Source organism: Hylobates moloch, unplaced genomic scaffold (assembly GCF_009828535.3).
Source record: "Hylobates moloch isolate HMO894 unplaced genomic scaffold, HMol_V3 SCAFFOLD_10, whole genome shotgun sequence".
NCBI lineage: Eukaryota > Metazoa > Chordata > Mammalia > Primates > Hylobatidae > Hylobates > Hylobates moloch.
The window spans coordinates 47,944,536-48,088,714 of record NW_026652285.1 but is presented as its reverse complement, the minus strand read 5'-3'; the positions used below and the strand labels follow the sequence as shown (position 1 = coordinate 48,088,714).

The following is a 144,179-nucleotide window of genomic DNA, read 5'->3' as shown; positions in this document are numbered from 1 at the left end:
GTTTGATTTTTATTGCACATGGTTTTCCCAACATGTGGAACAGTAAATATCCATGCCAATGGACAGGACTCTACCTTAGCAAGTTGCTCCCTCTCCAGGGAGCGCATAGATACAGCAGAGCTCACGGTGAGTCAGAAAGTCTCCACTTTCTGAACATAGCTCTGTAACAATGGTTGTCAAACTTTTCTAACTGGAGCTCAGAGTAAGAAATAAAGATTACATCACAATCCAATATCTGTAGAATTCATTGTGTGTATGTTTGTGTATTTGTATGTAGGTGTGTATGTGTGTGTGTGATACATACATACATCAAGTATCACAAGACATTGACCTTATATATTATGCACTGTGATGTTTTTCCATCTTTAATTTTAAAAAATATATTGATCACAACCACAATTTGGAAAATGTTGCTCCATACCATCCCATACCAACACTCACCACCTGCAAATAGCAGCATTACTAGGAGCTGCAGTTAGGAGCTGCAGTCACAATGAATAAATCAATAATTTGCTGCAAGATCTAGGATTATTTGTGTATTTTGCTGAGTGTGTGTGTGTGTGTTTGGCATGTATCTAATACCATTGTATCTCATTGTTGAGACTTTGTTACAAATAGAGTTTCTGGTTTCTTTTTCCCCCCACGTGGTTCATTTTTGTTTTTGTCTGACCAGCCTCTAAATCACAGAAATAAGCAATTACTTCAATCTTGCGGAATCCAGGGGACCTATCTTTGGAAAGCACAGAAGGAAATCTGAATTGTATGATCTCTTGAGGCTGCTTTCAATGCTGGAATTTAAATTATGTGCTGAACAATCTTTTGTTTATTAATAACAAAAAAAATTACACACAACCATCTCAATCTTTTTTTTATATATACTTTAAGTTCTAGGGTACATATGCACCACGTGCAGGTTTGATACATAGTTATATGTGTGCCATGTTGTTTTGCTGCACCCATCAACTCATCATTTACATTAGGTATTTCTCCTAATGCTATCCCTCCCCCAGCCCCCCATCCCCGACAGACCCCGGTGTGTGATGTTCCCAGCCCTGTATCCAAGTGATCTCATTGTTCAATTCCCACCTATGACTGAGAACATTCAATGTTTGGTTTTCTATCTTTGTGATAGTTTGCTGAGAATGATGGTTTCCAGCTTCATCCATGTCCCCTAAACCACATTAATTCATCCTTTTTTATGGCTGCATGGTATTCCATTGTGTATATATGCCACATTTTCTTAATCCAGTCTATCATTGATGGACATTTGCGTTGGTTCTAAGTCTTTGCTATTATGAATAGTGCCACAGTAAGCATAAATGTGCATGTGTCTTTATAGTAGCATGATTTATAATCCTTTGGGTATATACCCAGTAATGGTATGGCTAGGTCAAATGGTATTTCTAGTTCTAGATCCTTGAGGAATTGCCACACTGTCTTCCACAATGGTTGAACTAGTTTATAGTCCCACCAACAGTGTAGAAGTGTTCCCATTTCTCCACATCCTCTCCAGCATCTATTGTTTCCTGACTTTTTAATGATCGCCATTCTAGCTGGTGTGAGATGGTATCTCATTGTGGTTTTGATTTGCATTTCTCTGATGACCAGTGATGAGCATTTTTTCATGTGTCTGTTGGCTGCATAGAAGTCTTCTTTTGAGAAGTGTCTGTTCATATCCTTTGCCCACTTTTTGATGGGGTTGTTTGTTTTTCTCTTGTAAATTTGTTTTAGTTCTTTGTAGATTCTGGATATTAGCCCTTTATCAGATGGGTAGATTGCAAAAATTTTCTCCCATTCTGTAGGTTGCCTGTTCACTCTGATAGTAGTTTCTTTTGCCATGCAGAAGCTCTTTAGTTTAATTAGATCCCATTTGTCTATTTTGGCTTTTGTTGCCATTGCTTTTGATGTTTTAGTCATGAAGTCCTTGCCCATGCCTATGTCCTGAATGGTATTGCCTAGGTTTTCTTCTAGGATTTTTATGGTTTTAGGTCTAACATTTAAGTCTTTAATCTATCTTGAATTAATTTTTGTATAAGGTATAAGGAAGAGGTCCAGTTTCAGCATTCTACACATGGCTAGCCAATTTTCCCAGCACCATTTATAAATGGGGAATCCTTTCCCCATTGCTTGTTTTTGTTAGGTTTGTCAAAAATCAGATGGTTGTAGATGTGTGGTGTTATTTCTGAGGCCTCTGTTTTGTTCCATTGGTCTATATATCTGTTTTGGTACCAGTACCATGCTGTTTTGGTTACTGTAGCTTTGTAGAATAGTTTGACGTCAGGTAGCGTGATGCCTCCAGCTTTTTTCCTTTTGCTTAGGATTGTCTTGGCAATGCAGGCTCTTTTTTGGTTTCATATGAACTTTAAAGTAGTTTTTTCCAATTCCATGAAGAAAGTCATTGATAGCTTAATGGAGATGGCATTGAATCTATAAATTATCTTGGGCAGTATGGCCATTTTCACTATATTGATTCTTCCTATCAATGAGCATGGAATGTTCTTCCATTTGTTTGTGTCCTCTTTTGTTTCATTAAGTAGTGGTTTGTAGTTCTCCTTGAAGAGGCCCTTCACATCCCTCGTAAGTTGGATTCCTAGGTATTTTATTCTCTTTGTAGCAAGTGTGAATGGGAGTTCACTCATGATTTGGCTCTCTGTCTGTTATTGGTGTATAGGAATGCTTGTGATTTTTGCACATTGATTTTGTATCCTGAGACATTGCTGAAGTTGCTTATCAGCTTAAGGAGATTTTGGGCTGAGACAATGGGGTTTTCTAAATATACAATCATGTCATCTGCAAACAGGGACAATTTGACTTCCTCATTTTCTAATTGAATATCCTTTATTTCTTTCTCTTGCCTGATTGCCCTGGCCAGAACTTTCAACACCATGTTGAATAGGAGTAGTGAGAGAGGGCATCCTTGTCTTGTGCCGGTATTCAAAGGGGATGCTTCCAGTTTTTGCCCATTCAGGATGATATTGGCTGTGAGTTTGTCATAAATAGCTCTTATTATGTTGAGATACGTTCCATCAATACCTAGTTTATTGAGAGTTTTTAGCATGGAGGTCTGTTGGATTTTGTCGAAAGCCTTTTCTGCATCTATTGAGATAATCATGTGGTTTTTGTCATTGGTTCTGTTTATGTGATGGATTACGTTCATTGATTTGCATATGTTGAACCAGCCTTGCATCCCAGGGATGAAGCCGACTTTGAGACAGTCTCACTCTGTTGCCAGGCTGGAGTGCAGTGGCGTGATCTTGGTCACTGCAATCTCCGCCTCCCGGGTTCAAGTGATTCTCCCGCCTCAGCCTCCTGAGTAGCTGGAACTACAGGCGCATGCTACCATGCCCAGTTAATCTTTGCATTTTTGGTAGAGACGGGGTTTCAGGATAGTCTCGATCTCCTGACCTAGTGATCCGCCAGCCTTGGCCTCCCAAAGTGCTGAAATTAGAGGCGTGAGCCACCACACCCAGCCAACTATCTCAATCTTTAAAATATATTGTTACATTAACCATTCTCTACAGACTCAGTCAACTCTCATTATTTCTTTATTTCTAACTAGCTTGCACTCACTTGGTGATGACTGGACAGTTCTTTGGATCCCACACACTACAAAAAATACAAACAAAAACAAAACCCAGGTTCAAATTACAGTTCATCCGCTCAGTAGCTGTGACTTCAATCAAGCTATTTAAAGTCTTGGTTTTGTCTTTTTAAGATGAGGGATATCAACAGTATTTAGAATGGGTGTAGGGTAGAATAAGGATAAAGTTCAAATATTTTAATGTGGCCTCCAAGGCTTTCTCTGATCTAGCTTCTGTGTACCTCTCTATCCTCATTTCCCATAAGAACTGGGTCATATAGTCACTTCTCCCTGCAAGGGAGGCTGGGAAGATGTCATGATAGTTTCAGATCAATTGTGACTCTGCCTTGAGATGTTGCCACTGATCAATATCAAGGATCTTTTAGTGAGGAAATAGGAAAGCCACTGAAGATGCCTACCACAGCCTTTTTCTGCATACCTTCCCTCGCCATGATTTTATCAAGTTTGGGTTGCTGTAATTTGTGTTATTAATACATTAGGAGAATTTTGTTTTATTAGGATAAAAATAGAGTATACATATGATTATTAAACTTCACTTCTAAGAATTTCTGAGATGCCCTCTTCTCCCCATCCCCGCTACAGAGGCACGGCCCTGCTAATTGAGAATCATCAGTTTTCTCCCCATTTCAGCATATGAAGATCAGAGAAAATATCTTTATCTTGCGAGAAAAAAAAAAAAGCATCAAAAAGGAAAACATTCCAGTAATTTTGGGAAGAAATAAGTATATTTTTGCTCACTAGTATCAGTGAGAAATAAATAGGAATTTGAAATAAGAATACCAGTGCTTCATTTCTGTATGCACTGATTCACATAACAGTTACTCTTCATTACAGGAGTTAATGGTGGTACTGTTATCTATTTAGAAAGATACAATACATATTTGACAAGGAGCACATCTGCTGAAGTCTTCACTTTCTGTGCATAACCCCAGTCCCTTTAAGATGAGTTTGCTGTAGGAAGGCTTCATTGTGTTTAGTATTAAATTAAACATGAGTTCGATTTCAAAGGTTTGAAAGACACACAGACCATTACACTAAAGGATGAGATTCAAGCCGAATGGTTTATCTTTTAAGTATATGCTTGTGATATATTACAGTCACAAAATGTTGAGGTATTAGTCCAACACTCTATATCTCAGTATTGAAATTGAAACTAAAGCTGTCCAACACCATGCAACTACCTGATGACAGGACAAGTCCACAATCCTGACATCATACAAGCATGCACACATACATTTTTCATTTTAGACAAAGTGCCGAGACCAGCTCAGTCGGGGATACCCTAACCCAGCGGCACTAGAGGAATTAAAGACACACACACAGAAATATAGAGGTGTGCAGTGGGAAATCAGGGGTCTCACAGCCTTCAGAGCTGAGAGCCCCGAACAGAGATTTACCCACGTATTTATTAACAGCAAGCCAGTCATTAGCATTGTTTCTATAGATATTAAATTAACTAAAAGTATCCCTTATGGGAAACGAAGGGATGGGCTGAATTAAAGGAATAGGTTGGGCTAGTTAACTGCAGCAGGAGCATGTCCTTAAGGCACAGATCGCTCATGCTATTGTTTGTGGCTTAAAAATGCCTTTAAGCGGTTTTCTGCCCTGGGCGGGCCAGGTGTTCCTTGCCCTCGTTCCAGTAAACCCACAACCTTCCAGCATGTGCTTTATGGCCATCATGAACATGTCACAGTGCTGCAGAGATCTTGTTTTTGGCCAGTTTATGGCCAGATTTCGGGGAACTTGTTCCCAACACAAAGAATGGCAGAAAAGTAGCCTGCTAGAATACATCATCTCTCTTTCCCCATTTTAAGAGAGCAAATCAAGGAGCCTGGAAAGGCAAGAGCTCTGTCAGGGCAAAATGAAGCTTTCTGTTCTGCACTTTTGGAGCCTAGTCAAGGATGCAAGCCATCTCTTGAGGTTATCCATGGGGTAAGGAACAGTGGTGAGGTCCTGGAGCTCCATGCCACCATCTGGCTGTGTTGACCTGTGGTTTGTGGCTCTAGCTGTTCTTTCAATATGCCGTCAATGGTGGGGAGTTCAGAAAAAGCAGGCTGGGTGCAGTGGCTCTTCCCTGTAATCCCAGCACTTTGGGAGGCCGAGGCAGGTGGATCACCTGAGGTCAGGAGTTCGAGACCAGCCTGTCCAATATGGTGAAACTCCATCTCTACTAAATATACAAAAATTAGCCAGGCCTGATGGCATGTACCTGTAGTCCCAGCTACTCAGGAGGCTGAGACAGGAGAATCTGAGAACCTGGGAGGCAGAGGTTGCAGTGAGCAGAGATTGTGCCACTGCACTCCAGCCTGAGCAACAGAGTGAGACACCATCTCAAAAAAAAAAACAAAAAACAAAAACAGCTATGGTAGAAGTGAGCTATGCTATGTGACTTCTTAGGCCAGATCATAAAAGGTGATATAGCTGAAAACATATGGACAAGGCAGAAAAGGCATTACTCTCCTTTACTCTCCTGTGCCCACACAGAAATAGATGAATATTGCAACAGCAGCTTTTGGGTCCTAATCAGGGTAGCATGACATGCAGATAAGAGAACATCAAAAGCAAAACTTCTTACCACAGTGAGCATATCTGATGCATTCATGCTCCTGAGTCCAGAAATGCAAAAGTAGAGACATAGGAATACGTTCCACTTCCAGATCCTAGAAAAGTTAGGTTGTCTTCTTCAAGATTAGAAATAAAGACTAGGCTGGGTGTTCAGGAAGCTGAGATGAGAGAATTGCTTGAACCCAGGAGGTCAAGGCTACAGTGAGCTGTGCTTGTGCCACTGCACTCCAGCCTGGGTGACAGAGCAAGACCTTGTCTCAAAAATGAAAAAAAAAAAAAGAAAAAGAAATAGAGACTAGGCTGGTTGTGGTGGCTCATGCCTGTAATTCCAGGGTTTGGGAGGTGGTGGTGGGAGGATCACTTGAGGCTAGGAGTTTGAGACTAGCCTGGCAATATAGTGAGACCCTGTCTCTACAAAAAAAATAAAAATTAGCCACATATGGTGCCTTGTGTCTGTAGTCCTAGCTACATAGGAGGCTGAGGCAGGAGGATCACTGGAGCCCAGGAATTTGAGGCTGCAGTGAGCTACGATTGTGCCATTGCACTCCAGCCTGGGTGACAGTGACCTTGTCTCTGGAAAAAAAAAAAAAAAAGAGAGAAACTAAAACTCATACAAAGAAGTCCTATTGACTCTTCCTGTCAAGCTTGCACAAGCAGATTCCTGGAACTTCCTGCATATGGCAGTGGTTTCCAAACCTTAGCATGTGTCAGAATAACTTGGAGAGCTTGTTAAAACGTAGATTGCTAGTCCCCAACGCCAGAGTTTCTGATTCAGTAGGTTTGGGATAGGGCCCTAAAATTTGCATTTCTAGCATGTTTCTAGCTAGATGTTGATATTCATTACCCAGGGACCACACTTTCAGAATTCCGGCTGTCTAGTGGACAAATAGCAGTTTCGAGGCTCTGAAGGGGCCACACTGAATTGTTATTTGGATACTAAAAGCCTGAAATTATCGGTATCATCAGCCCCTAAAATATTGCAGAATTGCTCTTATACCAGTTATTGATTTTACTGACATTTAGTTTCAAATTCTCCCTTTTTGCCTCATCTGTGAAAATGAATCTGGGCCTTTTAAATATTTTTTCTTTTGCCAAGTGGCATAGTGTTGAGCATTGTCAGTAGAAGGCGCTGGAGAGACACTGCAGGAGGAGGTTTTGCCTTTTGGTTCCTATGTGCTTGCTTGCCAGGTGACTGCAGCAAGCATGACTTGCCCAGCTTTCAGTTCCTGCAGTGCAGGGCAGAGAGCAGCACCCCAGGGCCAGCCGCTGCAGTGGAGCCCCTATAGAGAAACACCTCCCCATGAGCCGCTTTTCCATGGCGCCCAGAGGGCAGATTTCCCCAAAATTCCAGAGAATAGATTTCCAGCAAATTATGCCAACATGGCACCAGAGCTACTTTCTTTAGTGCCCTCTCCAACAAGGTCTGGCTCTCCTTCCTACCAAGGTTCTTCCTTCAGTGGCTGTTAAGTTTTTTTTTGGAGACAGAGTCTTCACTCTGTCACCCCAGCTGGAGTGCAATAGCGCAATCTTGGCTCACTGCAATCTCCGCCACCCAGGTTCAAGCGATTCTCCTGCCTCAGCCTCCCAAGTAGCTGGGATTACAGGCATGCGCCACCACACCCGGCTAATTTTTTTATTTTTAGTAGAGATGAGGTTTCACCATGTTGGCCGGGCTGGTTTTGAACTCCTGACCTCAGATAATCCACCTGCCTCAACCTCCCAAAGTGCTAAGATTACAGGTGTGAGCCACTGCACCCAGACAGCTGTTCTTTTATCTCTTCTTAGAGTCCCCTGTTTACTTCTTACTAGCCAATCCTTTGTATATATTTTATATAATATCTAATTATATTTATTAAATTGTTTATGTATATCTATATATTGTATTTTTATGTTTTATATTTTTCTACAGCTCTTTTTTTTTTTTTTTTTTTTGAGACGGAGTCTCGCTCTGTCGCGCAGGCTGGAGTGCAGTGGCGCACTCTCGGCTCACTGCAAGCTCCGCCTCCCAGGTTCACGCCATTCTCCTGCCTCAGCCTCTCCGAGTAGCTGGGACTACAGGCGCCCGCCACTACGCCCGGCTAATTTTTTTTTTGTATTTTTTAGTAGAGACGGGGTTTCACCGTGGTCTCGATCTCCTGACCTCGTGATCCGCCCGCCTTGGCCTCCCAAAGTGCTGGGATTACAAGCGTGAGCCACCGCGCCCGGCCTTCTACAGCTCTTTTTAAAGCATGAATGCTTTGTATTTTACCTATTTAAGAAGATTTAAATAAATCTATTTAAAATATATTTTACACATTTACATAAAATTTATTATCTATTTATTATTAAATTTATATAAACAATTATCTATTAGATTTTAAAAAATAATTATATTTATTTTATAGAAAGAATTTATATCATTATTTTCATTGTTGTTTGGTTTTTTGATGCAGAGTCTCCCTCTTGTCACTCAGGCTGGAGTATAGTGGCACAATCTCAGCTCACTGCAACCTCTGCCTCTCGGGCTCAAGTGATTCTCATGTCTCAGCCTCCAGGGTAGCTGGGATTACAGGTGTGGGCCACCACACATGGCTAATTTTTGTATTTTGAGTAGAGACAGGGTTTTGCCATGTTGACCAAGCTGGTCTCAAACTCCTGACCTCAAGTGATCCACCCACCTCGGCCTCCCAAAGTGCTGGGATTACAGCTGTGAGCCACCTTGCCCGGCCTATATAATTCTTTATATTAAACTTCCTGTTCACCTTATTATTGAGTGACTTTTCTCTCCTGATTGGACCCAGACTAAGACAACTACTGGGTGTACTATCCAACTGATTTATAGAAGATGGACTTGGGCAACTGTGTGGCTGTCCTTTCCTTTAAAAAAAAAAGAACTTTTGCCACCTCTTACTTCTCAGATTCAGTGCACATACCGTTTGCCCATAGAGTAAAAACATTTTGGCCAATCACAAGTGCCACAGACTGCAGTCCTGAAATTTTACCTTACCATGCTTGTTCTACATCAGACAGTCAACGGGTTTCCTAAGGATACGTTGGATACCCTCAATTTGAGGGTACAGTTTCTCAGGCAGAAAGAGGGGCTTGGTTGTTTTGAGTCCAGGATTTCAAGATAATTTTAAAATATGGCTTGCTTTTTAGACATGATCTACCATCTGTTAGTCTGAAGGTTATACTGAAGGACTTTCTTAAAACCTTAAAGTAACTATGATGGAAAAATCTAGCAAAAATAATTTCCGACAGTGCTACAGCCACTGTAGTGCTCTTCACAGACTCCAGTCTAATAATGTGCTTATTTTATTGAATGGAAATTTGGCCTTCTACCTAGTGGCCTGTAAATTTATAGTAATAACTAACATTTACTCAGCACCTATCATGGACTAGGTACTGTGTCAAGTGCTGTCAAGAACATTTTCTAAAACTTGGGGTCTGGCGTGGTGGCTCACGCCTGTAATCCCAGCACTTTGGGAGGCCAAGGCAGGCAGATCACTTGAGGTGAGGAGTTCAAGACCAGCATGGCCAACAGGAGAAAACCCATCTCTACTACAAATACAGAAAAGAAAATTAGCTGGGTGTGGTAGCGGGTGCCTATAATCTCAGGTACTCAGAAGGCTGAGGCAGCAGAATCTCTTGAACATGTGAGGCATAGGTTGCAGTGAGCTGAGACGGTGCCACTGTACTTCAGCCGGGGTGACACAGCAAGACTCCATCTCAAAAAAAAAAAAAAAGAAAATTTTCTAAAACTTGGAAATAAGCAAAAGAGGTCTTTTCAGGGTTATCTGAGCATTGTCTAACCAACTTGCCCAATGGTTATCAAATTCTTCATGAGTGTGTACCTTTCACTTGGTGTTTTCTCTTAATTAGCATATTTTAAATCTCATAAAGGTAGATATTAACTTGCAGAAGCTGACAGCCTGGGTTTCTCAATCTCAGCACTGTTGGCATTTGGGGCTGGATAGTTCTTTTGTGGGAGGCTGCCCTGTGCATCAAAGGATGTTTAGTATCATCCTTGTTCTCTACCCACTAGATGCTAGTAGCACCCGCCTCCCCTACCTCCAACAGAGTTGTGACCGTCAAAATACCTTCAAACATTGCCAAGTGTCCCCTGGAGGGCAAAATCATCCCCACTTGAGAACTGTTGATTGTGATACAAATTAAATTTGTCCAGTAGAGATGCAGATGACTTTTTTGGTAGAAAAGATCATTCTAAAAGTTACTGTTTTATTGCTCTATACATTAACGTTTTGTATCAAATTAATCTTATTCAAACACTCTTCTTTCAGCCACCACGAATACTTCGCTGCCTCCAATTCTCTTGAACAAGATTTACCATCTTGCCAGGTTAAGTGAATGAATCTTTGAGTCATGTTCTCTTTATATTGGTATGAGAGTCATATTTTCAACTTTTGGAAAGTATATTTTGACAACACTTTACATACATTATTTAATCATTATAACAACCATATAAACTTGAGGCTTTGAGTGGTAAAGTAACTACACAAAATCTCATGGCTTGCAAGTTTTAGAGCCAGATTTGGAACCCAAGTTTGCATGGCCCAAATAGTGAGTTCTTAAGTGTGCTCACTTAATTGTGTTATCACAGGAGGCTAATTGAGGAGTACCTGGAATCTGTAGCTACTCAATTCAAGACACTCCTTGAACTTATCTCCATGAGTGAGTTGCTGCTTTCTCCAGGCAAAAGAGAGACCCAGCAGGAACTCTGCAGAGCCTCGCTTATCCTGATACTCACGTTTTTGTCCCTCTTCCTATTTTACACATGGTGGATGGATATAGTAGAATAAAGCACAAAGGCATCAAAGATTGATGATATCAGTACTTAATGCTATTTCATTTAGGTCTATGCTGATCTTCATGTCTTCTCCATCTATGCTGCTTTTTTTTTTTTTTTTTTTGAGACAGTGTCGCTCTGTTGCCCAGGCTGGAGTGCAATGGCTCAATCTCAGCTCACTGCAACCTCTGCCCCCTGGGTTCAAGTGATTCTTGTGCCTCAGCCTCCCAAGTAGCTGGGACTACACGTTTATGCCACCACACCCGGCTAACTTTTGTATTTTTAGTAGAGATGGGGTTTCGCCATGTTGGCCAGGCTGGTCTCGAACTCCTGGCCTGGAGTGATCTACTCGCCTTGATGTCCCAAAGTTCTGGGATTAGAGGCGTGAGCCACCACACCCGGCCTGTGAATGCTTATTAGACTTTCTACTTAAACAGCCATTTACCTGAGTCTTGAAGTTCTGAGGAGGTAACTCAGGTTATACTTCAAGTAGCTGTATCTCAAGTTATACCACAAATAGCTATAACTTGTAGAGTGCTTATCACATACCAGCTACCATTCTAAGCTCCCTACATAGATCTCATTTAATGCTCATAAAATTCTATTAGGATCGTGCCACTGCACTCCAGCCTGGGCGACAGAGTGAGACTCCATCTCAAAAACAAAACAAAACAAAACAAAAAACAAACAAAAACAAAACAAACAGAAAAACCTCTATTAGGAGATATTTTTACTTTTCAGATGAGGAAAATGAGGCACAAAGATGTTAAGTAACTTGACCAAGGCCACACAAGTATTGGCAGAGCCAAATTCAAATTTGAGTTCAGAGTCCATGCTCTTAACCACTGGACTCTAATGGCGGAAGTGATTGTCTATCAGATTGGCAGGAGTAAAATGATAGTGTCAGAAGAATAAGATTTTCTCGTGAGTGAAAGCCAACTATGGGGTTGGTGATGTGGGTGGTAAGAAGAGTTTACCAAGACAGTTATAGATAAAGAAAGGTAGATTTATTAGAGAAAGTATGAAAATATGTTGCAAGGAAGTAATGGGCAAGTCAGCAAGAGAGGAGCTGACTGCAAGGAGACAAAGGCTTGCTGGGGATTTTATAGGACAGTACTTGTGCTGGAGAGAGTTACATGCAGTACTGATAATGCCAAGGCTGCAGTGAGCTAACTTGCATTTTTCTGTCAGCCAAGGGTCTGGGCACAGGAAGACTGTGAGTTATTTGTGCAGGAGGGTTATGTGTCCTGGATTGTGAAGAAAGGCAGACTTAGAGCTTATCTGCTTTTTCTTTTTGCTTTCCTCTGCTCCCACTAGCTTGACTCCTTTTCCCTAATTAGGGCTCCACAGACTTCACTGAGGATATGACTGGCTGAGTGTTTGCGGGTCCTAGATAGGTGGGGCATGTAAGATGAGAGCTCCACCAGACCTCTATTTTTATGTGGTCCTTACTGCCCTGCAGAGGTGCTGCAAGGCTCAGAAAAGAAGGTCCCTTGTTCTCGCCTATGATCACCCTGATAATACTGGATTTAGGACATGTTGTTCAGCTGGTCTACAGCTGCTAGAAATAGCAGATTCATTTGGTGGGAAAGTTGAAAGTTGACATCTGTATTGGATAATCTCAGGTATATTATTATTATTATTATTATTACTTTTTTTTTCTTTTTGAGTTGGAGTTTCACTCTGTTGCCCAGGCTGGAATGCAGTGGTGCAATCTCAGCTCACTGCAACCTCCACCTCCCAGGCTCAAGAGATTCTTGTGCCTCAGCCTCCAGAGTAGCTGGGACTACAGGTACCTGCCGCCACCCCCAGCTAATTTTGTATTTTTAGTAGGAATGGGGTTTCACCATGTTGGCCAGGCTGGTCTCAAACTCCTACCTCAAGTGATTCACCCACCTTGACCTCCCAAAATGCTGGCATTACAGGCGTGAACCACCATGCCCAGCTATTACTATTATTGCTTTTAGTAAGCCACAAACCATGTGAAGAAGTAATGTTTACTTCTTGCAGTTGGAAACTTTGACTCAAATCATGTTTAAGCATATTTATAAGGTAAAAGAGTGATTAAAAAGCTTGAGACATTAGTAATAGAGATAATATAAACTGCCTGAAAATGATTTATTTTACCCAAATACCTATAGGAACACAAAGTGCTTTCCACCATTCATGCCACCTATTCTACTATATCCATGAAAAGTAGGGCAACCCTAAGAAGTGTTACTACACTTGACAACAAAGGAAAATGGGGCACCAAGATGTTATTTGAGGCCACTCAAGTAGTCAGTGTTAGAGACAGACTTTTTTGGTTTATTTCAGTATAAATTGTGAACTACTTATCCTTTCCAATCCAATATACTTCCTTCTCTCTCTCTCTGTCTCTCTTTTTTTCTTTCCAATAGGCTTGCAATAAGGCAGTTACCAAAACAAAAGGAAAAAAATTTTTTAGGGCATAGTAAGTCTGGACCTGTGTGGAGGCCAAAGCAATTCCATCTTCGATGTCTAATCCACCATGTTGGCTTCTGATTAACCCCAGGTCCGAGAAGGCCTCTAAGATTTTCAGTTTATCTACTGTCCCTATGTAAGAGCAGGTACATACCATAGATCCTGCCCTTAGATCAAACAATCTTGGTGTTATCATACTTCGATTGTCCTATACATCCCTTCTGAACCACTCTTTCCCTAAGGAATATGAGCTCTGGGTCTGGGGGGTAATTGCACAGGAATCCACCATCTTGTTTTGCCTCTGCCCAAGACACAGACATGGCTTCTGTTCCTAAGTCCTTATTAAATATGTGTTTTTCTTTTTTTTTTTTTTTTTTGAGACAGAATTTTGCTCTTGTTTCCCAGGCTGGAGTGCAATGGCACGATCTCGGCTCACTGCAACCTCTGCCTCCGGGTGCAAGAGATTCTACTGCCTCAGCCTCCTGAGTAGCTGGGATTAGAGGCTCCTGCCATCACACCCAGCTAATTTTCTGTATTTTTAGTTGAAAGGAGGTTTCACCATGTTGGCCAGGCTGGTCTTGAACTCCTGACCTCAGGTGATCCACCTGCTTCAGCCTCCCAAAGTGTTGGGATTACAGGCGTGAGCCACCACACCCAGCCTAGATGTTTTTTTTCTAAGAAATGGAATTCATCAGCCTATTCCTTTGGCCTCCCAACTTCCTTGGACTTTGGCGGCAAACTTGCACAGACGTGCCCACCATGGAACAGTCTACATTTGCAGGGTCCTCTGTCTTTTGGGGAGTCCTTTGCTGCCAGAAGAAGAAGAGGAAGTCAGGGATGGAACATAAGGGAAGTGACAGCAATGGCTGGTCATGCTGAAAAATGAAGCAGCTGAGTTGAAAGCACATGGGACTGGGAAAGCTGGGTTCTCAGCCCGACTCTGATGCTTGGCCACGAGGATGTCATTTAACCTCCCCAAGCCTAAGGAAGCTGAGCCTCCCTCAAAATTAAAATTATTCATTTCTACTTCATGGTATTTTATTTAAAGAGTTCATGAATATAAAGCATCCAGCCAAGTGCCTGGCACCTGGTGGGTGTTCACTATTATTAGCTCCATCTTTCAATCCCAACTCTCCTCATTCCATCCTACAAACCTAAGATTTGTTCTTAAATTCAAATAACAAGTTATGAAATCACCTGAGAAACTCTAAAGGGTTCTGCAAATATTAAAGATGTTAAAGGTTAAAAGACAGAGCTAAGCCTATCACCATGGCTAAAGGCAGTCATCCATAACCTTGGAGTTTTAAAAAGTATTATTCTTTCCTCTTCAAGGCTTCCCTTGATATTCATTTTAATTATTTAATTATTTTCACTTTATTAAAAAACAAATGGGCACAGTGGAACATGTGGCATATTTTCTTTTAGTACCTAAAACTCCATATAAGGGTGGCCCTCAGCCTTTGCAACATTAGATCATCCAACCTATGCATACCACCCACCTTCTCCTATGCGAACACTCCTGAATCCCAGCTGTAAAATTGTATTGAGCTGCTCTGCCTTGCTCTCTTGGATTGCTCGCTCTGGGAAAAATCAGCCAACCCATTGTGAGAATACTCAAGCTATTCTGTGCAAAAACCCATATGGCAAAACAGCAGGACCACCTGCCAAGAGCCAGCACCAGCTTGCCAGCCATGTGACAGGCACCATCTCAGAAGTAGGTCCTCCAACTCCAGTCAAGCCTTCAGATGAGTGAAGCTCAGCTGACACCTTCATTTCAACTTTGTGAGAGGCCCAGAGGTAGAATCACCAGCTAAGTCACTCCCAAACTCCTGACCAAAGAAACAGTACAAGGTGACTGTGTTTTAAGCTGCTAAGCTTTGGGTAACTTGCCATGCAGCATTAGATAACTAATACATGACTCCCTTCAAATTGTTGGCTGAAGCTGATTTGAATTGCTCTCTGCCACTCCCAACCAAAGAAATTCTGAATAACACACCTACTGCATCAGAATTGCTTGGGATGGGTCCTGGGCATCCGTATGGTTTAAAAGCTCTGCAGATGATTCTGATATGCAGCCCCATGTTAAAAACCTGTTTTATTTGGGGATGTAGATATTTAACATGTAATGATAACCCACTGCTTTCAAATCCGCTACATTTCCTTCTTCCTTTCATGATACATTGTTAGCTTTAGGTCCAGTTTTTAGGTCAATGAGAGCTCAGGTAGGCTTCTCCAAAATTAGGGAAATTTAAGAGTTTTATTTCGCCTCCATTTCTAATAGAGAAATGAGCAAAAAAGATTAATTTTCATTACTTTACTCTTGAATATCCATCTTGGCTTCAGTGTTCCAGGGGAGGACCAGAGGTAATTTAAGTGGAAGACTCCTTGGCTGTGGAACAATTTACAACTGCTCCCATGACATTCTGTTGCCAGCCCCTGACTCAGATGTACTATTTTTTCATACAACATTCAACAAATATATATATATATATATACATTTTTTTTTTTTTTTTGAGATGGAGTCTCGCTCTGTCATCCAGGCTGGAGTACAGTGGCACAATCTTGGCTCACTGCAATCTCCACCTTCTGGGTTCACGCCATTCTCCTGCCTCAGCCTCCCGAGTAGCTGGGACTACAGGCGCTCAACAAATATTTTTAAAGTACATGTCAAGTTATCTTTTACCCAGAGAAAATGAGGGCAATGATGAGATGCTGGTACTTCTGCCTGGTCCTCACTCATAGATATAAACCAAAGATACTGAATTTCCAAACCCGGAACTTGAAAACGAGAATCAATAAATTGCTCAGCATCTCTTCCCCATCCCCTCTCTTTATCACAAACGTGGAGGCAGCCACACATTAGCAAATTATTTTAAAATCTTACTAAGGAATCTAAATTACAAAGATCTTGGCCACCAATTGACAATGGAGTCAACCATCTAACTAATATCACAGTAATTACCCTCACTTCCTCTCTCTCTTCACTCCACTCATGGAAACAGCCCCCAGATCCTATTATTTTTACTTCAGAAATCTCATATTCAGACTTTCATTTGTCTCTGCAACTACAGCCTTTGTTCAGAGCACCTTTGCTCATTCACTGTCTAGTTTATTACAACAGCCTCTTAACTGGTGGCTTTGACAGTAATCTTCCTCTCTCCAGTCTACCCTGCACATAGCTGCCTGAGTTGTCTTTTTGTTATAAATTGTGAATTGTATCATGCCACTCATTTGACTAAAAATATGCCATTTCTGTCATGTACCCTCTAATGTGTACACTGGGAAGGGTACGCTACTTTTATAGTATTATTGCTGAAAATGTGTACCCTTGATCTAATTATGAGAAAACAGCAGATAAACCCAAATTAAGAAACATTCTATGAGACAAATGACCAGTACTCTTCCAAAGTGTCAAGGTCATGAAAGAAAAAGACTGAAGAACTGTCACAGACCGGAGAAGACTAAGTAGGCACAACAATTAAAGGCAATGCCAGATCCTGGATTGGATTCTGGAACAGTAAATGAACCTTAGTGGGAAAACTGGTGAAGTGCAAATAAATTCTGTAGTAGTGCTATGGTACCAATGTTTTAGTTTTGATCATTGTATATCATCAAGCAAAATGTTGACAGAGGAAGCTGGGTGAAAATGATATGAAGAACCTCTGTACTGCTCTTAGAACTTTCCTAAAGTCCGAAATTATTTCACAAGGTGATGGAAAAGAGAGCAGGAAAAAAAAGCATATCCCATTGCATCAAATTCTAATCAACTATATAGGCTTAGAGGAAAGAGAGAGAGAGAGAGTGAGAAAGAGAGACAGATAGAGGGGCGGGGAGCATTGGAGAGAATATGAACGCATGCCTAGCAGGTACATGAGATGAGATGTGAATTTACAAGACAAACCATCAGCTCCCCCAAATGCACATATAGTATGAACATCCCACTGTGCTAAATGTGGTTTGACTCTTGAGAGAATGTGATGCCTAATTGCAAGTCAGTTACTTTATCTGGCGCTCAACTGAAGAAACAGTGGTCTGTTCCAGCACTACAGGAAAAAATGATTGTGCTAATTTATTGGATGTGGCAGAGAAGCCCTCCCAATTTCCATCTGCCCCTTCTTCTTTAGCAATAAAAATCCTGGTTTTCAGATTAGAACATTGTCACCCTGAGAAAAGAAATTTCAGTATTTCTCTGTGTATTTGGAAAAGAGTATAATGTAATAATAAAATGCAGAACTTTGGTGTCCATCATTTAGAACAGAATCAAATCTGGCTGTGTGATTTCAAGAAGCTAAGTCTTGAGACTTAGTCACCTTGTCTGTAAAACAGAGATAATGACAAACTTGCTTTATAAAGTTGCTTTGAAGATTAAATTTTTTAACCTACACTTTACATTTATCACAGTAATCTGGCACAGGACACATGGCCTTTACATATTAGTTATTATTATTTAAAGATGTAAACAAAAGTCTAAAATTTGTAGCAGTGGAAGGCTAAGGGTAAGACATTCAAGTACAGCTGTTGGCTTATAGTTCTTTGGATACTGCGCTAATGCGTGTTCCAGTAATCCAGTAATCAATAGTTTTGAAATTGTGAGCTGGCACTCAGCTTTCTTTTTTCATTGTAGACTTTACTTCTTTGCTCACTCTTACATTCTCTACATTCTATCCACCAAATCATCTAATCACTTTAGTTTCCTAAAATGAAGAATCTATCCTTCTGATCTAGTGCCCAGAGAAGGGAAACTAGGAAGGAAAGATGAATATATTTGTCTGAGTGCCAATGCCAGCCCTCTCCCAGTCTGAAGACGTCTTTACCTGATGGACTTTTCATCTTTCATTTTCTCTCTCTTTTCTTCCTTCTGCCTATATATAACTGATATCCCTATCAAATAGTTTAATTACTAAAATTAGGTAGATACATGTGTTGGGGGGGGGTGGGCAGGCTGTCACTCTGTCACCCAGGCTGGAGTACAGTGGTGTGATCTCGGCTCCCTGCAACCTCTACCTCACAGGTTCAAGCGATTCTCCTGCCTCAGCCTCCCTAGTAGCTGGAATTACAGACAAGCACCGCTATGCCTGGCTAATTTTTGTATTTTTAGTAGAGATGGGGTTTCACCAAGTTGGCCAAGCTGGTCTCGAACTCCTGACCTCAAGTGATCTACTCACCTCAGCCTCCCAAAGTGCTGGGATTACAGGTGTGAGCCACTGCACTCGACCTAGATAGATACGCTTTTTTTTTTTTTTTTTTTTTTTTTTTTGAGACAGAGTCTTGCTCTGTTGCCATGCTGGAGTGCAGTAGCATGATCTCAGCACACTGCAACCTCCACCTCCCGGGTTCAAGTGATTCTCTTGCCTCAGCCTACTGAGTAGCTGGGACTACAGGTGGGCACCACCACGCCCAGCTAATTTTTGTATTTTTAGTAGAGACAGGGTTTCACCCTGTTGGCCAGGTTGGTCTCAATCTCTTGACCTCGTGATCCGCCTGTCTCAGCCTCCTAAAGTGCTGGGATTACAGGCGTGAGCCACCGCACCTAGCCTCGATACACTTTTTTAACAGCCACAAGTTGTAAATAATTTCAGCCACAGGCTGGACGCAGTGGCTCATGCCTGTAATCCCAGCAGTTTGGGAGGCCAAGGCAGGTGGATGGCTTGAGCCCAGGAGTTCAGGACTAAAAACACTAAAAATTAGCCAGGTGTGGTGGTGTGTGCCTGTGGTACACTGGGAGGCTACTCGGGAGGCTGAGGTGGGAGGATCACCTGAATTTGGGAAGTCGAGGCTGGAGTGAGCCATGATTGCACCACTGCACTCCAGCCTGGGTGATGGGAGTAAGAGCCTGTCTAAAAAAAAAAAAAAAAATTCTGTAGTATTCAAGCACCATTTTAAAAGTTGCCTTAAAACAAACACACACACACACACACACACACACACACACACACACACACACACTGTAATCCCAGCACTTTGGGAGGCCAAGGTGGGTGGATCACCTGAGATCGAGAGTTCAAGACCAGCCTGACCAACATGGAGAAACCCCATCTCTACTAAAAATACAAAATTAGCCAGGCGTGGTGGCGCATGCCTGTAATCCCAGCTACTTGGGAGGCCGAAGCAGGAGAATCGCTTGAACCCGGGAGGCGGAGGTTGCGGTGAACCAAGATCGTGCCATTGCACTCAGCCTGGGCAACAAGAGTGAAACTCTGTCTCAAAAAAAAAAGTAGTGATGGATTACCTAAATTAGTGTATCAGCAGCAAGTCAATTTCTAGTTAGAAAAAAATTATAAAATATCATATATGCACCTGTAAGCAAAGCATCATGGTAGCATCATGTGAGAAATCATGCCTGTTGGACTTCCTTGACCATTTAGTAGTTGTTGTTGCTGTTGTTTTTAGAGGCAGAATCTCACTCTGTCACCCAGGCTGGAGTACAGGGATGCCAACAGAACTCACTGCAACCTCAAACTCCTGGGCTTAAGGGATGCTGCCACCTCAGTCTCCCAAGTAGCTGGGATTATAGATGCATGTCACAGTGCCTGGCTAATTTTTTAAACTTTTTGTAGAGATGAGATCTTGCTATGTTGTTCAGGCTGGTCTTGAACTCCTCAGTTCAAGCGATCCTCTCACCTCAGACCCCCAAAGGTTTGGGAATATAGCCATGAGGCACCACGCTGGGCCTGACAATTAGTATTTTTATTTGGAATCACATACAGTGATGGAGGTGGGAGGCCATAATCTTTCAGTCATTAGAACCCCTAGCAGTCTTCATTCAGTCTGCTAGATTTGATAGAAATCAGAGGACAAGAGAGCAGGCCTGTGGGGCAGGAGGCATCAGAAGAAGGGGAAACTTACTCTCCTTATAAATTTCTAATAGTAATGCCTTTGTAACTCTAGCGACAGCCTCCGGCATCTCTTTTGATTTTTTCCCCTTATTCATCCCCTATATTCAACTTTGTCTTTTCTTTGAAAATATTATCTGGATTTTTGCTTTAATCTCTTCCCTTTGCTATTATTGTCTAGCCTAAACCTTTATCATGCCATTTCAGGATTCTTTAAACAATTTTCTCATCTGGTCTTCTTGATGACAGTTAATCCCCTGGCTCTTGTCTAATGAATCATTCTATACTACTACTTTCATCATATGACTCTAGTGCTTCAGAATCTAAAAAACAATCTCCATTGCTTAGTGATTTATCCAAACTTTTGGTCTGACTTGTAAGTTCCTAATAGTTTTATACCATCTGAATTATTGAATGTGGTTTCTTCGGCTTCTTCACATGGTTTATAATGAGACAGGTCTTTGCTTTCCTTTCCTCCTTGCTCATGTTGTTATTCTTCCACTACACCACAGATGGTTGTATTTTGCTGTCCAGAATCAGTTTTACCTTTTGGTAATATTTCTCAGCATTTTGAGGGGGAACCATCAGACCCTTACTTACAGTCCATAAATTTGGATACGGCTGACTCCGCAGCCAGCTCTAGGGTTGCATGTGACCGAAACCTGGCCAATCAGAGCACCTCAGTCCCTTGGTTACAGCACTTGAGTCAGTGAAGGGCGCAAGATGCAACTTGGTCCAATCCGGCCCTGCCTAGAGCTTCTGTTAGAATTTTTAGAAAAGAATAGTGTTTGGGAAAGCCAAGAAATAGCAAGGGACAAGTTCCTGATGATGATATAATTTGAGCCTCTATATCTATCTATGCCTGATCTTTTTAGTTACAAACAATAAATCCTTTTGCCTTTTGGCTTAAACCAACTTGAATTGGCTTGCAAGGAGTACTCCTACCTCTTTGCTTCTTTGAGTTAAATTCACTCGTCGAGATCTAGCTGTCATGCCCCTTTCAAACTGTTCTTTCCTTTCTTCAATTCCCATTACACCCTCCTTAATCCATACGGTTTTAACACTAAATTGTCTCAACTGTTTAACATTTTCTAGTTTTCTTTCCCAATGGGCCATAAGTTTACTGAGGGCTTGGACCATTAATTACATTTCTCTTAGTTCTCAAAACTTAAGAATGTTTCATACTTAAGATGCAGATTGATAAATTCTTAAGATAAGTTATTTTTCTTTAAGAAATCAGTAGTAAGAATCTCAAAAACAAATGAAAACTGGGCAAATTATTGCTAATCAGGACCTAGATATTTAGATAATTCTGTTCCATCTTCCTGATTTCAAAAGAAACACATCAGGAACGAAGGGAAAAATGATATTTGTTGGGCCTTTGGAGGGGCCAGTAACAACTGCTTGCTTTAAAATGTAGATGTTATTATTTAGGTATGGTGAGGCCAGCAGATGATGAGATGACTGCCAATGAAGAGATAACTTGTGACTCACAATTCCCAAGAGGGAGGGGGCACAACACACCACACAGGGCCACACAGGGAAGCACCAGTGTCGGTCAGGAGGCAGAAGAAGCAAGAGGAAACCATGGGCATGAGCCTTTATCATCGTTTCTACAGGAAAGAGAAGGGGAGGGGAGAGCAAGGGAGGAGAGGGAAGGGAAGGGGAAGGGAGGGAAGAGGAAGGGAAGGGAAGGAAGAGGAGGGAAAGGGAAAGGAAAGGAGGGAAGGGGAGGGGAGGGGCAAGGCAAGGAAGGAGCAAGGCAAGAAAACAGGCAAGGCAAGGAAGATGTAGGATTGCTTAGTTTTAATAATTTCAGCTGTCTCTGGGGTGTAGGGACTGTCCTGAGTTGCGTGGTACCTGGCTCTAGGTTGATTAGGACAGGGGAAAGTTGGCTTGTGTATAAGAGTTAGATAAAGGACGTGGTTGGGGGATATGAGTTCTGGAGTGTTCAATTTACAAATGAAAGGCACAGAGGAGTTGTTGACTATCTCTAGGAACTAGCTAGTCCGGGGAGAGTCAATCTCTCCCCGGCCAGTAAGGCTGCAGATGCCAGGGAATCAAGAATACCGAATATAAGAAGATATCTTCATACACTCCCCTCTTTCCCACTGGGCTCAGAAGAGATTAAACAACAAGACGAAGAAGAAACTGATGGTGGCCAAAATGTCTGCTCAATCACAGGCAATAAAGCTACACTGGAAGAAATATGTTAATGTGAGAGTAAAATGAGCCTCCTAACTCTATCCAGAAATAGTCAGACTTACTCACATCATGATAGGCAGTACTAAATGAGGACAACTAGGAAGAATTTTATGGAATGAGTAACAGAGAAGAAATTGTGCTTGATGTAAGCAAATGTAATCCTAGGAGGAAAAAATAGGTCAGGGGCTGAGCCAAGCAAGCCCAGTTTATTCTTTCCAGATGTACTCATCAGACGACTTGTTCTACCTTTCCCAAACAGGATGAGTAAAGAACAGAGGAAGCCAAAGACTGTTGCTTGACTGAACTTCCTTTCTGTGGAAACCTCAAACGTGAGAAAGAAATATCACTGACTGCTCCCCTCCACCAACACCAAGAAACACTGACTTTTCTAGAGATTTTAGGAAGATAAAATTCTGACACTTTCCTAGTTATGGTTCCAGCTTCAGGGTTTTACATTTTAAATCCAGAGTTTTAACTAATTGACGTTGAGAAGAAGAGAAATGATTCAACCCACATAGGGGTCCATAGGTGGGTTCCTACACTATAAAATTTGGGGTGAACTTTCAGACTCTCTGGTATGTGGGAAATATCCTGCCATGGCTCTTGGTTGCATACTCTCCTTCTTAGACTTTTTTTGAAAGAGTGAAGGGAAGGGCCAATAGGCCCAGACACTGGGGAACTATCATCTGGCAGATATGTTAGTAATGAATGATTTAGACATGATGTTTGAGGTCTAGAAAGGCCTCAAGGTGGTATAGGAAAACAGGAGAAAGTCATTTACAGTAGCATTCATGTTTACTGTCAACATTTATTCATCTATGTTAGGGTCAGCAAATTATGTCCTATTGGCCAAATCCAACCAGTCACCTGTTTTGTTTTGTTTTTTAAGTTTTATTGTCCGGGCACTATGGCTCATGCCTGTAATTCCAGCACTTTGGGAGGCAGAGGCAAGCAGATCACTTGAGTCTAGGAGTTCAAGACCAGCCTTGGCAACCTGGCAAAACCCCATCTTTATAAAAAATACACAAAATTAGTTGGGCATGGTGGTGCATGCCTGTGGTCCCTGCTACTCAGGAGGCTGAGTAGGAGGACTGCCTGGGCCTGGGAGGTTGAGGCTCCAGTAAGCCAGTATCATGCCATTATACTCCAGCCTGGGTAACACAGTGAGACCCTATCTAAAAAAAAAAAAAAATTGTTGAAACGCAGTCACATCACTCTTTGTGTTCTCTGTGGTTGTTTGCATGCTATAACAGCAGAGTTGAGTCGTTGTAAGAGGTCTCATGGCCTGCAAAGCTGAAAATGTTTATGCACTGATTCTCTGTAGAACAGTGGTCACCAAGTTTTTGGCATCAGGGACTTGTTTCATGAAAGACAATTTTTTCCACAGACCCCAGGTTGCAGGGGGATGGTTTTGGGATGATTCAAGTTCATTACATTTATTGTGCACTTCATTTCTATTATTATTACATTGTAGTATATAATGAAATAATTATACAGCTCACCATAATGTGGAATCAATGGGAGCCCTGAGCTTGTTTTCCTGCAACTAGACGGTCCCAGCTGGGGGTGATGGGAGACAGTGGCAGATCATCAGGCATTAGATTCTCATAAGGAGCACACAACCTAGATCCCTCACATGTGCAGTACACAATAGGGTCCATGCTCCTATAAGAATGTAATGCCAAAGCTGATCTGAGAGGAGGTGAAGCTCAGGAGGCAATGTGAATGATGAGAAGTGGCTGTAAATTCAGAAGAAGCTTCACTTGCTTGCCCGCCACTCACCTCCTGTGTCCTATTTCCTAACAGGCCACCGAATGATATTGGTCCATGGCCTGGGGGTTGGGGATCCCTGCTATAGAAGTTTGTCAATGCCTGCTCTATACATGTTCATTGTATGTTTACAGATTGCCCTCACTGTGCAAGGCACAGTGCTATGAACAGGGACAATCTATGCCTTAAATGAGTTCACATTCTACTGGGAAACCAGATATTTAACAGTGTGAGAAACTTAGTAACTGAGGAAGGAGTGACTCTTTGGGGGATGATAAGGTAAGGGGTTGAGAGGGAAGTCATGGGATTGACTGGAAAGATGGCCCGTGGCCCACATGGGAAGGACATTATATGTTATGTGAGGGAACTTAAGACTCTGTCCAGTAAATAGTGGAACACCATCGAGGGATTTGAATCAGAAGAGTAACATAATCAATTCACATTGGACAAAAAAAGTTATTTACTGAAAAAAGAATAATCTGAAGTCACTCTATATCTAGTGGCACTGGAGGAAAGTCTGGAGGCTGGCAGATTAGTTAAAAAGTGTTGGCCCAATAACTGGACTATGCCAAGCCCTGCCCCAAATCATTTTTATGTAAGCGTATTGATTAGCAAGTAAAGCACGCACTAGCATTTCGTTTGGCATACAGCATAGAACACAATAAAGTAAACTGAAGCCAAACATTAATTAAATACACGTATTTAGTTAGTTATGCTTACAGTGTGGGTATACATTAAATCAGAGAGAATTCATTCCTTGAAGAAGATTTAGTTGGGTTTTTTCTGTTTAAACATGAAGATAAAGTTATTTTCACTTGTCTTCTTAGAAGCAAACTCTCCCGTCTCTACCCCACTGTTCGCCTTTCTTGTTTCATTTTTTAATTTTTTATTAAAGACAGGGTCTCTCTCTGTTGCCTAGATTGGAGTGCAGCAGTACAGTCATAGCTCACTGCGCCCTTGAACTCTTGGGCTCAGGTAATCCTTCTGCCTCAAGCCTCCAGAGTAGTTAGGGCTAATTTTTTAATTTCTTGCATGTTGCCCAGGCTGATCTCAAACTGCTGACCCCGAGCATTCCTCCCACCTCAGACTTCCGAAGTGCTAGGATTACAGGTGTGAGACACTGTGCCCAGCCCACCCCCTTTTTTTTTTTTTTTTTTTTTTTGAGTTGGAGTCTTGGTCTGTCACCCAGGCTGGAGTGCAGTGGCGCGATCTCGGCTCACTGCAAGCTCCACCTCCCGGGTTCACGCCATTCTTCTGCCTTAGCCTCCTGAGTAGCTGGGACTACAGGTACCTGCCACCACGCCTGGCTAATTTTTTTTCTATTTTTAGTAGAGATAGGGTTTCACTGTGTTAGCCAGGATGGTCTCAATCTGACCTTGTGATCCACCTGCCTCGGCCTCCCAAAGTGCTGGGATTACAGGCGTGAGCTACTGCACCCGGTCCCACCCTTCTTCTTGATAAGAGATGAGAGAGATTTGATTGGATTAGGTATCAGGTATCATGTGTTTCAGAACCATGGAGATGATATTTAGTCTAAGCCAGATATGGTAATTCTATATTTTTTGTTTATTATTTAGAACGTGATGCACTTCTGGGAAATCTGCTGGGGGGCTTCCAAGAAAAGTATCCCTACAGAAGAAGAGATATACATAGGAGGAAACACACCTTCTTTGCTGGATTTACTGTATCTGGGTGTGATGCCTGGAACTGTGGCAACCATGTTTTGATCATGGGGGACTAAACTAATATGCTGAAAATACCAGAGCAAAAGGATGAGGAAAACTGGGTCCTTGATGGTACCGATGACACAACCTAGGGTTATTACAGCTTGAAACTTCATTTTATTTTACATAGTAAATGTCTATATTGTTTCAGCTGGTTTTAATTGGGTGTTCTGTTCATATTGTTGAGAGCATCCTGACATAGGTTCTCAGATAAAACGATACATATGAGGGGTTTTTTTGTTCGTTTGTTTGTTTTTGACAAAGTCTCACTCTATTGGCCAAGCTTGAGTGCAGTGGCACAATCTTGGCTCATTGCAACCTCCACCTCCCGGGTTCAAGTGATTCTCCTGCCTCAGTCTCCCGAGTGGCTGGGACTACAGGCACGAACCACCATGCCCAGCTAATTTTCCTATTTTTAGTAGAGACGGGGTTTCACTATGTTGGCCAGCCCTGGTCTTGAACTTCTGACCTCAGGTGATCTGCCTGCCTTGGCCTCCCAAAGTGCTGGGATTACAGGCATAAGCCACTGCACCTGGCCCATATGAGGTTTTAATCCATCAGTAAAAGGACTGAGATGTATACGTTCTGTTTTGTTTCTGGAGCAGTGCTTTTCAAAACTTTAACATGCCTGTGAATCACCTGGGGATCTTGTTTAAATGCAGATTCAAATTCAGTAGGTGAGGTCTGAGATACTGCATTCCTAACAGTATCCCAGGAAATATAAATGAGCTGGTCCATACTTTTGAGTAGCAAATGTGGACTGCAGGTATCACCCATTAAGCGTTGGGTAGAGGGGAACCTTGCAGAGACTGAAAGGATTTTAAATGGAGAGACAGGAGTCACGATAGGGTGTTAGAGTGATTCTGCTAATTCAAATATGATAGCCCAATCTTACCCTTTATTAATAATTTCGGAAAACATCAGGTCCAGATGATAAAACCAGGCCAAGATCTTGGAGACCGGCTTTGCAGTGAAGATGGAAGTAGAAAGCATCTTTCTTACTTGTGTGAGGGTCTCAGACAAAACACAAATCTTTTGCTCTGAACATCCTGTGGTACTCCCATCTTTGCCAGTAAAAGTAACTTAAAACAACAAAAATAATCTGTAAGATAAATATAAGGAAATCCAACCAAATTCTCATGTTTCCCCCCATGATTACTATTTTGATGCTTCTTGGGGAAGTAATAAATACATAATTCAGCCAAGCACAGTGGCTCACACCTTTAATCTCAGCATTTTGGGAGGCTAAGATAGGAGGATCACTTGAATCCAGGAATTAGAGGCCAGCCTGGGCAACATAGTGAGAGCTTGCCTCTACAAAAAATAAATACAATTAGCAGGGCATCATGTTGCATGCCTGTGGTCCCAGCTACTTGGGAGGCTGAGGCTGGAGGATGGCTTGAACCCAGGAGGTAAAGGCTGCAATGAGCCATATTCATGCCACTGCACTCCAGGCTGGGCAACAGAGCAAGACCTGGTCTCAAATACATACATACATACATACATACATACATACATACATATCTTCCCAAAATGTTTTATTTGGGTGTAGTTGTTTGGCTAATACCCTAAGCATGCATGGGAAAGCATTGAATAATATCAGTTCAGAGTATTCTTTTAACTTGAAATGTTCCCCAACAACAACAAAAAGATTTAAAGGTTATGGGATGGGAAGATATCTTTGTAGGGACCATTATGGGACCCCTAGAAAGAGAGACTTATTCCTAGCAGTACATACCCTGTGATGTTTCTTTGTAAACTAACTTAGCACTAATCAGTTGCACAAAATCCATTTCACTTCACTTTTTAACCCCCTCAAACAGTAACAACAATAATAGAATTTTTATTCCAAGTTTGAGAATAACCATTGAGAGCATTAAAACTACATGCATACGAAAACTGCAACTGGGTTCTGGTTCCTGTGATTAAGAAAGAATATAAAAATTCACCAAAGGTGTTCTGTGAGTTACCAGGAGTAATAAGACAAAAAGCAATTTAATTATTGTATAAAATATTTAAATAAAAAAACTCACTAAAGGCATGAAGTGACCATTTACAGGAATCATATCCCTAGCTCCACAGTGGAGAGCATTCTTATTATTTTAAGAGCAAATTATAATATCCTTCGTGTGGATCCAGGGACTAGAACAAAGAATACAAAGACAAAACTAGCTAGTTCTAAGTCAAAGACAGTTTTGCATAAAGAACAGAATTAGTAGAGGAATCCCAAGAGTAAAAATAATAAATCCTAGAATGATGATGAGAATTATAAGGCAGCCCTTGTATTAAGTGAAAAAAGCCACTACTTGCCTTTGCCTTTTTCCTTGAGGTTTTAGCTCAACAGCAGTTTGAGTCATTGTTGATACAGAAACTAGATTTTTAACATAAAGCATAAGAAATTGTTTATTTTCCCTATAAACATACTCCGTGGGCAACCTAGTCTTTCAGTTTCGGTCAGCAAAATATATATTTTCTTATCCAACTAAAATGCTAAATCACTGCAAACAATTACTTACAAATTAATAAGATTTCCAAAAGTAAAACAACTTCATGAAACTTATTTAAAGATAGACAAGGCCAACTTCAGCAGAGGCAGTAGATCCAGTGGTTAATCATTTCCTGGGCTTGCTTTCAAATTGAGGCTTTACTTATTAAGAGCTGTATGACTTTGAACAAGGTACTTAATTATAGTGTGCTCATTGGTTTTTTAAAAAGTGTGTGTCGGGGGGGTCCCAGCTATTCCAACCTGGGCAACACAGCAAGTCTTTGTTTAAAAACAAACAAACAAACAAACAAAAAACAGAAAAGATGACACTATTGTATTAAGTTATATGTAATGATATATTACAGGGTTTAGTGCAGTGTCTGGCACTTGTAAATTCATTTATTCATTTCAAAAAGTGGTTATAGAAAAATCTCACTTTGTTAGATGCTGGGGATACAGGCATGAACAAAACAGACATGCCTGCTGCCCTCAGACATACAGTCTACTAGGCAAGGCAGTTAAAAGATCAGTTAAAACCAACATAGTATATATTACAAACTTTTAACTGGGAAATGTGAGGCTAATAAAAATATATTTAGTAGCTGCTAAATGTTAATGTTTAAAAATATGTGTATATACTTAGGATTAATAGTTGAGAAGACTTGCACATTTCAAAGCCCTTATTTACAAACATTTATTGATTGTGAAACATCCTTGAATATAATAAGGGAGTAACTTTGTTGGTATGACTGGGAAAACAAGTTGAGTCTTCCTGGTTCAGACAATAGAGCGTGCAGTTTAGTGAATTAACATTGGTATAACTAATGGACCTTATTTGAAATTCACCAGATGGATGAATTTGTGTGCGGTATCCATCTGCGTGTGGGTTGGTGTGTATATCAATTTTTAAATTTTATTTTATATCTTGTGGGGCGGTCTCCTGAGTCAAAGTAGGGTGAGAGAAATGCCCTAATTTTTATGCAATTGTATCTCGTGTGTAGATTTGTGTGACCACTGCTGTAGTCAAGATACAGGACAGTTCTACTACAAGTTTCCCTTGAGCTACCCTTTCATAAACACAGACACCGCCCTTACTCCCCACCACCCCCAACCCCGAGCGACTAATCATCTGTTCCCCATCCCTACAATTTTGTCATTTTGAAAATGCTACATAAATGTAATCGTATTACTTGAAGCCAGGAGTTCAAAACAAGCCGGGGCAACCAAGCAAGACCCCGTCTCACAAAAGAAAAAAAATCAGTCAGGTATGGTGGTGCACATCTGTAGTCCCAGCTACTCACAGAGGCTGAGGCAGGAACATCACTTGAGCCAGGAGCTCAAGACTGCACTGGGCCACTGTCACACCACTGCATTTCAGCCTGGGTGAAACAGTGAGACCTTGTCTCTAAAAAAAATAAAAATAGAGTAAAATAAATGCAATCATACAGTATGTAATCCTTTGAGATTGCCTTTTTTTTTTTCCATTCAGCATAATCCCTTTGAGATTCTTCCAAGTTATTACATGTATCAAGAGTTCATTACTTTGTATTGCTGAGTAGCTACAGTTTTTTTAACCATTCATCTGCTGAAGGACATTTGGGTTGTTTTCAATTTCTGGCTTTTACAAATAAAGCTGCTATGAACTTTTATTTACAGGTTTTTGTGTGTCCATGTTTTCATTTCTCTGAGATAAATGTCTGAGAGTGCAATTGCTGGGTTGTATGGTAAGTGCACATTCAGTTTTGTAAAAAAATCACTATACTCTTTGCATGACAGTTCCCAGTGGCCTTGGACTGATCAAATTCTCGCCAGTTTCTCAATTGTATTAATAGTTCTCAAGAATAACTGTAGAATGTGCTAGGAATGCAATATCCTGAGATAAGGAGGGACTGGCTGAAACAGCCCAGGCTCTGTTCCAGTCCCTCCTAGAAACAGGATGTCCTTCATCATTTTAGCCCAACATGTCATGTTGCCTCCAAAATATAAAACCCAAGATGGTCTGCTTTCCAGGATCACTCAGCTGTGGTACAAATGGGGTACACACAAATGAGACTCCATCCTCCCGGGGCAGCTTTCCTGAGTCTTGGGAGATTGGCTCACAGTGAATCCTATGCTTCGGTTGTCCCTTGTTGCCTAGCTGTAAATAATACATTCACTTCATGTAACTTGTACACATGAGTGTTCTGTCTCACCAGACTCGGTAACCAATGCACAGCAAACCTGCTTTGCACTCTTTTCCAGAGTGGCTGCACCATGTTACATCTCCAGCAGCAGTGTGCAAATGTATGTAAGCAGTTCAAGGGCTTCACCAACAGTTCTTCAGAATAACTAACAAAAGCATGATGGTGCTTTTTACTTATTAATTCCTGGAGATTAATTGGTCTCCTTCTGATAAAAACATTCCAAATCTTTCAGCTCAAATCACTCTATGGTTTGGGAAGATATCAGTGGAAGAAACTCACTGCAAAGAAGTTAGGTCAAGGAAGTCCTAAGAAAAGTGTTTTAAAACAAGGCTAAAACTTTATTCTAAAGACAACTGAGAGTAGGGAAGGTAACTAACATTTATTGAGCCTATATACCGGCATTTTTCAGTCTTTATCTCATTTATTCCTCCCAATGACCCTGTAAAAAGAGTAATATGTCTATTTTATAAATATTACAATTGCCGGGCTTGGTGGCCCATGCCTGTAATCCTAGCACTTTGGAGGCCAAGGCAGAAATATTGCTTGAGCTCAGGAGTTTAAGATCAGTCTGGGCAAAATAATCAGACCTCATCTTTATTAAAAATTTAAAAAAACATTAGCCAGGAGTGGTGGTGCATGCCTGTTGTCCCAGGTACTCAGGAGGCTGAGGTGGGAGGATCACTTAAGGCCAGGAGATCAAGGCTTCAGTAAGCCATGATCACATCACTGCCCTCCAGCCTGGGTGACAGAGCCAGACTCTGTACCCCATCCCTCCCAAAAAAAAAAGAAAGAAAGGAAAGAAAAAGAAATATAAGAAATATTGCAATTGAGGCTTTACATAATGTTTCATACAGGTCATGGAGTTACTAGGTGGCGAAGTGAGAATGAGAGGCCCATACTTCTAGCTTCTGCTGCCTTCAGCTCAGGGCAAAGAAACATAGAAGGCAATCAACACGTTTGTTGAAAAAAAAAAAAAAGAATAAATGAATGAGTGAGTTAACTTCAGCTCTGCTATTTATGTGTCCCTGGGCAGGAAAATTAATTTCTTTAAGTCTATTTCTTCATTTCTTATAGGAAGATAATAATGACATCTAGTTCACAGAGCTAACGGACAAATAAGGTGATAAATTGGGAAAACAATTTGAAAAATATTAACTCAACAAATGTTAGCTAGCATAATATTTAAAAAGTACAGTCAAAAAATAAAAAGTACAGTCACAGTCATAAACAAATACTGACAAAATATAGGTATGAGAGGTGGGTGGGTGTATGAAGATCACTTAATATCTCTGATTCCCTGGTTTCCTCACCTGTAAGATCACAATTGAGTTTAAAGTTGAGCACCTTCATGACACAGACTCTAAGACTCCGAGTTAGGAGACAGAGTCAAGCAAGCCTCTGCACGTGACTTTACTTTGAAAATGTTTACTCTACCTCCAAGGATATTGCAAAGTACGGAGCTGATTATCTTTATCCATGACATTCTGGCCTTTATCAATTAGGTCATTCAGACCTATATCAATACATGTAACAAATTACAACATGTATAACTTGTGTGCATGTGTACATGAGAACAGTATTAGAAACAGCTACTACTATGAGAGTTTATACATAACTTCCAAACAATTAGTGTTTGGAAAAATAGACATTAGATAGAAAATCTGGAAGAATGGGCAAGGAATTGGTATATTGTGTCTGGAGAGGAACATAGTTGGCTAGGGACAGGGTAAAGCAATTATTCACACTTGGCCGAGCATGGTGGCTCATGCCTGTAATACCAGCACTTTGGGAGGCCCAGGCAGGTGGATTGCCTGAGTTCAGGGAGACTAGCCTGGGCAACATGGTGAAACCCCGTCTCTACTTCAGTATTTTCAAATACAAAAAATTAGCCAGGTGTGATGGCGCATGCCTGTAATCCCAGCTACCCGGGATGCTGAGGCAGGAGAATCGCTTGAGCCTGGAAGGCGGGTTGCAGTGAGCTGAGATCGTGCCACTGCACTCCAGCCTGGGCAGCAGAGCAAGACTGTCTCCAAGTCATATTTGTAATCCTTTGCACTTTCTTTTTGAATTTTGAAACATGTATTACTGCATTACTATCAATAGACTCACATTTTAGAAAACTTTTATATAAAAATGTTAAGTCATTTTAAGCATTACCTTTATTTCAACTATTAATTTAAATTATGAAAATATGAAGCCACTTCACTTTCAATGATTGTAACTTTTTAACAGACTTTGTGGTCACTGGGCATATTTAACCCCTCGAATAAAGCAATCTTTCCCTTTTATCATTACTTTGTAAGACTCATTTGCTGGGTGGTGGATTAAATTGAACAGAGTAAGTTATTTCTTTTTTTTTTTTTTTTTTTTTTGAGACGGAGTCTCGTTCTGGCGGGATCTCGGCTCACTGCAAGCTCCGCCTCCCGGGTTCACGCCATTCTCCTGCCTCAGCCTCCGGAGTAGCTGGGACTACAGGCGCCCGCCACCAAGCCCGGCTAATTTTTTGTGTTTTTAGTAAAGTCGGGGTTTCACCATGTAAGCCAGGATGGTCTGGATCTCCTGACCTCGTCATCCGCCCACCTAAGCGTCCCAAAGTGCTGGGATTACAAGCGTGATCCACCGCGCCCGGCCCCAGAGTAAGTTATTTCCCAAGAGCCACCCTTAGATGCTGGTAGGTGTCATGGTCTTCCCAAGACCAGGTGCTGGATAGAAGGTCCTTGCATTTTCCTTATCTGCTGCCATCCTCAGTAAACGAGGAATTAGGACTGCCGCAAACCCCTAAAGACTGGAAAGATGGGACGGGCGCGATGGCTCACGCCTGTAATCCCAGCAATTTGGGAGGCCGAGGAGGGTGGATCACCTGAGGCCAGGAATTCCAGACCAGCCTGGCCAACATGGTGAAACCCCATCTCTACTAAAAATACTAAAATTAGCCGGGCGTGATGGCGCCCGCCTGTAATCGCAGCCACTCGGGAGGCTGAGGCAGGAGAATCGCTTGAACCCAGGAAGCAGAGGTTGCAGTGAGCCGAGATCGCACCACTACACTCCAGCCTGGGCGACAGAGTGGGAAAAAAAAAAAAAAAAAAAAGAGTGAAAAGATGACGGCGCCCACTTCCGACCCCCTTAAGTAATTAAAAATAGGAATTCATTTAGGAAGCGAATTAAAACTTAAATTAGGGTGGATACAAGACGTTCCTTCTAGACTTTCTGAAATAAAAATTCCAAATAAAATCATCAAAGCCGAACTTTTCCTTTTTGCCTTTCCCTTCCTTGCTACTGCCTGGGACTGCGTTCAGCCTCCAGCTCAACAATCCGGCACTCGCAAGCTCTTAAGTCCCACCCATGCGGCCGCGCACAGGTAACCGCAGTGCCAGCCCCACCCCACCTAGGAGCTCCTCCTCCGCCCCCTACCCCGCGGCCTCGGCCCCGCCCTTGGAAGCGCGGTCGTGACGTCAGCGCGCTGTCTCCGAAGCCCGGGAGCAAATGAGCGCAGACCGCACGGGCCCTCCGCGTACCAAGGCACACGCATGCGCGTTGGTTCTGGGAGCGCTGAAGACCTGGCGGAGCCCAGCGCGGATGGAGGCCTGAGGGTGGCGGGGGCGGAGCGCGCCGCGAGCTGGGGGCATGTCCGCGGCGGGCGCCGTCTAGAGGAAGGCCAAGCAGCCGCCACCACGCTGTCGGTCGCGGCGAGACGCAAGCGAGCCAGGCCGAGGGCCGCGGCGGCGATGCAGCGACGGCGGCGCCCTCCGCCGCCCACCTCCCGGCTGCCCGAGGGCTGCGGGGGAGGAGGCGGTGGCGGCAGCGAGGAGGTGGAAGTGCAGTTTTCCGCCGGGCGTTGGGGCTCGGCCGCGGCGGTTTCGGCGGCGGCGGCGGCGGCGGCCACGCGCAGCACCGAGGAGGAGGAGGAGAGGCTTGAGCGTGAGCACTTCTGGAAGATCATTAATGCCTTCCGCTACTACGGGTAAGGAGCCCGTGGCGGGCCCCGGCCCAGACCGTCGGGGCGCCCACTGGTGGCGGCGGACCCGCCGGAACGGGGGCGCTCGCCGTCCCGCCGCCACGCCTCCGAGGCGTCGGGACCCGGCTGCTGCAGCTGACCTCCGGGCCCCGAGTCACCTCGCACCACCCCAGCCCCTCCCGGCCCTGCACACCCGCGTGTCCGCCGCGCCGTCTGCTGCACAGCCTCGTGTCTTCTGACCTCAGGATCAGATTAGCTCTCCTGCCTCCGTCCTCGTAAAGGTTTGGCTTTGAGGCCGATGGGGGTGACCGGAGAAGCGCTGTAACAATTTCAGATAGAAGAAGATGGTGGTAGAATCGTCCACTGCTGGGCTGATTGGTGTGTGTTGTCGATGTCCTCCAAACTGAACACACGGAGAGCCCAAGTTCACCTACGCGTGGGATGCTGTAGGACGTATTTTCCCAAACTGTTACCAGTGCCTGTAAGAGCAGTTTAAGATTTCCACCCACCCCCTTTGGCGCTGTGAACGTACTTGCACTTTTGTGTGAGCGATTGAATGATGCTGCTCAGTGTCTTTAACTGGTGGGTGATTAAGGGCGGACGTGGTCCGGATATTCTAAAATTTGCTAATGATTAGGAGAGAAATGAGAGAAGTCACAATAAGAGCTGCCTTTACGTTCTTTTTTTCTGCAAATCTGTATCTAATTCTCCCTGGCGTGCTAGGCACTGTGGTAGGACCTTTAAGTATGCTCCTCATTCATAAAAACAGCTCCCTAACTTCCACGTTTCTTCTAGATAGATGTTAAAGTAGCTTAATCACAAAATTATAATTCCAAGAGCTGAAAGGGACTTAAATCAACTGGATTTTCAGGTGAAGATAACACTTTCATTCACGTAAGAGATATGAGTCCGCCGGTGACTATGTTCTGAGGCTGCAATTGGAATCAGACAGACATGACCTCCTACGCAGGTAAACCTGTTCCCATAGGTGGGTTCCTGCTGTGCTTTATGCAAAGTTTTTTTATATTGTTCATCTTATGTATTATAGTTTTCATAAATCTCTTACTTTGCTGTGACCTCCTCAAGGGCAGGGGCTGAGTCTTATTTATTTTTATGTCACTAGTGCTTGGCATATGTTATTTAAGCTCTGTTTTTAACAAAACAAATAGTAGCAAAGAAATACATTTCTCATTCCCAAATAGTCTGTCAAGTTTTTGACTGATAGTTAAATTAGTTTACTAGTCTGAATTTAGAAGCTTGCTTAGTGAAAGCTTAAAAGTTATTTGGAATCTGATTGTATACGTGATAGGAACTTTTGAACTTCGAAGATCTTGATGAAATAATTTACTGATTAAACTCAGAAATAGGGACCAGGGACAGCATTACTTCACAGAGCCCAAAAGAGTAGCCTGGATATTTTATTTCTCCGGATTTAGTAGTAACAGAGGAAGCAAGGCAGACCATTGGAGAATTGATTTGATGCAGGAATTGTGACTGAAAGAACCATACAGTTAGGAAAGGCAGCTAACATCAGATAGCTAAGAGTGGGAGATGCAGAAAAGTCTGGTACATTTTGCTCTTGAAAAATCTAGAAAGAATATTGGGAAATGTCTTGGGAATATGGTGGACCCATTTAGTTAAGTGTGTAATTGCACTTACTTTTCATATATTAGGACCAACTTAAAATTGATATTTATGGGTAAGTATGGGATGGGACTTTGTTGGGGTAGGGGTTGATCAGGAACTGAAGTGTGGCAATATAGAGAAGAGATCTTGTGTGAATATTCCAGTGGTTGTGATACTATTTCCTATACTCTCTACCAGTGTAATGTTGGATTCAGGACATTTCATTTTTTTTAAAAAATCGTTTTTATTTGTATATACTCTCTTGAAACACTTCAGATACTTGGACTGAAAATAGTATAACATCAAAAATATGCTTTTTAAAATGTCACTTAAAGGCTAGGGGTACAGAAAGCTTATGTAGCAGAAAACAGTGGATTGTTACATTCTAATATTTTGTGATCTTCTAGACTTAAACTGTAGCCACTAATCATATCTGGATAAATTTAAGCTAAAATTAATTAGTATTTAATAAGCTTTAAAATTTAGTTGCTCAGTTTCACTACCCATATTTCAGGTGCTCAATAGCTACGTGTGGCTGGAGTCTGCTGTATTGGACAGTGCAAATAAAAGCTTTTCCATTATCGAAGTAGGTTGTGATGGACAGTCCGGTTCTACACATTTAGCAAGTACCGTTGACCCTTAAACAATATGGATCTGAACTGCATGGGTCCACTTACACACAAATTTTTTGAAATAAACATATTGGAAAATTGTTTTGAGATTGCAACAATTTGAAAAACTTAGCGAACTTGCATAGCCTAGAAATAGTGAAAAAATTAAGAAAAAATTATGCCACGAATGCATATGTGTAGATACTAGTTTATCATTTAGTACCATAAAATATACACAAATCTATTATAAAAAGTTAAAATTTATCAAAACTTACACAAACACAGATCTTACATGGAGCTATTTGCAATTGAGATAAATATAAACAAGCAAATATGTAGCATTAAATCTTAGTTGCATAAAATTATCTGTAGTAGATACGGTAATACTGTAATAATTTTGTAGCCACTTCCTGTTGCTTTTGCAGTAAGCTCAAATGTTGCCAGTATCTGCTTAAAATAATCACTCTGCTTTTGTCTGTCAAGTACATTGGGTATAGCAGTAAACAGATATCATCAAATTTAATGCAATACCATAAACCTTAAATAACACCATGGGTCCCATATGACGTGCCACTGGTGATGCTGCAAGTGCTCCCAAGAAGCAGAGAAAAGTCAAGACATTACAAGAAAAAGTTGATTTGTTTGATATGTACTGTAGATAGAGGTCTGCAGCTGGAGGTTGCCCCCCAACCCCATTTCAGACAGAGGATTCATCTTGTAATCAAATAATGTAAACTTACAGTATTGATAAATGCAGTGCAGTAGCGTAAATGTATTTTCCCTTTCCTACGATTTTCTTAATATTTTCTTTAGCTTTATTGTAAGAATATAGTACGTAATATATTAACATACAACATATCTGTCAGTTGTTTATGTTATTGGTAAGGCTTTCGGTCAGTAGTAGGCTATTAGTAGTTAAGTTTTTGGTGAATCAAAGTTACATGTGGGTTTTTGACTGCACAGGGGGTTGGTGCCCCTAACCCAAGTATTCTTCAAGGGTCAGCTGTACATCCAGATTTTGCAGGGTTCAATTTTACTGCAAAATGTCTTTTAGTTAATATGTAGGAGATTTAGTTAAAAGGTCATAAAGCAAGGAGTGTCTTTTGATTAATATTTTCTCTTTCTAATGGGTTTCAATTTTGTGATTCCTACCGATTTTGCTTAGATGACATTCTCATTAAGGTAAAAACGGATATAGCTCATTTGTATCGAATAGCAAAAATGTTAGTTTTATAACCCAGTCTTGTTATGAATGAAGCACCTCAGCACACAGAAAACACTAGAGTTGAAAAGCTGAAAGTCTTTTCAGAAACTTCTTACTTTTAGAAATAACGGGGTGAGATTTTTTAATATTCAGATTTAGAGCTGATTTTTACAGGTGAGGATGTGGATAGACACAAAGCAATAAGCAACTTGCTCAGGGTTACACAATCCAGTTGTGGTAGAATCTGACCTAAAATCCAAAATTGTTACCTAAAATTTTACTGTGCATTAATGAGGAGTTATACTAGTAAGACAAATTTAATGTTAGATATTTAATAAAGATTTAAGAGGAATCAAGACAGGCTTTATTTCTGACAAGTTATGTTTTTTTCTATTTGGATTTCCTAGAGTAGTTCAACAAAGTGCAGAGGAATGGGCCTGTGACCATGGCCTTCAGATCAGACCTGGTATGGGCTCACCCTGATGACAGGTGACTAAATCAGAGTTGAGGTCACTGCTGACACCAGGTTTCTAGAGAGAGTTGGAGGTAGAGATACCACCATTGGGGAAAAATGGCTACTAAGTTTACTTTCTCCTCTTATCAGCAAGAAGATGTCGCCTCCTGATGCTGACTTAGTTCAGAACCAAGGAGAGTCTGATTTTTGTAAAATACTCCTTCAAAGCAGGTTTGGCAGAGTTTCTTAAAAGGGCCAGGCAGTAAATATTTTAAGCTCTGAAGGCCAAGTGGTCTCATGTTACAACTCATCAACTCTGCCCTTGAATGGAAGGAGCCTTAGGCTTTGTGTAATCAAATAGTGTGGCTGTGTACCAAAAGACTGTACAAAAACCAAGTAGCCAGTGGGCCCCTGCCTTAAAGCAATTCTGATAGGGTAAGCATGTGCAGGATAGTGAAGTTAGCCCCATTTATAAGGGTATAATAAGGATTGGACTATATTCTGAACTTTACTAAGATCCCACCTATTTTAAGAGTCACTGGTGGATGTATGTTATGGCAGCTTTGCACACCATTAAGTAACCAGGGGTTTAAGGATCTCATCCTGCTCTGTGTAGTTACTTCTGTATCAAAAATTGACAGCTCTTGTAACCGATCTATAACTCATCTCAACTAACCCTTGCAACCTTGATATTACTTGGTGATAAGTAGTCTCCATGGAAAACCAAAAGTGGCACCTGTGGGAATATAACTGAACATTTATTGCTTTTTACATATGCTGAAATACAGAGATATTGAATAATGACCAAGATGACAGTTGTGTTTTAGAATAATTCATCTGATTAGAGGTGGGGCAGGAAGGGCAGGGGAGGAGTTAGGAAGTAGAATTGAAAAGTATCCTGGGCTTATTGATTGTGGGACTAGGAGAAGAGGCATTTAGGATGACTCCTTAATTTCTTTTTTTTTTTTTTTTTTTGAGTCTCGCTCTGTCACCCAGGCTGGAGTGCAGTGGCACAATCTCAACTCACTGCAACCTCTGCCTCCCAGGTTCAAGCGATTCTCCTGTCTCAGCCTCCCAAGTAGCTGGGATTACAGGCACATGCCACCATGCTGAGCTAATGTTTTGTATTTTTAGTAGAGACAAGGTTTCACTGTGTTAGCCAGGATGGTCTTGATCTCGAACTCCTGACCTGAAGTGATCTGCCCACCCCGGCCTCTCAAAAGTGCTGGGATTACAGACATGAGCCACCACACCCAGCTGATGACTCCTTTAATTTCTAACTTGGGCTCATTTGTTAATCTTAGCCATGAAGGAAGGAGGGCAGGTTTTTGTGGGGCATGTGCTAAGTTCACTTTGGATATGAGTTTTGCGGTGTGGTGAGAGGGAAGTTGTGGGGCATCCAGAGCCCGGGAGTAAACGCTAGGAAGAAAGCTCTGTGAGGCTATTCAATCTGTCTGACAGTGAATTGTAAACTGTTGAAGCTCTGCTGTTTGCCTAACCTGATGTGGCCATTTTAGTTCCTTTAATGTCATAGTCTGCTGTTAGGAATGTAAATTTATGGAGTCTTTCTGCACATCATTTTATATCAAGAGCCTTAAAAATACTAACTCCTGGCCAGGTTTAGGGGCTCACACCTGTAATCCCAATACTTTGGGAGACCAAGGTTGGCAGATCACTTCAGGTCAGGAGTTCAAGATCAGCCTGACCAACATGGTGTCTACTAAAAATATAAAAATTAGCCGGGCATGGTGGTGTGCACCTGTAGTCCCAGCTACTTGGGAGACTGAACCAGAAGAATTGCTTGAAGCTGGAAGGCAGAGCTGGCAGTGAGCTGAGATCATGCCACTGTACTCCAGCCTAGGTGACAGAGTGAGACTCCATCTCAAAAAAAAAGAAAAAAGTATTCCTTCTCACCTGGTAATTCTGGTTTTGAGAATTTATACTAATTTTTTTCCTAAATTGTAGACAGATTTTGGACACAAAATGTTCATCATAAAAACAAGTGAATGTCCAAATGCCCAATAGTTGGGAAATAGCTAAGTAACTGTTGGTTACCTAAGATGGAATGATGAACATCCACTTTGTACCCCACAAATATAGACAATTATAATTTGTCAATATACAGCTTAAAAAAGTAAGATGCCAGATGACTTTTTTTTTCTTTTCTTTTTTGGAGACAGGGTTTTTGCTCTGTTACCCAGCCTGTAGTGCAGTGACACAATCATGGCTCGCTGCACCATTGACTTTCTGGGCTAAAGCAATTCTCCTACCTCAGCCTCCCAAGTAGGTGAGACTACAGGCATGCACCACTACGCCTGGCTAATTTTGTTTTTTTATTTTTTTGTAGAGAGGAGGGTCTTGCTATATTGCCCAGGCTGGTTTTGAACACCTGGCCTCAAACAGGCTTCCCGCCTTGGTCTCCCAAAATACTGAGATTACTGGCATGAGCCACTGCAACTTTGTATTAAGCAAAATGGAAATGTGCCAAAAGGTTAGAAGTGGTTCCCTCTAGAAGAGGAATTATTAGGCCTTCTTTCCCTGAGTACTTTTAATTTCTACATTTTTCATACTTTGAACATTTTAGTAAGATAAATGAGATATAGCTACTGCTTTTTTGAACAGTAGGTATATATAGTATATTTATACTACTATATATACTATTTATACTATATATACTATGTATATAATATATATGGTATGTATATAGCAGTATATATATACTATGTATATAATATATATGGTATGTATATAGCAGTATATACATACTATGTATATAGCAGTATATACATACTATGTATATAATATATATGGTATGTATATAGCAGTATGTGTATACTATGTATATATATACTCTATATAGTATATTGAACAGTAGGTATATATATAGTATATATATTTTGAGTGCTTGCTGTGCTTTCAGCTATTGGGCTAAATCTTTTGAGTACGTTATTTCCAATGAAACCCTGTCTGCTAGGCAGAGGAACGTAATGCTACCTACCTAATTATGAAGATGTTTCAGAATAATCAGTATTAACTGACTTGGTTTAGTCCCTGGTATTTATTAAATCTCAATAAATGGTAGCTTCCATGATCATCATCATTGTTCATTCTTATCTTGCTTCTGTATATGAGAGAGTTGGACAAAGGAAGGAGGTAATTTGCCTGGTGTCATGTGGCAAATAGCTCTCATAACCTGGATTTCATCCCCGATCTTTCTGACTTCAAAGCTCATTATTATACTCTCCCCAGAGGGGGATGTCACTGGAGCTTCTGACAACTTGATCTCTTCACCTTATCCCTAAGGGCCCCCCACACCAAGCCACCACACACAAGCTGGTAAAAATGCGACCAGCCAGGTTTTTGCTTGTTTGTCAGGAGCTTCTTCTGAAGTTCATTACTGTTTGGCAGTTGGAATAATTTGGCAGAGGGTAAAAATAAGAAAATTGTTTGGATGAATAAAGATTTAAGAAACCAAATGACAAAGGTATTGAAAATGAAAGTGAAATTGAAAATGAAAATGAAGTCTGGGCGCGGTGGCTCACGCCTGTAATCCCAGCAGTTTGAGAGGCGGAGGCAGGCGGATCACGAGGTCAAGAGATCGAGACCATCCTGGACAGTATGGTGAAACCCCGTCTCCACTAAAAATACAAAAATTAGCTGGGCACGGTGGCGCGCACCTGTAGTCCCAGCTACTCAGGAGGCTGAGGCAGGAGAGTCGCTTGAACCCGGGAGGGGGAGGTTGCAGTGATCTGAGATCATGCCACTGCACTCCAGCCTGGGCAACAGAGCAAGACTCCATCTCAAAAAAAAAAGAAAAAATGAAATAGAAAATGAAAAATACTTCCATTTTCATTTAATATTGAATTAATACTAAAGAACATTTAAACATACACACATATATAGATATAAAATGTAAGGAATGATACAGTGAACACTTATCAATCACCTAGTTTTTAAAAAACATCCTGTCTGTTTCACCCTCAGAATTATTAACCTGAATTTTACTTCTTTGCTTTCTTTGTAGTTTTTCCACATATGCTTAGTCCCTAAATAATAATATTTAGTTTTCTGTGAAATGCAATTGTACATTATGTATTTTCCGGCAATTGTTTTCAACAAATGTATATGTTCTTGAGGTTATCCAGATGGTGATGGGAGTAACCAATTTCTGCCAAAATATATTTAGAGGTTTGTTCTGGGCCAATATGATAGTGACTGCAGCCTGTGATTACACGATCTCAAACGACCCTGACAAAGTACGCCCCAGGTGGTCAGGTTACAGCTTGGTTTTATACATTTTAGAGATACAGGAACTACATGGAAGGTATACATTGATCTCACCCAAAAGGTAGGACATCTTAAAGAAGGGGTTACAAGTCATAGGTGGGTTTTAAGGATTCTTCAGTTGGTAGTTGGTTGATAGAGGTAAGCTATGGTAAGTAGAAAGGAATGCTTGAGTTAAGATAAGGGACTTGTGAAGGCCAAGGTTCTTGTTAAGTTAAATGAAGCCTCCTAGGTAGCAGCCCTCAGAGGGAAGAGATACTAAATGTCACTTTTTAGACTTTAATGTTGTCAGGCTCTCAGTTAATCTCTCCTGGATCCAGGAAAGGCCTAGAAAGGGAAGGCCTGGTTGCATTAATGGAGATTCTTGACAGATGCATATTTCCCCTAGGAAACATGACTTTGTGGGGCCATTGAAATCCGTTGGCCATGTGGCAGCCATTTCAAAATGTCAAATATATTTTGGGGTAAAATATTCTGATTTCCTTCTGAGTCTGCTATTTGTCATAAGATGCCATACCAGAGTCAGGTTGGAAAGTAAGCCGTATTATATAGGGTTAATAAAAACCTATCCAACGAGATTTTATAATTTGTAAGGCATGACGCCCCAGGCCGCTTAGTGAGGAACTTGGAGAAGAGAGAAAAAATAAAAAAAATCAGTGTTTAGTCCTCCCATATTATTGTATGAGCTGTAATTTACTCATTTCGCTACATTCCACTGTATAACTATACTGTAATTTGTTCATTCTACAGTAACTATGTGATAATTTCTGATAATAGACCTTTGGGTTGTTTCCAGATAGTTTGTTCCTTTTTTTTTTTTTTTTTGAGATGGAGTTTCGCTCTGTTGCCCAGGCTGGAACGCAGTGGTGCAATCTCGGCTCACTGCAACCTCTGCCTCCCGCGTTCAAGCGATTCTCCTGCCTCAGCCTTCCAAGTAGCTGGGATTACTGGTGGACGCCACCATGCCCAGCTAATTTTTGTATTTTTGTAGAGATGGGGTTTCACCGTGTTGGCCAGGCTGGTCTTGAACTTCTGACCTCAAGTGATCTGCCCACATTGGCCTCCCAAAGTGCCAAGGGATTACAGGGATGAGCCACTGCACCTGCCTGTTTGTTATCTCTAACAGTGCTGTGATAAAGATTGTTCATGTTTCATGGGGCCCATTTGCTAGAGCTTCTAGGATATAATTGCTAGGTCATAAGGCAAGTACCATGCTAAGTTGTACTAGGTAATGCTCTAAATTTAATTTTCCAAAGTGGTTGCACTGATGTATGCACTTACCATTAGTGTGTAAATGTCCTAATTACACCATATTTTCACCAATCACCAAAATTTGCTATAGTCAGGATTTTAAATTTTGGCCGTCTTGTCAATGTAAGAATGGTATACTATGCGTATATATTTAACTTTTAAAAATGATGTTCTCATGGCCAGGCATGGTGGCTCATGTCTGCAATCCCAGTACTTTGGGCGACCAGGGCAAGCAGATTGCTTGAGCCCAGGAGTTTGAGACCAGCCTGGGCAACATGATGAAACCCATCTCTACAAAAAAATACAAAAATATTAGCCAAGTGTGGTGGCACATGTCTGTAGTCCCAGTTACTTGGGAGGCTGAGGTGGGAGGATGGCTTGAGCCTGGGAGACAGAGGTTGCAGTGAACCGAGACTGTGCCACTGCATTCCAGCCTGGGCGACAAGAGCGAAAATCCCTCTCAAAAATAATAATAATGTAAGTAAAAATGATGTTCTATTTTCTGGTTTTATGAATAAGTAGTCCCCAAAGTGACCTTTGGGTTCATTTTTGGAATGCAAATTATGGGTATTGTTAAGTAAAACACTATAGAATTTTAATTTTTTATTTGCTTAGTAATTTGTAGTATATAAGATCTTCTATGATATTTTAAAAAATTCAACCTGGTTAGCTTTTAGTTAATTTCAGGACATATTTTGTGTGTATTATAATTTCACAGCAGTATTTTGCTACTTAAAGATGGAAAAATCTAAAGCTGGTTTTGCTGAAAATTTTAAGTTTAAAACACAAAACTAAATTAATTGTACATTAATCTTTTTCCCCTTCTAATTGGTGCATATATTTACTTTTACTAGTGAGAAACCATTTGTATTTTGGTTGCTTAGAGAAGGATTTGTAATAAAGTAAAAAGATTTACAACTTTCTAAGCTCATGCCTTTTTAAAGCCAAGAGATTGTAAATGATAGGACAGTATCCAGCATAATAAGGAAATAATTGTACAGAAAGACAACCTTAAAGTAAGATTGGCCTGTGGTGAGAATTCTTTTGTGAATTTAAAAAACACCTTTTATGTTTTAGCACCAGTATGCATGAGCGAGTGAACCGAACAGAAAGACAGTTTCGATCACTTCCAGCTAACCAACAGAAACTACTTCCTCAGTTTCTTCTTCACTTGGACAAGATCCGGAAATGCATTGATCATAATCAAGAAATACTACTGACCATTGTGAATGATTGCATACATATGTTTGAAAATAAAGAATATGGAGAAGATGTATGTGAAAGTTTGTTCTATTTGTGTTTATTTTAGGGTCAACCTCTGTATTTTGAGGTCTTTTATTTTCTGGATTTCATTTTTATAATCTGTCACAGGCTATTTGCTCTACTCAGAAAGTTTTAACTTAAATGTTCAGTCATTTGATTAGGCTTAATAGCCAGACACTGGATCTGTTCACTGGTTTTCCTTTTTTAAGTACTAATATAACTGTTGGGATTTTGATGCATTTTGACATAATGTTCTGTTTTGGGATACAGGGTTAGTGACTTAAATTTTTTAAAAGCAACTTTACTAGCTAGAAATTAATTTCCCTTGCTTAACTCATATTTTTTCAGTGTCTTGTATCTATTGCTGTTCATCTTTTATTGTAAGAAATTGTTTTCACTTATAAATCTCAAGGGACTGGCAGTACACAGAAACTGAAGTCCTCTTTTTGTATCCACAGGATGGATACAGTTGGGCCACTCCAGTGTGAGCCTCTCCATGCTGCCCCATCAATGATCTGCAGGGACTTTCTTCCCTCTCTTAGAGAGGATGTTCGGTCTCCATAGCAGCTCAGTTTGGTCCTCTCCTGAGTAAAGACTGCTTAATTATATGGTGGTTTTATGATTAATGGACCTTAATCTTTTGAGGGTAGCAGTGAGACCACAAAACTCTTTTCATTTAGGATCTCAAGCTGCACTTGAACCCCAGTTGAGGTGAGAGGCTAGTGATTTGTCCACTAAGCCACCTATATAGCCCCTTAGTAGCATGTCTATTTAACCATAATATACGTGGATTACTCTCTCAGAAGCTAATTGATGTCTGTTTTTTGAACAGGGGAATGGAAAGATTATGCCAGCATCTACATTTGACATGGATAAGTTAAAATCCACGTTGAAACAGTTTGTGAGAGACTGGAGTGAAACTGGGAAAGCAGAAAGGGATGCCTGTTACCAGCCAATCATTAAAGAAATTTTAAAAAATTTTCCAAAAGAGAGATGGTAAATAGTACCTTGTTTTTAACCAAGTTTTTAAAGTGTATAAACACTTTATGAGTTTCTTGATAAAATGTTTCACAGTCTTGCTTCATTGTTATAGTTGCTGTGTGCCTGTATGTTTTACATGTGTGTTACATTTGTTATCGGATGCTCTGTGTGAGGTTACAGTTATTATTTTGAATAATTTTTGTGCTAGTGCTTAGGGGAAATTACTTAGAAATTAAATAACAGGGTTAGATCTAAAATTATCAATGATGTGTATCTTTTTATAATTTGCTTTATGGCAAAGCAAAAAAACTGTAAACTTTTAATTCACCTCATTATGACATAGTTGTAAACAAGTGAGGGATCTGTACCTCTGAGCAAGCAGAGATTCTTAACTTTTTTGTGCCTTGGACCCATTGGTCAGTCTGAAGCCCATGGTCTGCTTTTCAGAATAATTTTTTTTTTTTTTTTTTTGAGACAGTCTCACTCTCTTGCCCAGGCTGGAGTGCAGTGGTATGGTCTTGGTTCACTGTGACCTCTGCCTCCTGGGTTCAAGTGATTCTCATGCCTCAGACTCCGAAGTAGCTGTGACTGCAGGCTTACACCACCACGCCTGGCTAATTTTTGTGTTTTTGGTAGAGACATGGGCTCACCATGTTGGCCAGGCTGGTCTCGAACTCCTGACCCCAAGTGATCTGCCTGGGTCTTCCTCCCAAAGTGCTGGGATTACAGGTGTGAGCTACCTCACCTGGCCCAGAATAACAATTTTAAGTGAATAAATTTAAGTGCATATGATTACAAAGAAAACAGTGATTTTGAAATACAGTTATCAAAATATTTAAAAAGTAAATTTGTGATGCATGTTTTTTTAATTCATATATCACTTTAAATACAATTTAGCTGCAAGTGTAATTACTGTATTATGAAAATGCTGAATGGGATATACACTGTTTTGAGAACTTCAGCTAATGTGAAGTGAAAATATGTGTGATTTCTCTTCGTGATAAAGTCATAGGTATTGCTAAAACTATTGTTGTTTGTTGCCTGCATCCATAATTGAAGAAAAAAAATCAGTTTCTGAAATTAAAATGTAATTTTTTCCCATTCCTTCAGAGACTCAGTGAATTCTATCCACAGACCTCTTGATGGATAGAATTTAATCCACCTAACCTCAGTCCCAGGTTAGGAACGCCTGATTTAGGGGTATATATTTAACGAAAGCTATTGGATGGAATTCAGTCTTATTTAAAGATCTTTTAGAGAGGCTCCTTTTCCTCCTCTCCTTCGCCTCCTTATTGATTGACGACTTTATGTTTGAGTATATGCTTTCAGAAATTTCCATACATATGTGTCTCTTCTCTCTATTTTTTGTTGGGACATTTTATTTTATTGATTATTATGTATTTATTTATTATTTTTATTTTTCACTCTATTGCCCAGGCTGGGGTGCAGCTGCAACCTCTGCCTGCTGGGCTCAAGTGATTCTTGTTCCTCAGCCTCCCGAGTAGCTGGGATTACAGACACCTACTACTATGCCTGGCTATTTTAACTATTTTGAAATAACTTTAAAATTGCAGATAAATTGCATGAATTATATGGAGACCTCCTGAATTCACTTATACTTTTTACCTGAATTCACCAGTTTTTAACATTTTGCCACATTTGCTTTTACTGTTTCCTCTTCCTTCTTCCCTCCCTTCCTCTTTCCCTTGCATTATGTATGTGTGTGTCTGAAACCATTGAGGAAATTTAACCCTGAATACTGTTAGGTAATTTACAGTCTATATTCAAGTTTCATAATTTACTGTGGTTCATACTGATAACTCTTAATTCCAGTCCCAACTCTTTAGGGTTGTCCTTGGTTTTCCCTCTTCTCTATATCTGTTTACCTCGCTTCTAACATCAATACATTTACTTATTCACCCAGTTGTCTACAGTACACACAGAATGGTTTCAGAATTGCTTCATCCATACCTCTGTGAAAAAGAAACCTACTAAAAGGAGTTCGGGATTTGCTAATAGTTATTTTTCCCTTAGACTAAGGTTGTATAGTGAATTTATTCTTTGCAATTTTCCCAAATTAGCTCTCCCTTTAATCCCCAGCTTCCTAGTGTTTTATTCCCTCCCTTTATTCTGTACCCCATTTGGATAATCAATATCATTGGCATCTTGTTTATTCATCCTTTTATTCTTTGGGTTTTTTTTTTTTTTTTTTTTTTAAGAAAGTAGGCCGGGCGCAGTGGCTCACGCTTGTAATCCCAGCACTTTGGGAGGCTGAGGCGGGCGGATCACGAGGTCAGGAGATCGAGACCACGGTGAAACCCCGTCTCTACTAAAAATACAAAAAGTTAGCCGGGCGTGGTGGCGGGCGCCTGTAGTCCCAGCTACTCAGAGAGGCTGAGGCAGGAGAATGGCGTGAACCTGGGAGGTGGAGCTTGCAGTGAGCGGAGATCGCGCCACTGCACTCCAGCCTGGGTGAGAGAGCGAGACTCCGTCTCAAAAAAAAAAAAAAAAAAAAAAGTAAGTAGATGTGTTTTTTTTTTTCTCTCTCTCTCTCTCTCTCTTTTTGTTTGACACAAAGTGTTGCTCTGTCATCCAGGCTGTAGTGCAGTGGTGTTATCGTAGCTCACTGTAGCCTTAAACTCCTGGGCTCAAGTAGTCCTCCCACCTCAGCCACCCAGCTAATTTTTTAATATTTTTTGTAGAGACAGGGGTCTTGCTATGTTGAACAGGCTGGTCTTGAACTGCCAGCCTCAAGTGATCCTCCTGCCTCTGCCTCCCAAAATATTGGGATTACAGGCATAAACCACTGTGCCTGGTCTTTTTGTTTTTCTTTATAATTACCCTCTTTCGTCATCCACAAAAGGTAATATACCATACATTTATTCTGTACCTTGCTTTTTTCACTTAGTGTATCCTGGAAGTAGCTATGCTATCAGTTCACAGAGATCTTCAGTCATTTTTTTTTTTTCCCAGCTGAAGATTACTCTGTTACTTGGATGTATCATAGTTTATTCAACCAACTTTCTCCTACATTAGGCTATTTAGGTAGTTGACAGTATCTAGCAATTATACATAATGCTAAAATTAATAACTTTATGCATATGTATTTTTATATTATTGGAGGTATAACTTTAATTTTTATTTTAAAATAACTTTATTTGATAATCTTTTAAAAAATCCATAATATAATTTCAGAAGTAATTTCTCCTGATTTCCCCTTACCAAATTTTAGAATATAAATAATGCAGAAGGATCTGTTTATTTTTCTTTGCAGCAGTTCCTGACCAGTCCATGGTGAGAAATATCAGTTGGCACTTAATTGCACCATAATAAATTATACCCAGTAAGGATGATTTTTCAGGTCTCAGTGCGTGGATTATGGAAATTTTCCATCATGCATTTTTTTCTGCCGCAATTATAGGGCCTGTATATACTTATGAGAATTGGAGCTAATATCAAAGACAAAAAATTGTGGGGCCCTTTCCCCGACAGTCCACCAAGTTTTGAGGAAAACAAGTATCAGTTGAAATAGCTCTGAAGAATCTATCTTCCTGGTTCTGATAAGTAGATCTGATGGTCTCTGATTTAACAGTACATATAGATAAGATTTTTTAAAAACACAGTGTAACAACTTGAACTTTGCCATGCAAACTCTGTAACCCACTGTCCATATGGTTCTGTATTTGGGCATGGATCATTCTGAAGAAAAATGGAGCTCTAATTTTTAAAAAATTCTTAAAACTTGAAGACCTGTCCAGGCGTGGTGGCTCACGCCTGTAATCCCAGCACTTAGGCTAAACCGGATGGATCACTTGAGGTCAAGAGTTCGAGATCAGCCTGGCTAACATGGCAAAACCCCATCTCTACTAAAAATACAAAAATTAGCTGGGCATGGTGATACACACCTGTAATTCCAGCTACTCGGGAGTCTCAGGCAGGAGAATTGTTTGAACCCGGGAAGCAGAGATTGCAGTGAGCCAAGATCATGCCACTGAACTCCAGCCTGGCCAATAGAGCAAGGCTATCTCAAAGAAAAAAAAAAACCAGAAACTTGAAGACCCTCGGTACCTGGGCTCTTAACTGACCCAACATATTAATGTACATTCCGAGCTCAGATATAAGTGATAATCAGTCACATCTCAAATAGTCAAGGATGTACAGTGTTTGGCATCAAGAGCTTGAAGCTCACGTTTGCTAGCAGAAAAATTGTCAGATAGTTCCTTTCATCGGGTATGTGTGCAGGAGAGTGTGTCTTTAATTTGAATTCTTAGAAGTGGGATTGCTGCATAACACATTGATTTCAGTTTCTGTGGGTCAGGAGTCTAGGCTTGGCTTAACTGGTTCTTCTGTGCAGGAGCTTACAAGGCAGCAATCCAGGTGTCTGCTGGGCTGTATTTTCACCTGGAGACTTGACTGGGGAAGAATCTGTCACTCATATTTAATTTTGTTTAATTGCAGTTATAGTACTGAGGCAGAATTGTTTTCTTTGCGGCTGTAGGACTGAGGGTCTTAGCTGCTTTCTGTTTGTCAGTTGGAAGCCTGCCTCATCTCCTAGAGGCAACCCACAGTTCCTTGTCTTTCCCAAAAGGACCACTAAATCAAGCCAGCAAGGAGGGTGTCTAGATCAAGCAAGCTGTCAACCATCTTACAGTGTTGAACAGTCATAGAGCTGGGTGTCAAGGCTTATGTCTATAATCCCAGTACTTTGAGAGACCAAGATTAGAGAATCACTTGAGGCTAGGAATTCAAGACCAACTTGGGCAACGTAGTGAGACCTCATCTCTACTAAAAATTTGAAAATTAGCCAGGTGAGGTGGCATGCACTTGTATAGTCCTGGCTACTCTGGAGGTGGATGCCAGGCAAGGGGATCATTTGAGCCCAGGAGTTCAAAGTTGCACTGATAACATTACTGCATTCCAGCCTGGGCAACAGAGCAAGACCCTGTCTCAATAATAATGGCAATCACAGGAGGGACAGCTCATCAACTTTGCCATATTCTGTTGGTTAGAAGCGAGACATGGGGACCAGGAGGTAGGGAGCGTGAGAGCACCACTATAGGGTCTGTCTGCCACAGTCATTACTATATTCTTCTATAAGGGTTGCATTGTTTTGTCTGTCTACTGGCAATGTATGAAAGTGCCTGTTTATGCACAGCCCTGACAAATACTGTAGTTTTAAGCTTTTGACCTTTTGCCAACCTGATGGGTGGGAAATTGTATGTTGGCATAGTCTTAATTTGCATTTCTCTTACGATGAGTGAAACTGAACATTTTCATATGTTAAAGGGTCATGTTACATGTTTTTTTTTGAGAATTATATATTTATGTCTTTTTCCCTCAGTTTTTTATTGAGGTGAATGGCATAAAACAAAAGTAATCATTTTAAATAATTCAGGGACATTCAGTACTTCCACAGTATTGTACATCTACCACCACTGTGTAGATCCAAAACATTTCATCAACCCGGAATAAAACCTCATACCTATTAAGCAGTTACTCTCCATTCTCCCCACCCTGCCTCCACCTTTATTATTTAGCAGTTTGACTGTGAGGTGTCTTAAATGTGGTTTCCTTTGTATTTATCTTGGTTAGGGTTTGCTAATGTCTTGGGGTTTAGGTAGATCTATATCATCAATTCAGAAATTCTTTGCTATGTCTCTTCACATTATTTTTCTATCATTTCCTCTACTTCTTTCTCTTCTGGTACTCCAGTTACATGTATATTAAGTATTAAACCATTTCATGTCATCTCTTAGGTTTCACATGACTCTTTCCACACACTCTTTCTCCTCCCAGCCCTTTATGGTATAGTTTGGATAATTTCTGTTAACCTAACTTCAACTTCACTGATTATTTACTATGCTAATCTGCTGATAAGTCCTTTGAAAGAGTTCTTGGCCTGAGGTGATAGCTCACATCTATAAACCCAGCACTTTGGGAGGCTGAGGTGAGTGGATCACTTGAGGTCAGGAGTTCAAGACCAGCCTGGCCAACATGGTGAAACCCTGTCTCTACTAAAAATACAAAAAATTAGCTGGGTGTGGTGGCGGGCGCCTATAATCCCAGCTACTTGGGAGACTGAGGCAGGAGAATCCCTTGAACTCAAGAGGCAGAGGTTGCAGTGAGCCGAGATCATGCCATTCTAGCCTGGGCAGCAAGAGTGAAACTCTGTCTCAAAAAAAAAAAAAAAGAATTTCTTTTTTTTTTTTTTTTAATAAGAGATAAAAAAAAGAGTTTTTTTTATCTCTTATACTCTTTTTTTGATTTTTTAAAAAATTTCTAGCAGTTACATATACATGCACACCCCTATGCATATACTCTCTCTGTACCCAAATTCCCTCTTTGTATACATGATCTACCTTTTGCACTACGTGCTTTAACGTACTTTTCATGATTATTTTAAAATCCCTACCTGATGTCTTACATTCTGTTTGTGCAATTGTTTTCTTGAAGGCTTCCTTATAACAATGAGTTCCACATTTTCTTGCTTCTTCGCATGTTTCTTAATTTTTTTTATTGAATGCCAGGCATTGTATGTAAAGGAATAGTAGACAATAAAGTAATATTAATGACCAGAAAAAAATCATTTCTCCTTAGTCTTATTAGGCCACTAGTGGGCTGGGGGGGGGGGGAGAGGGGTGGTGCTGACTGACTGAATCATTAAGTGATTTTAATTTCTAATATATTTGCATGTATTAGCTGCTTCTACTAATCACTTATTTGTCCATAAGCCTTATATCTAGAAATATGGCAATGTAGGAATATTACTGCTTTCTGAAGTTTCATATGCATCTCACCTTTTATTTTATGTTTGATGATTTTAATATTTTTCCTGCGTGAGAATAGTAGGAATATCTTTGCAACATTAAGAAATACTTGGTATGGGTTACTTACACCGAAAAAAAAAAAAAAAAACTTGGGTTGGGCATGGTGGCAAACACCAGTAGTCCCTGAGTCAGGAGGATTGCTTGAGCCCAGGAGTTCATGGGTGTTGTGTGCTGTGTGCTGTGATTGCACTTCTAATAGCCACTGCATCCCAACCTGGGCAACATTGCAAAGACTTATCTCTAAAGTTAAAAAGAAAAAAATTTTAAAATAAACTAAAGTTTTTATAGTTTTAATTCCCAAGTATAGGTCTTTGATCAATTTTGAGTTGATTTTTATATGTGGTTAACGTAATAATCCAACTTTATTCTTTTGCATATGGATATCCAGTTTTTCCAGTACATTTGTTAAAAAAAAAAAAAAAGACTGTCCTTTCCCGATTGAATGGTCTTGGTAGACTCGTTGAAAATTAGTGGACCATATATGCGGGTTTTTTCTGGACTCTATATTCTGTTTCATTGGTCTGTGTGTTTGTCCTTATGCCATAACATACTGTTTTAATTGCCGTAGCTTTATAAATTTCAAAGTCAGGAAGTGTGAGGCCTCCTTTGTTGTTTTTCAAGATTATTTTGGGGACCTCTTGTAATGCTTGTGAATTTCAGGTTTTTTCATTTCTACAAAAAAGTTTGTTGGAATTTTGATTAAGGATTGTGCTGAATATATAGATTGCTTTGGGTAGTACTGAGGTCTTGACAGTGTTAGATCTTACACATTATCACGGTATGTCTTTCCATCTATTTAGAGCTTTAATTTCTCTCAGCAGTGTTTTGTAGTTTTCAGTGTATAGGTCTTTCACTTTGGTTAGATTTATTTGTATGTAGCCAGGCGTGGTGGCTCATGCCTGTAATCCCAGCACTTTGGGAGGCCGAGGCAGGCAGATCATGAGGTCAGGAGTTCAAGACCAGCCTAGCCAACATGGTGAAACCCTGTCTCTACTAAAATACAAAATGTAGCTGGGCGTGGTGGTGTGTGCCTGTGATTCCAGCTACTTGGAAGGCTGAAGCAGGAGAATCGCTTGAACTCAGGAGGCGGAGGTTGCAGTGAGCTGAGATCGTGCCATTGCACTCCAGCCTGGGCAATAGAGTGAGACTCCGTCTCAAGAAAAAAAAAATTATAAAGATTTATTTGTATGTATTTAATTCTTTTAAATCAAACTTGTCCAACCCATGGCCAGTGGGCTGCATGCGGCCCAGGACAGCTTTGAATGTGGTCCAGCATAAATTCGTAAACTTTCTTAAAACGTTATGGGGTTTTTTTTTTTTTTTTTTTTAAGCTCATCAGCTGTTTTTAGTGTTATTTTATGTGTGGCCCAAGACAATTCTTCCAGTGTGGCCCAGGGAAGCCAAAAGATTCGACATCCCTGTGTTAGGGGATGTCTATTATAAATAGAATTGCTTTCTTAATTTACTTTTCAGAATTTTTGTTGCTAATGTAGTAGAAGCACAACTGATTTTTGTGTGTTGATCTTGTACCCTGCAATCTTGCTTTATTAGCTCTGTTAGCTTTCTTAGGGATACTTTGTGGATCACATTATGCAAAAAGAGGTAGTTTTTACCTTTTCTTTTCCAATTTGAATGCCTTTTCCTTGTTTCTGTTCTTAGGGAGAAATCTTTCAGTCTTTCAACATTGAGTAGCTGTGGGACTTTCATAAATACCCTTTATCATGTTGAAGAATTTTCTTGGGGTTTTTTTTTTTTTTTTTTTTTGAGACAGGGTCTCGCTCTGTCACCCAGGCTGGAGTGCAGTGGCACAATCTTGGCTCACTGCAACCTCTGCCTCCTAGGTTCAAGTGATTCTCCTGCCTCAGCCTCCCGAGTAGCTGGGATTACAGGCACCCACCACCACACCCAGCTAATTTTTGTATTTTCAGTAGAGACAGGGTTTCATTATGTTGGTCAGGCTGATCTCAAACTCGACCTCAAGTGATCTGCCCACCTTGGCCTCCCAAAGTGCTGGGATTACAGGTGTGAGCCACCACGCCCAGCCAAATTTTCTTAAAGTTTTCTAAAGGTTTTTCTGATAGAGTGCTGAATTTTGTCAAATATCTTTTTTGCATCAGTTGAGATGATGTATATGTTTTTTCTTCCATTAATGTGATATATTTCATCAATTGATTTTCTTGTGTTGAACTACCCTTGCATTCCTGGGATAAGTTCCACTTGGTCATGGTAAATAATCGTTTAAATAAACATCGTTGTTTCCAAAAAGATGTTATATTCTTAAAGTTTCTAGCTAGTATTCTCTCTCGATATATTCAGTGCCCTGCTTTATAAAGTAATAGATACTAGTTTAATACTTTCAATAAAGTCCAGGTATACCTCAAAATTCGAAATACTTGTTGCTGGAATATCTGTAGGTTTTAATTGACAAGGCTTTTAATAGAAATGTACCAAAGTTTGAGTGAATGTTGGAGGCTGAATGTGAAATGTTTATATCAACATCATTTCTGGCACTTAAAACATGACTTTGTTTATACTCAGTGATTATAGAATCATGTATGATACCATTAGTATAACAGTGTCAGCAATACTAAAAGGGCATGGCATTATTAGATAATTATAAGATAATTAGTGAACTAGCACACACTGTTCCTTTTCCATTGTTATTACTTCACAAAATGTAAACTGGTGAGGAAAGGATGAATTAACTCGTCCTTTGGTACTAATAGGTTATTTTTAAATAAAAATAATTTAAAACCGTTCTGAATAAGTAAAACATTTTGCAGGATTTAAAACTTAAAAGGTTTCAGGGGATATATAGTCTCCTTTCCATAACCGTTCTTCATAACTGTTCCTCAGTTACCCAGTTTCCTTTCCTGAAAGTAATTGTTATAAAAGTGGATAGGTATATATAAACTTTAAATGAAATACACTGAAATGTAATATCTATCACACTTTTTTTTGTTACATTTCTTCGTATGCTATTTGTTTTACTTACTGGATTTAGATTGATTTCCTTATAGTAGATAAGGTGAGCTATCAGAAAAACCTAAACAGGAAACCTAATAAAACACAGTAAAGGCTGCATCCATATTAAAATCATAGCTTTGCCAGAATAAATAAACCCTAGAGCCTGGAAAAGGGGCATTAGGCCAGGTGTGGTGGCTCATGCCTGTAATCCCAGCACTTTGGGTGGCTGAGGTGGGCGGATCACTTGGGGTCAGGAGTTCGAGACCACCCTGGCCAACATGGTGAAACCCTGTCTCCACTAAAAATACAAAAATTTGCTGGGCGTGGTGGCGTGCACTTGTAATCCCAGCTACCTGGGAGGCCAAGGCAGGAGAATCGCTTGAATCCGGGAGGTGGAGGTTGCAGTGAGCCAAGATCGAGCCACTGCATTCCAGCCTCAGCGACAGAGCGAGACTCCGTCAGAAAAAAAAAAAAAAAGGAAGAAAAGGGTCATTAATTGTAGCCCTTCAGAATCCAGGTTGATTCTAGATAAATTCTGGTCAACTTTGTGTCTTTCAGATAAATTTCTAGGACTCTGTTTATGCCACAGTAAGTACATGGGGAATTTAATGTCTTTATACTCAGGCTCGAGTTAACACAAATTTATGTCAGCTAGCCTTTTATTGTGTGTGTGGGTGTGTGTGTGTGTTTTAATTTCACCGAAGGCCTTTTCTAATTGAACTGCCTATAGAAGATCATATACTTGCCGGGCGCAGTGGCTCACGCCTGTAATCCCAGCACTTTGGGAGGCCGAGGCGGGTGGATCACGAGGTCAGGAGATTGAGATCATCCTGGCTAACACAGTGAAACCCCGTCTCTACTAAAAATACAAAAAATTAGCCAGGCGTGGTGGTGGGCGCCTGTAGTCCCAGCTAACTCGGGAGGCTGAGGCAGGAGAATGGCATGAACCCCGGAGGTGGAGCTTGCAGTGAGCCAAGATTGCACCACTGCACTCCAGCCTGGGTGACAGAGCGAGACTCCATCTCAAAAAAAAAAAAAAAAAAAAAATCATATACTTAATGAAATATGTGTAGAATTAACTATATTTGTGGTCATTAAAATATTTTTCCTAAGGAAACACATATATCAGTTTCTCCAATTTGTCTATGTTTAGAGTTTTTAATATGCCTGAGTTTGCAAGCACAAGCAGCTTTGAAGCCACAGATTGACTTGCTTTTGTATAGTCTGTTAATTAAGGAAATGCTGTTTTCATATCCTCTGGTTTGTTTTTGTTTTAAATAGGATTTGAACACTAGTGAGCAGTTGCTCATTGAAATTTACGATATATATGTTTTTAATTTAAAGAATGAGCTTAAGGTTTAAACCTTTTTCTCACGTATGAACATAAACATAATGTAATAACTCTTCTTAACTGATGGTCAGATCAGTATGTATTGAGATTTAAAAAAAATTTTCCAAGTGAATGTCTAATCATTTAAATATAAGAATTCAGTGCTGTAAAGCTTATAGTATGTAAGGAAATATAGATTCTTAAGTTTGCATCCTATCTGGAAGGAAGGCTAACATGTAAAATCACATTTTTTGAGTCTAAAAGTTGCTGGACTATATTTTTTAGATCTTAATTTCATTAGCCCATTCAATTTTAGAAGACTTGGAAGTGATTTGTGGGGGAAAATCTGTTATGTCTTTGCATTTTAATATATATACACAAACACTCCAAAAAGATACTGATGCACTACTAACTAGTTGAATTTGTTTTTTCTTTTATATAGTTGGGCATTAGGAAAAAAAATACTCTGAGCTTTAAAGAAGCATTTTTTTTCTACTTAAGATAAAATAAATACTGTAAATTATAGTTCATGAAAATATTCTTTTAGCTAGGAGAACTCATTTTTAAAAAGAAAATGGAGGAAATTGGAGAAAATGTAGACTGCCAAATAGTGCAGGTGGTAGTTTAGAGACTAAAGATAGATTTCTCCCTCATCCTGAAAGTTCTCCTAGACCAAAGACAGGTATGTGTCTCATATTTCTTTCAAGCCAAGATTTCAAGTGCTTACAGATCTAGAAGAATAACACAGTAGAAAAACCACTCAGCATTCGTAACCCAGTAGACAAATGCTGTAAATAGATCACATAAAAAGAAATACAGGACACTCAATCTCATAAGGAAATGCAAATATAAAAACCATGTTAAGATGCCATTTTTTACTTATTTTATTGCAAAGATTTAAAAGATAACTATTAGTGAAGGTGTGAGGAAACATAAATATGTTGCTGGTGGAAGAATAAATTAGCAAAAAATTATGTAGAACAATGTGGCTTATTTGTCAAAATTCAAATGCATATCTTGGCCAGGCGTCGTGGCTCACGCCTGTAATCCCAGCACTGGGAGGCTGAAGTAGGTGGATCACCTGAGGTCAGGAGTTCAAGACCAGCCTTGCTAACATGGTGAAACCTGTCTCTACTAAAAATACAAAAATTAGCTGGGTGTGGTGGTACAGGCCCGTAGTCTCAGCTATTTGGGAGGCTGAGGCAGGAGAATTGCTTTAACCCTGGAGGTAGAGGTTGCAGTGAGTCAAGATCGTGCCACTGCACTCTAGCCTGGGCGACAGAGCGAGACTCTGTCTCATAGCAAAACAAAACAAAACAAAAAACAAATGCATATCTTGATTCTTGAAGTTCAATTTAAGGGAAGCTGTTCTACACATATATTTCTGCATGTGAAAGTTATTTATGCCACTACATTAGTGTAGTGTGGGAAGTAAAATTTTTCAAAATAAAAAGGAGTTATTCATGCTAAGGGTATTTGTTTTAACATTATGATAGTGAAAGATTGGAAACAATATAAATGTCCTTTATTAGGAGATTTTGATAAATTATGTTACAATCATGCAGTGAGTTAAGGAAGCTCTGTGTACTGCTATGAAAGAGATTCAGGGGAATTGTGTTAGATCAGGGGTTGGCAAATGTTTTCTTGAAGTGCCAAACAGTAAATGTTTTAGGCTTTGCCGGCAATGTTGTCTCTCCTGAGACTGCTTAGCGCCTTGCTGTAGGAATGCAGCCATAAACAATTCTTAGATGAGTGAGTATGGCTGTGCTTCAGTAAAACTTCATTTACAATGACAGGTGACTGGCCTGCAAGCCATAGTTGCTGTACCTGTGTTAAGTGAATGACGCGAAGTGAAGAACCTTGGTATGTAAACTATAATAGAAGTATGAATGAATTATTGAAAGCATAGAGAAGAGAGTTCAGGGAACTTTGCCTGGGATATTTAGGAAATATAGATGAAGTGATAATTTATAATAATAAGATAATAATTTGAGTTTCCGTGGGTGAGAGCTCTAAAGAAAGTCTTTTCTGGGTTCAGTGAGAAGTTGTCTGGCTGAAATAAAGAGTTCTTTGTTGGGAGTTGATGAAGAGGTTAGTTAGGAGATGCTAAACACTCCTGATTTATAGTCAATTTTCTATGACGAATAAAAAATTTTTGGCTGGGTGTGGTGGCTCATGCCTGTAATCCCAGCACTTTGGGAGGCCAAGGTAGGTAGGTTACTTGAGCCCAGGAGTTCAAGACTAGCCTGGGCAACACGGCGAAACTCCATCTCTAAAAATATAAAAATTAGCTGAGCATGGTGGCACACACCTGTAGTCCCAGCCACTTGGGAGGCTGAGGCAGGAGGATCGTTTGAGCCTGAGAGGCAGAGGTTGCAGTGACCCGAGATGGCACTATTGCACTCCAGCCTGGGCAACAGAGCAAGACTCACAAATTTAAAAAAAAGAAATTCAATACTAGTTCTGTTAAGCCTTGACATTTTGCCATATTTGCTTTAGATTTTTTTTTCATATTAAAAAAAAAAATTTTTGACTGCTTCTGCAGAGCAGGGCTACGCCACAGGCAGTGTGCTCAGGGCAGCCATATTTTTTAAAAGAAGCAATTTTATTTTTATTTTGAAAATTTCGATGTAATAAAAGATTATTAATGAGATGTTTTTCATTCCTTTTTATACTGTCTTTAAATTTGGCGTTCATTTTACACTTACAGCACGTCTCAATTTGCAATAGCCACGTTTTAAGTGTTCAGTAGCCACATGTAGTTAGTGGCTTTTACTGTATTGTACTGTTTCACAGTACTGTACTGTGATTCAAAGAGAACCACCGTAGGTACCTAAAAGTTGTATTTACTTCTACCACTAGGGGTCAGCCAAGTGTCATAATGACCCAACAAGACAGCACTTTGTGTTGGAGTTTTAAAATTTACAACTGCAGTGCAAAGATTGTTCTGTGTGCAACAAAGGAAACCTCTGTCAAGAGTAATGTTTACTGCTGGTGAAAAAGCTGGAGCAGAAAGGGTGATGGAAATGTGATCTATGGCCTCTTTAGACACATGGGCTTGATATCCTTACAGATGTATCCCTTCTTCTCCGTTCCTGTTTGTCTTGAATAAACTGTTGAAACTTTTCCTCCTGTTATTAGGGAGGTCACGTTTGTAGTAAATGTACTGCTTCTCCATATTTGGACCTTATTAACTAGGTAAACTTGTTGGCTTGCTTATTTTCGCTAAGAATCTCAAGTAGGCACCATTTGATTACTGAGCTACATATTGTATGCGTCTCTATTCCTGCTTTAAAAAAAAAAAAATTCAGCCTGGTTTAAGGTTGTCTCACCATTAAGGTCTGTATTAGATTTATGTTTCTTGTTCTCCACAGAAATGACCTCATAGAAATGCCCTAGACTTGGCCGGGCGCGGTGGCTCATGCCTGTAATCCCAGCACTTTGGGAGGCCGAGACGGGTGGATCACGAGGTCAGGAGATCCAGACCATCCTGGCTAACACGGTGAAACCCCGTCTCTACTAAAAATACAAAAAATTAGCCGGGCGTGGTGGCAGGCGCCTGTAGTCCCAGCTACTCGGGAGGCTGAGGCAGGAGAATGGTGTGAACCCGGGAGGCGGAGCTTGCAGTGAGCCGAGATTGCGCCACTGCACTCCAGCCTGGGCGACAGAGCGAGAGCCCGCCTCAAAAAAAAAAAAAAAAAGAAATGCCCTAGACTTTATACGGATTCATAGCAGAAATTCCCACTTAGAGTGCGTTAGTTTACACATCACAGTTAGAGGAACTTTTCATTATGCTGTTAATATCCCTTGTCTAAAGACCAAATGAATAAAATCTAGCTAAGAACAAAGATTTAGGGAACATTTTTCTCCATCTTACCCATTCATTGCATAGTTCCTGATCATTTTTTCAGTTCTAGAGGGTTTGTTTTAATGCATTTCTTACATGTCCACTTCCTCTTTGTCATAATGCCAGTAAATTAGATTTATATTAGTGTCTGTTAACTCTTAAGATAGGACTTTGATATATTCTTTGTTCTGTGACTTGATGGGTAGCCTTTCAATAGCAGTTTTAATACAAGGTACTGTTAATATATTTTCTGCCATTAGGTTGAGGTAGAGAGTTCTATGGTTCTGTTTAGTTAAGGAGAATTTGATAAAAGCAGTCATTAAGTTAACTTTCTGTAAGTTAGCAAAATAATTGTTAACATTATTGTCACAGCTTTCCCTTCAGAGTAGCATAATTTCTAACTCCTGCATGGTAATATTTTACTGGGGTCATCAGCCATTTGGAAATTGATTGCTGGTTATTTTTATATAAAGATTTAAATGCTATATGAATTTACTTCCAAATCCTTTTGCTTTCTGTTGCATGAGTTTGATCAGATAATTAAAAAAAAAAATTCTAAGCTGAGAACAGCCACTTGCTGGGTAAGAGTAGAAATGCATGTTATGATTGGACAGATGGGAACTGAGAAAAGAAAGGTAATTCTGCAGAGTAGGGGTTTCGGTGGGTCTGGTAGGGAGTGAGAAATGAGAGAGCGTTAGGTCTGAGTAGGATGCCATCATGGCAGGTCCCTTATATAAGGAATAGCACAGAGTCCTAGAGCTATGAGTTTTCAAAAGCCCCATAGTGTTCTTTCTTTTTTATTTTGAAGTGGGACATGCCAAGGTTATATGGGCTACTAGTAAAGTACCCTGTTGCTGCTTGGAGCATGCCAAACTTAAAGGCCACAGTTACCAAAGATAAAAAAAAATTAGTAGGAGTAGATTTGGAAATTGGATTTGATTTGTGAACCAAATTTAGGAAATACAGTAGTGAAGTTTCTTTTTACTTGACATGATATTAGCTGATTGTATACATTTTCCTTTGGCTTCTTATAAGACTACAATTTTAGTTTCCTCGGGATTATATTGATTTGCCAAGATTCCTGAGAAAAAGCCTTGTTTTGGTAAAGCTTTTAGTGGTTGGAAAGTGGAATGATGGATCTTACGTGAAGGAAATATGTATGGCAGTGTGGTGCTGGTAGGTAGAGATCAGTTTGGTCGTGAACCTCTGGTTTGGTGTAATATATTTGTTATCATGTATGTTTAATTAGAGGGCCGTTTCCCATTTTCCCCATGAAAATATCCCCTCCCCCAAATTCTTCTGTCAACTAAAATATATACGGATTTAGAGATATACCCGACACATTAAACTGTACATCTGTTTAATCTAACATAAACAATTGGGTTACATATAAAATTTAGAAATAAAGTTATGTTGTATTTTTTGTCCCATATGATGAAGTACTTTTGTTCAAACTCTTCATATTTAATTGGGATCCCTTTGGAATAATTTGTCTTTCTAAGATAGTTGTTCAGGGTGACAGCTATTAGCAATATGAGTGACTTTATAAGTCTTCAGATGTAAGGGGACTCCTTTTTTCTGAAAAATAATTTTTAAGGGCTAAAACCCTCATCTGATATCAGAACATACATAATAATTCCTTATACCTTTTATTTTTGATATTTAGAAGTATTTCTTGATTGTGAGAAGTCAGAGTCTTAGTGAGCTTATTCTTATTGAGTAAATGAGTAAGTTTTTAGTTGTTAATGTGGATTTTGTCTTTTTCTTTTCTTCTTTGAGGGGTTGGACATAATTGCCTTATTTCATTTCAGGGATCCTTCTAAAGTAAATATTCTGGTACCTGGTGCTGGACTAGGAAGACTGGCCTGGGAAATAGCTATGCTAGGTTATGCTTGTCAAGGAAATGAATGGAGTTTTTTTATGCTCTTTTCTTCCAACTTTGTACTCAACAGGTATTTAATTTATTTTTTGCTGGAAATAGTAATTTCTCAGAATCAGATTGACTTACCTATTTTCTTGAACAATTTTGAATTTGAAGATAAGTACATAGCATTTGATTATTACATATATCACAAATGTTTCTTATGTTAAAATCAAAGTACTTATACAAATTATCACTTGAACCAATTGCCTAGTTATTAGAATGTTGAAACAGGATGGGTGAGTGACTTTATAGAAAGTGACTGGGCACTCCATGAAATGATTTCTGTACAAAATCTTCAGGACTAAGTATGAACCAGGAAGGAGTATTTCTAAATTTATTCCTTAAGCTTCTTTACCTCCTTGTTTCTTTAGTTAAATAAGAGTTTAGTTTAGCAATTATAACTTTTTCTCCTTAATCAAGTTTTTATAAAATGGCCAAGTATGCTCTCATGACTGAGTTGGAAAGATCTCTCAGAACTTCTGTGGCCTCTTTTGGAAGGCAGTGGAAAACAATTGTTATTTTTAAAGCCAGAAGATGTACATTGAGTAGCTGCCTTGTTTAAATAATACGTTGTCTCGGATGGCAGTATGAGTTTTAGGGGGTTGGTGAAAAAGGGAAAAAGAAGAGGGTTATACAAAAAATAGATAGCAAACTGTTTTAGTTGAAACCAGTACCATTTAAAAAAACCTCGTTGGACTGTTTTACTTGGTTTTGAAGTTTAGAAATACATTTTTAAAAATTTGAATGAACAGCACATTTATATCTCTGAATTTACTTTTTTTTCTGTCTTTAATCCATGATTGGTTGCTCATCTACATGTATATGTACATTTTCAGATAATTAGGGAAGCTGTAATAGTGACTCTTTAAATATTAATTATATATGCAAATCTTCAATTAAACAGTATATTTTTAGTATTTAAAGTGGATTTTCTTGGTAAAATATTTAGTTAACACCTGATTTTATACTCATATTTTGCAGATGTTCTGAAATTAATAAATATAAACTTTATCCTTGGATCCATCAGTTTAGCAATAACCGGAGATCAGCTGATCAGATTCGACCCATCTTTTTCCCTGATGTTGACCCCCACAGTCTTCCTCCTGGTTCTAACTTCTCTATGACAGCAGGAGATTTTCAAGAGATTTATTCAGAATGCAGTAAGTCCAAATCAAGCGTTTAAGAAGTCTTGTCCTTTATTCTAAATTTAATGAGCTAGTTTCATCCTAAGCCAAGGTTTAGATCATTCATTTTGATGGTAGAACATAAGGCATATTTCGGTGTCAATTTAGAATGTTTTCAAAGTCATGTACAAGGCAGTAATAGGAAATAAGAAGTGTAAGATATCTACAGTCAAGAAATTTAGAATCTATTGGGCCCATTAATACTAAGAGATACCATGTAAACAAAGTTTGAATGAGTAATGAATACAAAAAAAAGAAAGGTTATTAGTGTAAGAAGGAAGCTGTTCATAGTGAGGCTATGACTTGAAGGTTGAGAGAATAGCATTTGAGGCAGGCAGAAGTACAAAGATATGAATAAGGTGATTGGGGATGGCAGCACAGCTGTACTGGCAGGGGAAGAAAAGATTTAATAGGAGATTTAATGAGATTTAATGGGAGCTATTGCTAGAAAAGTAAATTTGTTCCAGATCATGGAGGACTTTTATAGTCCCGCTGCACAGTTGACTTCAGCCTGGCAAACTGTTGAAGAAATCTGAGCTAGGCAGGAGAGAAAGGGAGATGGTAATAGGGAAAGAAGAGAGGGAGATTGGCACTAAAAGGAAAGCAAAATAGAATACTGAGGGTTCAGCAAGATCATTGAGTCAATAGGTATTTGTTGAGCACCTACTAAGTACCAGGTATGTTCTAGGTGTCAAAAGAGAACAGTGAACAAAACAAAATCCCTGTCCACAGAGAACTTCCAGTAGAGAAAGGGAGGCAATAATAAATACAATATTGTAAGGAAGAAAAAATAAGGCAGGGAAGAGGGGTTACAGAGTGACTGGGGAGAGGCTGCTGCTTTATATAGAGTTGTCAGGGAAAGCCTTTCTAAGAGTAGAAACTAAAAAAAAAAAATATCTAGCAGAGAACCTTGAAAGAGTACAGAGGCAAACCACTGAGATATTTGAAGGGAAAATGTTGCAGATGGGGAATGGCAAGGGAAGAGGATCAGGGAGTAGAGAGAGTGCTTGCTCTGCTCAAGGAGGAGCTAGGCTGTAGTAAGCAATGGGTACAATGGTGAGAGGTCAGCTTCGAGAGGGTTTGATGAGGCAAACTTGTTGACAGGCCATAGCAAGGACTTGAAATTGTACTCAGAGAAACAGGAAGCCATTGGAGGGCTTAAAGCAGGGATAGCAACAACATAGATTGTTTTTATTCATTTATTTATTTAAAACATAGAAAGTTTTTGTTTATTTTTCTCTGAACTCTGAGATTGGGACAACCTGTACTCTGAAGGAAGTAAGGGAGAGATGGAAGATGTTAGGTGTTGTGGATAAGGAATGAAATAATGGAAAACATCACTTAGGCAAGTAAAAGTCCCCTTTTTCTAGAGCAAGGTTTGAGAGAACAGATGATGAAGGTAGGGATCAAGTGCCTTTATTGCACTAGCATTTGTATAGACACCATACCTCCTAGAGGCAAACGGTGTTCTCTACTGGGTTCCCACCCACTGCTTCTGCCTGCCCCTGGCTCCCCTTTTTCCCTGGTAATTATTCGAAGTTGTGGTAGATGTTGAGGTATTTGGATGTCATTCATTCCTCAGTTGGCAACTGGTGCCTGCAGTCTTTCTGAAACCTGCCAGAATTGGTGGTTAACACTAGTTTAAATTTGAATGACTATTATTTTGTTTTAAATGATTTTAAATGAAGGCTAGAAGTTGAATAGAGGATAAACAAAACTCTTAGCAAATATCATTGGTAATAATATGTAGAGAATAGATTATAATATCAGTGTTATTGGGGATGATTTCCAAATTGATTACTTAATCAGATTATTGATATCAGTATTTCCCATAAGTGACTGTTTGGTTACCTTGATTATAATGTTGATCAGAAGTTTAGCTTCTGAATCTCTGTCAAATATTAATACTCTGTAAAAGGTAACTGGCAGATTTAAATAATTAAAAGAAAAAAGCAAAATAACATAACAGATGCAGTAATATGATTTTTCTTCATTAGATACCTGGGACTGTATTGCTACCTGTTTCTTCATAGACACAGCTCACAATGTAATTGATTATATTGATACAATATGGAAAATACTCAAGCCAGGTGGAATTTGGATAAATTTAGGTAAGTTTTTTAGTATTTACTAAAATTTTGTATATTAATCTTAGTACTTACAGCTGTATTACATTTAACTTCACAGTCTCAAATGTTCATGAACATTAGAATTATGTTGTAAATGTTTTAAAACCGCTACAGTTTCCTTTAGACTGCATCCTGGTGGTGATCCCTCCTAAGGCAGTGGAAGCTCAGAAGTTGTATATTCACACTTAGGTCAGTCTCACAGTCATTGTAATTTCAGTGTATACTAATTGTTGATCTGATGGTAGGTAATCATTCCCTCATTATCACCATCCCACATGCTGAGACAGTGGTCCATTCTGTTAGGAAGAGAGTGTTCTCTTTTTCTTTCTATAATGAAGCATAGTGGGGAGATTTTACCTCTCCTGTGGAATCTTCCTCCCTAGTACATCCATATACTGGGAAGAGTGTAGGTGTGATAACTTCTGTGATTACCTTGAGTTTAAGAAAGAATAGAAACACAATTTTTTTAATGCAAAAATCTTTTTTTACTGCATTCTACTTACTACTCGATGTTAGAAATTAAATGATGAGTATAACATGGTTCCTCCAGTCCAGAATCTAAAGGAAATTGCCACTTTACTCCTTTTTAAAATAAAGGGGGTATAATGATAATATCCAGGTAGATATACATGTGTTCTTTAGTGAGATACATAATCTGCATTCAGAAAGACATCACGACTAGAACATAAAGGTTTTCAAGGTAAGGATGATTATACTACGTAAAAGGACATAACGTACATGGTTTTGAGCCCTTGGCCTTCCTGGTGGGTCTATTTTTGTGACTAATTTCTGACACCTACTCTCTTTTTAATGATTTTAATTTGCCAGAAATTTTGCCATTTGGGACTAAGCCCCGGAGGTAGTAGTAAGTCTTTTGCAAACTTCTCTTAAGAATTCCTTAGGACCAGATGAAAGCAGCCGTACAATGCAATCATAATAAAATAAATATCCCAAACTGTAAGTCTTCTTTAAAAGTAGTTACCTTGGGAAATTTTTCCCAAGGAAAAATGGAAAGATATTACCTACTGGGTATTTGCTTACTGTGGGTTAGGTACTATGTTGGTCCCTTATAAATACCTTGTGGAATCTCAAAGCAGCCCTATATTGAAATGGCACTATGTTATAGTTGAAGAAACTTAAGAGTCTTCGGTTAAATAACTAGCAGAACAATCCTGTAGCTTACATGTGGCAAAGACAGGCTTGAAGCCCACAGCCAATTTCTTGATTAACCTCAGTTAATTTGTAAGTTAGCATTAACATGACCCTGTGTTTACATAATTAAATTTTTTGACCCCCATTACTGAGTTACGGTAAGGTTTTATGTATTTCCAGAGCATGTGACTTTCATAGAAACAGCTTTTTTTAAAACATTTATTTTATTGGTTTATGAATATTAAGTTATATAATACAATAATTGTAACTACCTGAAGCACATAAAGTTGGCTCCTGATAAGTATACTGTTTGATAAGAGTAGATGTACTATAGTGTGACTTATGATCTGTCATGAGCATCAGAAATAATGGAGCATGTTGGTTAACAGGAAGTCAATAAGGAGAGCTAATTCCACTATGGATTCTCAAAACAATTTTGAAAATTGTAATAATGGAGAAACACAGTCCTTAAAAATAGTTATTTGGAAGGTTAGTACTTTATAAAGTATTAAGTTATAAATCTTTTGTATGTATAAGTTAAAGAATGTAAAAAAAAAGTCTCAGAATCGGTTTTATTTTAAATGTTAGTGTGTTCTGGGCATCTAATCTGTTTTTCATTTTTTATGCCATGTACTCATTTTTGACTCCATATTCCTCCTACCTAATCTCATGGCTTCTCCTACTCTTTCGATTCCCAATCAGTATCTCTGGTCCAGACATCTCTCTTGTGCTCCAAGCCAGTATGTCCAACTTGGGTGTACCACAGATACTTCAAAATCTTTGTGTCTCAAGACCAGCCTGGGCAGCATGCCCCGAGACCCCATCTCAAAAAAAAGCCAAAACAAAACGATTCCATGCCTCCCAATATTTTTTCTATTCATCATCTACTCAGGTTCCCCCAAAGAAAAATACTGGGAGCCTTTTGTTACCCCTTTTATTAGGTCACTCAGGCTACCATAACAATACCACAGATTGGGTGGCTTAAATAACAAGTTTATTTTCTCACAGTTCTGATGACTGGAATTCCAGGTGCTCACCATGTTGGTGTCTAGTGAGGGCTCTTCCTTTGATTTGCAGGGGTTACCCTCTTGCTGTGTATTCACATAGCCTTTCTTTGGTTGTGCATAGAGGGAGAAGGAGTGAATGAGAGTATGGGTGAGCTCTTTGGTGTCTCTTCTTATAAGGACACTAATCCTATTGGATGAGGACCCCACCCTTACGACCTCATTTACCTTAATTACGTCCTTAGAAGTCCTACCTTCAAATAAAGCCACACTGGGGATTAGGGCTTCAACATGTGAATTTGGAGGCAGGGAGACACAAACAGTCAATAGGACCTCTCTTTTTCCTCGCTGTTTGTCTCTAGTCGGTCTAAAAGTTGTATCTCCTAAAGCTACTTAATCGCTCTTGAATATCCTTCTATTCCAGAGTTTCTCGATTGTGGTATTGACATTTGGGCTGGATCATTCTTCAGTGGGAGTGGTGAGGGAAGTGGGGGTCTGGCCTGTATAGTGTAGGATGGTTAACAGCCTTCCTGGCCTCTAAGACTCCAGTAGTACCTCCCAGTTTTGACAACCAAAATGTCTTTAGATATTGGAAAATGTTGCCCTCTGGGAGTGGAGGGTGTTGGCAAAGTCATCTCCAGTTGAGAACCATTGCTCCAATTTCATGGTTTCTTGCCCGGATTAGCATTAGGATTACTGTAGTAGTTTCCTTAAGGACCCCCCTCCCTTCAAGTTGTCTTCAGCCCTTTTCATTTCTCCACATAATCATCAGTGACCTTCCTAACATGCAAATATGTTCCTGTAAGACTCCCTGCATGAAATTCTAGCTTTCTGGAAAACCTAAACTCTTCAGGATTATGTTTTTTACCCTCAGGATTGTTTTTTACCACCCCTTCTCTGACCTCAAGTGCCAGTCCTTTGACTTAGCCCTTTCTTTCTCTTCTGTTTTCCCTTGGTTAGTCCCTGTGTGTTCTTAAACACTTAGCTCAGGTGATCCTTTCGGGTTGGGTTAAGTATTCTGTGTATCTTACGTTCTAAGAGACTCTGCTGTAACATATAGTTAAGTTTGGTGTTAGCACCCATATGCTTTTGTTTCCACTGCTAGTCTCTAAGCTCCGTAAGGGCAAAGATCTAATGCTTCCTAGTCACCTGGTACAAAGCCTGGCAAACAGTGGATATTAATAACTGTTACCTGTATGTATGAATGTATTGTTTCAAAATTTGAAAAAGGGAACATACTAAGATGTCTCGAAGACATGATGAAGTGCCATCTATATTGGTAAATTCATAACATTCTTATGGTTTTGGCTTTAATTACGTAGACCTGGAGGCTTAATTTACTCTGTAAAGTGAGAGATCAACCTCTTGGGGATGATTTTACCCTAACCATGCTTATGTAGACTAGAACATCAATATATTCATATATAATGGGAAATGTAATGGCCAGCCATTTGGGAACAAGTGACATTGGAGGTAAAATTATATATGAAAATGTTGCCCAAATTGCATGAAATCAGATTTGGCGGGGATCATTAATTTACAAAATGCTTTAATTAAGGAGAATTTGATGGACTCTTTAACACTACCCAGTTTAAGGAAAGCTAGTAAGCCTTTTAAGGGAACTATTATGCATATGTCCTTTGGGTAAGGCTATGATTTTGGCAGAGAAAAAAAGAATGCCTGTGAATTCCCTTTTTCAGTTTTTCATCCTGACCAGCACTCCTTAAACACATTTATTTATAATTTCTTCTAAAAAGGAAGTGTGTGTGTATGTATGCACTGATAAATTTGGGAGTCAGGTAGTGGAGGGCAGGCATTTAGCTACATCTGGAAGAATTAATAAAATGAATCTAACTACATCTGAAGAATTAAAATGTAACTACATCTGGTAAAAGTACCAAAGGAGATCTTTGTGAAGTGTATTGAAAGATAGGTCTTAAATCAGATTTTAGAGCATTATGAAGCTACAGAATTTTTTTTTTTGGACGGAGTCTCACTCTGTCGCCCCGGCTGGAGTGCAGTGGTACTATCTCGGCTCACTGCAACCTCTGTCTCCTGGGTTCAAGTGATTCTCATGCCTCAGCCTCTCAAGTAGCTGGGGTTACAGGCGTGTGCCACCATGCCTGGCTGTTTTTTGTATTTTAAGCGGAGATGGGGTTTCACCATGTTGGCCAGGCTGGTCTTGAACTCCTGACCTCAGGTGATCCACCTGCCTCAGCCACCCAAAGTGCTGGGATTACAGGCGTGAGCCACTGTGCCCGGCCTAGAATTTTTTAAAACATGAGATTCCCTTTAAAAGGTAGACATGCAGCCTTTCCTCATTATAGTAGTAGTAAAAATATAAAAAGATATAAAACACATAGACAAAGAATGGCAGGCGTGTTATTGGGGGACAAAATAATGTACCAGTTTTTAGAAGTTGGGGTAGATAGGTAAGTTTTGCGAAGAAAAACACATGTGAGAGCCACCTTACCCGAATAACTCTGGAAAATGAGGTGCTGAATGGAAAAACCTAACTTGAAAATCTGTATATATTGAACAGTTGACTCCTCTATAATCAAGATGCCTACCTTATATGCCCAGTTCCACTCCATGCTCAGGTGGGAGACCGTAAGTTTAATTCCCTAGAAAAAGTAAATAGGAAAGGAGCAGGATTTAGGAAAGCATGTCCTCGTATAGAATGGGGGCAAAATGTAGGGCAGAAAAGAAGGGGGTTAATTAAAAACTTTGGAAAATGCTCAAGCAGTGACCATCAGCCCAAGCCATCTCCAACTCCAACATGGTGAAACCCTGTTTCTACTAAAAATACAAAAATTAGCTGAGTGTGGTGGCGCACACCTGTAGTCACAGCTACTCGGGAGGCTGAGGCAGGAGAAGTGCTTGAACTTGGGAGGCAGAGGTTGCAGTGATCTGAGATTGTGCCACTTCACTCCAGCCTGGCGACAGAGCGAGACTCCCTCTGAAAAAACAAACAAACAAAACAAAACTTACTGAGGTTTGAATTCCAGATGTTTTGGACAGATGCAAGTCATATTTCTTGGAGTGGGCACGTCAATATCGCTATATAAGCTTATTTTAAAATTAATAATTGTTTCTTGTATCTTTTTCTGTCTCAAATCTTTATGCCTAACTTTTTAGATTTTTCAGCCTTTTTGTGGCAATCTTTATGTTTTAGGTGTGTCTCTTACAAACAGCATACAGTACATTTTTACTATCCAGTCAAACAATCTTTATCTCTTAACCAGAACTTTTAGAGCCTTACAGGGGTAAATGGTTTAAATCCACTTGTCACAGATATGGCAAGTGGTTTGGCAACCCCCTTTAAGCTAGTTCCTGTTCTTTCGACATATCCCTGTCACTGTTTGGAGACGGGGTTTCACTGTGTTGGCCAGGCTGGTCTTGAACTGTTGTGAAACAACCAGATATTCCAAGCCCATCTTGTACTTTCTCTGACCAGCCATTATTTCCAAGGATTCCTGGTTCCTTTTAATGGGGAATGGTTTGTAGAAATGGAAAATCTAGTTTCTACCACTGGAGTGGTATTTTGTCTAGGCCTTTTTGGCAAACAGGGTAGGAAATATATGTATATGTCCGTCTGTAAAAATCATATGTACATGCGTGTCTGTAAAAATCATCAAAGGAGGGCCTTAAGAAAAACTAAACACACACGCATACATACATACACACAAACATACAGACAAAATCATAAGTTCATACTGATAACTTTAGTTCCAATGCAACACTCAATATGAGATACTAAGGTGGCAGGTAGCTTTCAGCACTTAGAATATATCACACCCAGTGGCCTCTTGCTTCTGTCTTTGCTGCTGAGAATTCAGCTTTTTAAAATGTTGCTCCTCTGAAGGTATTCTGTTTTTTTAAGATTTTTACTTTGTAGTTTTTAGCAGGTCTAATATTACATGTAGGTGTAGAGTTTTCTTTTTAATACTGTGCAGTTTATTAGGCTTCTTAAGTCTATGAATTGACCTTATCAGTTGTGAAAAATTCTCAGCTTTGCGGGGGGATCCCCTCTTACCAATCGTAGGTTTAGCATTAAAATATGTAACGATAGCCATTACTTCTTCACATACTGCCTCTGCCTCATTCTTTTTCTCTGTTTCTTCTGGAAGTGCAATCAAATGTATTTTATAGCTTCTTATGGTAGCTTTCATATCTCTCAACCACTTCTCTTGCTATCTTTCTCGCCATGCTGCACTCTGGATAGTTTCTTCTGACCGATAGTCTTTTATTTGAAAATACTGAGCATATTATTTCTGATAATTCTAACATCTCAAGTCTTTGCAGGTCATTTTCTGCTTTCTCTTGCTTTTCTTGGTTCTTGTTCATGATTCCTTGTTTCTCTGTGCTGTTGACTTTGAGTTTTTATTGGGGATTGTTCGTGAGAAATCACACTTTGGATTTCTTAAGGCCTGGGTTAAAGTGTTTTTCCCCAAAGGAATTTGCATTTGCCACTTTTAAAGCATCAGATCTTGCAAGAACTCAGTATCCTGAGAACAGCATGGGGGGAACTGCCCCCATGATCCAGTCACCTCCCACCAGGTCCCTCCCTCCATGTGGGATTATAATTTGAGATGAGATTTGGGTGGAGGCACAAAGCCAAACCATATCAACAGCAAACTATATTTTTAGGTTAAAAAAATTCTTTAAAGGGGGAAAAAAGAGAAAACTACCCAGCAATGAAATAGGCTGTACAACATAAATATGCAAGTTATTTTAATAATAAAAAAACTGGATGACGTAGCTCATGCCTGTAATCCTGACAACTCCTGAGGTCAAGCTAGGCAGATCGCTTGAGGCCAGGATTTCTAGACCAGCCTGGGCAACACAGCAAGACCCTTCATCTCTTAAAAAAATGTTTAAAAATTAGCCAGGTGTAGTGGCCTGTGCCTGTAGTCCCAGCTACTTGGGAGCTGAGGTGAGAGGATCACCGGAGCCCAGAAATTCAAGACTGCAGTGAACTATGCTTATGCCATCGTACTTCAACCTGGGTGACAGAGCAAGACTCCAACACTCAGTAAAAAAATGAAAAAAAGAATAAATGTAAACAACCTATATACAGAAAAAAATGTTCATTCTCACTGTTAATCAAGTAAATAAATATAAATGTGCTACCATTTTTCACCTATCATATTCACTAAGTTTTTTAATTTGCTTACTTAAAGCTTAGGTAAGTACAGTGAAATGGGATATGCTCTTGTTCTGTTAGTGGGGATGTAAAATGATACAACTTTCTTCTAGAAAAACAGTAACATGTTATAAAATAATGTGTGGGAAAACCTTAAATATTCATACATTCAGTCAGGGGTTGGCAAACTACAGCCCATAGGCCAAATTTGGCCTGCTTCTAGAAGTCTGTCAGAGGAAAATAATCAGATATGGGCAGACTAAAGACTGATGAAATGGACAGACATACTCAGCAAGAACTTAGAGTGAACTTACATTTCTAACAGTAATGGAGTGGACAGTCATAAGACATTCATACAGTAAAACTATTTTCTAGAAATAATGAAATAGGGAAATGTTCCCAATGAAGTATATAAGATGTAAGACTGTATATGGAATACACTGTACATCGAGGAAAGACTGCAAGGAGATAAATATTCAAGTGCTTACTCTGAATGTTAGACTTATAGGTGATTTTTTAATTTTTTAATGCTTTTTCATGTTATCTCAGCTTCCTAGTTTTGATCTTATAATCAAGGAAAAAAACATATCTTTGCTCCTTCTGTTATGGCCACTAAAAGAATATGAAGAAAGCTGGGTGTGATGTTGCATGCCTGTAGTCCCAGCTATTTGGGAGACTGAGGCAAGAGGATTGCTTGAGCCCAGGAATTCTAATCCAGCTTGGGTAATATAACGAGACACTGTCTCTAAAAAAAAAATTAAATAATTAAAAATTTAAAAAGAAAGAACGAAGAGACATGAGAGTTGAGAAAATAAAGAACCCTTTGAGGAATGTGTCTCTGTTATTCATCTTCATATATATCCAATGCCAGACATTAGCTAGGTGCTTGGTAAATATTTGTTTAAAGAATAGGCAACTAGGTCGTAAATATGAAAAACTGCTCAGCCTCAAAGAGATGCAAATTCAAATTATATATAATTTTCCCCATATCAAATTAGCAAATATTTTGTTTAATAAGAATTCTTGTTGTGTTTTTTTTTTTAAGTTGGATTTTTTGGAGGTATAATTGACATATAGTAAAATTCACCCTTTTTACAAATGTACAGTTTGATGCATTTTGAAAACTGGATAATTGTGTAACCATGGCCACTATCAAGACAGGGAATCTTCCCATTTCCATCACCCCAAAATGTCCCCTTGTACTTCTTTGTCTCCTCTTACTCCTAATACCATGCCGTCACTACTTTGGATTCTGTTACTATAGTTTTCCCTTTTCTAGAATGTCATATAAGTAGAATCATACAGTATGCTGCTTTTTGTCTCTGGCTTTCTTACCATAACACTTTTGAGAGTCATCATTTTGTTGCATGTACTATTGTGGTCTTTTTTTATTGTTGAGTAGTTTTCCATTTGATATATTACATTTTGTTTATCCATTCACTGGTTGGTGGACGTTTGGGTTATTCCCAAATTATTATGATTAAGAATAAAGTTGCATTAAATATGAGTATAAATCTTCACGTGGCTGCAAATTTCCATTTATTCTGCATAAATACGTACCTAACAGAATTGCTGGGTCACATATGGTGAGTGTATCTATAACTTAGAAACTGGCAAGGTGGGCTGGGCGCGGTGGCTCATGCTTGTAATCCCAGCATTTTGGGAGGCCGAGGCGGGTGGATCACGAGGTCAGGAGATGGAGACCACGATGCAACCCTGTCTCTACTAAAAATACAAAAAAATTAGCCGGGCGTGGTGGCGGGCGCCTGTAGTCCCAGCTACTCGGAGAGGCTGAGGCAGGAGAATGGCGTGAACCCGGGAGGCGGAGCTTGCAGTGAGCCAAGATTGCGCCACTGCACTCTAGCCTTGGCGACAGAGCGAGACTCCATCTCAAAAAAAAAAAAAAAAGAAAGAAACTGGCAAGGTGTTTTCCAAAGTGACTGTACCATTGCATTCCCACCACTTAATGTAAGATGTTGAAATAAGTACTTATTGCAATTGTGAGTGAAAACTTATAACTCTTTGGGAAAGCATTTTTGGCAGTCTGAATCAGGTCAGTAAAAATGTTTATTCTCTGACCTTCAAGAAACATCTTTGTAAGGGATAATCTAAAATATGCACAAGGATATTTGTCAAAGTACCATTGTATTAGAAGACTAAAAATATACACTCCAGCTGTTGTCTTTGCTAAAATTTGTAAGTTCAGCACTAAGCTAGGCATTGTAGTGGGTTCAAAAGCAGCTTAAGATGTGTTCCTTGACTTACATAACTTGTAATCTAGTGAGAAAACAGTGCTAATTACCTGAAAAATTTTCACTGAGCAATGCAACACTGCATTAAATGAGTGTTAAAATACGCCACATTAAGAACAATGAGCAGTAGGGATGAAGACTTGGATGGATTTCAGCAAGGTTTTGAAGCATGGCTAAAGCTTGAGGTGGAGGGTTGGGGCTTTTTAGGTGGAACACACCATGACTAGAGGTAAAAATGGTCTGAGTATGTAGAAATCATTGGAATATATGTATGTATGTAGAGATAATAAAACTATGTTATTGGAGGCTCTTAAAATAATGGAACAGGAACAACATAATCTTCAAAAGCTGGAAAGACTGCTATGAGGCTCTGCATTCTTATAAAAGCTTTGGGTAGTCTAGGAAACATCAGTGATCAGGAAATGGTAGAAAACGATCATTTTTACTAGTACTAATATAACAAATTTCAGCTTGATAGAGTAGTTTGATAAGGAACCATTGTTATCTTTTGTAAGTAGCACTAACATATACATTATATTCATGGTCATTTTTTCTAGTTGTTTATGTAGGATACAGAAAGGAGAGAGAAAGAAAAACTTTTTTACCCTGACTGTGATCCAAAGAATGTTAAGCCTCTTGATAGCAGAACCTTTGTCTTGTTATTAAATACTTTTATCTTCCATGATTAGCACATTGTATGGGGAGTAGGAGTAGAGAGCTGGTTGCAGGATTTATAATTAACCCAATGAAAAGTAAAGAGAAGATTGTCTAGATTAGCCTGAAGTATATATAACTGTGTTAAGTGATAATGGTTCCTGGATGAGGTTGATGGATTGGGCAGAATGATAGATTGAAAGATTTGAAAATCATGCTTTAAATCATATGTGCATTTCTTGAATGTATGGAATGAGCAAATAGTAAAGGGAGGATGTCATAGAAACAGTGTAATACCTGTCATTTACTTAGTGCCTTGTTTATGACAGGTGTAATACATATTATCTCATATTAAAGTCATATCACAGGGCACACACGGTGGCTCACGCCTGTAATCGCAACACTTTGGGAGGCCAAGGCTGGTGGATCACTTGAGGTCAGGAGTTCCAAGACCAGCCTGGCCAACATGGTGAAACCCTGTCTCTACTAAAAATATAAAAATTAGCCTGGCGTGATGACAGGTTCCTGTAATCTCAGCTATTCAGGAGGCTGAGGCAGGAAAATCGCTTGAACCTGGGAGGTGGAGGTTGCAGTAAGCCCAGATCGTGCCACTGCACCTCACCCATCCTGGGCAACAGAGTGAGATTCTGTCTCAAAAAAAAAAAAAAAAAAGTCGTATTACAGATGAAGCGGAGTTAGTGAATTGCCCACAGCACACAATTATTAGATGTTAGAGCTGGGATATGAACAGTGCACTTAAAAAAAAAAAAAAAAGCCAGCTCTAATGTTACTTCCTCCTTTCAGGAAACCTTCCACATAACCTGTCCACCTTTTACTACCTAGGTTAACTTGAGGCTCCTTCTTTGTTTTCATATGATACGCAGTTGCTAACTGCAGTTTTGCATTTGCTTATGGAATTATAACTGCAGAATACATTTGGAATTTGAGGACTTAGCATTCTCTGATTCATCTACTCCTTCAGTAACTTACAAGTGAAAGGTGAAGTTTACAAGTAACTTACAAGTGAAGTAACTTACAAGTTAAAGGTGAAGGCCCATGGTGTGAATCACAGTGTAAGGCAGGTATGCCAGAGGGACTTAATCCTCATGAGTGTAGGCTCAACTCTTGAGGGTGTCAGATACTAGGCCAAATTTTCAGAGGTCTGGGCATTTTCAGCAAATGCCTAGACTTTTTATGTTTGTCTCATCCAGTACCTAACTTACTCAACTTGGAATTCGGTGTAACACAGCTATGAGTGTATGTTTATATTCAAGTAATTCATAGTATCTTTAAACCATAGGTCCTCTGCTGTACCACTTTGAAAATCTGGCAAATGAACTTTCCATAGAATTGAGCTATGAGGATATAAAAAACGTTGTTCTGCAGTATGGATTCAAGGTAGAGGTAAGAATGGAATAAAATATTGCCAAAGTTTAACTCCCAAAGCACCTCAACAGAAGTGTTGATATCATGGCTGTTAGTGACTATTTGAATTCTCTATTTTCTTATCTATAAAGGGAAGATAATACAGGTTGAATATCCCTTATTCAAAATGCTTGGGACCAGAAATGTTTTGGATTTTGGATTTTTTTCCAATTTTGCAATATATGCATATACATAATGACATATCTTGGGAGGGGACTGAAGTCTAAATGTGAAATTCATTTATGTTTTATATATGCCTTATAAGCATAGCCCAAAGGTAATTTGATAACAATATTTTAAAATTTTGACCACCTGCCACATGAAGTCAGATGTGGAATTTATCACTTGTGGCATTATGTCGGCACTCAAAACATTTTGGATTTTGGAGCGTTTCAGATTTTCAGATTAGGGATGCTTGACTGGTGTTACTTAGCTTTCAGAATTACAAGGATTTGGGATAATGTGTACATAAAGGGAAAACTGTACTTACTGGTGAAATAGCCTTTCAATAAATGGTAGCTGATCATTATAATACTGGTCTTACAAACTCCCACTGATAGAAAGTAGAGTAGGCTCTGGGGAAAACAAAAGGGGGTGGGAGGGCAGGTATAAGAGGGATATTCACAATATGTCCTTGTGTACTACTTCATCTTTTTTTAATTATGTGCATTACTATAAAGTTTTGTGATATTTTGGCTATTGTGTTTCAGTTCATTGATTTAGAAGCATTCCATTTTGGAAACAATAGGTTTGTTTTTAAGAATGACAAGAAGCAACATATCATGTAGTTCAGAGCTCAAGACTGCCTGAGTTTGAATCTCAGTTCCACCACTTATTAGTGTGACTGTTCTTTGTAAAGTGAGACTACTAATATTAATATTACCTCTCTTATGGGGGTAGTTGTATGTAATAAATGAATATGCTTAAAATTGTGCCTGCCACTGATACATATGCACTGAGAATTTGTTAGTGGTGTGGTCATGATGACTGTCATAGTCAGTATTATGATTATTGTTTGCATTGCAGGTGGAAAAAGAATCTGTATTGTCAACATATACTGTGAATGATCTCTCTATGATGAAATACTACTATGAATGTGTCTTGTTTGTGGTCCGTAAGCCACAATAATGGTCTCAAGTGATACCACCTGGAAAAAAGTTTAGTAAGAACAAATGCTGAAATAAACGACTCAAAATCAACTATCAGTGATGACAGGACACAACCTCAAATCAGTGGTGCCTTCTTATTCCTAACGAAATTTAGAAATAGTGTCTATTTTCTTAATATGTCTATTGCTTTTTCAGAAATATACTATGCCATGCAGATTTGTACTATACAAGTAAAAATGGAGGAAATGTCTTGAAGTATACTTTTTCCTTGAAGCCCAGAATTGTGTTTCAGTAGGAAAAAAACCTAATCTCCAGTGTCTTCATGATGCTGTCCATTGCAAGTCTGCCGAATTAATGACTAATAGTATTGAAGTCCATAATAATCTTCCTTTTTTTGTTGTTTTGTATGCATTGCACATGTAACTTTTAGAAGAGTCTAAGGATCCTCAGTCATATTCAACATCTGGAGTTGGGACTTTGTTCACTTTCAATCTAAGAAAACTATGCGTAAAATATGTCTTTTTTTTTTTTTTTTCCTTCAGAGACAGGATCCCGCTCTGTCTCCCAGGCCGGAGTGCAGTGGCACGATCATAGTTCACTGTAACCTCAAACTCCTGGACTCAAGCGATCTTCCTGCCTTAGCCTCCTGAGTAGCTAGGACTATAGGCATGTACCACCGCGCCTGGCCCGTGTCTATTCTTTTATCATTCAGATTAATTTAATTTTGTATTTTCTAGCTCAGATGAACTTAAAGAAGCATCAAACATTTCTTTTTTATGAAATGTTAAATTTAATAGCATCACAGGCCGGTAAAATATATTCAAGTAACTGAGAAATTATCAAAGTCTTTTGGCCACAATAAACTGAACACTTTATGAAAGCATACTCATCATGGATCACTTTGAAATATACGAGATCTCAACATTCAAAGTGAGAAATAAAAAGCCTTTATTAAAAGTAGTGCTAGGAAACAGAGAAAATAAGAATAAAATTTACCCATTTGAAATATATGATTTTCAGACTCTAAATGAATACAGAGTTTGACAGTGTGATGTTTACAATAATGTCTTTTCTTTAGATTATCTGGATTATGAAAGCAAGCACTTTTTTCATTAAAACAATTATATACTAGGAAAAACTGTCATAATAGTATTAATGTGGGGAATTTTGATTATGAAATTCAGGGATAAATTACTGCCCATGGTCTGTGTCTTCAATATTGTAAGCAGCAGCCATCATGTAATTTCAGATTAATACCAATTTTGTTCCCTGATAGATGGAGCTTAAACAGTATATGCTGCTTTAAATTTCTACCTCTAGCAGATCTTTATTGGAGGGAGTTTTCCTTTGTATTTTTTAATGTATGATATTCTGTTTCCAGTAGCTTGGAAAGTAGAGATGACTAATGTTTTAGCCTTTTCTTGGAGAAAAGGAAGAACTCTTATGGAATATTTTCACAGATGATTGTGATTGCTTTAAATGACCTCTGTGGCAATTTAAATTAGATGGATTTAATCTCAGTAATGTGCTGGTCGCATAAATGTCATGTTTTAATAGGAAAAGTTACTTGTAAATCTTTAGACCTTTGTTGTCACTTAGGCTGGGGAGTTACTACCCTATTTGGCATCTTACTAATTGGGGGGACCTTTTCCGTGTACAGTGATGGGACTTTTGTGACCTTTACTCTCACTATGCAATAGAGGATTTCATGCAGTTAATTTGACATGTCAAAATTGGGAAGACTGTAACCTTTTTTTTTTTTTTTTTCAAAGATTTCTCTTTTTTTGTGTCCCTCAATACTTAGCAGATGTTCATTTGGTGGAAATTCTTATTACTTACATGAATGAGTTTGAATTTAGTGTCAAGGAAGAAAAAAAACCTCAAATTATTGTTTTAAAAGAAGAAAACTTACAAAGTACATAAGTATTTTTTTAAAAGTCAATTGAACAGAAAGGAATGCATGCTGTTTTTGAATGGCTTAGACATGCTTTTTATTCACTGACTAGTATTCACTTTTTTACAACTTGTATCAAAACAAATGATCTTTGTTTTTGTCACAGGCAAAAACAGGTTGACACTGGTGGGTTGGCTTTATTAATTAATTTTTTTCTATTAGGTTTTCTTTAATAATGTTAAATTTCTAAATTATAGCATATGTTTTAGTTAATTCTGAAATCAGTTACTTCGTTTGTTAATTTATCTCTCATATCATGAATATTGTTTTTTAAATGTTCTATACAAATTTGCATCACTTTTTTTCTTACAGCTTTTGCAGTTAATATATTCTAAACTTGAAAATGTGGTATCAATAATAGAAGTATCACTGGAGGATTTATTTAACTTTGTATTTCTTAATTTTAGTCCTAGCTACTAAAGTATGTAAGCCTTAAAGTTTAAAATGTTTTTCTTAAATTAGCTGTATACACAAACATTTTCATTTACTTTGTGAAATGGGAAGAGATAGTCCATTGTGCTTATGTTTTTTTCTTTAATTTACGTATTCTGAAGCAGTGCAGATATAGGGTATGCTAATCAAGTGAGCAAGGTGGAATATGTACAATATAAGGAGAAGCTGTAAAAATCACAGTATAAAATTATGAAGTTTGGTAACTGTAAAATGTACTGTATTTATATGTAACTCTCATTCTAAAAGTTGCCACAAAAGCTGAATTGGAAGCTTCATGTCTGCATGAAATTTCCTATATTTTTAATGTGTATGATGAAATTAATTTTTCTTGAATATTAAAGTCTGCCAATTGCTATGAAACACTAGTTGCTTGGTTGTTTTCATCTAAGTTAATGTAACCATAGATGTGGGGATTTTAATGAGTTGAGCATATATACTTTTGAACTCTTGGATTAGCTTATTTTTATATGCTTCTAAGAAGTCAGTAACATGAATACTTCACCTTATAATACGCCAAGCCTTATACTAATTATTTTCACTTTGTTTCATTCAAGTTCACTGTAATAAAGTTAGAATCCATTGAAGAAAACGAATAATCTTGATTTTCAGTTTTGTTAAATAATAGAAAAAGAACTATAAAAGGAACTAGTAGAAGACAGTTCTAGGACCAGCCATCAGTGGGATGAGCACTTAGATCTTCTGGGTTCATTTTCCTGAATGATTGTGATCTCAGGCAAGCCACTCTTGGCTTGTTTCCTCATCTGTAAGAGAGGATTAATACCATCTATTTCAGATGGTTTATTAGGTCATATGAGCTTTTATATATATTTTTGTGTGTATGAAAGCACATGATAGACAATTACCATAAATGTAATTTCAGTCTGTGTTGACTGCTATATAGTGATGGAAAAAATGAGGATTGTTAACAGGACATTAGTTTTAATTATCTTATGGTGACCCTTTGAAAAAGGTTTCCGTGGAATCCTGGGGAAAACAGTAAAAAATGGTAGGTACAGATACAGATTCCAAAAGTTTGTTGGGAATTATAATGAAATATAATAGTAGGTAATAGTAGGCGAGGGCATAAGTAAAATTTAATGGCATGTTACTCCCACTTTTATTAACCTGCTAGCACATCCCTCTTGCATATGTTTGATTCTTTCTCTTTGATACCTATTTAGATGTGGGATCTTTCAGTCAGTGTGTATGTGCATTTTCAGTTAAAAGTTGCCTTTCAGAAGGACTGCACCAATTTACATGCCAGGAACAGTGTTTAAAAGTAACATATCCATTCCGTGGCCAGTACTGGATATTGCTGAGCTTTTCATTTTTGTCACTACAGACATACCTCATTTTATTCTACTTTGCTTTATTGCACCTTGCAGATACTGTATTTTTTTTTTTTTTTTTTTTTTTACAAATTGAAGGTTTGTGGCAACCCTGCATCAAACAAGTCTATATTGGTGTCATTTTCCAACAGCATGTGCTCATGTCATATCTCTGTGTCAGCATTTTTTTGCAATCACGTATTTTTAAATTAAGTATGTACATTGTTCTTTTAGACAAAATGCTATTGCACATTTAACACGCTACAGTATAGTATAAACATACTTTTATATGCACTGGGAAACCTCAAAATGTGTGTGACTCACTTTATCATGATGATCTGGAACTGAGTCTGCAGTATCTCCAAGGTATGCCTGTATAAGAAGTGTTATCTAATTTGAATATTCATTTACTTAATTATTGGGAAAGTTAAGCAATTTCTCTGAGTTTAATGGCCAAAGAGAAGTGTTTTTAATCTGCCAGTCTATATGATTTCATGTGGCAGACCTGATAGGTCATTGGCAACAGCTCCAAACCTAATTAAAACTTAGTGAGGTTCATCAGGTAGAGTACTGGCCAGAGCCTTGAGGACTGCCTTGAGTTCTAGTAATTGACAGGAGCAGCCACATCTGCTTTTGGTTTTACGTAGCTGGCACTGAAGCTGAACAGCAGCAGCAGCTCACTGGACTCCATTATGTTTCATTGTAGCCAAACAATTCGTGAAGTAGGCCCAGAAATTTAGGGGAAACTAAGTCAAGGGCCCCATTGAACCAATGGGATTGCTTTATGCAGTGGAGTTGGCCGTACAGTTTACCTCCAAAAGGATAGCTGCCATTTTTTCATGTAGGACCAAAAAGCTGCTTGGTCCAGGCAAGCTATGCTATTTCTCTTTGACTAGCGAGGCTTATTAGATTCTTTTCATCTTGTTAGCCATCAAGTCCAAGTTGACCCATCCCAAAATGGGGATGTCAAGCCAAAGAGTCAGAAGACCTACGTTAAGTCACATTAAGTTTCAACAAAAGCTTAGCAGGTTAATAGCTGCCTTCTTTTGTTAACATATAAAGATGTACATGGTGGCTGGGTTAGGCAGCTGTTGCGATTGTTAGTATTGAGCTGTTGCCTCTCTGAGTACTCAGGCAGCCATTAAGTCTTTGAAACTTCTCCTCTTGGAGGCCTATATTACTTAATACTGGACCACCAGGGAGTGAGTTCAGTCTGTGCAGTATTCCTTGAGAGTGAGATGGAATAAGATATAGACCAAGAAGTGCAGGCATAAAATCCATGAATTCTATTATACATATATTGAATATGTTCAAAGAGCCCTGGTGACATTATTTTTGAGGGGTCCAGCTCCTCGTCAAAAACTTGGGGGCTGGGATAGGACAGAAAAGAGTTGGCGCTTTCTCTAGTTTAACCTCTTGCTATTTCAGTAAGTGATTAAAGCTTTGTTCGACCTGCCAGCTCAGCTCTCCCTGGCCCCTAACAATTTCAGTTTTACTTCCCCACTCCAAGCCCTATCCAAACCCTGTCAGTTGAATTAAAGTGCCTTTTTTCCTGTAGGAACACAGACCAAGAAGTTTAACATGTGCATCAGGTGCTACAGCACAGATCCCAAAAGATCAGGTTATCCCCCAGTTGGGAGTTCCAGGTGGCAGAGGAAGCTAGTCTACAATGACAGTAGGAGCAATGCTGGTGGGGAATACAGTTCATCTGCTCATAATTGTTACATCCACGCAATTGTCATTAGTATGCCTGAGTGTTTATGCTTGCAAAAAAAATGTTATTGCCTATTTCATTGTGTGAAGTGGCCTACAAAGTGTTCTCTTGTGTTTTTATGTTTCTCAATGGTGGTGGGGAAGAAATTTGATTGTCAGCATTTTTTTCCATTGACCACTGTCTCCAGGTTCAGTGCCTGAGCACTGCTGTTACTTCTTCCCCCATCTATCTCCAACATCCAATGAGTGTCCAGCTTCCAAGACCCCTTACTTTGGTGCTGATCATCATCTCAAAATACATAATCCTGAATGTTGAAATCCTGAAATATCAAAATCCTTAAGGTCTAAAGTCCCTAACGTCTAAAATTTCAATGGATTAAAATCTTTGAAATCCCGTGAGACAAATTCTGGGGAAGGGATTAATGTGTTTTCGGTTGTATGCAGTATACTTGCATCACGACAGGCAGAACTATTACCTTGTTATTGTCTTTACTAGGAAATTACGGTTTAAGGAGATTCATATGGGTGCCAAATTGACAAGAAGTGGACTTATGGACATAGTTTTAGGTGTCAACTTGTCTGGATTAAGGAATACCTAGAAACCTAGTAAGGCATTATTTTCAGTGTATCTGTGAGAGTCTTTCTAGGGCAGATGTGTATGTGAGTCTCAGTGGACTAAGTGGGAAAGATCTGTCCTTAGTGTTGGCAGGAGCCATCCAATCAGCCAGGGGCCTATAGAGAACAGAGAAGGCCAATTAGTCCCTCTCAGAGCTGGGACAAATTTTCCGCTGCTGCCTTGGACATCAGAAATTTGACTCCACGGGGTACATTATCACAGCATTAACCATGTGTAAGCATTTTGCATGTATGTAAAAATGTAGAAACTTCCTCAGTAAAGGAAGAGATGTCCTCTTTGTACGTCTGCGTTTGTCAAAGATAAAATTTCTGAAAATCTTGGCTCTTTGGGCTAATGTGTATTTGGTGGTGACCCACTGAAGGTTTTTGTTTTTGTTTTTGTTTTTTTTAAGACAGAGTCTTGTTCTGTTGCCCAGGCTGGAGTGCAGTGGCACCATCTCAGCTCACTGCAACCTCCGCCTCCTGGGTTCAAGCGATTCTCCTGCCTCAGCCTCTCAAGTAGCTGGGACTACAAGCGCCCACCACCACGCCTAGCTAATTTTTGTATTTTTGTAGAGACAGAGTTTCACCATGTTGGCCAGGCTGGTCTTGAACTCCTGACCTCAGGTGATCCACCCATGTTGGCCTCCCAAAGTGCTGGAATTGCAGACGTGAGCCACCATGCCCAGCCAAGTTTTGTTTTTTGTTTTTTTTGTTTCCTTTTGAGATGGAGTCTTGCCCTGTTGCCCCAGCTTGAGTGCAGTGGCGTGATCTCGGCTCACCATAATCACCTACTGGATTCAAGCAATTCTCCTGCCTCAGCCTCCTGAGTAGCTGGGATCATAGGTGCCTACCACCACACCCGACTAATTTTTGTATTTTTGGTAGAGACAGGGTTTCACCATGTTGGTCAGGCTGGTCTTGAGCTCCTGACCTGAAGTGATCTGCCCGCCTCGGCCTCCCAAAGTGCTGGGATTACAGGCATGAGCCACCGCACCCGGCCCCCCATTGAAGTTTTTGATTGATCTGGTCAGAAGACTTATGTTGTCTGTCACTGTATTTCAGATGACTGCAGTTATAAAGCTGGGTGTATGCTTTTATATATTTAGCTTTTTCACCCATTTCTTTATGAATACAGTTCATCTGCTCATAATTGTTACATCCACGCAATTCTCATTAGTATGCCTGAGTGTTTATGCTTGCAAAAAATATGTTATTGCCTATTTCATTGTGTGAAGTGGCCTACACAGTGTTCTCTTGTGTTTTTATGTTTCTCAAATCCCCTTTTAAAAATGTAAATAAATGCATTTTAAATAATTTTTAAGCTTTTTTTCCCTACATTTTCAAGATTTTGAAATTTTGGGATTGCAATTTTCTGGATTTTTAGACTTCAGGGATTTTGATCTTTCAGTATTTCAATATTTGAGATTATGGCATTCAGAATTGTTTTTCAGGATTATGATCCAAACTTCCTTTCTGTCCATGCTCACGCCACTGTGTTCTGCCCTGCAGTCTTCCAGCCTTGGCCGCCCTGGCACCCAGAGCCCTGTCCTCATTATAAGCCAGGTTGGACTGTTGACAGGAACCAGGTGTTTGGCTTTATACTATTAGGCAAGGCGTTTCCTTCACTCACTTTTAAGTGGCCACCCATGCTCAATTCAACCAAATTAACTTCTGTCTTCAGGTCACTCAAAGCTCTATTTAAATAGCGAAGCCTTCATTGCTGACAACATTAATTTACCTTTGAGGACTCTCCACCTCAGCAGTCACAGCCATACCGCCTGTTAGCTAGGATCATGGGACTTGCTGCACTGTTATAACATTTCTTCTTCTTTCTGCCTGGAAGAGAGCAACAATGAAGTTATTATTTGGGTGACTTATTTCAGTCCTGCTTCTAGCAGCTCAGCATATAAACGGGAAGAAGTAGGGTCTCCTGCCATTTGGGCAATAGTATTCATTACTGGATCTTGGGAGTCTTATTTTCTTGTACTGGCCTGCAGAGCCTTGTCTTTCCTAATCCAGAAATACATGTCTATCAGCATCCTTTCTTTCTCAACAAAATTGCTAAGTCTGCTATTTGAGTTTGCCCTATTTACCATCTGATAAGTTAGTCTGTTACAGTTTCCTAGATGCTGGTAAAGACATGAGAAATTACACAAATAATACAGAGAGTTCTGTGTACTCTCACCCAGCTTCCCCCAAAGATAGCATTTTAAGTAACCATATTATTAAAACCTTGAAGTTGACATTGGTACAATACTATTACTAAACTATTGATAGACCTTGTTTGGAGTTTACCAGTATTTGCATGCACTGTTGTTTTTTTCCCTTATTTTTTCACTTTTAACCTACCTTATATTTAAAATGGGTTTCTCATTAACAGCACATACCTTGGTCTTGCTTTTTAAATTTTAATTAATGCATGGTATTTGTACATATTTATATAGGGCACATGTGATATTGTTACATGCATAGAATGTGCGATAATCACTTTAGAGTATTTGGGGTATCCATCACCTTGAATGTTTATTTCTATATATTAGGAACATTCCAAGTCCTCTTTTCTAGTTATTTTGAAATACACATTGTTGTTAACTATTAACTATAGTCACCCAACTTTGTATCAAACATTAGAACTTACTCTATCTAACTGTATGTTTGTACCTATTAACCAACCTCTCTTCATAGCCACTCCTACCCATATGCCCTTCCCATCCTCTGATAGCTATCATTCTACTCACTACCTCCATGAGATCAACTTTCTTAGCTCCCACATATGAGTGAGAACATGCAGTATTTGTCTTTCTCTGCCTGGCTTATTTAACTTAATGTCCTCCAGATCCACCCATGTTGCTGTAAATGACATGATTTCACTCTCTTTTGTGACTTAATAGTACTCCATTGTGTATGTAGACCACATTTCCTTTGTTCATCTGTTGATGGACACTTAGGTTGATTCCTTATCTTTGCTGTCAAAAGAGCTGTCAGAAACATGGGAGTGCATGTATCCTTCTGGTATACTGATTTCCTTTGGATAAATGCCCAGTAGAAGAATTGCTAGGTGGTATGGTAGTTCTATTTTTAGTTTTTTTCTCTGTTGTTTTCCATAGTGGCTGAACTAATTTACATTTCCACCAACAGTTTGAGTTCCCTTTTCTGTACATCCTCACTAGCATCTGTAATTTTTTTTTTTGCTTTTTAATAACACTTATTCTAATGTAAAGTGAGACGTCATTATGATTTATTATTATTGCATCAGTCAACCTTTAATGTCCAAAGGAGGCATGGATACAGAGCATAGGAGATGTGGCAGGGTCTCAGGCCTTGCTCCAGAAATGAGGGAGAGACGAACACAAACCAGACACTTTCAACTGGCCACATAGTCTGGGAGGGCAGGGAGAAACACAGATTTGGACATTCATTAAAAAAAAAAAACAGGCCGGGCGCGGTGGCTCACGCTTGTAATCCCAGCACTTTGGGAGGCCGAGGCGGGCGGATCACGAGGTCAGGAGATCGAGACCACGGTGAAACCCCGTCTCTACCAAAAATACAAAAAATTAGCCAGGCGTGGTGGCGGGCGCCTGTAGTCCCAGCTACTCGGAGAGGCTGAGGCAGGAGAATGGCGTGAACCCGGGAGGCGGAGGTTGCAGTGAGCCGAGATCACGCCGCTGCACTCCAGCCTGGGCGACAGAGCAAGACTCCGTCTCAAAAAAAAAAAAAACACCTGAAATCAAGCACTCCCATTTTGTGCCCATTAAAGGGTTTGACACAGGAAACTCAGTCACCACCCTGGAGACTGGAGGGGAGGTTCCCCCTCCACTGCCAACATCAAAAAGCAAGCTTGGCACACACTAAGGGCTTAGGGAGGGGCATTTTGCCTCCCCACCAGCCCCAAGAATGGACTTGAAAATAAAATAAGCTGGATCCCCTACCCCCAACATTGTCAACCCTACACATGACAGTTTTGAAGACCAGCCAAATGGTCTTCAAAGACCAGAGGAATAAGAAAACAGAGGGCTAAGCAGGGAGCAGACAGGAGAAGAATATAATGAAAAAAAAAAAAAATTCAAGCTAATCCTACCCCCAACACCCTCTTATCATGATCTCTGGCAGGAAGAACAAAAGAAGGTAATTCACAAAGACACAGCCCTTACTTAGAATTTCTGACAAAGACAGCAAGACAAGTCTGCTCCACACTCCCACACACCACACACACTATATATATATTATATAGTATATTATATAATCTATATTATAAATAATCTAGATAGTATATAATTATATATTATATTATAATCTATATTATATCTAATATATATACATGATTATATATAATATAGATTATAACTATATTATAGATTATATATAATATAGATTATATAATATAGATTATAACAGATTATAATATAGATTATATTATATAGCTTATATAAAATATATTGCATATTATATAAAAAATATAACATATATATATATTTTTTGAGACAGAGTCTCACTCTGTTGCCCAGGCTGGAGTGCAGTGGTGTGACCTCAGCCCACTGCAACCTCCACCTCCCGGGGTTCAAGCAGTTCTCCTGCCTCAGCCTCCTGAGTAGCTGGGATTACAGGCACCGCGCCACCATGCCCAGCTAATTATTTGTGTAATTTTAGTAGAGATGGGGTTTCACCATGTTGGTCAGGCTGGTCTCAAACTCCTGACCTCGTGATCCGCCCGCCTTGGCTTCCCAAAGTGCTGGGATTACAGGCGTGAGCCACCGTGCCCAGCCCATGCTACTTATTTATTGTTTTATCCCATTGTGGTCTGCGAAGATAATTGATATGATTTCTATTTTAAAAATTTGTTGAGACTTGTTTTGTGGCTTAACATATGGTCTGTGCTGGAAAATGCTTCATGTGCTGATAAGGAGAAAGTGTATTCTATAGCTGTAGGATGAAATGTGCTGTTTAGGTCCATTAGGTCTAAAGTGCAGTGTAAATGTTTAATTTTCCATCTAGTTGGTCTAATTCTGAAAGTGGTATGTTGAAGTCCCAAACTCTATGTTACAGTCCATCTCTCCCTTTAGATCTAATATTTGCTTTATATATCTGGGTGCTCTAATGTTGGGTACATATATATTTATAATTGTTATATCCTCTTGCTCTACTAATCCACTTATTATATAGTGACCTTCTTTGTCTCTTTTAACAGTTTTTGACTTAAAGTCTGTTTTATCTAACATTAGTATAGCTACCCCTGCTTTCTTTTGATTACCATTTGATTGGAATCTCTTTTTCCATGTCTTTAATTTGTCTGTATACGTTCTTACAAGTGAGAGGAGTTTCTGTTAGGCAGCTTATGGGTGGGCCATGTTTTTTTTTAATCCATTCGGCCAGCCTGTAACTTTCAAGTGGAAAGTTTAATCTGTTTACATTCAAGGTTATTATTGATATGTAAGAGCTAATTCCTGTCGTTTTATTACTTGATAGCTACTTGTTTTATATATCCTTTGTTCCTCCCTTTCTCTCTTATTTATTATTGTGATTTGGTGGTTTTCTGTAGTGGTAATGTTTGAGTCCTTTCTCCTCATTTGTGTCTTTGCTCTACCAGTGGGGTTTGTAATTTTGTGTTTTTGTGGTGGTGTGTATCATTGTTTTCCTTCCAGGACTCTCTTAAACATTTCTTGTAGGGCTCACCTAGTGTGATGAATTCCCTCAACTGTTGCTTGTCTGGGAAAGACTACTTCTCCTTCATTTATGACGGATAACTTTGCTGGGTGTAGCGTCCTTGGCTGGCGGTTTTTTCTCTCAGCTCATTGTCTATACCATCCCATTCTTTCCTGGCCTGTAGGGTTTCCATTGAGAATTCTGCTTAGTCAGTTGGGGGATCCCTTGTAAGTGACTAGACACTATTCTCTTGCTGTTTTTGGAATTCTCTGTCTTTGAAATTTGACGACCATGTGTCGTGAAGACCTCTTTGAATCGCATCTGTTTGGGGATCTCTGAACTTCTTGTATTGGATCTTTAAATCTCTTACTAGACCTGGGAAATTTTCAGCTACTGTTCCATGAAATGGATTTTCTACCCCTTTTCTCTTTGCATTCTGGAACACCAAAAATTTGAATATTGGTCATTTTATGGTGTCCCATATGTCATGTAGGCTTTGTTCATTCTTTTTTCTTTATTTTTGTCTGACTGGGTTATTTCAAAAGACCTGTCTGCAAGTTCTGCAATTTTTTGTTCCACTTGATCTATTTTTGAAGCTTTTAAGTGTATATTGTATTTCATTCAGTGAATTCATCAGTTCCAAAATTTGGTGTTTTTTTCATGATTGTTATGTCTTTGGTAAATTTCTCATTATTTTTTGTATTTGTTGTGTGCTCTTCTGTCTCACCGAGCTTCTTTAATATCATTATTTTGAATTCTTTTTCTGGGACTTCATAAATTTCTTTTTCATTGGAATCTGTTGCTGGAGAATTATTGTGTGCCCTTGAAGGTGTTATATTTCCCTGCTTTTTCATGTTTGTTGTGTCCTTACATTTTTCTCGGCACATCTGGTCTAACAGTCACTTCTTCCAATTTTTTTGGATTTGCTTTCATAGTGGAGGACTTTTTCCTGAAGATGTATATGTGGTGTTGGTTGGGTAGGACACTGTGGCTTTGATTCTGGGTGTGTGCAGTAGTGTAGTCTCTGTATGTTTTCTTTAGGTATAAATAGTGTCAATAGTGTCTGTGATTTTCTCAGTGACTTAGAGTCCATTTAGTGGAGGCTGTGGTGAAGTTTTGCTGTGGACAGGGACATAGGTGGGCCAGTCCTCAGTTCTCGGTGATGGCAGGAGTGGGCTGAGCATGCCTGTCCTTTGGCCCCTGGGTGGGATATGCTGTCACTGGTATATTAGCAGGTTCAGATGGGCAGATTCTTGGCCCTCCAGCTGGCTTGCTTGGGTGCTTGGTAGTGACAGTGGTGGGCTGAGCAGGTAGGCAGTTTGTCAGGCCCCTGGATAGTCAGCATGGCATAAGCCAAGGCAGTAGCACTGGTGGGACAGTTCTCTGGTTCCCAAGTGGTCCATGCTAGCATTGGCAGTGGCTGTGACAGGCTGGGAGGGCCAGTCCCTAGGCTCACAGGGTGGCATATACAGGTGGGTGACATCTGTGATGGTAGTGGCAGGTTGGGTGGGCCTGACCTTAGGATCCTGGGAGGAGTGCTCAGGTGTCAATGGCGGTGGGCTGAGCTAGGCAATCCGCAGGGCCCCTGAGAGTGTGCTTGGTGACTAGGGGGTACAGAGCCAGTCTAGGCAAACCTGTCCCCAGGCTGCCTGGTGGCACATGGAGGTGCTGGCTCTCAAAATGGTACCTTGCTGTAGCTGCTTAAAACTCAGGGTGTGCAAGACTCAGCCTTAGCTCCCTTTCTGGAGCAATACCATCACATGGTCTTCAAGCAGCTCCCTATGTTAGTCTCAGGGCCCACAAGGATTGAGGGGGCTCTCCTGTAGTTAGGATTGTAGGAGTCTGCAATAAAAATGTGGACTGCTGGGGTGTCTGTCCCTTACCCTTTCCCTTCATTGGGAAGTCTCTACAGGCTCCCAGCCAATCCCAGCTGAGCAGGCTGCCTCACTTCCCTCTCCTTCCTTGTTTTAGGTGTTTCCTGTTCACTTCTCTGTTGAATTTTAGTGTTCTCTCCTAGATGATCTATTCGAACTGTGATTATCTATTCACTATTTTGGTTCTCTACGGAGAAGTTGAGTACCAGATGCCTCTAGTCAGCCATCTTGAAGACCGATGGGTCTTGTTTTTTTATTCAATCTGATGTCTTTTAATTGGAAATTAGTTTACATTTTAATGTAATTATGGATGTGGTTGAATGTAATCTCACTATTTTGCTATTTTCGACTTGTCCCATTTTCTTTTTTCTCACTTTCTTTTGGATTGAGTATTTTCTTGATTTTATCTCCATTATTGGCTTATTAGTTATAGCTCTTTATTTAAAAAAAGGTTTCAGTGGCTTCTCCAGGTTTTAAAATATGTTCAACTTATACAAACTTCAAATGGCGTACCACTTCATGTATAGTTAGAACCTTACAACAATATACTTCCAATTTCTCTTGCATCATTTATGCTGTTGTCATACATCTTAATTTTATGTGTGTAATAAACCCCTGAATACAGTGGTAATATTTTTGCTTTGGACTAAATTCTTTAACAAAAAAATATTTTATATTTATCGTCATTTTTGAATAATTTCTGGTGTGGGTTGCTTTAAAAATATGTCCCCAAATTCTTCAATACTCCTACCTTGGGAACAGCCTAATTCCCGTTCCCTTGAGTGTGGGCTGTAGTAATTTACTAAATGAATAGAATGTGGTAGAAATGTGTCATTCCAAGGCTAGGTCATAAAAGACATTGCACCTTCTATTTTCTCTCAGATCTCTGGCACTGGGGGGAAGCCAGATGACATGTCATGAAGATACTGAAATACCCCTATGGAGAATCCCACTTGGTGAAGAAGTTAGGCCTCCTCCAAAGAGTCATATGAATTGAATGAGCTTGGAAGTGGATCCTCCACCCCAGGCAAGCCTTCCTATAATCAAACACCCAGCCAACCACATAATTGTAACCACATGAGCGACACTGTAACACCCAGCCAAACTGATGGTGAATTTCTAACCCATAGACTTGAGAAAATGTTGTTTGAAGTCACTTAAGTTTGGGGATAACTTGTTATAAAGCACTAGTCATTTCTTTGTATGTATCCAAGTTTCTATCTGCCATCACACTTCTGCCTAGAGAACTTACTTTATATCATAGGTCTGCTGACAGTGAATTCTTTCAGCTTTTGTCTAAAAAGTCTTTATTTCATCTTTTATTTTTCAAAGATTTATTCACAGAGTACAAAATTGGGGGTTGATTTATTTCTTTAAATATGTCACTCTGTTGTTTTGATGAGTACTCTGCTATAATTCTTATCTTTGTCCCTCTGAGTGTGTTTCTTTTTTCCTCTGGCTGCTTTAATTGGTTTTGGTATTTATCCTGTTTGGGGTTTTCTAAACTGGTTAGATCTGTGGTTTGATGTTTTGTTATTATTTCTGAAAAATTCCTTGCCATTATCTCCTAAAATATTCTTTCCTGTTTTCTCCTTCTGAGACTTTTCTTACATGTATGTTAGACTGCTTGTTATTATTCCATAGCTCCTGGGCACTGTTTTTATTGTTTGTTTTTGTTTGTTTTGGAAGCAGAGTTTCACTCTTGTCACCCAGGCTGGAGCACAATGGCGGGATCTCAGCTCACTGCAACCTCCCCCTCCTGGGTTCAAGCAATTCTCCTGCCTCAGCCTCCCGAGTAGCTGGGATTCCCCACACCTGCCACCATGCGCAGCTGATTTTTGTATTTTTAGTAGAGCTGGGGTTTTGCCATATTGGCCAGGCTGGTCTCAAACTCCTGACCTCAAGTGATCTGCCCGTCTTGCTCCTGCAAACTGCTGGGATTACAGGTGTGAGCCACTACACTGGGCTTTTTTTTTTTTTTTTTGTAATTTTTTTCTCAGTGTTTCAGAATGACTTTTTAAATGTATCTTCCAATACATTGAATCTTTCCTCAGCTATCTCCCTTCTACTAATGAACCTGTTGAAGGGATTTTCATCTCTGATATCATGCTTTTTATTTCTAGCATTTCCATTTATATTTTTATAGTTTTCATCTCTGCTAAAACACCCTGCGTCAATGTGTTGTCCACCTATTTCACCATATCCTTCAATATAGTATATTAATGTTAGCCCTTAACTGATAATTCAAATTTTATCTGAGTCACCTCTGAGTCTTGTTCTATTAATTGCGTTATCTCTTGACAAGGTGTTTTTTTTTTTTTTTTCTTCCCTTGAGTCTTATAATATTGAATTTCATTTATCGTGTGTAGAAAAAAACAGAAACTGAGGTAAACAGTATTTATGTCTGGTTATAAATACATGCCTGTTAGGCTGGTATGGGAGGTTGAGTCAGTATTGTAAGAAACTGAGTTTATGTTTTCTTACTGTTATCTGCAGCACATCACAGATTTCAAATTCCTCTAGCAGTGAGCTGTTCCTGTGTGCTTAAAGGACAGGATGCCAGAGGGTATTTTCCTCAATGTTCCAGCTTCCTCTCCAATTCCAGCTGTCTCTGTATGCCTTTGCTCCCAAGACGTTCTCTCACCATGCTCTTGCCCCTCCCTCAGAGGTAGACTGCATTTTCTTGTTAGTCTGTGCTAGGCTCATGGTAGAGACAATAAAGAATCTTTGTTGTCTTAGCTCAGCCTCAGTCTTAGGCGGGCTTTGCACACCTGGCTTCAGAATTGTGTCCTTAGCATTCCTATCCCTGCTCCTCATGTATTTATGACTGGTCTTCAGCAGGAATTTCCTACTCCTCTCCCAGTAGTATCAGTGGAGGATGCTAGGCGCCAAACTATTTTATGTCTCTCTCCTCTAAATTAAGATTTGTGCTTCTACTTTTTCTCCTTAAATGAAAGATCTTTGCCTTTGTCCTTCCTTCTGAGGCAGAGACGTTTTGCCTCTATTCCTCCCACAAAAGCATTTTCTGGCCTGAGAAAATGTTTGTTAACCCTCCATCAGTGGCTTAAGGCTTCTGTTTTTGGCAGAAAATGAACCAGGGAAACAGGTGGGTTTTTGTGCCTATCCCCACCTCAGGGGCAGCTATACTATATATCTTTGCTTTACAGGGGGGATCGCAGCAGCCTCCTGCTATGTATGCCCCCACCCTTCTTGAGCACCCAATGGAATGCCATGAAAAAAGCTTATGAGTGAAGATGTGACTGGACTGCTACAATCTTATGGTAAAACTTGAAAGGTGATGAGTTGCTTCTTATAGTTAAGCAAATAAATTCTTGATGGGATCTATTCCTGATAAAGATGCTGTCAACCCTATTGACATAACAACAAATAATTTAGAATAATACTTAAATGTAGTCAATAAAGCAGTGGTGGGGTTTGAAGACTGACTCCTGTTTTGAAAAAGTTCTTCCATGGGTAGAATCCTATCAAACAGCATCAGATACTTCTGTGAAAGGATGAATCAATTGATGCAGCAAACTTCATTGTTGTCTTAAGAAACTGCACAGCCACTCCAACCTTCAGCAGCCACCACCCTGATCAGTCAACAGCTATCAACATTAAGGCAACATCTTCCATGAGCAAAAAGATTATGGCTCACTGCAGGTTCAGATAACTGTTAGCACCTTGCAGCAATAAGTTACTTGTAAGTTTCAGTATGTACTTTTTTTGATATGCTATTTTACACTTAATAGACTATAGTATAGTGTAAGCATCACCTTTTATTTTTTGAGACAGGATTTTGCTCTAGTGCCCGGGCTGGAGTGCAGTGGCACCATCTCGGCTCACTGCAGTCTCTACCTCCTGGGTTAAAGCTATCCTCCTGCCTTAGCCTCCTGAGTAGCTGAAATTACAGGTGTGCACCACCATGCCCAGCTAATTTGTATATGTGTGTGTGTGTTTGTTTTTTTTTTTGAGATGGAGTCTTGCTCTGTCGCTTCGGCTGGAGTGCAATGGCACAACCTCGGCTCACTGCAACCTCTGCCTCCCGGGTTCAAGAAATTCTCCTGTCTCAGCCTCCTGAGTAGTTGGGATTACAGGCGCACACTGCCACACCCGGTTTTTTTTTTTTTTTTTTTTTGTATTTTAGTAGAGCCAGGGTTTCACCATGTTGCCCAGGCTGGTCTCAAACTCCTGAGCTCAACTGATCCACCCACCTCAGCCTCCCAAAGTGCTGGGATTACAGGCATAAACTACTGTACCCGGCCAGCATAACTTTTATTTGCACTGAGAAACCAAAAAATTTGTGAGACTCACTTTATTATGATAATTGCTTTATTGTGTTGGTCTGGAACTGAACATGCAGTATCTCTGAGAAATGCCTATATATCTGTGACCAATAGAGTCTACTCTGCACCTTTTTTTGTTGTATTTTGACAATTATTCTATATCCATAAATACAAATTTACTTCAGTTAAAAAGCACAGGCTGGGCACGGTGGCTCACGCCTGTAATCCCAACAATTTAGGAGGCCGGGGCAGGCAGATCACCTGAGGTCAGGAGTTCGAGACCAGCCTGGCCAACATGGTGAAACCCATCTCTACTAAAAATACAAAAATTAGTCAGGCGTGGAGGTGCATGCCTGTAATCCCTGCTATTTGGGAAGCTGAGGCAGGAGAATTGCTTGAACCCAGGAGGCAGAGGTTGCAGTGAACTGAGATCGCGCCACTGCACTCCAGCCTGGGCGACAGAGCAAGACTCCGACTCAAAAAAAAAAAAAAAGCACAGCATTCCATTATGCATAAAATACATATTATATTTATTATACTAATTTTATTAATACATAACATATGCCATACTTTACTAGTAAGTAACATTCGGTTGTTTGCAATCTTTTGCTATGTAGCATTATGCCACAATGTAATAATCCTGTACATAGTTGTTTATGTCTATTGTCAGTAGTATATCTGGAGTATAAGTTCCTAGAGTTAGAGTTTCTGAATGTGTGTGTGTATTTTTTAATTTTCACAGATATTGTCAGATTGCTCTTTTTTTTTTGAGACGGAATTTTGCTCTTGTTGCTGCCCAGGCTGTAGTGCAATGGTGCGATCTTGGCTCACTGCAACCTCTGCCTCCCGGGTTCAAGCAATTCTCCTGCCTCAGTCTCCCAAGTAGCTGGGATTACAGGCACGTGCCCCCACGCCCGGCTAATTTTGTATTTTTTAGTAGAGATGGGGTTTCACCACGTTGGTCAGACTGGTCTCAAATTCCTGACCTCAAGTGATCCACCTGGCTCGGCCTCCCAAAGAGCTGGGATTACAGGCGTGAGCCACCACACCCCGCCCAGATTGCTCTCTTAAAAGGTTATACTAACTTACACTTTAAAACAAAGAGAGCATCTGTTTCTGCATATCCTTATCAACACAATCACTTATTAAAATTTTAATAACCAATATGATACAAACATTGGTAGCTGCACATACAACACTGGAGATATGAGAACAGTCCCCCTTGAGTAATCTTCAGAGTACTACTGATCAGTGCATGTGTGAGAAAACGAACCACGGCCAGAGGAAAAAAAGCACCTGAAGTATCATAACAGTAGCCAGGGCCCACACAGGGCCAGAGAGTGTTTGTTCTCACACCCAGACTATAAAACCTCAAAATGTGTAGGGCACTAGGTGTGGTACAGAGAAGTCTTGCCTTGGTAATGTGGAATCATTAGCCCTAGACTAAAAAAGCTCAGGTCCCACTTGACAAATCTTGTAAGCAAGATCCAAATGGGTCAAACTATGTCTATGTACTTAACAGCATCCTAGAATAAATCTCAAGAATACTTATGGAAATACAAAAATAGCACCCAACAAAGTAAAACAATATCTGGTAGCAATAACTACCAGGTATGCTGACAAACACGATACCAGGTATGCTGGATAACACGACCCATAGAGAGGAGAAAGATCAGGTGAACCCAAACCAGAACTGACACAGATGTTAGAATTAGCAGAAAGCATTAAAACAGAATAACTGTATTCCGTATGTTCAAAAAGTTACCTAGATCTGGAAGATAGAAAAAAAGACCCAAATGGAACTAGAGATGAAAAGTACATCATGGAAGATGAAAAAATAGTGTGTGGGGTTAACAGCAGATAAGGTACAAGAGAACGAACTAGTGAACTTGAAGAAACAGACACTACCCAAAACAAAACATTGAGAAAAAGGCAGCACTGGGGTTTTTGTTTGTTTGTTTGTTTTGCTGCTTTTGCTATTTTATACTTTTGGACATTCATACTTGCTATTACATCTGACTAGGATCACATGATTTGCCCCCTCACTTTCCTCAGGTCTTGGCCCAAAAGTCTTGTCAGAGATGCCCATCTTGACCTCTTATCCTGCTTTATTTTTATTTTTCCTCAGCACCACCTGATAGATGTACTTATTTATTGTCTGTCTCCCCCAAGATTCCTTGGACAGTCATGGGGTAGGGATTTTTGTTTTACCGATGTAACCCCAGTGCCTGGTCTGTAGCAGATGCTTAAAATATGTATTCAAAGAATAAACTGAGTGAATGTGATTATGAAAGAATACAATTATATTTCTGGTATGGGTACCTGTATAGATGACTGATGACACTGGAGGATTGAATATGAGATGCCTACAGAACACCCAAGTGGAAATAATGAACACTCATTCAAGCAACAAATATTTACTGAGCACCTAACATGCTAGTCACTTTGAGTATATGACTGGGGACAAAACCCAAAAAACAAACTGGAACCCTACCTTCAAGGAGCTTACTTTCTAGAAAGGGAGACAATAAGAGTAATAAGTAAGTGAAATGTATAATAGATTAGAAAGTAATCATGCTATGGGGGAAAAGAGGGGAATCAAGAGTCAGGAGAAATGTAGAGTGAGTTGCAATTTTAAATAAGGTGGGTAAGGTAGACTCATGAGAAGTCACATGGATCTGATGCTCAGAGGAGAGGTTTATCTGTTAAACTGGCAATAATCTGCCCCAAAGTTTTTGGGATCAAATCAGATATGTAAAAGGTCTGGCAATTAAAAAATTTTAAACTACTTCCCCACCCTACACTGCTGTGAGGCTTCAGTTAGTCTGAAACACACAAGTTTAAAGATAAGCAGAATAAATTTGTGTGTATTCCTTTTTCAGTAAGAAGAAAAAAGTTTCCCTTCTTTGTTGTTTTGTTATAACTAATGACTTCTGAGTTATTATCCACAAAATTATGGGATATGTAGAATAGGTAGAAGATCCTATTAGGTCAATAAAAAATGCATTTGGATAGGGCAGGGGGAGGAGTGCAAGGTGTTTATGTTTTACATAAAGTGGTACAATGTTAGCTCGAAGTAGACTGTGAAAAAATAAAGATGTATATGAACAGTCCTTATGGCAACCACATTATTAATTCAAAGAGGTATAGCTAAGTAAATACCAATAGGTTAACTTAAAATGAAATTCGTAACAATAGGAAGGAGGTAGAGTAACAAGAAAGGAAATTTTGAAAGTACTTCAAACTGAAAGATAATAAAAATACAACATGCCAAAATTTGTAGGATGTAGCCAAAGCAGTGCTACAGGGAAAGTTACAGCTTTAAATATTTATTTTAGAAACTAACAAAGACGGCTGGGCGTGTTGGCTCACGCCTGTAATCCCAGCACTTTGGGAGGCCGAGGTGGGTGGATCACCTGAAGTCAGGAGTTTGAGACCAACCTGGCTAGCATGGTGAAACCCCGTCTCTACTAAAAATGCAAAAATTAGCCGGGTGCAGTGGCATGCACCTGTAGTCCCAGCTACTCGGGAGGCTAAGGCAGGAGAATCGCTTGAACCTGGGAGGCAGAGGCTGCAGTGAGCCAAGATCGTGCCACTTCACTCCAGCCAGAGCGACTCTGTCTCCAAAAAGAAACTAACAAAGACTAAAATCAGTGACCTAGGTTCTATTAGAAGAAGCTAAAGAAAGAAGAGCAAAGTAAATCCAAATTTAGTAGAAGCCAATGAAATGAGAAAAAGAGAAACTAAGAAAATATTCCAACAAATTTGATTAATGAAATGGACAAATTCCGTGAACAAGTGGGTCTGGTACTATTTACAACTTAGGGTAAACTAATTTCAAATTCTACTTCTGGGGCCTTAAAAAAAAGAACCCAGAGCAGCAACAAAAACTCAGAAAATGTTATTTAAAAAGAAAAAGAATATTGTCTACAAAAATTATAAAGTGCCTAGGGATAAACTTAACAAAGATATAAGCTCTTTATGGTGAGAAAGATAAAACTTTATTGAGAGATTTTTTAAAACTTAAATAGTTATATTCTTGAACAGGAAATGAGCTTGGTATTGTAAAGATAATAATTCTTCCCAAATTGATCTATAATCTCAATGCAATTATAACCAAAATTCCAAAAGGGTAACTAAATGTTACAGAGGATGCTATTATGGAATAACAAAGGGCCAAGTATAGTTGAAACACTCCTAAAGAACAAGATGTCAAAGATTGCTCTCAAAACTTTGATCATCTTGATTGTGGTTATGGTTTCACAGGTATATGAATGTCAAATTGTACACTTTATATGCATGTTATTGTATGTCATTTAGACCTAGGTAAAGCTGTTTTAAAAAAACAAAAACAAAAACAAAACCCAGCAAAACAAGCCTGGGCAATATAGTGAGACCTTGTTGCTACTAAAAATAAAAAATTAGCTGGGTGTGGTGGCACAAGCCATGGGCCCAGCTACTTGGGAGGCTGAGGCAGGGGGACTGCTTGAGGCCAGGAAGTTGAAGCTGCAGTGAGCAGTGATCATGCCACTACATTCTATCCTGGGCGACAGAGCAATACCCAGTCTCAAAAATATATTAAGCCAGGCGTGGTGGCTCACGCCTGTAATCCCAACACTTTGGGAGGCCAGGGCAGGCAGATTGCTTGAGTTCAGGACTTTGAGACTAGTCTGGGCAACATGGCAAAACCCTGGCTCTACAAAAAAAATTTTAAAAATTAGCTGGGTGTAGTGATGTACACCTGTAGTCTCAGCTACTCAGGAGGCTGAGGTGGGAGGATTGCTTGCCCCTGAGAGGTCAGGTGCAGTGAGCTGTAATCATATCACTGCTCTCCAGCCGGGGCAACAGAGCAAGCCCCGTCTCAAAAAAAAAAAAAAAAAAAAAAAAAAGTTATTTAGCAATATACATACAGATGGAGAAGTTAAAAAGCAAAGGAATGATTAACTCAACATTTAAAACAGTAATTACCGGGAGTGAGGGAAAGGGAAGGGCATGTGCCAGTGGGGAAGGGGCACATAGGGAGCTTGTCATGTTCTAGTACAGGTAGTACTCTACTTCTGAAACAGAATGCTGTATGTCTTACTATCATTCTTTTAACTACATGTGTATTTTATACAACCTTTTGCATATATGATAAATTTCACAATTTTGAAAAAAGCGTTTGTAAAGAGGAACACAAAAGAACCAACCATTAGCTAAACTATACTCATTATTTTGGGGCACTCAGAACATTTCAAACAGCACCTGATGGCTACAATTAAGATCTTTCCTGCTGATTTAAAAATGGCAAAACTCTTTCTCTGTTTGAGACAGACGGGTTTTCAATTTGTTTTTTTCTGGAGACAGGGTCTCACACTGTCACCCAGGCTGGAAGTACAGTGGTGTAATCTTGGCCTCTGCCTCCAGGGTTCAAGTGATCCTCCCACCTCAGCCTCCCCGGGACTACAGGTGCAAGGCACCACCTCTGGCTAATTTTTGTATTTTCTGTAGAGATGGGGTTTCACCATGTTGGCCAGGCTGGTATTGGAACTCCTGGGCTCAGGTGATCTGTGCACCTCATATTCCCAAAAGTGCTGGGATTAAAGGCGTGAGCCACCACACCCGGCCAGTTACAATTTCAAACAAGAAAAGTAAAAACCAAACAGAAAAGCTGTTGCTTACTACCCTAACTTGGTCCATTTCTGTGCTTGTTAATAACTAATTAACTTGTCCTCTCACAACCACCTTGAGGTGCAGGGGTACAGGGTAATTAGTACTGAGATAGCACCTAGCACTAAAATAGAATTATCTTCCTTGCACACTTTTTCTACAGAGGATAGTTTTTCCCTTCAAAGCACTGGTAATAGTCTTATTTTCTTCCTTACTGTCTTTATCAAACTATTAAAATAGTAAATATGACCAGATGCGGTGGCTCACACCTATAAACCAAGCACTTTGGGAGGCCCAGACAGGAGGATCGCTTGAGCTCAGTGGGGCCTGGCTGCAGTGAGCCGCGATGGCACCACTGCACTCCCGCCTAGGCGGCCGAGACCCTGTCTCAAAAAAAAAAAAATAAATAAAATAGTAAATATACTGCAGTTATCTCCACCTCACTTCACCTGACAACACTATTTTGCTGTAATGGCCTTAGTGACCACCGCCCATAGTAAGCAGGGAACTCAGCCTTCCAACATTAATTTAAGAGCCCAACAATTTTAGGTTTCAGTTGGAAAGGACAGCTGTGCTTCAGGCTTGGTTCTTGCCAACTACTCAGCTATTTTGGATGAGCTGCACATTTTGTCTGTAACTCCCACCCTAAGTTTTTAATCAAGAGATCTTCCAGGAATGTACTGCCTGCTTCACCTTCCACAGCAGCTGTGCAAAACATACACTTCGATTTGTGTGTGTTTTGTATGTTAGCTTTAGCTACTTCCCTCAGCCCGCACTCCCCTTCAGTCGTTTGTTTTGAGTAACAATCTACTGTGAAGCTTCTTTTTTTTTTTTTTTGAGACGGAGGAGTCTCGCTCTGTCACCCAGGCTGGAGTGCAGTGGCGCAATCTCGGCTCACTGCAAGCTCCGCCTCCCGGGTTCACGCCATTCTCCTGCCTCAGCCTCTCCGAGTAGCTGGGACTACAGGCGCCTGCCACCACGCCCGGCTAATTTTTTGTATTTTTAGTAGAGACGGGGTTTCACCGTGGTCTCAATCTCCTGACCTCGTGATCCGCCCGCCTCGGCCTCCCAAAGTGCTGGGATTACAAGCGTGAGCCACCGCGCCCGGCCTGTGAAGCTTCTTAAACACTAGTTTTATTTAAATCTTGTATTATCCTTTACCTTTTTTTTTTTTTTTTTGAGACGGAGTCTCGCTCTGTTGCCCAGGCTGCAGTGTAGTGGTGCGATCTCTGGCTCACTACAGCCTCCACCTCCCGGGCTCAAGTGAATCTTCCTCCTCAGCCTCCCGAGTAGCCGGGACCACAGGGTCAGGCCAACAAGTCTGGCCTATTTTTGTATTTTTGGTAGAGACGAGGTCTTGCTATGTTGCCCAGGATGGTCTGGAACTCTATTATAATCTGTCTTAATCTCATGGAGACGCCCCCGTGGTCACTGACTGGAGGGAGGAAATACACATTTTAAAGGCCTTAAATTTCCTATAGAAGAGTCTAGAGCGTACCGCGCTTTTCCGAACATAGTAGTAAGACCACCGCCACACTCCTGAGAAAACAAGGTCACGCCCCTCTGCGGGCCGCTTGATCGGGTCTTTAATTAATCCCGCTGCCGCCTTCCCGCCTACCCCCGGGCGCGCACTTCCGGTCGCGAGGGCGCTCGGGAGCGCGCCCCGCAAGCCTCCACCAACCAGCGGCTCCGCCTGGCCAGACAAGAGTGCGCCCGCGCACGTTGTGCGCAGGTTCGAATCTCCGCCGCTTCGCGGTTGCTTCTCAACGTCCGGGCCGCATCTCGGCGGCGGCGAGGGCTGAGCGCGGGAGCTGCCTCTGAGCCGGAGCCCCAGCCCTAGCTCGTGCGCGAGCCGCCCCGCCCTACCCCCTCCAGCGTCCTGTCGCCCTTCTCGCCCGACTTCGGCCTATCCCTCTCTCACGCGCTTAGTCCTCGCTCTTCGCCCCCGCAGCTATCGGCACTCGGTCTCCCGCGCCTGGCGGGCTCCGCCCGAGCCTCTGGGCCCATGGCCAAGCGGCGTGCGGCCGAGCCGGTGACGTTCCACGTGCCTTGGAAGCGACTCCTGCTCTGCGACTTCGCTGAGCAGTCGCCGCCACCGCCTCTCTGGATCCGGCCGCCCGGGGTCGCGCATGCTGGGCAGCCCCTCGGCGTCCCCGAGCAGCACCGAAAGCGCAAAATCGACGCAGGGACCATGGCAGAGCCCTCGGCTTCGCCCAGCAAGCGCCGTGACAGCGGGGACAACAGCGCCCCGAGCGGCCAGGAGCGTGAGGACCACGGCCTGGAGACAGGCGATCCGCCGCTGCCGCTGCCGCCCGTATTGCGGGGGCCGGGGGAGGAGCTCCCGGGCGCCCGGCCCCCGAGGGGCGGTGGCGACGACGGGGCGGGGCGCGCAGGACCCCAGCGGGGAGACTGGGGGGTCGCATCGCGCCAGGTAGGGGCTGGGGGCGGGTGGGCTGAGGGGCGAAGGGGCTTGCCTTTTCCCTCCGACACCCAAAACGCGCCGGTTCCCACTCATGACTTGTGTAGGTTAAGACGCCTGATGGGGGGAAAAGAAGGGGTCACCTCTCCGGGAGAGGACGCCGACCGCCAGAAGACACCCCGAGAGTCCGATGGGCAGAAAGCACTGGGCTGGGCGAGGGAGAAACAGACCGTGGTCGGGAGCGATAGAAGTGGCGCTCCGTAAAAGGGAGACGGGACCGTGGGTCGTGGCGGGCTGTGGGCATGGTTGAGGACGCGGACGGTGAGGGGTTAGGTTCAGCCCAACGACAAACGACAGACAAAGGGTGTAGAGGGCCTTCCTGGGTTTAACGACGATTAGTCTAGAATTTGGGATAGAGTTATTTTTCTAGAGGGAGACCAATGTGGTAGCCATCGATTAATTGAATGTCCTACAGGCTGGTACAGCTTCTGGAGAAAAGGATGGACCACCATACCTTGGGCAAAGCTTTAACTCATAGTGTTAAATCTGATCCTAGGCAAAAGTATCGTTGAAAATTAATTTGGGGGCGGGGCGTGGTGTCTCACGCCTGTAATCCCAGGACTTTGGGAGGCCACGGCGGGTGGATCACCTGAGGTCGGGAGTTCGAGACCAGCCTGGCCAATAGGGTGAAAGTCTCCCTATTAAAATACAAAAATTAGCTGGGTGTGGTGGTGCATGCCTGTAATCGCAGCTACTCGGAAGGCTGAGGCACAAGAATCACTTTAACCTGGGAGATGGAGGTTGCAATGAGCTGAGATTGGGCCACTGCACTCCAGCCTGGGCAACAGAGTGAGACTCTGTCTCAAAAAAAAAAAAAAAAAGAAAAAAGAAAATTAATTTGGGCCTTAAGGCGTATATGAAAATCATTAGGGGGTTTCTATTTAAGACATGAGCCTGCCTCATCTCTGCACCTAAGAATCCTGAGAAGATCTAGGCATGCCTCGATTTGCCTAGATCTCTGCTGCCCAGCCGCTAGCCAGTAAGAACACTTGAAACATGACTAGAACAAATGGAAATGTGCTCTAAGTTTAAAATATACATGAGATTTCCTGGATTTAATAAGAAATGAAGATAAAATAGCTCAATTTTATATTGATTATACATGAAATAACTTGGCTATATTGAAGAAAATATACTAAAATTAATACCAGAAGTTTCTTTTACTTTTTAAATACAGCTACTAGAAAATTTTAAATTATGTTTTTGGAGCATTATATATTTATTAGACAGCTTTGGTCTAGACTTAGGAATTCATACTACTTTTTCACAGTCCTGAATGACTTACCAGGGGACTTGGGAGATGACGAACCAAGTACAGCTTTCTCAGAATTCACCAAATTCTCTTCAGCTATCTGATAGCATCCACCCAACGTTTTTCTATTTTCTTAAGTATCTTATGTCAGGGTTTTCAAATACCTTTCCAAAAAAATAAATGGAATTTCTTAGGCATGACTTGTTCATGTGAAAAATCCAATAAAATAACGAGAGTTGTATAGTTGGGAAAGACTTTTTTTTTTTTGCCTATGGTTGAAATATGAGCCTTATTTAAACTTTTTCTTCAGATTGCTCTCAGATATTTAAAATCAACTGAAAACAGATGGATAGTCTTCTAAACCATCCATCCATAATGGATATGGAGATTAGGGACTGTGTAGTGTGAAAACTTTTTGAAAGCTCGTCAGACCATTTTAGTACTCCACTCATGCATCGGCTTGTCTCCTACCAGAATACACTGTGTATAGTATGCCACACAGTGATAAGAGGGAAATATGGAAATGACAGTAGGCAAAGAGAGTTCTCTAGTAGTCTGAAACGATGATGCTTGCTTAGAGTCGTAGACTCAACTGTCTTTTCCCCCACAGCAGTGACTAGATCTGGCAGCTGTCTACTTCCTGTAGTCGCTGCAAGCACATGACAGGGAAAAAGGTTGGCTGCCGGGGTTCTTTCTTCACCAAGACTAGTCCCCTTGTTCTCTGTTACTTTTTTAAAAAAAGGGTCTTGGGGTCTCGCTTCCATGCCCAGGCTGGAGTGCAGTGGCACCATCCCAGCTCACTGCAACCTTAGCCTCCTGAGTAGTTGGGACTGCAGGTGCACACCACCACGCTGGACTAATTTTTTTTTTTTTTTTATGGAGAGATGGGGTTTTGCCATGTTGGACCCAGGCTGGGCTCAAGCGATCCTCCCGCCTCTGCCTACCAAATTGCTGGGATTACAGGCGTGAGCCACTGTCAGGCCCTCTTTTGAGGAAAGCTCAGTAACACTCCTGTTCCTTCTTTTTGTTAGATTTGTTCTGGAGCCACTTCTCTTTTACAAACATGCTCTCTCCAGCTTCTGTTTTTCATTCCTGCCTCCAAAGACACAGGCTTTTTGTTTTAAGGATTTTATACCTGATTACCAAGGGAAAATTGAATATAACAAAAAGAAGTAAACAGTTCAATACAGTAAATGCCTGGTTTCTTTTGTGCTCAGAATAGGGCTTAAGTCCCAGCCGTCACCCTTGGGACCTCATTTAGGAAATAGTACCTCAAATACCTTTTTTCTACATTGAGAATGCAATCTAGGCAGGATAATGTTACGTCATTTCTGTCCTGGAACTTCAGGGTATTTCCTGTTTCAGATGTTTTTTGACTAGAGAAATAAAATCAGGTATTCATTAAATATTCATGTATTTTTTTCATGTTAGTGTCACTATGTAGATTCACTGCTGTCAGTGTTGACTCAACTGTTAGTTTTTTGTTTGTTTGTTTTTAATAAATCGAGATGGAGTCTTGCTTTGTTGCCAGGGCTGGTCTCAAACTCTGGGGCTCAAGCGATCCTTCTGCCTCCCAAAGTGCTGGGATTACAGGTGTAATCATGCCCAGCCAACTGTTAGATATTCTTAACAGAAAGTAAGCAGAAATGCTCTAAGGAGACAGTGATTAATGATTCATAGGCTTATTGGGATATAATAACTCGCAATATTGAGCAATTACTATGCCAAGCCTGAATTTTTACAACAGTCCTCCATTTTATCAATAAGGTCAAGATCAGAGTTAGTGGGCGGTGGAGTTATCTTGCAAACCCAGGTCTGTCTGGTGGCAAAGTTTGTGTGCCCTTAGTCACTATGTTTTACTAACATAATTAAAAGACCTTTTTTTGGTCCATGTTTATAAGTAGATAATTTGTACAGTAGATTTTCCAAAATATTAAGGTGAAATTTTTCTTAATATCTTTTGACTTATTGTGTGTTTATCCCAATATTAGGAAATTCCCCCAAAACTTAATTCTTTAAGGCTCAGGATAGAAGACAATGAATTTCCTAATGAGACTTTCTTACAGACCTGTGCTGCCCAGCACAGTAGCCACTAGGTCATGTGGCTATTGAGCATTGATTTTTTATCTTTAATAAAATGATCAGTTTAACATTTTCTTGCTCTTCATCATGTTTATAACCTAATACTTTTTGGAAGATTTCAAAATATTTTGGCCTATGTAAAGTAAATCTCTTAAAATACCAGACCTTAAGAACAAGACCAAAAGTAAGTTATAAGGAGTGTGTCTGTGTTTGTATTTTTAAAATAAATTCTTATTTTCCTTATTGAAAGATAAAAAATTTTAAGACTTTTTAGATAATCTTCTTTAGGTGAAAAATGAGAGAAAAACTGTGGAAAGAGATGCTCTTGGAGGAAATTCTTTAAATTTAACAAATACTTTCACAAATTGTAAATATTAAAATGCAGAGATTTCATTGAGTACATGAAGTACTTAGATGAGACAAAATTTAAAATGTATATTTGTTAAAAATACAAAATAGACTACAAAATCTTATATGAGTTTGCCTTTAAAACAAATTTGTTTTCTGAAAAAAACTTACTTTTTTCTAAGCTACTGATGCACTTTCTCTCTTTTTTTTCTCTAAAGCACAATGAAGAATTTTGGCAGTATAATACCTTCCAGTACTGGAGGAATCCTTTGCCTCCTATTGATCTGGCAGACATTGAAGATTTAAGTGAAGACACCCTGACAGAAGCAACACTTCAGGGCAGGAATGAAGGGGCTGAGGTTGACATGGAGTCTTGACGTAAGGAGCTGAAGCAGTGGGATTGGCTGATTGGAGGAGATGTCTCTAAGTGAATTCTCGTATTCTTAAGGAAAAAGTTATTTTCCATACTTGAAGTTATATTTCCAAACCTGAGAAATGAAGAAAGATTGTTCTGACATTAAATACCTACAGTTACTACTGAACCTCTTAATAAGGATTTGTCAAGGATAGAGCACAGTTGTAGGGGAAGTATTTTATGTATGCATTCTTAGAGCAAAAAGTTTTGTTTAAATTCTAGAATTGAAGGTACTGATCTTATAAAAAGAAATTCTAGCAGTTTTAGAAATAGGTGGGAAAAACTCAAATATTCCTCCTATCTGCACCAAAAAGTTTATTTGTAGTACATAAAATGAATATTGTTTTATAATAACTGTTGTTAATAAAGTACTTTCTAATACATTCTATTGACTCTGTTAGTTGAACACATAGCTGACTTGAACATCTATGCAAACTTAAGATGGGCCGGATTGTTGTAAAAGCTATTGTTTTAAAAGAGCTTTCTAAATATAAAGTAGTGAGAATTTCAATTTGGGTAGCATGTTTGCATAACTTCCAATATTTGATGTTTGTTAAGCTCTACCATGGGCAGCTGAAGATGGATAAAGAACAATGAAAACTGAGTCGGTGCCTGCTTCCCCAGGTTTGCCCAGGATTAGAGGAAAAAATGTATTATATGATCAGCTTCTTGGTTTTGATTTGCTTCGAGGCATGGTTTTATTCCTTATTACCTTAGACCTGTAGTTTTCAACACTGACAGCACTTTAAAAATCTTTGCCTGGGCCTCACTCTTGAGAGATTCTCATTTAATAGTTCTGAAGGGGGTCTTGGATATAACTATTTTTTTAAGCACCAGTCCTGTTTCCCTCCATTCCTCTCATGTGCAGACAGGGTTGAGAACCACTAGACTAATGGTCATTTTTCCTGTTTAAAGGAGATAACTAATTTGAGCTGAAGCAATGCTTCTTAATTAGCTTTGTTTTTGTTTTGCTCTGTTGGTGGCTTTGTTACAACTGAATTATTGTGTTACTACTATTTCATTGTTAAAGAAATAAAGTAAGCAGTTTGTGATGTGAGTATCAGTGATTAAGTTAACTAACTTTTGTACTGCATCCAGAATGTTGGTTTTGTAATTGAATAACTGGTTCTTGCTTGTGTTTTTTGTTGTTGATGACATTAAATCCAAAATTCAAGAAAAATGGTAAATGCCATTGAGAGAGAAAGAGAAAAACTTGATTTTTTTGTGTGTGTAATGAAGGATTTAAGAATGGGTTGACATTGATTAGAATGCTTTAGAACAGAAGACAAACTGTATAGCATTGTGGTCAGACATAGTTCAAAGTCTTGTACTGCCACTTACTACCTATGTATCTTTAAGCCAGTTATTTTTCATCTCCAAGCCTCAAATTTCTCACCTGTAAAATGAGAAATAATAAATAGTATCTACCTCAGAGAGACTGTTTATTGTCAAGCAATGTTATAAGTACTTTACTTGCATCATCTTGTTTAGTTCTCATAATAACCTTAAGGTAGGTTAAAAAAATCATTAGAATAAACATGCTCCCTATAGTTAAAGTTTTAACTGCCTCTAGAAGTTTCACGATAGAAATTGGAATTGAAACTTTCAGCTTACGATATTTTCAACTTACGATGGGTTTATCAGGACATAACCCCATGGTTAGTCAAACATACTGAATTTATATCACTTTCACACTGTGATAAAGCTGAAAAATCCTGTCAAACCGTCAAGTCAGGGGCAGTCTATATATAGAAAACAGAAAGAGTTAAAATAATTCCGTCCCTTAAAAAAGTTGTTTACTAAGTAAACTTGAGGTAACAGCAAAATTTCACTGTGGATAAATTGAGGTAAAATGTGGGTTTTTAAATGTTTTATAACCCTTCACCCCAATTCCCTAATGTAACATCTTAAATTACCACAGTAAAATTATGAAAATCAGGAAATTAACACTGATAAAATTCTCTTGTGCGATTTCGAGGATATAGAAAGAATGACCTCAGACAACTCTTAAAGGATATATGTCAAAAACCTAAAAAATTATGAAATGTATAGACTATTCAACTTTCACCATTGTCCTATTCTTTTTCTAGCCCAGCATCCAATTCAGGTTCACATGTTATATTTAGTTATAATATCTCCTTAGTCTTCTTTTAATCTAAAAAAACTCAGAATTTCTTTGCTTTTCATGACCTGGGTACCTTTTGAAGAGCACTGCTCAGGTATTTTGTAGGATAGCCCTCGATTTTGGTTTGTCTGATGTTTCTTAAAAATATGCCTTCTTGGTAAGAACTCCATGGAAGTGATGTTGATGTATCAGTGCATCATGTCAACAGGCACAAGAATCTTAGCTTGTCTCATCAGTAATCATAACATTGATTACTCGGTTAAGATGGTGTCTGCCAGGTTTCTCTTTTGTAAAGTTACTGTTTTCCCTTTTGTAATTAATTATTACCTTCTGGGAAAATATTTTGAGACAGTAAATACTCCATTTCTTATATTCTGCCCACAAATTTTAGGATTGATGAGTTGCCTTACTGCCTTACTGCTCTGATATAGGTCAAATGATAATTTTCTATTTTTTTTAATTTAGAAAAATAGCTTACTTAAAAATTAGTTAACTACCTGACAGATCTCTATAATGCTTTCTCTCCTTACCTATTTTGGCTGATTACTCTCTAATTATCTTTTCATAGAATGATAATTTTGTAATATCTTTGTCTATAGGAGTATAGAAAGATACTCTATTCTGGCCGGTGTGGTGGCTCATGCCTGTAATCCCAGCACTTTGGGAGGCCGAGGTGGGTGGATTGCCTGAGGTCAGGAGTTTGAGACCAGCCTGACCAATATGGTGAAACCCCATCTCTACTAAAAACTCAAAAATTAGCTGGATATGGTGGTGTGTGCCTGTAGTCCCAGCTACCTGGGAGGCTGAGGCAGGAGAATTGCTTGAACCGGGGAGGTGGAGGTTGCAGTGAGCTGAGATTGTGCCACTGCACCCCAACCTGGGCGACAGAGCGACAGCCTATCTCAAAAAAAAAAAAAAAGAAAAGAAAAGAAAGATACTCTATTCTTCTTGCATGCTGATAAAAAAAATTTTTTTTAACTTTTAATTTCAGGGGTACATGTGCAGGATGTGCAGGTTTGTTACATAGGTAAACACATGTCATAGGGGTTTGTTGTACAGAATTACTTCATTTCACCCAGGTATTAAGCCTAGTATCCAGGAGCTGGAGGCTATTATCCTTAGCAAACTAACGCAGGAACAGAAAACCAAACAACACATGTTCTTACTTATAAGTGGGAGCTAAATGATGAGAATACATGGACACGGGAATGATGCACAGAGGTGTATCGGAAGGTGGAGGGTGGGAGGAGGGAGAAAATCAGAAAAAATTTTCTGTTTTTATCATGCCTTCTACATTAATTGGAATTCCGTAAAGCAGTGGTCCACAACCTTTCTGGCACCAGAGACCAGTTTCATGGAAGACAATTTTTCCACAGACCTGGGGGTGGGGGGTGGTTTGGGGATGATTCAAGTGCATTATATTTATTTTGCACTTTATTATTGTTACATTGTAATATATAATGAAATAATTATACAACTCACTATAATGTAGAATCAGTGGGAGCCCTGAGCTTGTTTTCTTGCAACTAGATGGTCCCATCTAGGGGTGATGGGAGACAGTGACAGATAATCAGGCATTAGATACTCATAAGGAGCCTGCAACCTAGATCCCTTGCATGCACAGTTCACAATAGGATTAGCAATCTTATGAGAATGTAATGCTGCTGCTAATCTGACAGGAAGCAGAGCTCAGGCGGTAATGCAAGCAATGGAGAGCGGCTATAAATACAGATGAAGCTTTGCTCACTTGCCCACCACTCACCTCCTGCTGTGCAACCCGGGTCCTAACAGGCCATGGACTTGTAGTGGCCTGTGGCCCAGGGGTTGGGGACCCCTGCTGTAAAGGAAGAGCTTTCCTTTCACCCCATTTCTTTATTCAGGTATTTATTGATACCAATATAGAGTAATGGGCAGTAATTTATTCTGAGTTATCCATTGCTATCATTTTGTGGCACAGATCCCAGATTTAGTTGTTGGAGTCCCTTTGAGTTGACTCTTGTTCCTCCTTGCCCCACTTTTCAATATCTTTTATTATTTATTGTGCAAATACTGGTTAACATTGACAGTGGACTTTAATGTTTACATGGTTCATGACTTTAAATAAGTATTGGCTGTGCAACACTGTCATTCACTAAACAATTTGAGCCTCGGAATTCTCGGAAAATGAGGACACTGATATCCATCTTAGGAGCAGAATGGGGATGGAATGACTTGATGGCTGTAGGGAACTCATAGTGGACACTAAATAACATTTCAGGCCCCTCTTCCTTCTCTGTAGTACTTGGAATGTATGTATTTGCTATATCTCTGATAGATATATGATTGACAGATAACTATTAGTGATGTCTGGCAATACCTGACGTGAAGTGAGGCAAACGTTCTGATTAAGGTCACTTTTAAAGAAGTTTAGCTATTGGAGTCTCTTGAGTCCACAGACCTAAACAATAATACTCTAGCAATTTATATGTATTGATTGTTGTATCTTATGTCTTTCTGATGTGACCCTGTACTGGCAGAATCCTAAGATGGTCCCTAAGGGATGATTCCCATTCCCTGGTGTAACATCCACTTATTTAATCAAATGCTAGTTGAGGCATTGCTGTGAAGAATTTTGTAGATGTAATTAAAGTCCCTGATACTGTTTGGATCTGTGTCCCCACCCAAATCTCATGTTGAAATATAATCCCCAATGCTGGAGGTGGGGCCTGGTGGGAGGTAATTAAATCATGGGAGTGGTTTCATGGTTTAACACCATCACCCTTGGAGTTATCATGATAGTGAGTTCTCATGAGATCTGGTTGTTTAAAAGTGTGTGGCACCTCCCACCCCACTTCCTTCCGCTCCTGCCATGTGAAATGACTCACTCCCCCTTTGCCTTCCGCCATGACTACAAATTTCCTGAGGCCTCCCCAGTAGCAAAAGCTGCTGTGCTTCCTGTATACCCTGTGGAACTGTGAGCCAATTAAACCTCTTTTCCTTATAAATTACCCAGTCTCAGGTATTTCTTTATAGCAGTGCAAGAATGGACTAATTACTGTCCCAAACCAGTTGACCTTCAGATAGGGAGATTATCCAGATGGCTCTAATCTAATCACATGAGCCCTTTCAATAAGGATGGAGTGGTCAGAGACAGGAAGACAGAGAGAGGCACAGTGTGGAAGGGATTTGATGTGAAAGTAATTCCCCTGCTGGCTTTGAAGATGGAAGGAGCCAAGGGACAAAAACCTGAGAGTGGTTTCTAGGAGCTGAGAGATTCCTAGCGGCCAGTCAGCAAAGAAACAGGGACTTCAGCCCTACAATTTCAAAGATCCAGATTCAGCCAATAAACTAAATGAACTTGAAAGTGTATTCTTCTCAAGAGGCTCCAGAAAAGAACACAAACTAGCTGGTGCTTTAATTTCAGCTTTGTGACTTTTTTTTTTCCTTAAGAGACAGAGTCTGGCCAACTCAAGGGAAATCAAAAACAAAAACAGTTTCACTCTGTTACCTAAGCTTGAGTGCAGTGGTCCCATCATAACTCACTGCAGCCTGGAACTCCTGGGCTCAAGCCATCCTGCATTAGCCTCCTGAGTAGCCATAGGACCACAAGTATGCACCACCATACCCAGCTATTTTTTTGTTTTTTTCTGTAAATAGGCCCAGGTTGGTCTCAAACTCCTGGCCTCAAATAATCCTCCTGCCTCAGCTCCCCAAACACTGAGATTACAGGCATAAACCACTGAACCCAGCCCATCTTTGTGATCTTTGAACTAGTAATTCTGTATCTAAAAATATATGTTAAATAATCAGAAAACAAGATGCAAATTTATGTCACAGTGTTATAGGTAATAATAACATATTAGAAGTAAACAAAAATAGATTTTGGGCTGGGCATGGTGGCTCGCTCCTGTAATCCCAGCACTTTGGGAGGCCAAGGTGGGACAACTGCTTGAACCCAGGAGTTTGATACCAGCCTGAGCAACATAGGGAAACCCCGTCTCTACAAAATAATAATAATAATAAATTAGCTGGGCATGGTGGCACATGCCTGTGGTCCCAGCTACTGGGGAGGCTGAGGTGGGAGGATCACTTGGGCCTAGAAGGTTAGGGATGCAGTGAGTTGTGATTGTGCCATAGCACTCCAGCCTGGGTGACAGTGTGAGACTGTGTCTCAAAAAAACAAAAACAAACAAAAAACAACAGCAACAACAAAAACGGTTTAAGAGAATGGATGCATAATTAAAATACATATAGTGGAATATAATGAAATGATAAGATAGCAATTTTAAAAATTTTAATGGTATAGAAAAATGCTTAAAAATAAGTGTGAAAAAAGGACTTTCAGAGTTGATCAAGTAGGTTACTATACCCCATGTGTCTCTCCACTTACAAGTAAAAGCGGCCGGGCACAATGGCTCAAACCTGTAATCCCAGCACTTTGGGAGGCCAAGGTAGGTGGATCACTTGAGGTCAGGAGTTCAAGACCAGTCTGGCTAACATGGTGAAACTCTGTCTCTACTAAACTTACAAAAATTAGCTGGGTGTGGTAGCGCAGCTTGTAATCCCAGCTACTTGGGAGGCTGAGGCATGAGAATCACTTGAACCCAGGAGGCAGTGGTTGCAGTGAGCCAAGACTGCACCACTGCACTCTAGCCAGGGCAATAGAGCAAGACTCTGTCTCAATACAAACAAACAAACAACAACAAAAACACATAAAATCTCTGGCTAGAGTACACCTGCAGTCTCTGAAAAGTAAATGAAAGCATTATTGGATTGGGAATAGAAGTCGAACTGGGCAAAGAAACTCATGTAGAGTTCAGTTTTCTGGTTTCATTTTTTCCTGTCTCTCCCAGCTCTGAAGCAAGAGTGAACATCTAGCAGAACTGCAGTGGGCAGTATGAACAGCAGAAATTGATAAAAACCTATCTTTTTTTGGCCAGGAGACCAAGAAAGGGGGAACTACTTTGAGCAAGAGAGAGCAGGAGGAATTCTGGAGCAGAGAGGACTGGATTACGGATCCCATGATTCTGTGTATAAACTGGCAATGGTCTCAGCCTCATCCCTGAGGTACAGATATAGGAGACAGATTGAAAGCCACCTAGCGAAGGCTTTGTGAACTAAGCTGCAATATAAACTTCTGCCCAAGCTCCATACTAACGCCAGAGTGTGATACATGCGTGGGACAGTCCCAAGGCAGCATAGCCAAGGCTTTGAAAACTTAAGTGACGTTAGAACCGTGTTCGCAGAAGAACAGACAGAACTTAAAGCCTGAACCTAACTGGGTTGATTACTCATTTAAAAATCGATATTCTCCAGAGGATTTTAAAAAGACCCAGATTCTCACAACATAATATTCAAAATGTCCAGGACACAATCCAAAATACTTGACACACAAAGAATTAGGAGAATGTGACTAGTTTTCAAGGGAAAAGACAATCAATAGATGCCAAACCCAAGATGACACAAATGTTAGAATTATCAAAGATTTTACAGCTATTATAATCCATAAAGAAAATAAACTTAATGAAAAGATATGATTTTTCAGAAAAATCAACTATAAGAAAAAATCAAATGGAAATTTGAGAAGAAAAAATTACAATAGGTAAAAGATTCAGTACATGCAGTACATGTGCTAAGTAGCAGAATTGGGAAGACAGGAAAAATCAGTGAACTTGAAAACAGACCAATAGAAATTATTTGAAAACCATTTGAAAAACAGGAAGAAAAAAGATTTAAAAATAAACAGACCCTCATCAACCTTTAAGACAATATCAAAATGTACAATATTCATGTCATTGGTGTCCCAGATATTACAAACAACTTTATTCCTATAAATTTGAGTGGACAAACTTCTTTAAAGGTGTAAATTGCCAAGATTTATTAAAGAAACAAATAAACTTGAACAGTCCTATGTTTATTTTAAAAATTGAATTCATAGCTTAAAATCTTCTAACAATAAAACTCCAGACTCATATAATTTCACTGGAAAATTCCACCAAACATTTGAGGAAGAAATGTACTATTTCTCAGAAAAATAGTAGGAATTACTTTCCAGTTCACTTTGGGAAACCAGCATTACTTTGATACCAAATCCAGACAAACATATTACAAGAAGAAGAAAGCGGCCGGTCATGGTGGCTCACTCCTGTAATCCCAGCACTTTGGGAGGCCGAGGCGGGCGGATCATGAGGTCAGAAGTTTGAAACCAGCCTAACCAAAATGGTGAAACCCCATCTCTAACTAAAAATACAAAAATTAGCTGGGCGTGGTGGTGTGTGCCTGTAATCCCAGCTACTCAGGAGGCTGAGGCAGGAGAATCGCTTGAACCTGGGAGGCGGAGGTTGAGTCAAGATTGCGCCATTGTACTCCAGCTCGGGCGACAGAGTGAGACTCTGTCTCAAAAAAAGGAGAAGGAGAAGAAGAAGAAGAAGACTACAGATCAATACAATATCCCTCATGAACATAAACACACAAATCCTCTACAAAATATTGACAAATCTAACAATATATGAAAAGGACAGTATATAAAAATATATGTATCCCTCTCTGGACTACTAGAATAAGTGTAATACATATAAATGTTATTATTTTGTCCTTATAATAAGCTAATTCTGTTTTTTGTTTGCCTGCTCATTTTGGTTTTTAGTCCAAGATTTTATTATTCCTGGACATTTTATTAGAATATTTCTAAGGCTTAATGAGTCTTTTGAACACTTAGAATTTTAAAAATAGTATTGCTTTTAACATTTAGAATTTTAAAAATAGTATTTGAGTACTTAGATCAAGTGGACAAATTTTTTTAAAGGTGGAAACTGCCAAGACTTATTAAAGAAACAAACGATAACCTGAACAGTCCTATGTTTATTTTAACAATTGAATTCACAGCTTATTCCATCTAGTAGTTCATATTTTTAATCAACTGATTAAAATATGTTGGCTTGCTCTTTAAATGAAAGATGGTAACTATCAGAATTACAGAGAGCATTAATACAAAATTCTGTAATGCTTATTAAAAATTGACAATATTTTAGCCGGGCGCGGTAGCTCACGCTTGTAATCCCCAGCACTTTGGGAGGCCGAGGCGGGCGGATCACGAGCTCAGGAGATCGAGACCACGGTGAAACCCCGTCTCTACTAAAAATACAAAAAATTAGCCGGGCGTGGTGGCAGGCGCCTGTAGTCCCAGCTACTTGGAGAGGCTGAGGCAGAGAATGGCGTGAACCCGGGAGGCGGAGCTTGCAGTGAGCCGAGATCGCGCCACTGCACTCCAGCCTGGGTGACAGAGCGCGACTCTGTCTCAAAAAAAAAAAAAAAAAAAAAAATTGACAATATTTTTATTTTTTATATTTTTATGTTACCAGTATTATGCTTTACCTTGTAAGTTTTTTTACTAAAACCTATGATAATAATTATATACAGTACATATACACATATATGCTTACACACCAATAATTGCCACAAAAGCTTCACAAACCAATATTTACCTTTATCATGAGCAGTGTATTCTGTTATTTTCTATTCTATTTCGTTTTTCAAAAAAATGGTTAACAATTCACTAGGATTTTGTAACACCCTGTGCTATTAGCCTGGAAACTCTCTCCCTGGTGTCCAGCACCATGCCACTCAGACCTGCCTTTCCCATCCTCTGCTGTTCTCTTCAAAGACTAGACATTAACAAGAAGCGCTGCTATTATTGTTTTTTTGTTTGTTTGTTTAGTGACAGAGTCTCACTCTGTTGCCCAGGCTGGATGGAGTTAGGTACAGTCATGGCTCACTGCAGCTTGGAGCGCCTGGGTTCAAGCAATCCTCCCACCTCAGCCTCTTGAGTAGCTAGGACTACAGGTGCACACCACCACACCCAGCTAATTTTTTTTTTTTTTTAAGTCTTTTGGAAATGGGAGTCTTGCTATGTTGCCAGGCTGGTCTTCAACTCCTGGCCTCAAGTGGTCCTCCTGCATCAGCCTCCCAAAGCACTGAAATTATAGGCATGAGCCACTGCACACACCATTGCTTTTAGGAATTGTAAGCCGATGGGATGTGGGTTGAATATCTCAGTTTATGATCTCTGAAAATGAGACCAGGTAAAGATTTAATTTTGACAGAGAGGATCACTGAAACCTCATTCAGCCAACTCCAGATGCATGCTGTTCTGCAGAGCTAAAAAGATGAGCTTGGTGCAACTATGGGAACCAAACAAAGTCCACGTGCTTTCTGACACAAAGCAGAGTCTTTTCCTTGTCTCAGTCAAGAGTTGTATAAAGGGTTTACCAGCACTATGGTGGCCGTATGAAAATGGAGTGGCCCCCAATTTCGGGCAGATGAAAGTGAGTCTCGGTCCTGGGGACATATTACCTAGTCATGCCAAGACTGCTTTCTCTATGAAAAGTAAAATCTTCAAGTTATCTCAGGTCACTTTAGAAACATATGTCCCTCTCCTTCTCCTCCTTCTCCTTCTTCTTCAACAGAGTCTCGCTCTGTCACCCAGGTTGGAGTGCAGTGGCATGATCTTGGCTCACTGCAACCTCCGCCTCCTGAGTTCAAGAGATTCTCCTGCCTCAGCCTCCCAAACAGCTGGGATTACAGGCACACACCACCACCACGCCTGGCTAATTTTTGTATTTTTGTGGAGATAGGGTTTCACCATGTTGGCCAGGCTAGTCTTGAATTCCTGACCTCAAGTAATCTACCTCGGCCTCCCAAAGTGTTGGGATTACAGGCGTGAGCCACCACCCAGCCAGAAACATATGATTTTATATTATTTTCCTGTGCTTTCAGAAAGACAGCATAGGCTTCTTTTTGCCAAACTCCAACTGAAGTCATTGTCTATCGTGTTATACAATGTCCTCTATAACAGGACCCATGAAGTAACTGACTCCTTAATTTCAATGCCTGAAAAAGTTACTTCTCTTAAGATATTTTTATGTTTTTACTCTGCCGTCCCCCACAACAATAAACAGCAAACAATAAATCCCAGGAGGATTTCCTCTTTTAATTACTGGGCCTCTCAAAACAAAACGTTCAACTAGATTATTCATTTCAGGTACTTTATAACTTTATTTCTCTGTTCATGTCAACTATTTTCTTTGGCTAATATGTGACAGTATTTATTTTCTCATTTGAAACTATGTTGAATGTTGAAAATTACTTCAACTCTTTCCGGACCTGGCCGAGCAGGAGGCGCCATCATGGGAGTCGACATCCGCCACAACAAGGACCGAAAATTTCTGCGCAAGGAGCCCAAGAGCCAGGATATCTACCTGAGGCTGTTGGTCAAGTTGTACAGGTTTCTGGCCAGAAGAACCAACTCCACGTTCAACCAGGTTGTGTTGAAGAGGTTGTTTATGAGTCGCACCAACCGGCCGCCTCTGTCCCTTTCCCGGATGATCCGGAAGATGAAGCTTCCTGGCCGGGAAAACAAAATGGCCGTGGTTGTGGGGACCATAACGGATGACGTGCGGGATCAGGAGGTGCCCAAACTGAAGGTACGTGCACTGCGTGTGACCAGCCGGCCCGTAGCCGCATCCTCAGGGCAGGGGGCAAGATCCTCACTTTCGACCAGCTGGCCCTGGACTCCCCCAATGGCTGCGGCACTGTCCTGCTCTCCGGTCCTCGCAAGGGCCGAGAGGTGTACTGGCATTTCGGCAAGGCCCCAGGAACCCCGCACGGCCACACCAAACCCTACGTCCGCTCCAAGGGCCGGAATTTCGAGCGTGCCAGAGGCCGACGAGCCAGCTGAGGCTACAAAAACTAACCTTGGATCCTACCCTCTTATTAAAGATTTTGAAATAAAAAAAAAAAAAAAAGAAAGAAAGAAAGAAAATTACTTCAAATCCTTTCGTGGAAGGAAGTAGAAAAAAAAATCCTAAAGAAAAATAAGAAATGGTATTTAGGAAGATTGCTTCCAAGTCTAAGGATGGCCCAAAGAAACAGAGCCTAGGGAATTCTCTGGCTGTATCAGTTCCTTCCTAAGAAACCTGATGCACTGTGCTGCTAGATGTAACAAAAGAACGAAATGAGTTGAGCTTTCTCTTTTTTGGATCTGCCATGAATTCAGGTTTTTACACTTAATGTCATCTTGGACACTTAAATACTGAATTTCCCAGGTTACCCCAAAGCTCCAGCAAAAGGAAAGGGGGAACAGTACCTGCACAACGCATCCATCCTTCACATCCTGGGTTCACAGAAACCATACACGAATTGAAACCATTCCAGAATCCAACACAAAGACCATTTGTTAATTCCTAGCTTCAGGATCTAAGGATGAGTAAAGGTATGTATACCTTTCCAAGGGGTGCCAGCTATACCTTAATAAAAACACAGCCAAAATTAAACAGGCTCAGGGGTTACGTTTCAGAATCAAGACTTGAAGACAGACATTCTAACCTGTTTTCTGACAGATTCAGAAGTCTTCATCAAGTTTAAAATATCTTTAATGTTGATGACTATCGACATTAAAGATCCTCTTGCCTCTTTTTGATCCTTTCCAATTTAATAAACATTTAAGTACAAGGCACAGTTCTAGGTATTATGCAAGATACAAAGGTTACCAAGGGCTTGATTTTGAACCTTAAATTGTTATTAAAGGAGAAATGCAAATTGCAGCAGAAAAATTCCCATCAACCCCTTAAGGATGAATAAAAAATATCCCCTTAAACCTTAAGAAGACAAAAAAGCAAGGCCCTCTTCCCCTGCTGCTTTTGGAGCCTACCCTAGTGTGTCATTTCACTGCCCCATGCACAGTTGCCACAGGCTAATAAAGGCTTATCTGTCTGCAGAGTTACAATTTTGTTTTTAATTTGATGAAGAATTTCTAGCTTGTTTTTTTTCTAATGGGTTTTTTGTTCTGTTTTGTTTTGTTTTTACAGTTCCATTCTTAGACTGGACTTAATACTAGTCCTCTTTTTCAGTTTCCTTAGACCAATAGCTAAATCTTTTATAAACCATATTTTCATGTTTTATTGCCTGTATTTTGTTTTTATATGTATCATTAATTCTTAAAAATTAAGATTTTGAATCCCTTTGAATATTTATTAGGCTTCAAAGATCTTGATGAATAAGTCTGAGTTGACTGCCATTTCTCTTATGTTGGTAGTAAGGCTGGGGTGCAACGCACACTGGTTTAGCGTGGGCAATGATCACTAAGCACAAGAGCCACGGCCACCTCCACTTTACCTGGTTCACAGACAGAACTGGAAGGTTGGTCCTGGATGGCTGCCTGGTCCTGGGTGCTTTTAGTGGTCTCTTGATCTGTGGAAAGTCTTGTTTTGGAACAAATGTTTCCATTGATATAGATAAGAAATGCCTCTTTAATATTTTAATAAACCATTTAGAACCCAATAGATTTGGTTTGTGGGTCACTCTCCTGTGAGTACCAAAGGATTTCCTGTTTGGAAGGTGTGCCTTTTCATCTTGGCAACGAGCAGCATTTAATGGAGAGAGCATGCTAGTATTTGATCTTTTTTTTTTTTTTTTTTGGTTCATTTCGAGGATCCGAGATTTATTCAAACCACCAGCTATTTTATCAGGAAGGAACAAATCCAAGTTTTGACATGTTGTCAGTGTGCTGCATGTGGTATTTTCAAATTCCTTAAGTGGTTTTAACATTAGATGACCAATTCTTCTGCACTGATGTGCTTTTGATAATATACAGTGAGATCTGGCCACGGCTCTGAGAAGTGTGGCTGGCATTACCACATCCCAAGCTCAACGCCCGAAGAGAAGAAGGAAGCGCCAGGGATGCATGCTTCCTCGGCAGGACTGCAGGGAAAGAGCCGCAGCACCAGCCTCTCACTACTGCAGCCACCCCCTCTCCTGGAAGGGCGCTCCCTCCAATATTTTTATTTTTATTGACATGATAGGTTTTCTAATTTGAGCTTGTAAAACTGCAGGTGCAAAAGTGTGGGTGTATTCAATAGTGTCTAAAAGCATTCCCACCCTAAGCTTTCTGGGTATTCTTTGATTACTGTGTTCCATTGTTAAACAAGCAGTTGTAAAGTCTAACAGGCAAAGCTGTTAACCTAGTACATAACTCTCTGTCTGTACTTAACTAATCTATTTATTAATTTTTTATATAATGAATACTGTTTTTATGATTATTTAAATGATATGTGCCCATTGTGGAAATTTACAAAGGCACAAAAAGATATAGAAAAAATCAAAATTTCATTTCCCAGAGACAACCACAGTTAATATTTTGGCTTATTGCTTCTTACTTACAGTTATACACATATATTTGAATTCATCATTTTTTTGTTAAATCAAACTAATATTTGAACATGGCTAAACCTATATTTATTTTTTTCCAAATTCACGTGAGTTTTAGGGCACTCCTTTTTTTTTCTTTAACTTTTTTTTAGATTCAGGGGCTACATGTGTAGGTAACCTGGGTATATTGCATGATGCTGAGGTTTGGGGTGCAAATGAGTCCATCGCCCAGGTACTGAACATATATCCAACAGTTATTCAACTCTTGCCCCTTGACCCTTGCCCACCCTCCCCCCAAGAAGTCCTCAGTTTCCATTGTGCCATCTTTATATCCATAAGTACCCAGTGTTTAGCTCCCACTTATAAGTGAAAATGTGGTATTTGGTTTTCTGTTCCTGCATTAATTCCCTTAGAATAATGGCCTCCAGCTGCATCCATGTTGCTGAAAAGGATATGATTTCATTCTTTTTTATGGCTGCATGGTATTCCATGGTGTATATGTACCACATTTTCTTTATCCAATTCACTATTGATGGGCACCTATGTTGATTCTGTGTCTTTGCTATTGTGAATAGTCCTGCAAAGAACATGCAAGTGCATGTGTGTGTTTGGTAGACAGATTTGTTTTCTTTTGGATATATACCCTAATGAGATTACTTGGCTGATTGGTAGTTCCAAGTTCTTTGAGAAATCTCCAAACTGCTTTCTACACTGGCTGAACTAATTTACATTCCCACCAGCAATGTATATGTGTTCCCTTTTCTGTGCAGCCTTGCTAAGCATCTGTTGTTTTTTGACTTTTTTTTTTTTTTTTTTGTGGAGACAGAGTCTCACTCTGTTGACCAGGCTGGAGTGCAGTGGCACAATCTCAGCTCACCATAACCTCCCAGGTTCAAGCAGTTCTTGTGCCTCAGCCTCCAAGTAGCTGGGACTACAGGCATGTGCCACTATGCCTGGCTAATTTTTTGTATTTTTAGTAGAGACAGGGTTTTGCCATGTTGCCCAGGCTGGTCTCAAACTCCTGAGCTCAGGCAATCCACCAACCTTGGCCTCCTGAAGTGCTAGGATTACAGGCATGAGCCACTGTGCCAGGTCGTTTTTTGACTTTTTGTTTGTTTGTTTTTTTTGAGATGGAGTCTGTGTGTGGCCAGGCTGGAGTGCAGTGGCACGATCTTGGCTCTCTGCAACCTATGCCTCCCAGCTTCAAGCGATTCTCCTGCTTCAGCCTCCCAAGTAGCTGGGACTACAACTGCACGCCACCACACCCAGTTAATTTTTGTATTTTTAGTAGAGGCGGGGTTTTACCATGTTGGCCAGGATGGTCTCGATCTCTTGACCTCGTGATCCGCCTGCCTTGGCCTCCCAAAGTGCTGGGACTACAGGTGTGAGCCACTGAACTTGACCTTGACTTTTTAATAATAGCCATACTGACTGGCATGAGATGGTATCTCATTGTGGTTTTGATTTGAATTTCTCTGATGATTAGTGATGTGCAGCATTTTTTCATGTTTGTTGGCCACTTGTGTGTCTTCTTTTGAGAAGCATCTGTTCATGTCTTTTGCACATTTTTAAATGGGGTTATTTGTTTTTTGTTTGTTCAATTGTTTAAGTTCCTTATAGATTCTGGATATTACACCTTTGTTGGATGCATAGTTTGTGAATATTTTGTCCCATTCTGTAGGTTGTCTGTTTACTCTGTTGATAGTTTCTTTTGCTCTGCAGAAGCTCTTTAGTTTAATTAGGTTCCACTTGTCAATTTTTGTTTTTCTTGCAATTGCTTTTGAAGACTTAGTCATCATAAATTATTTCCCAAGGCTGATGTCTAGAATGGTGTTTCCTATGTTTTTTTCTAGGATTCTTATAGTTTGAGGTCTTACATTTAAATCTTAATCTCTCTTGGGTTAATTTTTGTAAATGGTAAAAGGTAGGGGTCCAGTTTCACTCTGCATATAGCTAGCCCACTATCCCAGCACCATTTATTAAATAGGAAGTCCTTTTCCCATTGCTTATTTTGGTCAGCTTTATCAAAGATCCAGTGGTTGTGGCTTTATTTCTAGGTTGTCTATGCTGTTCAATTGGTCTATGTGTCTGTTTTTGTACCAGTACCATGCTTTTTTGTTTACCTAATCCTTATAGTGTAGTTTGAAGATGGGTAATGTGATGCCTCCAGCTTTGTTCTTTTTGCTTAGGATTGCTATGGTTATTTAGGGCCTTTTTTGGTTCTTTGTGAATTTTAGAATAGTTTTTTCTAGTTCTGCAAAAAGATGTTGGTAGTTTGATAGGAATAGTGTTGAATTTGTAGATTGCTTTGGGCAATACAGCTATTTGAATGATACTAATTCTTCCAATTCATTAGAAATGAAGCATTTTTCCATTTGTTTATGTCACGTTTTACATCTTTCAGCAGTGTTTTCTAGTTCTCTTTGGAGAGATCTTTCACCTCCTTGGTTAGATGTGTCCCTAGGTATTTTATTTTTTGTGTGTGGCTATTTTAAATGGGATTGCATTCTTCATCTGGCTCTCAGCTTGAACATGACTGGTATATAGAAATGCTATTTATTTTGTACATTGATTTTGTATCCTGAAACTTTACTGAAGTTTTTATCAGTTCCAGGAGCCTTTTGGCAGAATCTTCAGGATTTTCTAGCCATAGGATCACATTTTCCATAAAGAGAGATGGTTCGACTTCTTTTCCTATTTGAATGCCTTTTATCTTTCTCTTGCCTTATTGCTCTGGCTAGCACTTCTAGTACTACTTGAAATAGGAGTGATGAGACTGGGCATCCTTGCCTTGTTCCAGTTCTCAAGTGGAATGCTTCCAGTTTTTGCCTGTTCAGTATGACATTGTTTAGAACACTCTTGTATTGTTTTAACATACTCATGTGACCTTTTGTGAGCTTGAAATCTCTTAATATTTTAAAATAGAATGGTTTTGACTTTGCTGAAAAGAAATATACTTGTAAAAATGTAAGCAATACAGATAATACAAAAAAGAATTTTATGATATCACTGTAATTTAGAAGTAATGTGTAGTAACACTAGATGAACATCACATCTAGAACTTCTTGATGGACAGAGGGATCGGTGAATTGAAATATATAGATGCTTAGAGGAAAGGAGATAGAAAGAATTTTATAAAATGCTTATTGGCTTATCATCCAATAAGCCACTTAAAATAAAAGGTATTACATGCAATTTTACTTGAATTTAATAGAAGGTAAGAAATTGAAGTAAAATAGAAGAAACTGCTAAACCTCAAGATGTTTCTCTTTTAAATTTGTATTTATTTCTCATTTTTTTTTTTTTTTTGAGACAGAGTCTTACTCTGTCGCCCAGGCTGGAGTGCAGTGGCGTGATCTCGGCTCACTGCAACCTCCTCCTCCTGGGTTCAAATCATTCTCCTGCTTCAGCCTCCCAAGTAGCTGGGATTATAGGACCATGCCACCATACCTGGCTAATTTTTTGTATTTTTAGTAGAGACAGGGTTTCACCATGTTGGCCAGGCTGGTCTCAAACTCCTACACAAAATTGAGAGGAAGGTACAGATATTTCCTATGGACTCCCTAACCCCACGCATGCATTGTATCCCCCATTATCAACATCCCCCACCAGAGAAAAGTGTTTTTTTTCACCACTACATATTTTAATTAATAAAAGATTATTCCAAAGTTAAAAAATAATGATCATGAGGGATACTCTGTGACCTAGGTGTTTCCGTTTTAGACCATATTGACTAATTTCCTTCAGTAAAAGACAAGGACATTAACATTCTTATACTTTTTTCTATTTCCCTTCTCCAATTTTTTGTTACTTATTTTTACTGTGTTAATTTAAAAACATTTAAATGCCACTGTAGTTATAATTCTTATATTTAAATAGATTAAATGCTTATTAACATGTTTTTACCATATCCCATTTATTCTAGGCAATTTTATTTTATTTATGTTTTGAGAAGGAGTTTCGCTCTTGTTATCTAGGCTGGAGTGCAATGGCATGATCTCAGCTCACTGCAACCTCCGCCTCCTGGGTTCAAGCAATTCTCCTGCCTCAGCCTCCCGAGTAGCTGGGATTACAGGCATGTGCCACCATGCCCGGCTAATTTTGTATTTTTAGTAAAGACAGGGTTTCTCCATGTTGGTCAGACTGGTCTTGAACTCCTGATCTCAGATGATCCACCCGCCTTGGCCTCCCAAAGTGCTGGGATTACAGGCATGAGCCACCACACCTGGCCCACAATGTTAAAAAATTCATCTCCTGGCTGGCTGATTTCATTGCTGTGCAGTTTTTTTGTTTTGTTTTGTTTTGTTTTTTGAGATGGAGTCTCACTCTGTCACCAGGCTGGAGTGCAGTGGTGCAATCTCGGCTCACTGCAACCTCCGCCTCCCCAGGTTCAAGTGATTCTCCTGCCTCAGCTTCCCGAGTAGCTGGGACTATAGGCACTTGTCACCACGCCTGGCTAATTTTTGTATTTTTAGTAGAGACGGGGTTTCACCATTTTGGCCAGGATGGTCTCGATCTCTTCACCTCGTGATCCACCTGCCTCAGCCTCCCAAAGTGCTGGGATTACAGGCGTGAGCCACTGCACCCAGCCCATTGCTATTTTTTAAAGTTCATTTTTATATGAGTTGCTTGGCTTGTTCAAGGTTCAATTCCTTCAGCTGATTATTTTATTTTATGGCTCTATATCCCTCAATAACATGTTTTTATTGTTATTTCTTGGTTAGCTTTAGGTATTATGTTTTGATAACTCACCATGGAAGCTGAGAATTTAGCTCCTTTTGCCACCCCCACCACACATATGCACACATATATTTCTCCATATAGATATATTGTAACCTTGGCTAGTTCTGTATTCAAGATTTTCAGTATTATGAAAATGCTACTCACAGGAGAATACGTAGTATGCTAAGATTCCTTATCTGCACAGAATAGGAAACTGTAATATACTATGTGTATTAGTCTGTTATCATGCTGTTATAGACATACCTGAGGCTGGGTAATTTATAAAAGAAAGAGGTTTAATTGACTCACAGTTCCACAGAGCTGGGGAGGTCTCAGGAAACTTACAATCATGGTGGAAGGGGAAGCAAACATGTCCTTCTTCACATGGCGGCAGCAAGAAGTGCCAAGCAAAAGGGGGGAAAAACCCTTATAAAACCATCAGATCTTGCGAGAACCCACTCACTCTCACAAGAACACCATGGAGGTAACTGCCCTTGTGATTCAATTATCTCCCACTGGGTCCCTCCCACGATATGTGGGGATTATGGGAACTACAATTCGAGATGAGATTTGGGTGGGGACACAGCCAACCCATATCACCATGATTATTCCTTTCCTGGAATTAGTTTTTTTTTTTTTTACTTGCTTAGTTGTCTATGTATTTTCTAGTATTTCACGCCCAATCTCCCCCTGCCCCAATTAGTAAATTATTTTCAATATGTTCTAGGTATTTTATCATTTGCAACTTATTGAAGAAAATCTCCTCACATTCTCCATCCCTGCTCAATTCTGTCTAGCTGCTCATTGGGCCTACTGCGCAGCCCTTGTTTTGGGGCCTCCTTTCCCTCTCACCCTGTGGATTCTTTTTACTTTTTCTCATATTGGCTCCCCTGTTCCCTGAACACCATACTTTCCATTTTCAGTTTATTCCATTGTTTTTGTGGAGCCAATCCTCTAGTAGCTCTTAAGAGGTGAGCATGTTAGGAAAATCTCAGGTTCTGAACACCTGAAAATATTTTTATTTACTTTTGCATTTTATTGTCTAGCTGAATGTGTTACTCTACATTGGAAATAATTTTAACTCAAACTTTTGATGCCATTGGACCATTGTCTCCTAGTTTCCAATATTGCCGTTGAGTTATCCAATGCTTTTCTGATTCTTCAGTTTTGTATGACATTTTTATCACGAAAGCTTATAGGGACTTTTATTTTTTTGCCACTGTTGTAGACTTTCACAATAATTTGAATTCCTTTTCATCCATTGTGATGGATGCTCAATTTAGAATTTAGACTTATATGCTGGGAAATTTTCTTGAATCAATTTATTGATAATATCCTTGACTCTGTTTTTTCCCTTCTGTCTATCTTAGGACTCTTGGGCTGCTCTACAAGTTTTCATAGCTTTCCCATCTATTTTTCAAATTATTGTCTTTCGCCCTACTTTCTGGAAGATTTTTCGGGAAGATTAATTAATTAATTGATTTTTTAAAGACAGAGTCACGCCATCACTCAGGCTAAAGTGCAATGGCACAATCATAGATCACTGCAACCTTGAACTCCTGGACTCAAGCAGTCCTCCTGCCTCAGCCTGCCAAGTAGCTAGGACTACAGGTGTGAACCACCATGTCTGGCTAATTTTTTCATTATCTGTGGAGACAGGAGTCTTGCTATGTTGCCCAGGCTAGTTTTGAATTCCTGGCCTCAAGTAAGCCTTTCACCTTGGCCTCCCAAAGCACTGGGAATACAGGTGCAAGCCACTGTGCAGCTCACAGAACTCAAACACTGCAATTGCTTTTGCACCAGCCTAATACGTATGTATGTTTTCAACCACAGTTCCTGGCTCATAACTCCCATAGCCCTTGTTAGTCTTCTGTAAAGACTCAGAAGTAGGCCTCAAGTGACAGAATCACTCCCTCTGACCTTCTCCTGCCCTCTTTTCATTAGAGTCCCAAGGCAGCACTCGAATCTGATTGTGGGTCGTAAGACCCTCATTCCAGATGCAGTCTTGCTCCATACTCTGGAGGAAGGAATGCTGCATGGAGAGCCAGAAGAATCTGAACTGAACAGACAGACCTTGCTGGGTTAGATCATACGCTTTTTGTGCAATCACATATTTTTATTTTTTAATTTTTTTTTAGACGAAATCTGGCTTTGTTGCTGGGCTGGAGTGCAATGGAGTGGTCTCAGCTCACGATAACCTCTGCCTCCCGGGTTCAAGCGATTCTTCTGCCTCAGCCTCCCGAGTAACTGGGATTACAGGCGCCAGCCACTATGCCCAGCTAATTTTTGTATTTTTAGTTGAGACAGGGTTTCACCATGTTAGGCCGGTTTCAAACTACTCACCTCAAGCAATCCACCCACCTCAGACCCTCCTGGGATTACAGGTCTGAGCCACCGCGCCTGGCTGTCCAATCACATTTTGCCACGATTGTTTGTGCTTCAACCGTGAACAACCAATGAAGTCTCTATAATAGGCCCAAACGAGGGAGTTCAGAGAGCTTCCGGGGAGCTGAACACTTGGAGGCCAACAGGAAGGTGAACAAGAACTCATTCATGTGCTGGGAGGGTGGCACACCCCAACTCCACAGGGACAGAAGCTCTTGCACTCAGGACCGTTTCAGACTTGGCCCTGTGTATCTCATCATCTGGCTGTTTATTTGTATCTTTTAAAATCTTCTTTGTAATAAATTGGTGAAGGTAAGTGTTTCCCTGAGTTCTGAGTCGCTCTAGCAAATTAACCCAAAGAGGGACTCATAGGAACTCCAGCTTGAACCTAGTCAGTCAGAAGTTCCGGAGGCCTGGACTTGTAACTGGAGGGAAGGAGGGGACAGTCTTTTTTTTTTTTTTTTTGAGACGGAGTCTCGCTCTGTCGCCCAGGCTGGAGTGCAGTGGCGCAATCTCGGCTCACTGCAAGCTCCACCTCCCGGGTTCACGCCATTCTCCTGCCTCAGCCTCTCCGAGTAGCTGGGACTACAGGCGCCTGCCACCACGCCCGGCTAATTTTTTTGTATTTTTAGTAGAGACGGAGTTTCACCGTGGTCTTGATCTCCTGACCTTGTGATCCGCCCGCCTCGGCCTCCCAAAGTGCTGGGATTACAAGCGTGAGCCACCGCGCCCGGCCATGGAGGGGACAGTCTTGCGGGGAGAGCCCTCAACCTGTGGGATCTGACGCTATCTCCAGGAAGACCGTGTCAGAACTCAATTGGAGGACACCCAGCTGGTGTCTGCTGCTGAAATGATTGCTTGCCTGCCTGGCCTGCCTCCCTGCCTGCCTGCCTCCCTGCCTGCCTGCCTCCCTGCCTGCCTGCCTCCCTGCCTGCCTGCCCGCCCGCCCGCCTGCCTGCCTTCCTTGCTTGCGGGGAGAAATCTCCACATGTTTTGGGGTCACAGAACTCGTCTGTGTTGATTGTTGTCGGGGGAGAGCAGAGGAAAAACAGGTTCGGAGGTTTTTTCAAAACAATCGACATCACCCTATTTCCACTCTACCTCCTCTGCCCCTGGGAACCACCGTTCCACTCTGTGTTCCTATGTATTCAGCTCTTTTAAGATTCCACATAGGCTGAGCACGTGGCTCACGCCTCTAATCCTAGCACTTTGGGATGCAGAAGTGAGAGGATCCCTTGAGGACGGGAGTTTGAAACAAGCCTGGGCAGCATAGTGAGACCGAGTCTCTACAAAACTACTTAAAAATAAGTGGGGCGTGGTGGGGCATTCTTGTAGTTCCAGCTACTTGAGAGGCTAGAGGGTCACTTGAGCCCAGGAATTCAAAGCTGCAGTGAGCGTTGATTAGGCCACTGCACTCCAGCCTGGGTGACAGAGCGAGATCCTGTCTTTAACAAAATAAAAAATAAAAATAAAACAAAAACGATTCCACATATAAGTGAGATCATGCAATATTTTTCTGTCTCCTGCTTATTTCACTTAGCGTAACGTCCTCCAGATTTATCCCCGTTGTCATAAATGACAGGATCTTTTTTTAAAGGTTGAATATTTCATTGTGTATGTATTCCACAATTTCTTTAATCATTCATCCATTGATGGATACTTAAGTCATTTCTATATCTTTTTTTTTTTTTTTTTGAGATGGAGTCTCACTGTCACCCAGGCTGGAGTACAGTGGCGCGATCTCAGCTCACTGTAACCTCCACCTCCCGGGTTCAAGCGATTCTCCTGCCACAGCTTCCCAAGTAGATGGGATTATAGGCACGCACCACCACTCCCGGCTAATTTTTGTATTTTTACTAGAAACGGGATTTCACCATATTGGTCAGGCTGGTCTCGAACTCCTGACCTCGTGATCCGCCTGCCTCGGCCTCCCAAAGTGCTGGGCTTACAGGCATGAGCCACCACGCCCGGCCCTATATCTTGACTATTGTGAATAATGCTGCAATGAACACAGGAGTGTAAATATCTCTATGAGATGCTGATTTTATTTCCTTTGGATATATATCTAGAAGTGAGATTACTGGTTTCATATGGTAATTTTATTTTTAATTTCTTGAGAAACCCTGATGTATTTTTTTTATAATGACTGCACCAGTTTACATTCTTATCAACAGTGTGGAAGCATTCCCTTACTTCCACATCCTCACCAACACTTGTTATCTTTTGTCTTTTTGGTAATGGCCATCTTAACAGGTGTGAAGGGATTTCTCATTGTGGTTTTGATTTACATTTTCCTACCTGTTGGACATTTATATGTCTTCATTGGAGAAATGTCTATTCAGGTCTTTGCCCATTTTTAAATTAGGTTATGATTATTATTATTTTGCTATTGAGTCGTGTGGGTTCCTTATATATTTTGGATATTAACTCATCAGATATATGGTTCACACATATTTTCTCCTGATCGATATGGTACCTTTTCATTTTGGTGATTGTTTCCTTTGCTCTGCAGAAGCTTTTTGTTTGATGTAGTCTCACAGGAATTATGTATTTTTTGACAATTTTTTCCTCCCTGGTTTGTTTTCTTTACTTCATATTAAATTTTTTCTAAAATATCCAGTAGCCTTTGGCTATCTGAGCATATTTAAGATTTGCACATTAAAAGGCAAATTATTTGGGAGGCCAAGGTGGGTGGATCACTTGAGGCCAGGAGTTCGAGACCAGCCTGGCCAACATTGCAAAACCCCGTCTCTACTAAAAATACAAAAAAAAAAAAAAAAAAAAAAAAAGAGCTGGGCGTGGTGGTGCATGCCTGTGGTCCTAGTTACTCAGGAGGCTGAGGCACTCGCCTGGACCTGGGAGACAGAGGTTGCATTGAGCTGAGATCACACCGCTTGAGCACTGAAGCCTGGGCAACAGAGTGAATCTGTGTCAAAAAAACAAAAACAGAAAACAAAAAACAAAAGCTAATTAATGCTGTGTGCATGTGTGAGGCTTGTGAGCTGGAGCCTTCATTACGGAGTGATCTGCTAAGCCTTATGTTGGAGAACTCCTAATATCAAGTCTTTTCTTTTTTTTTTTTTTTGAGACAGAGTCTTGCTCTTGTTGCCCGGGCTGGAATGCAATGGCGCAATCTCAGCTCACTGCAATCTCTGCCTCCCGGGTTCAGGTGATTCTCCTGCCTCAGCCTCCCGAGTAGCTGAGATTACAGGCGCCTGCCACCATGCCTGACTAATTTTAGTATTTTTAGTAGAGATAGGGTTTCACCATGTTGGCTGAGTTGGTCTCAAACTCCTGACCTCAGTTGATCCGCCCACCTCGGTCTCCAAAGCACTGGCATTACAGGCGTGAGCCACAGCGCCCGACCGTAATAGCAAGTCTTTTCTCGTAGTTTGTCAAAGTCTCCAGAGAAGAATCACCTAACCTGTCTGGAGGGGAAAGCCCTGGCTGACTAAGTTCTGGGATTCAAGTAAAAGGAAGCCTGGGCCAGGCGCAGTGGCTCACGCCTGTAATCTCTGCACTTGGGGAGGCTGAGGCGGGCAGATCACGAGTTCAGGAAATCAAGACCATCCTGACTAACATGGTGAAACCTCGTCTCCACTAAAAATACAAAAAATTAGCTGGGCATGGTGGCACACGCCTGTGTCCCAGCTACTCAGGAGGCTGAAGCAGGAGGATCTCTTGAACCTGGGAGGTGGAGGTTGCAGTGAGCCAAGATTGCACCACTGCACTCCAGCCTGGGTGACAGAGTGAGACTCCGTTTAAAAAAAAAAAAAGGAAGACTGGTAGTTTTGACATTTATTACATAAACTTTCAATTAATTTCTCTCTCCTCAATTTGCTTAGTGTTTCCTAGCATAAAGACCATTTTCTCATTTTTAAAGAAAACATTTTAATTGAAATATAACATATACACAAAAAGCATACAAATCATGGGTGTATAATTCAATGAATTCTTAAGCAGTGAAAATGTTTTGTAAGCACCACCCAGATTAAGTAATTGAACATTTCAGCACCCCAGGTGCCGGCTTCGTGCATTCTCTCACTCTCTTCCCACCTACAAAGGTAACTAATATTCTGATGTCCATTGGTCTAGATTAGTTTTTGTGAGTTAAATATATACATATACTCACACACATACACAAATATATATATATATAATTTTATTTTTCATTGCTTCTTTTACCCAACATTATGTTACTGAGATGTATCCATATTAATTCATATAAGCATTTATTTCCATGGCTTCATAGAATTCTACAGTATGAATTTACCACAATGTATTCATCCGTCTTATTATTGAAAGATAACTAAATTAGAATCAAATAATTTTGGTACTTTATTTAAAGTACTGCGTTAAATGCTTTATGTGTGCTATCTTATTATCCTCATAATAATCACTTGAGGTAGGTATTATTCTTCACTTATTTCTCAGTTAACAAACATTTATTTATGTACCAGGCACTTTTCTAGTTCTTGAGGGATCAGCTAAATAAAACAAATGGAAATGTATGAAGAATTAAATGAAACAAGAATCTGTGCCCTCCTGGAGCTTACATTCTCTAAGCAAAATATTTGCTATATTATATATGGATAAATGTTACCAAGAAAAATAAAGCAAGGAAGAGGATGTGAGGACCTGGTGGTGAAGGAGGGATGTTTGCAATTTTAGATAGCATGGCTAAGGAAGATATGATTGAGAAAATGACCTTCAAGTCCAAGTTTAAAGGACGTGAGGGAGCATACCATGCAACTATCTGGAGGAAGAGCATTTTAGACATAATAAAAGGCAAGAGGAAACCCTGAAGGAAGAAGCTTCTTGTTGTTTTAAAAACAGCAAAGAAGGCAGCAAGGGTGGAGTGGAATAAGCAAGAAGGAGGATGTTAGGAGTTGCAGTCAGGGAGGTAAAGGATACATCAGATCATACAGGCCTTGCAGGCCAAAGTAAGTACTTTGCTTTACTTGAATGAGAATGAAGGCATTGGGAGTCTTTGATCAGAGGAGGGACATGACCAGACTTACATATTAACAAAATCATTCTATCTGCTATATTGAGAATAGATTGAATGACAACAAAGGTGAGGGCAGGAGGCCTGTTATCAGCTATTGTTCTCCCCATTTGATAGATGAGGAAAACGAGACTTGAACATGACCAAGGTCATAAATCTTCAACACGTGGCCCATGAGCCAGCAGTATCAACATCACCCCCCGCCCCCACCCCCATGGGGCTGGATATGCAGACCCTCAGGACTCACCACAGGCCAGTGGAATCCCAATCTGCATTTTAGGAAGAGCCCCAGCTGACTTGTATACATGTTAAAATGTGAGAAGCCCCAGTCTAAACCTCTATGATAATACTGTCGTTGAAGCTTATGGATCAGAGGAAGGATACTGTCAAAGTGGTGCTCTAAGGAAATTGCATTTGGTAACAACAAACAAAAAAAATATAGAGAAAAGCAAAGGATACCATCTATGAGAAAATAATGGTAACCCAGAAATTTTGGGCTGAATGGCAGAAGTAGGATAACTGGAATAGGAATGAAAAAAAAAAAATTGAAAATGAAGGAATGCAAGGAAAGGCTATTTTTTTCTTTTGTTTTTGTTTCTCCTTCTCCTTCTCCTTCTCTGTCAGGGTCTATGTCACTTGGGCTGGAGTGCAGTGGTGCAATCTTGGCTCACTGTAACCTCCACCTCCAAAGCTTAAGTGATCCTTGTGTCTCAGCCTCCCCAGTAGCTGGGACCACGGGCACATAACACCATGCTCTGCTAATTTTTTAAGGTTTTTGTGGAGACGAGGTCTCACTATATTGCGCAGGCTGTATCTTGAACTCCTGGGCTCAAGAGATCCTCCTGCTTCTCCCTCCCAAAGTGCTGGGATTGCGGGTGTGAATCACCATGCCTGGCAAGAAAAGGCTTTCTAATGCAGGAAAAAAATCCATTGAAGTTTGGCAATGATTATTAGTAGATATACTAGGCCGGGTGTGGTGGCTCTCACCTGTAATCCCAGCACTTTGGGAGGTCGAGGTGGGCGGATTACCTGAGGTCAGGAGTTCGAGACCAGCCTGACCAACATGGCGAAAACCCATCTCTACTAAAAACGTAAAAATTAGCCAGGCATGGTGGTGGGCACCTGTAATTCCACCTACTCGGGAGGCTGAGGCAGGGGAATTGCTTGAACCTGGGAGGTGGAGGTTACAGTGAGCCGAGATCGTGCCATTGCACTCCAGCCTGGGCGACAGAGTGAGACTCTGTCTAAAAAAAAAAAAAAGTATACTAGTGAGTGGGAAGGGGCCATGAGACAGAGAGATGAATAAAATATGATATTGAAGTTTCAAGTTTTGGTAAGACGGTGGGTAATTGGATCATTGCTAGAAATAGGGACACGAGAATGGGAAGATAATTTGGTGAGAATAATTATAGGCAAGCTTAGAATTATTGAACTGGACCCAGTGGTTGTTGCAAATGTTTAGCACATAGGACTCTCAGGCTGGAGAAGTCTTGGGGCTGAAATAATAGATTTATTTTAGAGTTATTAGCCTGGACGTGTCCACTGAAGCAAGGGGAGTTTTTGAGATATTAAAGTAGAAGACAGAAAGAAAACTATTATCACATACCTAGGACCAATACCTCATTTAAGTTACAGAAATGGTAGGAGGCAGAAGAGTGGTCAGAGAGGAAAGAAGAGAGGGCAGCATCTCTAAAACCATGGTGGGGGCGTGCACGGAGATAATTTCTACTTGGACACGTCATAGAGGCCAAGAGAAATCAAGGAAGATTGGAAAGATTTGTCTTAGCAAAAGTCAAGTTATTGATTTCAAGAATGATTTTTCTGTATTTCAATAACGATTTTTTTCTTTTTTCTTTATTTGTTTTTATTGGCTTATTTCTCCAAGAAAAAAAGGAATGTTTTTTTCTTTTCTAGAATGAAAGCCAGAGGTTCATAGAGATAGGTGATCAGGAAACAGAATCCTCACTCTTAGGTATGTGTCAACCACCATATAGACAGACAAGATAACCCTATTAGGTAATTATCTGAGAACATGCACTTGTTGACAACTGCACAGTTATATACTAATATGTATGATTCATATTAGTTTTTGTTTTTAACCCATCAACATATTATATTGATATATGCATGGTTCTAGGATTTGAAAATTCTAGAGAAAAGTCAAACTTGAGACCAGATATAGTCCTATTTGTTTTTTTCACAAAATATTATGAGAATTTTGTCACATTTTCTCTGACCTGTGCACAATGTTGCTACGGATCTTGTTTTATTATTTTAATTGCTGGTCATTAAGTGTAAGAGAATTTTTTTAAAGCTCATCTTTGCTGTTTATCAAGTGTTACTCCACCTATGACTCCATTACTGTGGAGTACTGATAGTGCTATGAAACAAACTAACCCTCAGAAAATGGTCATCACATGACCGTGTTTATGGCCTCATTGGACCAAATGTCACTCAGTGATGCCAAGTCATAAGAAGGCTTCTAGAGCAGTCTTCCTGGCAGGAAAAATTACTCATGTGATACATTCAACCATAATCACAATCATAGTAGATTTAAGTTATTCTAAGTAAGTAGTTGACAATATTCAATGTGTTCTAAAGATTAAATATGCCAAAACACATTTTCCCTTTTAAAAACCTGAAAATTTGACTGAAAATATGAATGAAGCATGAGTATTAGAGTGTTCACAATCCCAGTTTTTTGTATTAAGCTAGAGAAGTGTTTGTTTTTGGCTACTCCAACCCCTTGCGGCAGTGGTGAGGCCTCTAGACTGCTCACCTTATGCTTCAGTGGCTCTGTGTGGAGGACGAGGATGAATTGGATGTACACGATGGAGGATAGGAGACCAGGTAGGCAGAGTCTAGTAGTTCAGAAGTGAAGAAATAAAGATTTACACCAAAGGATAATAAATAAGAAATTATAGATGAGCCATTGAAATAAAAATTACAGAGCTCTGGTGTAGTTCTCTTCAAACTGCACTACTTTGAGCCTGAGAAGATACAGCCCATTAAATGGGAATAATCGTAGTACCTACCTTATAGTGTTGTTGTGAGGATTAAATAAGAAAATGAAGGTAAAGCAAGTGCCCCATGTTTAATAGCTGCTCAATAAATGATGGTGATTAGGCTCTTCATACAGATTCTCCCCTTTGCAGCATGTGCTGGGGAGGACCACACCTGCTTTCTTTTCTGTTGGAGGAGTTTTGGGTGTGTGCAGGTCAGTGGAAGCTGATAAACCTGATGAAGTCTCTCTAGGAAAGGAGGGAGGATATAAGAGAAGAAACACTCCCTACCCTCTTTCGGACACCCCGTTCCACAAGTATGTCTGGAATTGGTGGGTTCTTGGTCTCACTGACTTCAAGAATGAAGCCGCGGACCCTCGTGGTGAGTGTTACAGTTCTAAAGGCGGCGTGTACGGAGTTTGTTCCTTCTGATGTTCGGATGTGTTCGGAGTTTCTTCCTTCTGGTGGGTTCGTGGTCTCGCTGGCTCAGGAGTGAAGCTGCAGACCTTCATGGTGAGTGTTACAGCTCTTAAGGCAGCGCGTCTGGAGTTGTTCGTTTCTCCCGGTGGGCTCGTGGTCTCGCTGGCTTCAGAAGTGAAGCTGCAGACCTTTGCGGGGAGTGTTACAGCTCATAAAAGCAGTGTGGACCCAAAGAGTGAGCAGTAGCAAGATTTATTGCAAAGAGTGAAAGAACAAAGCTTCCACCGTGTGGAAGGGGACCCCAGCAGGTTGCCACTGCTGGTTTGGGCAGCCTGCTTTTATTCTCTTATCTGGCCCCACCCACGTCCTGCTGATTGGTAGAGCCGAGTGGTCCGTTTTGACAGGGCGCTGATTGGTGCATTTACAATCCCTGAGCTAGACATAAAGGTTCTCCACGTCCCCATCATATCAGTTAGATACAGAGTATCGGCACAAAGGTTCTCCAAGGCCCCACCAGAGCAGCCAGACACAGAGTGTCCATTGGTGCATCCACAAACCTCGAGCTAGACACAGGGTGCTGATTGGTGTGTTTACAATCCCTGAGCTAGACATAAAGGTTCTCCACATCTCCACCAGACTCAGGAGCCCAGCTGGCTTCACCCAGTGGATCCCGCACCAGGGCTGCAGGTGGAGCTGCCTGCTAGTCCCGCGCCGTGAGCTTGCACTCCTCAGCCCTTGGGTGGTCGATGGGACTGGGCACCGTGGAGCAGGGAGTGGTGCTCGTCAGGGAGGCTTGGCCGCACAGGAGCCCATGGAGGGGGTGGGAGGCTCAGGCATGGCGGGCTGCAGGTCCCGAGCCCTGCCCCATGGGAAGGCAGCTAAGGCCCGGTGAGAAATCCAGCGCAGCGCCGGTGGGCTGGCACTGCTGGGGGACCCAGTACACCCTCCGCAGCCGCTGGCCTGGGTGCTAAGCCCCTCATTGCCTGGGGCCGGCAGGGCCTGCGGGCTACTCTGAGTGAGGGGCTCGCCAAGCCCACGCCCACCCGGAAGTCCAGCTGGCCTGCAAGCGCCGTGCGCAGCCCCGGTTCCTGCTCGCGCCTCTCCCTCCACACTCCCGGCAAGCTAAGGGAGCCAGCTCCCGCCTTGGCCAGCCCAGAAAGGAGCTCCCACAGTGCAGCGGTGGGCTGAAGGGCTCCTCAAGTGCCACCAAAGTGGGAGCCCAGGCAGAGGAGGCGCCGAGAGCGAGCGAGGGCTGTGAGGACTGCCAGCATGCTGTCGCCTCTCACAAGGATCTGTGGTTACCCAGCCGCTGCAGGGGTACATGGAGCAGTGTTTGTTCTAGCACAAGACATTCCCTGCTTAAGTTTTGTCTGCCAGCTCCAGGCCTCTATTCCCTGTCCTGATGTTCTGCCCTCCCTGGATAATCTTTTGGACCCGGAAGGAATTCCTTCTCTCTCCTTAAATACCAGGTATGTAGAGTTCTTTTCTTTGGGACTTCTCTGCTTCCTGACACCAATTTCCCTGTCTGGGTGAGGACAACATCATCTTAGGTAGGACTGTTGGCATTAGGGTTCCCTGCAGCTACTAAAAAAATTAAAGTGTGAAGAGCGATATTTGATTTGACCATGTAAAAGTAACAGAGGTTTCGGGCATTTACATTTTATTATCCTCTCTGTCTAATTACCTTGTAACACTGTGAGTATGGCTATCATTAATTGACTGATTCAGTTAAACATGCACCACAATCATCTGTTCATGTTTGTTTATTATGCTATAACACTAGTCACCTTATAATGTTTGTAATTGAAAAAAAACAGGCCGGGGCGGTGGCTCACGCCTGTAATCCCAGCACTTTGGGAGGCCGAGGTGGCCAGATCACCTGAGGTCAGGAGTTCAAGACCAGCCTGACCAACATGGTGAAACCCTGTCTCTACTAAAAATACAAAATTAGCTGGGATTGGTGGCGCAAGCCTGTAATCCCAGCTACTCCAGAGGCTGAGGCAGGAGAATCGCTTGAACCCTGGAGGCAGAGGTTGCAGTGAGCCGAGATCGCGCCATTGCACTCCAGCCTGGGCAACAAGAGTGAAACTCCGTCTCAAAACAAAACAAAAAGCAGAAGAGTAATATGGCACTCAAAATAGTTAATATTGATCTTTGCCATATTATGGAGATAATATATAATCTTTTCCTGGAAGTTACAATCCAAGTATAGAGTGTACTTCCCAAGCTTATCCCCGGGAACTACATAATTTTTTTAAATTAAAAAAATTTTTTTTTTCTTGAGACGGAGTCTCACTCTGTCACCCAGACTGGAGTGCAGTGGCTCAATCTCAGCTCACTGCAACCTCCACCTCCCAGGTTCCAGACATTCTTCTGCCTCAGCCTCCCAAGTAGCTTGGACTACAGGCTTGCACCACCACATCCAGCTAATTTTTATATTTTTAGTAGAGACAGGGTTCCACCATGTTGGCCAGGCTGATCTGGAACTCCTGGCCTCAAGTGATCTGCCCACCTCAGCCTCCGAAAGTGTTGGGATTACAGGTGTGAGCCACCGTGCTTGGCCACAAGCACATATTTTACATACAATTTCGGGGTGTTCACAGAACCCTTGGTGCCCTTAAAATCTAGATTGAAAACTCCCTTTCCAGAAAATTTTATTTTTTTGCTTTTTTTCATGTGTTTATGTAGACACCAACCTTTAGATAACTGAATAATTAAATTGGCCCTCCATATCCACAGGATCCTTGTTCATTGATTCAACCAACCACAGACTGAAAATGTTAAAAAAAGAAAAAATAAGACAAAAAAAGTACAGATAACACAGTATAACAACTATTACATAGAACTTAAATTGTATTAAGTATTATAAGTAATCTAGAGATAATTTAAAGTATATGGGCAAATGTGCATGGATTTTATGCAAATACAATGCCATTTTATATAGGGGAACTTAGCGTAAAAGGATTTTGGTATCCGTGGGAGTTCTTGTAACTTATCCCTTGTAGATTTGGAGGGACAACTGTAATGGAAACTGATTATTCAGTGCCTACAATGTGCTAGACACTTAAAACGTTGAACAATGAGGTTGATTTAAAGCTCCTGTGTGTGTGTGTGTCTGTGTGTGTGTGTGACTTTACTCAAACTTTTTAGCTAATTGACGTAGCCCAACAAAAAGAAATGAGAACATAGTTACACCTATAAAGTACCCCCATTTTTATTGATGCATAATAATTGTACATATTTTGGGGTCCATATGATATTTTGATACATGCATGTGATGTGTATTGCTCAAATCAGAGTAGGATATACATCACCTCAAATATCTATTACTTTTTTTGTATTAGGAACATTTCAAATATTTTTTGTTGTTCTTTTAATATACACAATAAATTACTTTCGTCATCTTACTGTGTTAACAAATGCCAGAATGTATTTCTTCTATTTAACCGTATTTTTGTACCCATTAACCAACTTCCCTCTCTCTCGCTCTCTCTCTTTTTTTTTTTGTTTCTTTTTTGTTTGAGACAGGGTCTCCCTCTGTCACCCAGGGTGGAGTGCAGTGGCACCATCTTGGCTCACTGGAACCTCCACCTCCTGGGCTCAAGTGATTCTCTTACCTCAGCCTGCCAAGTAGCCGGGACTACATGTACACACTACCATGCCAAGCTAATTTTTGTATTTTTTGGTAGACATAGGGTTTCGCCATGTTGCCTAGGCTAGTCTCAAACTCCTGAGCTCAAGTGATCCACCCACCTTGGTCTCAAAAAGTGCTGGGATTACAGGTGTTAGCCACTGCTTCCAGCCAACCAGCCTCTCTTCACCCTCTCCCCACCTACCTTTCCAAGCCTCTGATAACCACCATTCTACTCTCTATCTCCATGAGATCAGCTTTTTAATGAAATTGATGTGAGTGAGAACATGTGATAGTCGCCTGGCTTATTTCACTATATAATGACCCCTGATTCCATCCGCATTGTGGCAAATGACAGGATTTCATTTTTGCGAATTAATTCATGACAATTAATCTGTCGATGGACACTTAGTTTGATTTGGCTATTGTGAATGGTGCTGCAATAAACATGGTTGTGCAGATATCTCTTCAATATACTGATTTCCATTCTTTTGTATATAACCCAGTAGTGGATTGCTAGATCATGTAATAGATGTATTGTCAGTTTTGTTTTGTTTTGTTTTGTTTTTCCGAGACTGAGTCTTGCTCTGTCGCCCAGGCTGTAGTCCAGTGGCGTGATCTTGGCTCACCGCAACCTCCCGCCTCCCAGGTTCGAGTGATTCCCCTGCCTCAGCCTCCTGAGTAGCTGAGTAGCTGGGATCACAGGCATGCACCACCACACCCAGCTAACTTTTTTTTTTTTTTCTATATTTAGTAGAGACAAGGTTTCACCATGTTGGCCTGGCTGGTTTCGAACTTCCAACCTCAGATGATCCATCTGCCTCTGCCTCCCAGAGTGCTGGGATTACAGGCATAAGCCATCACCCCCGGCCCTATTTTTAGTTTTTTTGGGAACCTCCATACTATTTTCCATAGTGGCTGTACTAATTTATCTTCCCATCAGCAGTGAATGGGGGTTCCCCTTTCTCTGCAGTATTTATTTTTTGTCATTTTTGTTTGGTTTTAGTTTATTTATTTAGATATTGCAGTGAATGCATACTTTTTGTCTTTTTGATGATAGCTATTTTAACTGGAGTGAGACAATATCTCATTGTGGTTTTGATTTGCATTTCCCTGATGATTATTGATGTTGAGTATTTTTTCATAGGCCTATTGGCCATTTGTATGTCTTTTGTGAAATGTCTGTTGAGATCATTTGCCCATTAATTTTTTTTAATTTTAAAAATTTATTTAAAAGACAGGGTCTCGCTCTGTTGCCTACGTTGGAGTGCAGTGGTGTGATCACGGCTCACTGCAACCTCGAACTCATCGGCTCAAGTGATCCTCCCACCTCAGCCTCATGAGTAGCTGGGACTACAGGCACTTGCCACCATGCCTGGCTAATTTTTTAATTTTAATGTTTAGTAGAGATAAAGCCTCATTATGTTGCCTAGGCTCAA

The 144,179-nt window shown here is 40.3% G+C and overlaps 4 protein-coding genes, 1 long non-coding RNA gene and 1 pseudogene across 12 annotated transcripts in view; 4 read left to right on the top strand and 2 right to left on the bottom strand.

Moving 5' to 3' along the window:
* Positions 1-232, top strand: part of NMRK1 (nicotinamide riboside kinase 1) — a 27,489-nt gene extending 27,257 nt beyond the window's left edge. For all 6 annotated transcript variants that reach the window (XM_058444946.1, XM_058444947.1, XM_058444948.1 and 3 more), the window contains one exon: positions 1-232. This exon is cut by the window's left edge and continues 135 nt beyond it. The gene's annotated coding sequence lies outside the window, so the exon portion shown is untranslated.
* A 33,868-nt stretch (positions 233-34,100) lies between these two features.
* CARNMT1 (carnosine N-methyltransferase 1) lies at positions 34,101-81,940 on the top strand. 3 transcript variants are annotated; one of them, XM_032164310.2, is made up of 8 exons: positions 34,101-34,555; positions 45,057-45,252; positions 46,075-46,238; positions 63,006-63,146; positions 64,100-64,278; positions 66,300-66,413; positions 77,940-78,043; positions 79,091-81,940. In XM_032164310.2, exons 1-8 carry the CDS (start codon positions 34,122-34,124, stop codon positions 79,190-79,192), a joined length of 1,434 nt encoding a protein of 477 aa, XP_032020201.1. In that variant the 5' UTR covers positions 34,101-34,121; the 3' UTR covers positions 79,193-81,940. The 3 variants fall into 3 exon arrangements, with proteins under 3 accessions (XP_032020201.1, XP_032020203.1, XP_032020202.1); XM_032164312.2 differs by lacking the exon at positions 34,101-34,555 and adding an exon at positions 34,566-35,030; XM_032164311.2 differs by lacking the exon at positions 34,101-34,555 and adding an exon at positions 35,143-35,519.
* LOC116475164 (uncharacterized) lies at positions 71,163-104,283 on the bottom strand. Its single transcript, XR_009215126.1, has 5 exons — positions 104,187-104,283; positions 86,978-87,075; positions 78,555-78,639; positions 71,426-71,546; positions 71,163-71,211 (listed from the first exon to the last, which is right to left on the bottom strand). It is a non-coding gene; the product is annotated as an uncharacterized LOC116475164 (long non-coding RNA).
* A 103-nt stretch (positions 104,284-104,386) lies between these two features.
* Positions 104,387-110,696, top strand: CUNH9orf40 (chromosome unknown C9orf40 homolog). Its single transcript, XM_032164309.2, has 2 exons — positions 104,387-105,119; positions 109,068-110,696. Exons 1-2 carry the CDS (start codon positions 104,694-104,696, stop codon positions 109,224-109,226), a joined length of 585 nt encoding a protein of 194 aa, XP_032020200.1. The 5' UTR covers positions 104,387-104,693; the 3' UTR covers positions 109,227-110,696.
* Positions 110,697-120,553: 9,857 nt separating this feature from the next.
* LOC116475160 (large ribosomal subunit protein eL18-like) lies at positions 120,554-121,119 on the top strand (annotated as a pseudogene).
* Positions 121,120-122,405: 1,286 nt separating this feature from the next.
* On the bottom strand, positions 122,406-123,056 carry LOC116475412 (required for meiotic nuclear division protein 1 homolog). The gene has a single exon (XM_032761391.1). The coding sequence runs from the start codon at positions 123,054-123,056 to the stop codon at positions 122,406-122,408; it is 651 nt and encodes a 216-aa protein (XP_032617282.1).
* Positions 123,057-144,179: the final 21,123 nt, after the last annotated feature.

What these genes read in the sequence shown, in the direction of transcription:
- LOC116475412 (XM_032761391.1), bottom strand. Translation starts at nt 123,056, where the DNA reads ATGCCAGCCACACTTCTCAGAGCCGTGGCCAGATCTCACTGTATATTA.
- CARNMT1 (XM_032164310.2), top strand. Translation starts at nt 34,122, where the DNA reads ATGCGCGTTGGTTCTGGGAGCGCTGAAGACCTGGCGGAGCCCAGCGCG. An exon ending in AATGCCTTCCGCTACTACGG is followed by an intron (nt 34,556 to 45,056) that starts GTAAGGAGCCCG and finishes TTTATGTTTTAG; the next exon opens with CACCAGTATGCATGAGCGAG. An exon ending in AATTTTCCAAAAGAGAGATG is followed by an intron (nt 46,239 to 63,005) that starts GTAAATAGTACC and finishes ATTTCATTTCAG; the next exon opens with GGATCCTTCTAAAGTAAATA.
- CUNH9orf40 (XM_032164309.2), top strand. Translation starts at nt 104,694, where the DNA reads ATGGCCAAGCGGCGTGCGGCCGAGCCGGTGACGTTCCACGTGCCTTGG. An exon ending in GGGGGGTCGCATCGCGCCAG is followed by an intron (nt 105,120 to 109,067) that starts GTAGGGGCTGGG and finishes TTTTCTCTAAAG; the next exon opens with CACAATGAAGAATTTTGGCA.